We start from the raw sequence: 144,179 nt of genomic DNA, 5'->3' as shown, positions 1-144,179 counted from the left end.
GTACTGGCTTCGGGCTTCTACCCATCCTGAGGTGTTCATACATTCTTGTACCTGTTAATATTGCTGGAGATCACTGTATAAATACAAAAATATTATTTGTTGGTGTCTAAACAGATACAAGTGGGACAATTGTTAGTGGCAAGGGAGCATTTGTAGAAAATATATCAGTACTTCCATAAAGATGAAGCATCATTGTCATATTTATGCTGTGGTGACAGTTTTCAACTTCGTTACACACTTGTTATCATTTTCACGTCCATATCTTAGTTTCAAAAAATTTAGCTGCATTTAGCACTATTACGACACGCACTCGTGAAATACCTGTATTTACATACAGACATGTGGGCTGTGGTCAAACAACTTGGAGGTAGCCGGTGTAAAGATGTTGCTCATACAGAAACATGTAGGTTGTGTTGAAAGAACTTCGCCATGGGAAGTGCAAGAATGTTGCACACATAGAAAGTTAATAAGCTATTATAGACTGCGAATATTTTTGATACATTTTTTGAAATTTTTTTGATATATATTTTTGTCGGACAACTGAGGTCCAGGCAGTAGAATAATGTTATATATATGAAATTACTAAAAGCTATTACAAATTAAAAAATCACATATTGTTTTGAGCTGCTCCGTTTCTAGAGAATATAGATCTAGGAATTACAATCATGTTACACACATGAAATTTTGGAAGCTCTTACAAATTATGAAAATGATAGTTACAACTTGTGTTTACAAAATGACTTTTACAAATTATGATAACGATACTTGAACTGTTGTATTACTGCTACATCGAATTTCCATTGCATATTACTTTGTTATTATATCACAGGAAAATGATTTTTGCTTTTGAATATTTCATGACATATGTGAAGATAAGATCTGTTTGCAAGCTCCACTTGTTCATTGAAATAAGGTCTGGTGAGTTTAAGCTATGGATATAAATTTCTAGCTCTTCGAGCAGGTTCATTTTCTTTCCTTTGTTCACAGTTTTTAGTATTTGTAGGTTGCCTGTAATGGCTGTGGCCGTATGACCTTGGTCTTTTAAGTGCACTGCAAAGGTGGATTTGTTGTTGTTGTTGTGGTCTTCAGTCCAGAGACTGGTTTGATGCAGCTCTCCATGCTACTCTACCCTTTGCAAGCTTCTTCATCTCCCAGTACCTACTGCAACCTACATCCTTCTGAATCTGTATAATGTATTCATCTCTTGGTCTCCCTCTGCGATTTTTACCCTCCACGCAGCCCTCCAATACTAAATTTCTGATCCCTTGATGCCTCAGAATATGCCCTACCAACCGATCCCTTCTTCTAGTCAAGTTGTGCCAGAAATTTCTTTACTCTCCAATTCTCTTCAATACCTCCTCATTGGTTATGTGCTCTACCCATCTAATCATCAGCATTTTTCTGTAGCACCACATTTCGAAAGCTTCTAATCTCTTCTTGCCTAAACTATTTATCGTCCATGTTTCACTTCCATACATGACTACACTCCATACAAATACTTTCAGAAACGACTTTCTGACACTTAAATCTATACGCGATGTCAACAAATTTCTCTTCTTCAGAAATTCTTTCCTTGCCATTGACAATCTACATTTTATATCCTCACTACTTCGACCATCGTCAGTTATTGTGCTCCGAAATAGCAATACTCATTTACTACTTTAAGCGTCTCATTTCCTAATCTAATTCCCACAGCATCACCCGATTTAATTCGACTACATTCCATTATTCTTCTTTTGCTTCTGTTGATTTTCATCTAATATCCTCCTTTCAAGACCACGTCCATTCCGTTCACCTGCTCTTCCAGGTCCTTTGCTGTCTCTGACAGAATGACAATGCCATCGGCGAACCTCAAAGTTTTTATTTCTTCTCCGTGGATTTTAATTCCTACTCCGAATTTTTCTTTTGTTTCCCTTACCGCTTTCTCAATATACAGATTGAATAACATCGGGGAGAGGCTACAAACCTGTCTCACTCCCTTCCCAAAAACTGCTTCCCTTTCATGTCCCTCGACTCTTATAACTGCCATCTGGTTTCTGTACAAATTGTATATAGCCCTTCGTTCCCTGTATTTGACCCCTGCCTCCTTCTGAATTTGAAAGAGAGTATTCCAGTCAACATTGTCAAAAACTTTCTCTAAGTCTATAAATGCTAGAAATGTATGTTTGCCTCTCCTTAATCAGAAGACCAGAAGTCTTGTTCCTCCTGCCACCGAACTTCGCTAAGTCCCACTATATCTAACTTTAATTATCCATTTCCCGTTTTAAATTTTCTAGCCAACCTGCCAGATTAAGGGATCTGACATTCCACGCACCGATATGTAGAATGCTAGTTTTCTTTCTCCTGATAACGACCCCCTCCTGAGTAGTCCCCGCCCAGAGATCCGAATGGGGGACTATTTTACCTCCAGAATATTTTACCCAAGAGGACGCCATCATCATTTAACCATACAGTAAACTTGCATGCCCTCGGGAAAAATTACGGCCGTACTTTCCCTTGCTTTCAGCTGTTCGCAGTACCAGCACAGCAAGGCCGTTTTGGTTAGTATTACAAGGCCAGATCAGTCAATCATCCAGACTGTTGCCCTTTGAACTACTGAAAAGGCTGCTGCCGCTCTTCAGGAACCACACGTTTGTCTGGCCCTCCGTTGTGGTTGCACCTACAGTACGGCTATCTGTATCGCTGAGGCACGCAAGTCTCCCCACCAATGGCCAGATCCACGGTTCATTGGAGGGAAGGTGGATTTATAAAATTATTTAGCAAGACAGCATCTATATGCTCACGGTATCTTATAGTGAAACTCCTTCCCATTTGGCCTATGTAAAACTGTAGGCAACTGTCACATAAAAGTTTGTAAATACCTTATTTGTGGTGGCATTTGGTATTCGTCTAACTGTTGTATATGATGTACTGTTGTAGGTTGTTGTTAGTGCTGAAAGAAATTTAAATAGCAGTTTTCCAAAAGAGGTTGGCAAATTGCTATGTAATTTTACCTATAAAATGTGTGTATTCCTTCTTGTGAATCTGATTTAGGAGGTGTGCAATCCCTTGCCATGCACCGATTAGCACCAAAACTGCGTTTGCAAGCAAAGATTAATAAATAAAATTGTCCTATATGCCTCACAGTCAACTCAAGAAACAGTCCAGCATAAAGAAAGTTAAAGACATTCTTAGTGTGTTTTATACCTATGAAAACAATTTTTCAATTAAGAATAGCTATGAACTTACTGATAATATCAAAGACTCTACAGTGACATAGGATGAAAAATTTGCTTCAGTGGGTATGGTAAAACTTTACATCAACATTCCTGTACATGACACTATTTAGATAATTGAAACCAACGCACTAAAACACAAAAGCTCTCCAAGGCTGAGATATGTAAACTTACTGTCCTGATAGAACTTGTGCTATGAAACAAATATTTTACTTTTAATAACAAAATGTATAAACAAGAAGACAGTCTTGCGATGGGCAGTAGTTTGGCAGGAATATTAGCAGATATTTACAGTAATAACATAGAAAATAAATTTCTCAGATCAGATTGTTCAATTGAAAATAAAATAATATACTGCAAAATGTCTCTGGATGATACTATTATCTTCTATAATGGTACAACTGAGGAGACTGAGAAACTACCTAAATGCCTCAGCAGCATGCACAACACCAGTTTCACTGTAGAACATCAACTAGATAAAGGCATCAATTTTCTTGACCCTACAGTATCTCAGGTAAACAACAAACATGTATTCCAGATCTACAGAAAACCCACTACTAGTTATGTTGTCATTAACAACTCTTCATGACATCCTGTGCAACACAAAGTGGCATTCTTCAGATCCACACATAATCGTATACATAAAATCCCACACAGCTCCCATGATAAACAAAAGGAAATTAACATTAGCAAAGAAATTGCATGTAGAAATTGATACAACACAGATGTAATTGATAAACTTAACAACAAAATCAAAAAGAAACAATGCACACCACCTAAATCGTATTCACAAAAAGGAAAAAGATATGTTTTCTTGCATACCTTTTATAAACCAAATTTCATACCCAATTGCCAACATCTTATGGAAAACTGCTATTCAAATTTCGTTCTGCACTAACGACAGTACATCATCTACAACAGTAAGACAAATAAACAATGCCATCACAAAATAGGTATTTACAACTTTTATGTGACAATTGCCCGCGGTTCTACATAGGCCAAAACTGCAAGGAGTTTCACTATAACCTACCGTGAGCATAAGGATGCCGTCTGGCAAAATAACTTTGATAAATCCACCTTTGCAGGGCATCTAAAATACAATGGTCACTCATCCACATCCATTACATAAAACCTACAAATACTATAAAGAGTCAAAAAAGGAAAGAAAATGAATCTGCTCAAAGAGCTAGAAATTTATATCCACAGCTATAGCTCACCAGGCCTTATTCTCAGCGAACAAGTGGAGCTTGCAAACAAATCTTATCTTCACATATGTCATGAAATATTCAAAAGCAAAAATTATTTTCCTCTGATATAATAACAAAGTGATATGGTATGGAAATTCGATGTAGCAGTAATACAACAGTTCAAGTATCATTATCATATTTGTAAAAGTCATTTTGTAATCGCAAGCTGTAACTCTCATTTTCATAATATGAAATAGCTTTCAAAATTTCATGTGTGTAACATGATTGTAATTCCTAGATCTATGTTCTCTAGCAACAGGGCAGCTCAAAACCATATGTAAATTTTTTATTTGTAATAGCTTTTAGTAATTCCATATATATAACAATATTTTACTGCCTAGATCTCAGTTATCTGACAAAAATATATATCAAAAAAATTTCAAAAAGTGTATCAAAAATATTCACAGTCTATAATAGCTTATTAACTTTCTATGTGTGCAACATTCTTGCACTTCCCATGGCAAAGTTCTTTCACCATAACCTACATGTTTCTGTATGAGCAACATCTTTACACCGGCTACCTCCAAGTTGTTTGACCACAACCCACATGTCTGAATGTAAATACAGGTATTTCACGAGTGCGTGTCGTAATTGTGCTAAGTGCAGCTAAAGTTTATGAAACTAAAATAAGGACGTCAAAATGATAACAAGTGTGTAACGAAGTTGAAAAACTGTCACCACAGCATATAGTAATGATGCTTCATATTTATGTAAGTACAGATATATTTTCGACAAATGCTGTCTTGCGACTTACAATTGTCCCACTTGTATCTTTTTCGTCACCAACAAATATTTTTTTTTATTTATACAGTGATTTATAGCAAAATAAACACGTACATGAATGTATAAACACCTGAGGATTGCAAAAGCCCGAAACCAGTCATGTGACAAATAAATAACCTTTCATTGTGACTGGTAGCGGAAATTTCCTACACCCTAGAATTCTAGTGCCTAAATAACGGTCTTAGGGAAATACAATGTATGTTAAAACATTTCAGTGTCTCCTCATCTGTTCCACACGTTCAACGTCATTCATGACGCTGAAACCAAGGAAAAGCAATGATTTAATAGTTACCTTATCAAAATTTTATTTGAAGCCTTACCCTGACATTCCTTTTTAGCAGTCCGTATTCTTCTTCCATTTTTCCTTCTCTTGAGAGGCCTGAGTTTCTCGCCGCGAATACAGTAAGCAAATAACTTATGAGACTGCACCTGCGTGAAGTCGTTGACAACTGCGGTTATTTCGACAATTTAAAAAATAGAAGTGCTGTTTGACAGGCTTTCCTGGGGCTGCAGAGGAGGTTACGAGGTAAGCATGTCACGTGCTGACTGGCTCACGTCCACGCTAGATTAATATAGCAGCGAGGTAGTAGGGCTGCTTTTTTGTTTACTTAGAGTTTATCCCGGGTGACAACAACTATTGTTCTGGATTAGAAGGACTCCTTTCGAAAGGAGCAATATTTACCGTCAGATTCATTGTATCGCAACATCGGTGCTGCCATCACAAAAAGGTTTGAGAGAAAGATTAATAGCCTCCTGGAGAAAAGTTCCTTGGCACAGGATACTATCAGCACTCTCAGTACTTATTGTGCTCTTCCTCCTAAATAATATGGACTACCGAAGATCCACAAGGTAGAGGTTTCTCTTCGGCCGGTTGTAACGTTGGTGCTGCGATATGTCTTATAGCAAATCACCTAGCTATTCTGTTGAGCCTACTAGTTGTCCAATGTGAGCATCACTTCAAATACTCGGCAAATTTATTCCGTCGATTGAAGGGAATAAGTATCAATGCCTGTGACAGTCTAGTAAGTTTTGATATGGTCTCTTTCTTCACTCAGTTTCCTCTGTCCGGTTCATTACGGTTAACTGACGTTAGATTTAGTACTGAATTAACAAACTTATTTCAGCAAGTGTGGGCTTTCACTTACCTTTTATTCAATGACCAGTACAATTAGTAGTATGAAAGACAGATGTAACTGCGATGTAAAGGCCGTTGTCAGTTATTATTGCAATATTTTTGTGGAAGCTTCCCAGGAAGGTTCATTGGAATCGGCAGTTTTGCTACCAACGTGATTTTTTAGATGTATAGGCGATACTATTGTTGTGTGGACTCGTGACCGTGAGAATTTGAACTTCTTTTTAGAACACATAAATTCAGGCCCCCCGAATATTCGTTTCACAATGGATTTTAAAAAATGAGGCTGCCATGCCTTCCCTGATGTCCTGATCGGTAGAAGGTCGATGGTAAATTGGGACACGTTTTTTATGGGAAGGCTACTCACACATGCTTCTATCTACAGGATGGCTCAGCGTCAACGGGTATTTATTAGCTTGGTTTACAGGAGGCACGTTATTTCAGACACTGCGAGTTTGTCAACGTAGTTTACCTACCTTGAAGTCACCTGTCGTCAGAATAGATACAATGAAAGATTAGACACGCGTTGCGTTGTGAAAGATGGCAATACCGTGTTGGCACCAACGTCTACTGCCTTTCTTCCTTACCCAGGTACCATTTCCCAGACTGGTCGTATTTTTCGGAAATATGCTGTTAAATATGTTTTCCGACATCCATCTTAGTAGGATCCTTTCAGGTTCTTGGTTGGCGTAGGGTGGGTGTGCAACGTACTCCTTTCAGTTGTGACATTTAATATATTAGCCAGACTATCATTACCATGGAGGACCGGTGTGCTGAGAATTAGTCTCACAAACGCTTACAACAGCCGAGGAAAGCGGCTACTGCAGAACACTCACTTGGAACTCAGTCATTCTACTGAATGTAATAACACGGAGATTCTGGCATGCACTTGCGGCTATTGAGATAGTGTTACTAAGGAAGCAGTCAAAATTAATCCAGTAACCTTGTCAATAGTGATGCAGGTTTTTACGTAAATCTTGCGTGAAATGTTATTTCACTTGTTAAAAAGCAAAGGAACACATGCTACCTCATTAATTGCTTAGTACTTTTCACCAACAGTAACTTCTGCCTTCGGTCGTCTTCGGTGTGTGGTTCTGGCAGTGTATACAGTGTGTGTGTGTGTGTGTGTGTGTGTGTGTGTGTGTGTGTGTGTGTGTGTGTGCTGTGTGTGTTTGTGTGTGTGTGTGTCTGTGTGTGTTTGTGTGAGTGGGTAGGCGTGTGGGTGGATGAGTTGCGTATTTCGGGAATTGCTTTGAAAACCGAGGTTACAATTTCGCTTGCACAGCGCTTGCTTGCTGCTGTTTTGCCTTGAAAATGGCGGGGTGGTCATGTGTCGAAATATCGGCGATGGTCGACGACGTCACCTGGCAGCAATCCAGTAAATTATCTGAACAGATAAGTGGACGATTACAGTACAAATGTGAGGAGCTTTACAAATATAGTGTTGCAGAAAATTGGTGGAGATTAGGTTTAACAGCGCAACTTGATCTAAAGAAAAAATGACTGTTTGGATACATCTTCAGTTTAGCAATCGAGGGGAACGTAGATGGTTAGAGCGGCCATAGTATGACAGCTGGTCATTGATTCAAATGGATGTAAACTGCTGTTGCTGTACAGCAATGAAATAACATACACAGGGTAGGTTAGAGAAGAGAGATTCATATATAAGGTCATACGATTGAAGACCACGACGATAACATCTCAGCGTGCATTTTCCTCATTATTTTAAACATCTGTAGAGCTGTTGTAAATATATACTTGAACAAATAAACGATTACTTAGCGTAAAACTTCGGGCACAGTACCAAAACTCCTGACATGCTACATTATTAGCATCACCGAGAAGAACCAGGTATTTGTCATTATTGCATATTTGTGGCCAAAAAAGAAATAGGAAATGGCTCTGAAACGGAGTAGGAAGAACTAAAAGTGAAATTGGATGTTTTTCTCAAACTGCAAGGAAACTGTGTGTGATGTGATGGTCCTAAACTACTTTAGAATTTCAAATGATGCCACTAGTGGGCGATGCACGGTAAAAACCAAGTCTGTAAATCTAAAAACTCTTCATACATAATGTTACAAACATTGTTTGTGATAAATCATACTCTATCACAATGAACAATATATTCATCACGTGGGAAAATGAAGACTATAGATATACGCTCTAAGACATATTAAACTGCGCACCACTATCCGAATTTTGTGGATATTGGTAGTTGTGATTTACATGTACAGACAAACCACTGATTGCAATTTCAGAAAAATTGGGTGATTTATCCAAGGGAGAGAGATCTTCACAAATTGCGTAAGTCAATAACGCGTTGATCCACCTCTGGCCCTTATGCAAGCATTTATTCGGTTCGGAATTGATTGACGGAGTTAGTGGAGGGCCCAGTGAGAGATATCGTGCTACATTCTGTCCAACTGGCTTGTTACATCATCAAAATCCCGATGCTCTCGACGACACTCTTACAGCACAGCAACATTCTGCACCCAGTGCTGTTTCCTTTCATGGAAGGCCAATTTCTAAAGCTCTTTCTCTTAAACAAATCATCCAAATTTGTTTGAAATAGTAATCATTAGTTTATCCTCACATGTTCATCACAACTACCGATTTCCGTGCCATTCGGATGATTCCTTCATGGTGCTTCGTCTTTTTTTTTTTTTTTTTTTTTCGTTGGATTGTATAAGAGAAAATAGCAAAAACTTTAGTGATGGTAATAGTTAGCTAGACGGTTTCGCTACATATGCGGGTATGGTTTTTTAAGGTCTATGACAGAAATTAATATTATTTGATGATATGTATTAGATATGAGATAATTACGCTGGACTGTGACATTGGCAACTGTCTTAAAAGTTAAAGATGTCTGGTGGATCAGCTACATGAATTATACATTGCAGATATTACAATCTTACATGCATGGAATGTTCTGTTTTGGTCTGCAACTGGGTAATTTCAATTACACTTTACAAAACCAAATTATGGAATAGTTAACACTATGTTAACTATAAGAGCACAATAGTGTGCCCGTTGTAGGTAACACAATTCGAAGAGTCGTTTCTTCCAAATCTCAGATTTCGCGGTGGCCAAGTGGTTAACTGCAAGACTACAGACCCACAGGTCTCCGTTTCTACACCAGTTTAGAAGCAAGATTTTCATCTGGCGATTATAGCTTCTTTCACTTTTGGCAGTATTTGTTAATGTGCAGTACGCTGAGTTTCGTCGTGGACTGGAGTCCACGCTACACTTTAGGACGTCAGTAACCGGCTGATTCACTCAGTTCAAAGCTCGGAGACAGTTGAGGACATTACATCTCCAACATGCCAAGTAAATCACTGAGGTGTTCAGACCATCCTCCTGGATGATGACAGCTTACGCTGAGACAAACGGAACATTGGCATGCAAGCTCTAACTGGAGTGCTTAAGTGCGCATCGTTAGCAGGCGATGATCGCTCTGTCAGCGGCATTGACTAACAGCACGCGATAGACAGCAGTAGCGTATGAACAGCTGTGTAATCGTGACCCGCGGTGCGGGCCTCGAAGCTTGAAGTGACACGACCCGTCTAAGAAGCGTAAGCGTATTTCAACGACATACTGAGTTAGACTCGACGTTCGAAATTAAATGAGCTTCGCTGCTTATGGATCACAAATCACTTTGTTTCCAAAATATTTTAGCTGCAGTTTCGCCTATGCGGAATATTAGATCGGAAGTGGGCAAGAGATACCACAGTATAGCCTCACAGCAACTTGCATCAATCTCTGGAGACAGATTAGTTATTCTTAGTTACATAAAATTGTCTTTTGAAGATTTATTCTCACTCTTATCACTTTCTCATTGATTAGGTATAGTACTTTCACTGATGAACAACTTAAACTTCCCTCCCTTCAGGAAATATTAAAATAATCTGTATTTAATTCAGTCAGTCGTAATATTTAAAAACCAGACATCACTGTAAAATTTCAGTTTTTTGTCGTATTGGCATTTTACTTTTAATTCAGTAGTATCAGATCGGTGAAGTACTCATCCAGTACACATTATTTTAAATTAATCTCTTTCAGTTATTTTTAGGCTTATTCGCCGTAAAGAGACATTTCTAGTTTTCAAATAACAATTTCTAAACGGTTTACTATTCATTTTACTTTTACTTTTACATTAAATTAGTAGTATCAGATCGTTGTAGTACTCACCGACTACGCAATTTTTAAATTAATTTCTTTTAGTTATTTTTAGGCTTCGTTACCTTAAAGAGACATTTCTAGTTTTTAAATAACAATTTATAATCGGTTTACTTTTCATAAGAGCGGGCAACATACGCCATGCATGAAAACGTTAAATCAAGTTAGAACATTATTCTTACTAAACAGGATAGACGGAGGACATCGAAAAGATTCTAAGAACGGCAGCTTGTTTTCTATCATTGCGAAATAGGGTAGAGAGTGTCACGGATATGATACACGAGTCGTCGTGGCAATCATAACATAGCAGTTTTTCATTGCGGCGAGATCTTTTCAAGCAATTTCAACCTCTATCGTTCTCCTCCGAATGCGAAAACATGTTGTTGGTACCCATCTAAGTAGGGAGATACAATCGTCGAAATAAAATAAGAAAACTCAGCTCCCAAAGAAAAATTTAAGTCTTCATTTCCTCCGCGCGCTGTTCGAGTGTGGAACGGTAGAAAAATCGAGTAAAAGTGGTTAGATGAACCCTCTTACAAGCACTTAAGTGTGAAATCCAGAGTAATCATGCTGATGCAGATGTATGTGTGAAGCAGACGTGACTGAATCAGAAGTGATACAAAAATTACGTAGGTATTTAGTCGCTTTGAACTTTCACAAACAACTTTGGATTTCTCCAGAAAGTTTGTAGCACCTACTTTTGACCTTTATTGTATCCGTATCGAAACTTCTGTGTCAATTTGTAGTATTGCTCATATATGATGTATCTGTCATGGAAGTTCTTTGACTATGTATACATGTTTCAGTTGTTTGAAACTTTTTTGTGATGTTTAAATTATGCTTGTGGATTTGAATAATAAACGGAACGATTGTTATGTAATGTACTATAAATGACTTGGTCCATAGTCAGGGAACATAGGGTTAAATGAAAAGATGTAGAGAAGCCCTGCAGCTACGAAAGTAGCCTGGCGGAGCGGAAAAGGTGTGATAGGCGCACAAGTGGCAACTCGCCCTTTGTGACGCGTAAGGAGTCTGAGATGAGCAGTGCTGTGGTTAACATCTCGCTAGTAGTAGTGGACGATTGTGGCTCATATTTTTTGGAATTTTGAGGACAGAAGAGGGTAAGGGCAGTATTTATGGGCCCCTGATACTGCGTTTGGTGATGCCATTATCATGGCATGGTTTTTGGCCCTATAAAAACATTATTTGGAGGCCAAGAAGATCAGTAATAGGGCGAGGCCAACAGTACTGCCATGATTCCAATCGCCACCATGTTAACAGCCACTGAAAATTATGCCACCAGTGCCACCAGCCTTCCACTAAGTTGTTTATATTGGGCACTCTGTAACTGGACCAGGTATTTGTGAAATTCGGTCGATTTTATAATAATAAAGTAATAATAAAATTTTATAACAATAAAAACTATCTTACACCTGTGATTATCCCAGATCACAAACCTGGACAGGAATTTTATCCTAGTGAATTTGATTCCGAGTGTCATAATTTATTATGAGGAAGTGGCTGAACTAGAAATTAATGTTGAGTTGTCATCTGCACAGCCAATTATATTTTTGATAATGCCAAAAGACTGCATATGAAAGCACATTTGTTATTGAAAGAGTTACAGTTTGTTGTGCTTTACTTAATCAATAATATTGATAAGAATACTTACCATTTCTCATACATATTGGGGTAGATTTGTTAATGAGCATGGTTCTTCAAACCATGAAAGTACTACGCTAGATATTTAATGAACCAATACAAAGGCTCCTTCAGAGCCAGTGTATTTAGATTTTCAATCTGTTTAGTTGATTCAAACCGACTTGAAGACAGAACTATTTACTCTGTTATCTACTCTAATGCAAATCAGTTAATGCACAGGCATAGAGACCCTGTACTAAGCAATGAAGTAACAGAGTATAATGATTAGCAGAACCCCTGATTTAAATTCAGAATCATTTCGCGTTTTTCGCTGTTCAGTATTGGTACTAGTTTCATGTGTGACGGTAATTATTTGTATAAACTATTGCATTTATTTTATTTAAGGTACGTGTTGTTGAGAGGCATATGTTGCTGTTTAATATCTTATTGACCATATGTTTATCTGGCGTGCTAGTAATTAGCACATTTATCTGCAAGATTAGGTTACTGTGTTGTAGTATGAATAGATACAAGGAAAGAGTTTAATGTGTGTGTGTCGAGGATGATTAGGTTAGCCTTAGCACTGCCTTCTCCTTTATCATTTTGCTTTACACAAGAATGTCTAATTAGGCTGGCGACCGGTTTTAATATCTAATGTTACTGCTTGCTTCAGTGCTGGGAGAACGTCTGTTCCTGACCAGTCAGTTACTGTTGGTTATTCTCTGCTGGAGTGTTCCTTTGCACACAAAGTTAAATAAATTAGAACACGTATAGATATAGTAAAAACTGATAGAAGCCGACTTATGGAACGATCAGCTTGGATTCTGCAAAAATTGAGGAACATGCGTGATAATACCTACCCTACGACTTCTTTTAGAAGGTAGGTTAACGAAAGACAAGCCTACGTTTATAGCATTTGCAGACTTAGAAAACTCTTTTAACAATATCGAATGAAATACTGTGTTCGAAGTTCTGAAGGCAGCGTGGGTGAAAAAAAAGGAAGCGAGTTGGTATTTGCAACTATTACAGGAGACAAATGGCCGTTACAAGAGTCGAGGGGTATGAAAGGGAAGCATTGGTTAGGCACAGAGTGAGACAGGGCTCTAGCATGTCCCCCGCGTTATTCGACCTGTACAGTAAGCAAGCAGTGAAGAAAAGAGACAAAGAAAGAAATTGTAGCTAGTATGAATTGAAGTTCAGCGAATACAAATAAGAACTTTGAGGTTTGTCGATGACATTCAAATTCTATCAGAGACAACAAAGGACTTGGAAGTGCTGTTGAAAAGAATGGACAGGGTCTTGAAATTAATATATAAGGTAACAATCAACTCAAGCACAACAGGCATAATGGAATGTAGTCGAGTTAAATCGGGTGCTGCGGAGGCAATTAAATTAGGAAACGAGACACTAAAAGTAGTGGATTAGTTTTGCTATTTGGGCAGCCTCGTAACTGATGATGGCCGAAATGGACTCGATATAAAACGTATAATGGCAAAGGCTAGAACAGCGTTACATCTTTCCAGTAGGTATTTCTCTGGAGTGTAGGTATGTATGGAAGTGAAACATGGACAATAAACAATTTAGACAAAAAGAGAATAAAAACTTTTGAAATTTGGTGCTATAGACGTATTCTGAAGATTACTTAGCTTGAACGCGTAACGAATGAGGAGGTATTGAACAGAACTGGGGAGACAAGAAATTTGCAGAACAATTTCACTACAAGAAGGGCTCGGTTGATAGAACACATTCTGAAACATCAAAGGATCGCCGGTATAGAATTTCAGGGAAGTGTATGTTTGTCTTGGGGGGGGGGGGGGGGAGGGGGGAGGGTATGAAAATCTTAGAGGGAGGCTAGAAGATGAATAATGTAAACTGACTGAGAAGGATGTAGGCTGCAGTAGTTTTTCACGGATGAAGAGGCTTGCACGTGGTAGAGCAGCACGGAGAGCTGCGTAAAACCAGTCTTCGCACTGAAGACCACAACAACAACATATTAATGATTTTACTTTTGTGTAGAGAGACAGTCATATAAAACTTTTTAAAACATATATCCGCCACTTGACTGTACAACAGGTTTAATTTCACATTCAAATATTACTGTGCTTACGTGAATAACATAAATCTATCTACATCTACATCTGTATCCCGAAAGCCACTTGCGGTGTGTGGTGGAGGGTACTTAGTATAACACTGTCACTTGCCCCTTTTGTTGTTGCATTTACTAAAAGTTCGCAGGAGAAACGACTGCCGGTAAGCCTCAGTGTGGGCTCGAATCTCTATACTTTTATCTTGAAGGTTTTTTCGCGATATATACGTAGGAAGAAGTAAAGTATTTGTTGACTCTTCTAAAAACGTACGCTCTCAGAACTTTAACAGTAGACCAAACTGTGACGCAGAACGCCTCGCCATTGGAGTTAGATGATCATTTGCGGGATGCTTTCGCTCTAGCTAAAACTACTTGTAAACAAATGTGCTGCTCTTCTCTGTATCCTATCTATCTCTATCAGTACCACCTAGTGAGGATCCCACACTGACGAGCAATATTCAGTAATGGTTGAATTAGGCTTTTGTGAACTACCTCTTTTGCTGTTGGACTAGATTTCCTGAGGGCTCTTCCTACGAATACCAGTGTGGCATCAGTGTTTCTTGCGATACGTTTTATGTGGCCAGACCACTTTCAGTGGCTCATTAAGCATTCTCCTAGATATTTTATTGCAATAACTGCTTCCAGTGATTGTTCTGCAATCGTTCAATCATGCAATAGTAAATCTTTCTGTCTATGTCTACATTCGTTTATGCTGAGTAGATTCTCACGCCCAGCTCCAAGGGGTTTATTCTATGCAGTTCGTCCCTGCATTATGCTACAGTTTTCTAGCATTGCGACTCGTCTGCATGCAACAGCATCACCCGTGCAAAGCCTCTAGTGATGACTAATATATCGGTGAAAAGTAATGGACCTATAATACACCCTCTGGTACGTCCGAAGTCACTTTTACGACTGAAGACTTCTTTTCATTGAGAATGACGTGCTGTGTTCTATTTGCTACAAACTCTTCAGTCCAGTCACACGGTTGGTCTGACATTCCGTAAGCTCATATTTTGTTCATTAGGCAGCAGCATTGAACTGTATGGAGTACCTTACGTATGTTAAAGAACATTGCATCTATCTGGTCGCTAGTATCTACAGCCTCCTGGGTCACGTGGATGTACAGAGCGAGTTGGGCCTTACAAGATCGTTGTTTTCGGAACCCAAGTTGATTCCTACAGACGAGATATTCCGTCTTCAGAGATGTCATAATAAGAAACCGTCAATCATGTTCCAAAATTCTACAACAGACCGACGTCAGAGATACAGGCCTGTAGTCCTGCGTGTCCGTTAGACGACCTTTCTAGAAACGGGAATGACCTGAGCTTTTCTCCAATCCTCAGGAACACTTCGCTCTTCCAAAGACATGCTGTGCACTGCTACTAGAAGACGGGCAAGTTCTTTTGCATAATCCATGTAGATTTCAGCTGCTTTACTATCCTTTCGTCATTCATTTCGATATGAGTCATTTTGTTCTTCGTACAACGATTTAAAGGAGCACTATAGCGTGGTCTTCCTCTGTGAAACAGTTGCAGAAAAAGCCATTAAACATCTCGGCTTTTTTGTGTCGTCCTCCATTTCAGTGCCATTGTGGCTACCGAGTGCGTGAACAGGTGACTTCGATCCGTCAACTGATTTAATGCAAAACCAAAACTTCTTACAACACTCTATAAAGCTGATAGGCAGAGCTTTAATTTCTAATTCGCAGACTGTTTCACAGGTAGTTCTCCTTGCGTTAATTTTGGCGTCTTTTAATTGTTGTACTTCTGTGAGGCTTTGGCTGGTTTTATTTCAGCAGTGAAGCTCTCTTTGCTTTCTTAGAAGACGTCGAAGTTGGCTTTCGATCCACGACAAGTGCTATCCATAACTCAAAACTTCGTTTGCTACATGCTGTACCTGTCTAAAGCGTCTACTCTGTCTAAATCATGCTCTTAAACTCTATGTATTGATACATAGCGTTGTTAGTGATGAAGATGAAATTTTAATGTTGACGCTCATCTAAGACCTTCACAAGTTAGTTCTCTGATTAACTGCTCAATGTAATTTTCCGATAAGGCATTCAAAACAATTTTAGGACGAATTTTGTAAAAGATGAGGGAATGTTGCCAAGCAAAACACTATTAGAGAGAAGAATAAAATTTTTGAGCTCTCTGGAAAGACATTCAGGTACAGAGCATCTGCCAAAAACGAAATCATTGCGTAACGAGTGTAAACATTCGGGTGTCCGGAACACAAAGAAGCAAGGAGCACATTTCCAGAGACTGAGAGGGAGAGAGAGAGTTAGGAACGCCTGATTCCGCACAATGGCATTATTGCAAAGGAGGAATAACGATATTATGTTAATGGGGTAGTGTGGAGTAATTACACGCACAGTTCACCTTTAGAACTGGGGCTGAGTTTTACGGAGCATATGGAACTATTACTACACGTTGATGAGGGGTGCTGTGCATTTCTCCGGCTTGAATTTCTGGATGAACATCGTGCTCTCGTATGATCGAGCTTAGTGGAACTTTGTTTCCATGGGAGGAGACAGCTGCTAGCGAAACAGTGTCGAAGGGTGCACCTGTCATAAACGTGCTGCCAGAGAAACTGTGTACGAGTGCAATAGAGATTAATTCGTGTTGTTGTTGTGGCCTTCAGTCCTGGGACTGGTTTGATGCAGCTCTCCATGCTACTCTATCCTGTGCAAGCTTCTTCATCTCCCAGTGCCTACTGCAGCCTACATCCTTCTAAATCTGCTTAGTGTATTCATCTCTTGGTCTCTCTCTATGACTTTTACCCTCCACACTGCCCTCCAATGCTAAATTGGTGATCCCTCGATGTCTCAGAACATGTCCTACCAACCGATCCCTTCTTCTAGTCAAGTTGTGCCACAAGCTCCTCTTCTCCCCAATTCTATTCAATGCCTCCTCATTAGTTACGTGATCTACCCATCTAATCTTCAGCATTCTTCTGTAGCACCATATTTCAAAAGCTTCTATTCTCTTCTTGTCTAAGCTATTTATCGGCCACGTTTCACTTCCATACATGGCTACACTCCATACAAATACTTTCAGAAACGACTTCCAGACATTTAAATCTATACTCGATGTTAACAAATTTTTCTTCTTCAGAAACGCTTTCCTTCCCATTGCCAGTCTACATTTTATATCCTCTCTACTTCGACCATCATCAGTCATATTGCTCCCCAAATAGCAAAACTCCTATTCTACTTTAAGGGTCTCATTTCCTAATCTAATTCCCTCAACATCAACCGACTTAATTCGACTACATTCCATTATCCTCGTTTTGCTTTTGTTGATGTTCACCTTATACCCTCCTTTCAAGACACTGTCCATTCCGTTCAACTGCTCTTCCAAGTCCTTTGCTGTCTCTGACAGAATTATAATGTCATCGGCAAACCTCAAAGTTTTTATTTCTTCTCCGTGGATTTTAATACCTACTCCGAATTTTTCTTTTGTTTTCTTTATTGCTTGCTCAATATAAAGATTGAATAACATCGGGGATAGGCTACAACCCTGTCTCACTCCCTTCCCAACCACTGCCTCCCTTGCATACCCCTCGCCTCTTATAACTGCCATCTGGTTTCTGTACAAATTGTAAATAGCCTTTCGCTCTCTTTATTTTACCCTTCCCTGTAAGATAAGTCGTAGGATCAGTATTGCCTCACATGTTCCAACATTTCTGTGGAATGCAAACTGATCTTCCCAGAGGTCGGCTTCTATCAGTTTTCCATTCGTCTGTAAATAATTTGCGTTAGTATTTTGCAGCTGTGACTTATTAAACTAATAGTTCCGTAATTTTCACATCTGTCAACACCTGCTTTCTTTGGGATTGGGATTATTATATTTGTCTTGAAATCTGTCTCATACATCTTGCTCACCAGATCTTAGAGTTTTGTCAGGACTGGCTCTCCCAGGGCCGTCAGTAGTTCCAATGGAATGTTGTCTACTCCCGGGGCCTTGTTTCGACTCAGGTCTTTCAGTGCTCTGTCAAATTCTTCGCGCTATATCATATCTCCCAATTCCTCTTCATCTACATCCTCTTCCATTTCCATTAAATTGTCATCAAGTACATCGCCCTTGTATAGACCTTCTATATACTCCTTCCACCTTTCTGCTTTCCCTTCTTTGCTTAGAACTGGGCTTCCATCAAAGCTCTTGTTACTCATGCAAGTGGTTCTCCATTCTCCAAACGTCTCTTTCATGTTCCTGTAGGCAGTTTTTATCTTACCCCTAGTGAGATAAGTTTCTGCATCCTTAGATTTGTCCTCTAGCCATCCCTGCTTAGCCATTTTGCACTTCCTGTCGATATCATTTTTGTGACGTTTGTGTTCCTTTTTGCCTGCTACATTTACTGCATTTTTATATTTTCTCCTTTCACCAATTAAATTCAATATTTCTTCTGTTACCCAAGGGTATCTACTAGCCCTCGTCTTTCTACGTATTTGATCCTCTGCTGCCTTCACTATTTCATCCCTCAAAGCTACCCATTCTTCTTCTACTGTATTTCTTTCCCCCATTCCTGTCAATTGTTCCCTTATGCTCTCCCTGATACTCTGTACAATCTCTGGTTCTTTCAGTTTATCCAGGTCTCATCTCCTTAAATTCCCACCTTTTTGCAGTTTCTTCAGTTTTAATCTATAGTTCATAACCAATAGATTGTGGTCAGAGTGCACACCTGCCCCTGGAAATGTCTTACAATTTAAAATATGGTTCCAAAATCTCTGTCTTACCATTATATAATCCATCTGATACCTTTTAATATCTCCAGGGTTCTTTCATGTATACAACCTTCTTTCATGATTCTTGAACCAAGAATTAGCTATGATTAAGTTATGCTCTGCGCAAAATTCTACCAGGCGGCTTCCTCTTTCATTTCTTAGCCCCAATCCATATTCACCTACTATGTTTCCTTCTCTCCCTTCTCCTACTGACGAATTCCAGTCACCCATGACTATTAAATTTACGTCTGCCTTCACTACCAGAATAATTTCTTTTATCTCATCATACATTTCATCAATTTCTTCGTCATCTGCAGAGCTAGTTGGCATATAAACTTATACTACTGTAGTAGAAGTGGGCTTCGTGTCTGTCTTGGCCACAATGATGCGTTCACTATGCTGTTTGTAGTAGCTTACCCGTACACCTATTTTTTATTCATTATTAAACCTACTCCTGCATTACCCCTATTTGATTTTGTATTTACAACCCTGTATTCACCTGACCAGAAGTCTTGTTCCTCCTGCCACCGAACTTCACTAATTCCCACAATATCTAACTTTAACCTATCCATTTCCATTTTTAAATTTTCTAACCTACCCGCCCGATTAAGGGATCTGACGCTCCCCGCTCCGATCCGTAGAACGCCAGTTTTCTTTCTCCTAATAACAACGTCCTCCTGAGTAGTCCCCGCCCGAAGATCCGAATGGGGGACTATTTTTCCTCCGGAATATTTTACCCAAGAGGACGCCATCATCATTTAATCATACAGTAAAGCTGCATGCCCTCGGGAAAAATTACGGCTGTAGTTTCCCCTTGCTTTCAGCCGTTCGCAGTACCAGAACAGCAAGGCTATTTTGGTTAGTGTTACAAGGCCAGATCAGTCAATCATCCAGACTGTTGCCCCTGCAACTACTGAAAAGGCTGCTGCCCCTCTTCAGGAACCACACGTTTGTCTGGCCTCTCAACAGATATCCCTCCGTTGTGGTTGCACCTACGGTACGGCTATCTGTATCATTGAGACACGCAAGCCTCCCCACCAACGGCAAAATCCATGATTCATAGGGGGGATTAATTCGTGGGATAACATAATAAAAGGTACTGGAAAATTGATCTGGGTCAGAGTAGGTATGTTTGTACAAAGCAAACTGTTGTGCAGGGTAGAACCATTGGGCTACGACAAGGAATTAAGTAGGTCAAACTGTATGGTGTGGTGGAGTGTAGTAAGTGTTATGGATAGAGATGGATCATGGTTCCTATGAGTTGTGACATTTTTGTTAAGGACAAGGTTAGTCTACCAAAGAGCCTAATAATACCAAGTTCTAGTGTCCCAGAGGGAGATGATATTGATCATCATAGTCACAAGCATATGGTTAGCAATTCTGCACTACATGAGATTCACAGATTTGTTTAGACTGATGCGGCAGGTGCTAGTGACATAAATGGAAAAATAACACAAGGTGTCGACAGAAAACAACACACCAGTGTATAATACATCATACAGGGTCCGGAGCATGTAGAAACATTGACGCAGGTATTCATTGACCAACAGTCATCTAATGGAACCAATGAACGTAGTGGCAGTCCCTATATGACAAACATGCTCCAATGAAGACCAGAAAAGTAAAAAGGCAACCTGCACCGTGGCTGACTGATGAACTAAAACTGCTCATGAATCTCAGAGATGCTGCACATCGAGCATACAAGATACACCCTACACCTGAAAATCATGCTGTATACAAGCAGAAACGAAACAAATTCAGTCAAGGGGTGAGAAACGCTAAGCTCAGACATGCCCGTACATTAGCTTACAATAGATGTAGACCAGCTATCCTGTGGGAAAATCTCCGTAATCTCGGTTTAGGCAAAATAAAAGTTGCAGAAAATCACATGGTCCCAGCTGAAGAACTTAACCGATTCTTCACATTACCTACAACCAAAATTGAACCGCAAAAAAAACAGAGAATCATTGATTACTTCATGGGGATGAACGACTGTAGCAAAGAAAAATTCTATCTACAGCACGTCACTTGCAGTACTGTCAAGAAAGCCATAATGCGGATTAGATCAGCATCTACTGGACATGATAGTATCACTATCCAGATGGTAAAACTTATTATTGACCAACTACTGCCCACTATAACAGACGTTTTCAACGATTCATAAATCACAAGTGTTTTCCCTGAGGCCTGGAAACTGGGACAAATTAAGCCACTGCCTAAAAAGGACATCGCCACAGCACCCTCTGACTACCGCTCCATCTGCCTTCTTCCTGCACTATCAAAGGCCTTAGAATATATAGTTCATGACCAGCTCACCAACTACCTAACTACTAACAACCTACTAGACGAATAGCAATCAGGTTTCCGTAAACATCGAAACACAACATCCGCTCTGATAAAGGTGACAGATGACCAGAAACTTGCCATGGACAGACAAGAAGCGACTATCATTTGCTTCTTAGATTTCAGCAAAGCGTTTGATACTGTCGACTTCGACATCTTACTGGCCAAACTTAGCGGTCTAGATTTCTCACCAAGTGCAGTGCAATGGTTTCGCTCATGCATGACGTCTCGTCAGCAACGCGTCCTGTCTGGGAATATAAAATCACAATGGCGGCAGGTAGTGTTAGGCGTTCCCCAAGGCTCAGTGTCAGGTCCTATACTCTTCTCTCTGTATGTCAATGATGTGTCATCGCTCTGACCTATTGCAAATATCATATGTATGCTGATGACCTTCAGTTGTATCTAAGTGCGAAACCAAGCAATCTCCAGAAAGCTATTGAAAATTTCAATACTGACCTCGATGCACTGTCAAAATGGGCACAGGACATAGGTCTAAAACTAAACCCATCTAAAAGCCAAGCGGTACTTGTTGGTCACTCTAAGCTCATTAGCCAAAAACATCGGGAATTCGTACCACCTCTTATCCTAAATGGAACAAATATTGACTTCTCTCCCTCAGCAAAGAGTTTGGGAGTAATAATAGATGAAAATCTAAATTGGACAGAGCACGTAACTGCAGTATGCAAAAAAGGATCAGCATCCCTTCATGTCCTACAGTAATTTAAAAACTCTTCCCTTTCGATCTGAAAAAGAAATTAGTACAAACGCTTAAACTCCAAATCATTGACTACAGTGATATTATCCTACAAGGCCTCTCTCAGGAAAATTCCCGACGTCTAGAACTGGTCATGAATGCCTGCGTCCGATATATCTGTGACGTTCGACTTTTTTATCACATTTCGCCAGCATATGCAAAATTGTCCTAGCTGCGTGCAGACAAACGCAGAGATTTCCATACACTCTGTCTCATCTACTGCCTTATAAATGTACACTGTCCCTCGTATCTCACCTCGTCCCTAACGCTCATGTCGGAACAACATGACAGAAACACGCGTTCCCATTATAATAAAATCCTCTCCGTTCCACTGCATCGCTCAGTCACCTTCTCCAAGTCCTTTACAGTAGCGGGAACCCGACTGTGGAATAACCTCCCTCGTTAAGTTAGAGAACTTAAAAACATGTCCGACTTCAAAAAACAGTGAATGAAGTATTTACTTAAGCAACAGTAATGCCTTCCTCTGTACATGAATGCACTTCACCTCATTACTTCCCTCTTTCCCCCTCCTTAAATCTCCCTTCCCCAAAACTCGCTATACTAGTAAATATCTACTTTACACGCCAAGATATTATATACATCTGCACAAACCTTCATTACTATTGCCAATCCTTCTCATGTTTGTCATTATTATTTGATTTTTTGTTACTGTTATTATTATTGCTTTATCATAATCTGTATGTATAGCACCTGTTGTAAAAATACTTCCGCATTTACTTTATTAGGTCTTAGTCACTACTCTTTATTCATATTGTCAGTAGCGTAAGCTAATTTTCTCATTTAAACTATGGTCATGATGTAACTCTGATGTGTGAAATGCTGCATGTGTGGAACACTGGTCCGATGTAAGAGAGGGCCAGATGGCCCTAATCTGATCAGGTTAAATAAAAAAAATAAATAAATAAAAATATAGTGTGATCATTGTCACCGAGCCAAGCAGATCATCATTTGACACCAAGAAGTAAAGGTTCTGTCACGATTATCACTACCTCAATGCAAGAACACCTTCGGATATATACTGCGTTCCTAAAATTACGGAAACACTCAAGATTCGGGTCAATGTGGATACTTCAGAACCATGGCTCGGAAGACTGCCTGTCACTAATTTGGATTAGTTCGAGAAGAGGCTGAAGACAGCCTTTAGTACATCACGAGGCATTAACGGCACTGCAGGATCGGTTTGTGCTGAAGAATGCACTAGCTACATTCCAGAGAATTGGTAAGTAAAGCTGTGAGTACCGGACGTGAGTCGTGCTTCGGTAGCTCAGGTGAATAATAAAGGTTTCTGTTCCTCCTACCTTCCTTCATATAAATAAATAAAAAAAACTCACTAAAAAAAAAGTCGGTAGAGCACTTGCCCGCGAAAGGCAAAGGTCCCGAGTTCGAGTCTCGGTCGGGCACACAGTTTTAATCTGCCAGGAAGTTTCATATCAGCGCACACTCCGCTGCAGAGTGAAAATCTCATTCTGGAAACATCCCCCAGGCTGTGGCTAAGCCATGTCTCCGCAATATCCTTTCTTTCAGGAGTGCTAGTTCTGCAAGGTTCGCAGAAGAGCTTCTGTAAAGTTTGGAAGGTAGGAGACGAGGTACTGGCGGAAGTACGGCTGTGAGTACCGGACGTGAGTCGTGCTTCGGTAGCTCAGTTCAGTCAGCCTTCGGCGGCGCAGCGGTTCGGACGGTGTTTACGTCCCTGCCGCACGTCTGCGCGAGAGGTGTTTACGTTACGTGTGTAGCGGTGTGTGGCGGTATACATAGAACGAATCATGGCTTTGTCGTTCCGCAAATCGACACTGAAATTTAGTTTTGCTAACGAATATGCTCGACCGAAGGCTTACGAGATCGAACGTTATTTACGGGACGAGGTGAAAATCGAACCTGACGTTCTAGTTGGAATACACTTATCTATAGTCAGCAGCGTGGTCTATGTCAAGCTCATAAATGAAGCGGCATGTGACGAACTACTACTTCGACACCGACAAGGACTTCGTTTCTGTCATTCGGACGGGAATGTTGGAGCGGTAACTGTTGAACACGCCGGCATGGGCCTCCGAACGATCCGCGTATTTGAGCTTCCATTCGAAGTGCCTGAAGAATTGGTGACAGACGCCCTGCGTCCTTACGGAACGGTCCTATCCCACGTGGCTGAAAAATGGGCGAGTTTCAAGACGTATCCTGTCCTCAATGGCGTCAGACAAATACGGATCGAACTCCGAAAACACGTCCCGTCATACTTGTACATCGCCGGTTGTCGGGCGATTGTCATTTACGACGGACAACCAAGGACGTGCTCTGGATGTGGGAAGGAGGGACACATACGTTCTGAGTGTGCTCAACGAAGGTTATTACAGCTGCCACGGGATGATCCACCCCTCACGCCGCGTCCGACTGTGCTCCCCATGACTTACGTCGCCGCATTACGCGATGACGTGGGCCGCGAGACAGACGCGTACCAGAACACACAGACAGCGACGGATCGTGGCGAGCCACAGAAAGACGACGTTGCGGTGGACCGCCTGCAGCAGTCACAGGACGCCCTCTCTTCGGTTCCGCTTGCGGCCCCTTCAGATAACGCACTTGGAGACGTCGATCATACGACGGCGCATGATTCCGACGCCCCCCACGAACAACTGGAGACCATGCTGACCTCTGATTCCGAGGCCCGGCAACGTAAACAGCGATCACCAAAACGCCGGAAGAAGCGCCGCCTCACGGTGGAGAACGACCACTCTGATCTAGCGGACAATTCTGAGAAGTTCACGGGTACAGAACAGACGACCATGGATACAGAAGAACTGCCTAGCGTGGATGCAACGGTGGCCAGCGGGACGGCAGCACGACCTACCGCTGACAATGCTCCAGACACAGCGAAGGCGCTCGATCGACGGCAACAGGCTACTGAGGAGGCTCCGGCGCCTGCACCGCACGACAACGATGGGACACTAGGGGACTGGTCAGAAGACCCACCCCCGTGGGGAACTGATGATGCTAGAGGAACTGCTCCCACGAACTCTCCCGGTGTAAGACCGGAAGGGTGCACGGAATAACGGCAGACCATATGAGGGTACGGCGGGGGACGTTAGTACGACAGCAGCCTATGTACGGAAGAATTAGCGACCGTACGGTGCCCTATCTACGTTGACAGCCATGCAACAAGCTTATCGGATAGGGTCTGTCAACATCAATAGCATTGGGACGCCGGTAAAAATCTAGATGCTCAGTGACATGATAAAGGCTGCGGATTTAGACATAGCACTATTACAAGAAGTTCGGGTACTTCCCCCCTCGGACTTTTACGGTTACGACATTTACTGTTCCCCGTGTGACGAGAGGGGCGTTGGCACAGCTATTCTATTAAAGGAAGGGATACGTGCAGACGAAGTGGAATATTTGCCTTCTGCCCGTGGTACGGCCGTGACCATAGGTGGAATACGTTTGATCAACATATACGCACCGTCAGGCTCGGATAAGAGAAGGGACAGAGCAGATTTTTACGCCCATGAGGTTACACCGTTGTTCCAGGGACGATACGATGGTTGTATACTCGGCGGAGATTTTAATTGTGTGCTCGATAGAAAGGACCAACAACCTAACTATACTACTAGCCAAGAACTTAGGGAGCTGGTCAACGGGATGGAATTAGTCGATACATGGGACCTGAAGTATCGAAACCAACCAGGATATACATTTTTTACTAGCCACTCCGCGGGCCGTTTGGACCGGATCTACGTTTCAAGGGCGTTAGCAACGTCGACGGTGGACGCCGAAATATGGCCGACGGCATTTACAGACCACGAGGCATATATTTGTACGGTTAACCTTAATAGACAGCAGGTGTGGAGACGGAGGGGTAATTGGAAGATGAACGTCTCCCACCTGCGAGATGCAGAATGCCGACGCATGGTGGAGGACACGTGGCATGGCTGCCTCCGTCGACGAAATTCTTTCGGTTCTGTCCTGCAGTGGTGGATCGAGTGCGCGAAGCCAGCTTTACGGAGGACGTTAATAGGTTACGGGAAGGAAGTTTCTCAATGGCAGCGCATGACCACTGAGTTTTACTTTACGGCTCTCCGGGAACTGTTAGCACAACCACCTACACCAGAACGCCAGACGGCCGTCCACCGAGTTAAAGCGAAGCTGGTACAACTTGCGAAGCAGAGGATGGCAGGTACGATGATACGCGCGAGGTCGCAGGATTTCCTGCCCAACGAGGTTCCCTCGATGCATTATGTGATAAAGGAAAGACGAAGAAGACGCAGGAATTTAATACATGAGATTGATCTCGGCGATGGCCGTCGTTTTACAACACAGAGGGGCATAGCACAGGCGTTCACGGATCATTTTAGCAGATTCTATGCGAGCAACGGGGAGGGTCAGAGGGAGCTGGGGAACGTCCTGGAAGAGATCCCAGACGCGACGAGTGTGAACGGGGAAGCGGACGGGTTATCTGAAATTACGTGTGAAGAGCTGGAGGAAGCGATTACACGAGGTGCTTGCAACAAGTCCCCAGGTCCAGACGGATTCCCGTTGGAATTTTACCGTGCCTTTGTGACCATAATGACACCGATGTGGCTATGTATGTTTAATGAGCTTCTGCAGCAAGAAGTACCGGTTCACATTCAATTCACGGAAGGGCTCATGATACCAATACCGAAGCCCCGTGGTGGCAAACGGCCTTGTGATTATCGCCCCTTGACCCTCCTTAATAGTGACTACAAAATCTTCATGCGCATCCTGGGAAGTCGTATCAAAAAGTCGCTGGAGAATCGAATACATGCCGATCAGACTTGTCTTGGCGGCATCAGTAATATCCACACAGCCTTGGGAGACTATCGTGACGTCGTCGCCCTCGCGGCTGCATGCCGCCTCCGGGGGGCGATGGTTGCAGTAGATTTCGATCATGCTTTTGATCGCGTGGATCATGTGTACCTCGCGGCGGTGATGCATAGGATGGGTGTCTCGCCATTATTGACCAATGCTGTGATGCGTTTGTTGCACGGCGCCAGATCAGCGATGGTGGTCAACGGAGGGAGAACTGAGTATTTTAAGATCTTAAGATCAGTGAGACAGGGTTGCCCCTCGTCGATCCTCCTTTATGCAATCGCCTTAGAACCGTGCCTCGCAGGACTTCGCCGCCGTCTTAGCGGGATCTCCCTACGGCAATTATCATTCAAATGCAGAGCATACGCGGATGACATTGTGTTCCTCGTACGGAATGAGAGGGAGACTCAAACAGCACTGGATTGGCTACAGACGTATGGGATGGCAGCTGGAAGTGTGGTCAACTACCGAAAATCACAATTCATGCATGTGGGGCGTGGACTAGAACCAGGAACGGAAGGACCCTTACCTGCGGTGGAAACCCTCCGCTGTTTGGGTATCACCTTTCATAAAGAGACAGCGAGAACGGCTGCGGACAACTACCGAAGATTGTTACTCAGAGTCCGCACGGCAGTACGACTCAACGCCCTACGGTCGATGGATATGCTGCAGCGAGTGTTACTCGTTAACCTTTATCTCGCGCCCATGATGTGCCACCTGACGCACCTTCTTCCCTTGACGCGCACGATGGCTATGAGGATTCAGGCGGCTTTTGGGTACTATGTGTGCCTGGGACAACTCTTTAAGGTACAGTACAGCACGCTTACCCTCCCAGCGCGAGAGGGGGGCGTTGGTTTAGTGAACGTGCACGAGAAGGCGCGTGCCATGTATATTAATACTATGCTCAAACGGTGGCGCAACAGGAATCACTCGCTTACGGGGACAATCATCGAAGAACTCGTACCCACATCGCATCTTCCTCCAGTCAGTGTCGGCCATATATCACCCCCTTTAACGTATGTGCGCACGTTCCTCGTGGAACACAGTTACGTTCGAGAGCGTTTACCGACGACCCGACAGTCGACATCGAAGGACGTGTACCATCTGCTTCTTCGACAGATCGCCCGGAATAGGGTGGAACGCAAACATCCAGCTGTTAATTGGCACGTGGTGTGGCGCACGGTCCACCACCCCCACCTACCTACATCTGTCAGGTCAACATGGTACATTGTCGTCAACAGAAAATACCCTACAAATGATAAAAAGTACGCAATACATTTGGCGGATTCGCCCTTGTGTCAGCAATGCGGCGTGCTGGATACGGACGACCATCGGCTGGTCTGCGGCGAGGCATTGGCTGTCTGGACTCTCGCAAGAAAGATAATAGCGTTCATGCGGCGCACTATCTATACAGCAGTCTGTTCTGACATAGTATTTTTTCCAGAGGAAACTTATTTTCCCCGTCATAAGACGAACGCAGTGGCGTGGATCACAGGTATGACGGTCCATTACATCTATAGAGACACACGTACGAACTTACTGAACGTCCTGGATTACTGGCAATACTTGCAAGATGGACACACGAAACTATTACGGCTACAAAAGTACAAGGATTGGTATGCCAATTTCCTGGTAACGGTATTTGCTGACCCGCCATATACTTGGGGTGTGCCGGGTGCGCAAAGATGAGCGGCTGTGCTTTCGTTGTGAAACCGACCAAGTAATGTGATCGACTAAGAACACTATGCGAGTATGCGACCTACGAAAAACTCACGCTTGAACAGTTAGCAATTGGATGTACTTCACATTTTGTTTTCATTTCCATAAATACTTTTCTTTAGGGTGCCGGAAGAGGCCCCATTTTGATTTTGTTGTTATTTCATGCTGCATGGTAGGACGGCAGCGAGGTTCCTTCCAGGACAGTTATTATGTGTCAGGACGTACTATGTTTATTTTGTGAATAATAAAGGTTTCTGTTTCTCCTTTCTCTTACCTTCCTTCATATTAAAAAAAAAAAAAAAAAAAAAAATGTAGAAGCTTCTAAGCTGTTGCAGTCACCAAGGAAGGAACACAGCAAGTCAAGTGTTCGTAAAAAAAAAAAAAAAAAAAAAAAAAAAAAAAAAAAAAAAAAAAGTTGGTAGAGCACTTGCCCGCGAAAGGCAAAGGTCCCGAGTTCGAGTCTCGGTCGGGCACACAGTTTTAATCTGCCAGGAAGTTTCATATCTCGGAAATGTAATTCGTTAGGAATGTGTAAAAAGTACTCACAGCTAATATCAGCGATTCATGACTGTGTCCCACTGCAGACTATAAAACTGGTGCAATTTTTCTTGGACCTCTGTAATTATTATAGATAATTTGTGAGGGATCTTTTTCAAATTACTGAGCCTTTGAACAAATTATCAAACAAAAGAGTGAAATATGAATGAACAGCACAATGTCGTGATGCATTGTTGCATTTGAGAAATTAATACTTTCATCAACATCAAGCATTGTGTTGGTACTCCATAACTTTGAACAAGAGTTCATCCTATAGTGTGATATGAGCATAGAGGACGTAGTTGTGTTTCAAATGAAGTTGTGGCTGCTATTTATGGTATTACCTTCTTTCGATGTTATTCGAAAGAAGAAGCGATTAAGACAGTTACAGATATGATTTCCGTAAGTGGCTGTTGTGATTAAAAGACCTTTCCAGTAGGTTGACATGGTGGGGCGAGTTTAATTTTCATGTGGTACATAGACCTGGAAAGAAGAGCACAAACGAGGACACACAAAGCAGGAAGATTTGAGCTCTCGTAACACTGAGTAAAACTTGTTAGAGAGACAGAAGCCACCCTTAGAAAAGTCCCCTTAGAAAAACTATAAATGACTGTGCTTAAACTGACACACAATATTTTTAACGCAACGCAATCTGACTTTCAATAATCCCTACAAAAGAATGGCCCTGACTAACATTAACCTATTCCTTTCACAGATCACTTACCTCACAAAAATCTTCGTTACTCGAACTACTGCAATACAGCGAGCGCCACTACTGCCAGCTAAATAAAAGATTCAAACTACTGAAGGCACTAACTGCTGATAGACATAGTTAGCAAATGAAAGATTTTGATAGAGAACAAGCAATGTATTTATCTTAAGAGTGTTCAAAAGTCATAATATGTGTATTAGTTCATGACATCCAGTCTTACAAATTTATTGTCTCTGATGGGCACACATCCATATCATCCGCTCTCAAAACTCCGCCATTTCTCTCCCCACATCCACCACTGCTGGCAGCTCACCTCCAACTGCGCAACGCTACGCGCTGTTCACATCCAGCTGCCCAACACTACAATAGCCAACAACAATGCAAACTAGCCACAGACTCCACACAGCACAGCAAGTGATTTTCATACAGAGCGCTACGTGGCGTTACCAATATAAAAATCTAAACAGCCTACTTACATAGACTGCCTGGCATTTATGCCGCAGACAGTGTTTCAGACATACAGTCTATTGCTATGCAGAAGCACGAAACGCAGGCAATGCGTTGAGGTTCCGGCTTCTTTTTGAAACGAAGTATTATGACAGTCACGTGACCGTCTGTTGATAGCTGATGACTGACGTAGAACAATAGAGTGGTTCATAGCTGAGAAGTTTTCGCGGAGAAGCAGAAAACAAGATGAACAGTATGTGACAGATTGTGTGCCAGGTCCACAAATAGTGGATGTTAGTCTCCGGCATGTTCCATTGCAAATATTGAATATACCGTCGAAAGCTTCTGCAACGCTCAGATTGGATGTCCTTGGACCATTTAATACGAAAGCAGCTGATGGTAATAGTCCACTTTTCCCAGATTGTAGCAACGGTAGCAATTCTGGACCAGTGAGCAAGAACAGTGACAAAGGCGATGGTTAACTGGTGGGTGTTAACATTTGGCATTCCTGATACTGTAATTACAGGCCAGGGAACAAATTTTATTTCAGATCTGTTGGAGCAGTGGTGTCGCCTGTTTCGTATACAAAAATTTTGCACTAGTTTTCCGTTCACAAGCAACTGGATGTGGCTAGAGGGTTCAACGCAAACTTTCTAAAACACTGAATCGTGAAACAATTAAGAAAGATTAGACAGAAGGTCAAATGGACAAATATAAAACACTCAAACGTGAGGAACGTATGGTGAAAGGCACTGGAAAATTGTCATTACATCGAATGGGTCTGTGAGTTTTAGTGACAAACCCTTTTACACCGAAGGGCAGTTTCCGAGTATCAGAGGCCTTACCAAGTAATACGCATAACATCACTAGTAAATGTGTAGGTGCAGCTTCCAACAGAGTCATCTATTATTTCACATCAGCCAAGTCAGACCGCTCAGTGGATCAGTAAATGCTTTGCCACAGATTCCATCACCGCAGGTGGCAGAGATTAAAGTGTCTATGAGGGCAAAGAAGCTGGTAGTTAATAATGACAGGGATACACGCAGCACGCTGCAAGCACTTAGACCACGTGATAAATAAACAATATTTAGATCTTCCAGAATGAGATTTTCACTCTGCAGTGGAGCGTGCGCCGATATGAAACTTCCTGGTAGATTAAAACTATGTGCCTGACCGAGACTCCAATTCGCGACCTTTGCTTTTCGCGGGTAAATGCTCTACCATCTGAGCTACCCAAGCACGACCCACGCTCCGTCGTGGCTGTGGCTAAGCCATGTCTCCGCAATATCCTTTTTTTCAGGATTGCTAGTCTTGCAGGGTTCGCAGGAGAGCTTCTGTAAAATTTGGAAGGTAGGAGACAAGGTGCTGGCGGAAGTAAAGCTGTGAGGACGGGGCGTGAGTCGTGCTTGGGTAGCTCAGATGCTAGCCGGCACGGTAGCTCAGCGTGTTCGGTCAGAGAGCTGGTTGGCCTCCGTGATAAAAAAAAAACTGAGTGGAACGATCAAGAAACGAACTTGAATGGCTGTCAGGTGACAACCGCAACGACCAAACACAACGATGAAGTTTTAATCTGCCAGGAAGTTTCAATATTTAGATTGTTTTGTCTCGATATATATTATTGTCCTGTAGTCTCTGAACTACTGAGGTCTGTCCTGTTGCGTTTTGAAAGTTTTTTCCTTGTTTTGTACTGGACAAGTTAAGAGTTCATGTAATGTGTATTGTTTGGTAAAGTTTCTCTCATGCACATCCCATTCTCTCATTTTGCATGCCATACACAGGCAACTGAGTTCCACACTACTGCCGTCGCAGCAGTTCCTAACCAGACTGCGCAGAGCGCAACGCGACATTACAACAGTGTTATGGCATATAATAGAACTATATGAAGGCAGTTTGGCGTTGTTTTATCACATATCTCTAGTTGAAGTCCATACTGATGGTGGAAGGTTGTATGCGTCGGTACTTCTTCCGATAGCCGGCTTGAATGCCCACCTTCAATGATGTATTGAACATCATCACTAACTGATGATACCGAGCGAGGTGGCGCAGTGGTTAGACACTGGACTCGCATTCGGGAGGACGACGGTTCAATCCCGCGTCCGGCCATCCTGATTTAGGTTTTCCGTGATTTCCCTAAATCGCTCCAGACAAATGCCAGGATGGTTCCTCTGAAAGGGCACGGCCGTCTTCCTTCCCCATCCTCCCCTAATTCGATGAGACCGATGACCACGCTGTCTGGTCTCTTTCCCCAACCAACCAACCAACCAACTGATGATATGGGCTGCAGTAGGAAAGCGGATCAGGGTACGAGCCAATGAAGTGCTGAAACAGACAAACATCGTCCGAACAGGCCTTGAAGGTCCAACGGTACTGACCGGCCGCCGTGTTTTTCTCAGCCCGTAGTCGTCACTGGATGCGCATACTGAGAGACATGTGGTCAGCTCATCGCACTCCCAGCCGTTGGCAGTTTTAGTGACCAGTGCCGCTACTTCTCAATGAAGCAGCTCCTCAATTGGCCTCACAAGGTTTAAGTGCACCTCATTTGCCAACAGCACTCGGTATACCCGGATAGTGACCCATCCAAGTGATAACAAAGCCCAACAGTGCTTAACTCCAGTGATCTGACGGAATCAGTGTTACCGCTACGGCAAGGCCGTTGGCCTAGCGAAGAGAAAACAGTCTCAGAAAGCAAGGAAACTTAGCTTTAATGTCCTTGGGAGAGCTATGGGGCTGTCAGCAACAGAGCAGTACTGTCTGTGCAACTAGAGCGGTCCAGAACGACAAACAGCCATCTGAGGAGCAGCTGTTCGTGGGTAAATTTGCAGCAGCAGTGTCGGAGGGAAGTGCTAACCCCTATATGCATTTTCTGAGAATGAGCGCACATTCGATTAATGCAGCATTGATTTCAGATTTTTTTTCTTTATTTGAGTCATCAGCCCGCCACGAATTCCTTTCCTGCGTCAACCTTTTCATCTCAGGGTAGCACTAGCAACCTACTTATTAAGTCATTTGCTGCCTGTTTTCCAATCTCTGTTCTCCTCTGCAGTTTTTATCCAGTAGAGCTACCTCTAGTATAATAGAAGTTATTCTACGATGTGTTAACAGATGTTCTACCATACTGTCCCTTCTTCTTGTCAGTGTTTTACATATATTCCTTTTCTCGTCAATCTCTGTAGAACGTCCTCTTTCATTACCCTATCAGGCCATCCAATTTTCAACATTTATCTGTAGCATCGCCTCTCAAATGCTTCTTGATGCTTTTCTGTTCCTCTTTTCCCACAGTGCATGTCTCACTGCAATATAAAACTTTGCCCCAAACTTACGTTCCCTGAAATTACTTCCTGAAATTAAGAACTATGGCTGATATTAGCAGTCTTCTCTTGGCTAGGAATGCCAGTCCTAATCACCTTTTTGTGTCCTCCTTCCTCCGTCCGACAGGGCTTATTTTGTTGCCTAGATAGCGGAATACCTTAACTTAATCTTCTTGGCGCTCATCAATTCTGGTGTTACGTTTGTCACTGTTCTCATTTCAGCTAATTCTCATTTCTTTCGTCTTTCTTCGATTTACTCACTAGCCTGTTTATTCCATTTAACAAGTACTGTAATTCTTCGTTACTTTCACTGTGGACAGCAAGGTTATCGCAGAATCTTCAGACTGATATCTTTTCTCCTTGAATTTCAGTCCCACTCTTGACCCTTTCTTTTACTTCCGTCATTGCTTCTTCGACGTATAGATTGAAAAGAATGGGAGAAATACTACATCGCTGTCTTACAGCCTTTTTTTATCCGTGCACTTCGTTCTTGGTCTTCCTCTCATTTGTTCCCTCTTGGTTCATGTACATATTGTATATTACTTGTCTTTCCACATAGCTTACCCCTGTTTTTCTGAGGACATCAAACCTATGAATGATTTGATTTTCCGTCAGTCTTGCTTCCTTATCGCCCTTAACGTCAGAACTCCCTCTCTGGTCCCTTTACCTTTCCTAAAGCGAAACTGATCATCGTCTAACAGGTTCTCAATTTTCTTTTCCTTTCTTCTGATGCTGTTCTTGCGAGCGACTTGGACGCATTGGCTGTTAGACTGATTGTGCGATTATTCTATACTTGGAGTTTGCAATGTTCGGAATTGCGTGGACGATGGTTTTCCGATAGTCACATGGTATAACGCCAGACTCATACACTCTAGACACCAACGTGGATATTACTTTTGTTGCCACATACCACAACGATATTAGAAATACCGATGGAATGCTACGTATCCCATCTGCCTTATTTGATCTTAAGTCTTCCTAAACTCTCTTAAATTCTGATTCTAATAATGGATACCCATCTCTTCTAAATCGAATCCTGTTTCTTCTTCTATCGTATCAGACAAATCTTCTTCCCCATAGAGGCCTTCAATGTACTCTTTCCACCTATCCACTCTCTCCTTTGGAATTAACAGCGGAATTTTCGTTGCACTCTTAATGTTACCAGCATTATTTTTAATTTCACCGATGGTTGTTTTGACTTCCCTATATGTTGAGTCAGTCGTTCCAACAATTATTTCCTTTTCGATTTGTTCACATTTTTTGTGGAACCATTTTTGCTTAGTTTCCCTGAATTTCTTATTTGTTTCATTCCTGAGTGATTTGTGTTTATGTATTCCTGAATTTCTATGAACATTTTTGTATTTTCTTCTTTCATCAATCGACTGAAGTATTTCTTCTGTTACCCATCGTTTTTTGCAGTTTCTATCTTCGTGCCTATGTTTTTCTTTCGTTTTTTTGTTACTGGCCTTTTTTAGAGAAGTTCTTTCCTCTCCAACTAAAGTGTGTACTAAGCTGTTCGTTATCGCAGTACCTATAGCCTCCTAGAATTTCAAGTGTATGTTCTCATACCTTAGCACTTCCATATCGCATTTCTTTGGGCACTGTTTTTTCCTGATTAGTCTCTTAAATTTCAGCCTGCTCTTCAACACTGCTGAATTGTGATCGGAATCTGTATCAGATCCTGGGTACGTCTTACAATTCAGTATCCAATTTTGGAGTGTCTGCCAGACAATGGTGTAATCTACCAGAAATATTCCCATATCTCCCGGCGTTTTCCAACTATACCTCCTCCTCTTGAACGTCCTGAACAGAGTATTCACTGTTACTACCTGAAATTTATTCCAGAACTCAAATAGTCTTTCCCCCTCTCTCATTTATAGTGCGATTCCCATATTCTCCAGAAACCTTCCGTCTACTCCTTCCCCTATAACCACATTCCATTACCCACAGACAATCACATTTTCTCCCTATATGTACTGAATTACTCGTTCAGTATCCTCATATAGTTTCTCTCTCTCTCTTCATCTTTAGCTTTCGACGTCGACATGTACACCTGAACAGTTGTTTTTGGTGTTGGTTTGCAGTCAGTTCTTATGGGAACAACCGTATCACTGAACTATTCACAGTAACACACTCTCGGCACTGCTTCCCCATTCATAACATATCTTACTCCTGTTATATCATTCTCTCCTGCTGTTGATATTACCTTGAACTTGTCTGATCAGAAATCCTTGTCTTCTTTTAATGTTGTCTGGATTTTTAATGTGAGTGCAAGTAATATTGAGTTATTAAGTGTAATAGTAAATCGATGCATTAGTAAATGTAGAGTAAAGACTCACATGGGAATAGGTGTAATACGTTTAGGAATCATGTGTAAGGTATTACGCTCTGTGGAATTAGCTTTAACTATATGGAAAAAGCAGCCAACGATGGGCAAACTAACGATGAGGCTGGTGACATGTACATTTGTTAGTAAGAGGGAAGATCTAAATGCGCCGGCCGGAGTGGCCGAGCGGTTCTAGGCGCTACAGTCTGGAACCGCGCGACCGCTGCGTCGCAGGTTCGAATCCTGCCTCGGGCATGGATGTGTGTGATGTCCTTAGGGGACTGATGACCTGAGAAGTTTAGTCCCATAGTGCTCAGAGCCATTTGAACCATTTGCATTTTTGCGTTTTTGAATGCAAAAAATTCCGGGCGAATTTTGTAAAGGATGAGGGAATGTTGCACAGATAAATAGTATTAAAGCTAAGAATAAATATTTTGTGGTCTCTGAAACGACATCCAGTGGTACAAAACCTGCCCAGTATGCAATCTTCATCTACACTACATCATCCTCCGCAAGCCAGCTAACGGTGTGTTTCGGTACCACTACCGGATCCCTCCAACCCCGTTTCACTCGAGAATAGTGCGTGCGAAGCCTGACTGTCGGTAAGCCTCTGTATTGGCTCTAATTTGTCGAATTTCCTCCTCGTGATCAATACGCGAGATATACAGGGTGTTACAAAAAGGTACGGCCAAACTTTCAGGAAACATTCCTCACACACAAATAAGGAAAAGATGTTATGTGGACATGTGTCCGGAAACGCAAAATTCCATGTTAGAGTTCATTTTAGTTTCGTCAGTATGTACTGTACTTCCTCGATTCACCGCCAGTTGGCCCAATTGAAGGAAGGTAATGTTGACTTCAATGCTTTTGCTGACATACGACTCATTGCTCTACAGTACTAGCATCAAGCATATCAGTACGTAGCATCAACAGGTTCGTGTTCATCACGAACGTGGTTTTGCAGTCAGTGCAATGTTTAAAAATGCGCAGTTGCCAGATCCCCATTTGATGTATGGATTAGTACGGGGCAATAGCCGTGGCGCGGTACGTTTGTATCGAGACAGATTTACAGAATGAAGGTGTCCCGACAGGAAGACGTTCGAAGCAATTAATCGGCGTCTTAGGGAGCACGGAACATTCCAGCCTATGAATCGCGACTGGGGAAGACCTAGAACGACGAGGACACCTGCAATGGACGAGGCAATTCTTCGTGCAGTTGACGATAACCCTAATGTCAGCGTCAGAGAAGTTGCTGCTGTACAAGGTAAGGTTGACCACGTCACTGTATGGAGAATGCTACGGGAGAACCAGTTGTTTCCGTACCATGTACAGCGTGTGCAGGCACTATCAGCAGTTGATTGGCCTCCACGGGTACACTTCTGCGAATGGTTCATCCAACAATGTGTCAATCCTCATTTCAGTGCAAATGTTCTCTTTACGGATGAGGCTTCATTCCAACGTTATCAAATTGTAAATTTTCACAATCAACATGTTTGGGCTGACGAGAATCACGTCATCAACAAAGATTTTCTGTGAACGTTTGGGCAGGCATTGTTGGTGATGTCTCGATTGGGCCCCATGTTCTTCCACCTACGCTCAATGGAGCACGTTATCATGATTTCATACGGGATACTCTACCTGTGCTGCTATAACATGTGCCTTTACGACACAACATGTGGTTCATGCACGATGGAGCTCCTGCACATTTCAGTCGAAGTGTTCTTACGCTTCTCAACAACAGATTCGGTGACCTATGGATAGGTAGAGGCGGACCAATTCCATGGCCTCCACGCCCTCCTGACCTCAACCCTCTTGACTTTCATTTGTGGGTGCATTTGAAAGCTTTTGTCTACGCAACCCCGGTACCAAATGTAGAGACTCTTCGTGCTCGTATTGTGGACGGCTGTGATACAATACGCCATTCTCCAGGGCTGCGTCAGCGCATCAAGGATTCCATGTGACGGAGGGTGGATGCATGTATCCTCGCTAACGGAGGACATTTTGAACATTTCCTGTAACAAAGTGTTTGAAGTTACGCTGGTACGTTCTGTTGCTGTGTGTTTCCATTCCATGAATAATGTGATTTGAAGAGAAGTAATAAAATGAGCTCCAACAATGAAAGTATGCGTTTCCGGACACATGTCCACATAACATATTTTCTTTCTTTGTGTGTGAGGAATGCTTCCTGAAAGTTTGGCCGTACATTTTTGTAACACCCTATACGTGGGGGAAGTAATATGCTGTCTGACCCATCCTGAAAAGTGCTGTCCCGAAATTTCAGTTGTAAATCTCTCCTTGATGCGCAACGCCTCTCTTGTACTGTCTGCCAGTGGAGTTTGTTTATCATCTCCGTAACGCTCTCTCGCCAGCTAAACGATTCCGTGACGAAACGCGCCGCTGTTCACTGTCTCCTCTATCAGTCCTACCTGATAGGGATCTCAGATAGATGAACAATACTCAAGAATCTGGCTAACAGGCGCCTTATAAGCCACTTCTTTCGCTGATGAGTCACATTTCCTTAAGATTCTTCCGATGAATATGAGTGTGGCGTCTGCTTTTCCCAATATCTCTTTTTTATATGGTCGTTGCACTTTAGATCGCTCTGGATAGTTACTCCTAGATATTTTACGGCAGACGCTGTCTCCAGCTGTTTGTCATAAGTAGTGTACCTGTAGAGTAGTGGATTTCTTTTCCTATGAATGTGCAATACGTCACATATATTTACGTTAATGGTCAACCGCCAGAGCCTGCACCATTCATCAATTGTCTTCAGGTCGCTCTGATAATTCTTACTATCTAATGGCGTTGCTACTTAGGTGGAGACAGCTGAACAATCTGCGAATAGCGTTTAAGACCACCAGAAGCTTTGTAATAGGTGATTTATATATATTGTAAACAGCAACGGACCTATCACGCTTCCCTGTGGTATTCCGGATATTACTTTTACATGTGTCGATTTAGTTCCGTTAGGAGCGACGTGTTGAGTTCAACCTGCAAGCAAGTCTTGAATCCAATCGCAGGTCTGCTCCGACACTCCATAAGCTCGTATTTTTTTCATTAAGCGGCAGTGCGGGACGATGTCAAATGCCTTACTGAAATCAAGAAACACGGCATCAGCCTGAGCGCCGTTGTCTGTGGATCTGATGGAGGAACAGATGGAGCTGAGTTTCGCAGGATCTGTGTTTGCGGAATCCATGTTGACCTCTATAGAGGGGCTGTTCATTTTCCAACAACGTCATAATTCTTGAGCATAAAACATGTTCTACAATAGATTGACGACAACGACATAGGTCTATAATTGTGTGGATCTGTCTTGCGGCCTTTCTTAAAAACGGTAATGACCTGCGCTTTTTTATAGTCGTTAGGTACCTTTCGTTGCTCAAGCGATCTACGGCAAATTACTGCTAGAACGGGCACAAATTCTTTCACATAATCTTTATAGAATCTTATAGGTATCTCATCTGGTCCTGAAGCTTTTCCACTACTAAGAGATTGTAGCTGCTTTACAATACCGCGATCGGTTATCTGAATATCTGCCATTTCAAAGTTCGCACGACGATTGAAAGGAGGGACAATGTTACTATCTTCCGTGGTGAAACAACTACGGAAGTCCGAATTCAGTATTTCAGCCTTCTCTCTATCTTCCGTTTCGGTGCCGGTGTGATTGCTGAGAGAATGAACCGATCATTTTGATCCACTTACTGATTTTACATACTACCAAAAAAAAAAAAAAAAGGTTCAAATGGCTCTGAGCACTATGGCACTTAACATCTGAGGTCATCAGTCCCCTAGAACCTAACTAACCTAAGGACATCACACACATCCATGCCCGAGGCAGGATTCGAACCAGCGACTGTAGCAGTCACGGGTTTATACGACCAAAATCTCTTAGGGTTTTTACTCAGGTCGGTTGACAACGTCTTACTTTCGAAATCATTGAACGCTTCTCTCATTGCTCTCCTTACGCTCATTTTCGCTTAGTTCAGCTCTCGTTTATCAGGTAGGTTTTTACTTCTCTTGAATCTGAGATAAAGTGCTCTTTGTTTACGTAGCGCTTTTCTAACACGGCTGTTATACCATGGTGGATCTCGTACATCCCTTAAAACCTTACTCGGAACATACTTTTCTAGGCCATATTGAACGATACATTTGAATTTTTTCCATTTGTTCTACACATCTTCGTCCTCATCACTGAATATTTGATGCTGAATGCTGAGATATTCTGAAACTTGTATCCTGTCACCTTTGCTGAGCAAATATATCTTTCTACCTTTCTTAACATTCCTTGTAGGTCACGTCGTCATAGATGCTGTTACACCCTTGTGATCAGTGATACATTCCTCTACATTAAATGCACAGTCCCTAGCCGTTTCGTACTGTGTATAAAATAGACATGAGGTCTCAAAAGGCGCTACTGAGTATGAAAATATACCAAAGGAGAATAAAGTACAACTAAAAGTTGGTTTGCTGATTTCTCATTGAATATATCTACACGGAAAATTTACACTGGGGAGCCGCCCTACACAAGGATATTCACAATACTTGTGCAAAAACAATAAACTACGATTAATTTTCTAACCAGTAGTCTACACAGAAGCACGTGAACAAAAAAAAAGACTAAATTAATATACGGTTTATCACACAATTGCTGCTGCTGCTGCGCGTTCTCTCGCTGACAATTGCTGCATTATCAGTATAAATTTCGGGGACGTCGGAATACAAACAAGTGAAGGGCACATTGCCACGGACTGAGAGAGAGAGGGAGAGATTGTCAGCATCATATGGTTCAGCACTATCACATCATCGCAATGGAGGGCTAACAGCGTTCTGTTAAGGGGGCAGTATGGGGTAACTGCTCGTAAAGACTACTCAAGAACGCCATTCAGGTTGCAATCCTTGCACCATAGGATGACCTGCTGCTCTGAATCCAAAAATTAGTCCAACAGAGAACGCAGACATGCTCTAAAAACTGATGCACATTATGCCATCTGTACAGGTGGGTTGGTCATCGAACGTTATGTAGCCCTCCCTATCCTTCCATTCAGTGATTAGAATCTGGTCATTCCATCTGCATCACTGAAACCGACGGAAGAAGACCTCTGTTAGTTACAGGGTGATCCACTTACATACAAAAAGGTGCTGCCTGTTGCCGTCAGAAAATGGTTCAAATGGCTCTGAGCACTATGGGACTTAACAGCTGTGGTCATCAGTCCTCTAGAACTTAGAACTACTTAAACCGAACTAACCTAAGGACATCACACACATCCATGCCCGAGGCAGGATTCGAACCTGCGACCGTAGCAGTCGCGCGGTTCCGGACTGCGCGCCTACAACCGCGAGACCACCGCGGCCGGCTGTTGCCGTCAGTTTGGAGTCTACTTCTACTAGTCCACAGCCATACAGCTTCATCTTTGCAAACTGCCATTCCTGCTGCCTGCTGAGGTGACTGACGAAAGACGAGTGGCGGGCTCATCTGCCATGGATGAAGAACTAATCTGTCCGAGTGCGAGCTGTCTGACTCGGGAGCAGGACGCCTTGTGCCGCCACATCTTGGCAGTTCATGTACCGCTTTATCGCCCTTCGGACCGTCCTCAGCGTTGTTGTTGGGACGTTCATTTACCCATCATCATGACTACCATAATTAGGTATATGTAGATTTATGGGGCATGCATAAGTGTAGGTGTGTGCAATGACAGTGCTGAGGCTTCGGCAGACATCCACAGTAACTCTAGGCTGTGGGTTCCACTGACCACCACTGTGCTCTGCACGAGGTCGCAGAACTGACTGTTGGCAAGACCACAGGCAGATTTCACGACATTCTTTCTTTGCGACTAATCACGTTCCAGCGATTCGGAGGCAGTATAGGTGTTGCGATGTCCTGCTGAGGAGGAGACTGAATCACTGTAAAATTCGCAGCAATAAATTGATGTTAATTTATTGCCGCCTCATTGACGCCACAAGCATGACATAAGCCCTCACCACACCTCTCTGTATGACCATGCTGAACCCTTGCAATGTCTCACACACAGAGATTCCCTGCACTATGAATCCCTGCTCCGCTACCCCCCCCCCCCCCCCCAATCACTTCTATCTCCCCGTCCATAGCTGGTACACTTAATTATCTGCCTGATATTACAACAAGACCAGGAAATTTACGTGAAATATTCTTCAGATTTTCCATCAAATGTTCAGCCACTGCTGCTCCTGAGGTAGGGGGTTTATAAAAGCATTCGATGGCCATTTTCGATCCACCTTTAAAACTTGTGCTACCCAACTTATATCGCATTCGAAATGTGTGCTACTATCACTAATTATCATTGATCTTTTGTTTTGCTATAAACACACCTCTAACACCAGTATGCAACCTATCTTTGTTGTATACACCCCAAAAGGAATACAGCATTTCATTGCTATTGACGTATGACTTTAGCCAGCTTTCTGTTCCTAGTACTGTATAGTCATTGTTACCGTTTTTAAGTGAGAACATTTAACTAATACCATATTAACTAATACTACGTTAACTAATATTATGTTAACATTTTGCTTCTCCGAACTGCTATGACGACTGTCACCCTGTCTGGAACCAGAAAACATCTTGTAGGACCTGTGAAGAAATTTCCCTTCCCCTAAGGAAACAAACGCACACACCACACGTACTCTAGTACCACAATAGTCAAAAATCCTGTGTGTAGTGCACACCTGATCTTTTAAGAGGAACCCACAATTCTCCACCCAAAATCGAAGGTTGAGATATGTGCATCTGATACCGTCGCAAAATCGTCTGAGCCTCTGGTTTAGACATTCCACTTTGATCCAAACCAGAGATCCCCGACCAGATGGTAAATGATGCTGCAAAACGATAGCTCAACATCCACTCAAGAGGCAAGGCTATCTGTCTTTACCAAATTGGGCAGTCGCTTGTACAAACCAATAAAGGTCTCTGAACTCAGGCAGCCTGTGGAATTCGTCCCTGCATCAGTAACGATTTGCAGCTGAGTTCATTCATTCTCGTAGATCGTCACTGGCAGAGCACCATCCACATCTCAGAAGAAACCCCCCGGTAGGCAAACAAACAAAATGAATACTGGCCGCCTTCCCCGACCTACTCGCTATTTTCATCTACATCTGTATCTAGATGTATACTCTGCTAACCAGTGAGTAGTGCATGGCAGAAGGTACACATCATCGAACCAGTTATTAGGGTTCTTCCTGTTCCAGTCTGGTATGGTTTGGTTAAATGCCTCTATGCATGCTTAGGCTTTTTCCTGTTCCATTAACATGTATCTTGGTTAAATGCCTCCATGCATGCTTTAATTAATCTAATATTGTCATCACAATCCCTACGACAGTGGTATATAGGTGGTTGTAGTATAGTCAGTTGTAGAATAATCATAGAGTCAGCATTTAAACACAGATCCTGAAATTTTGTGAGTAGTCTTTCTCGGTATAGTATAAGTCAAGAGTATGCCAGTTTCTTCAACACCTCTGTGACATTCTACCAAGGATAAAACAAAACCTTTGACCATTCATGCTGTCATTCTCTGTATACGTTCAGCACCCCCAATTAGTCCTATCTGGATACACCGGTCTGAGGGGCTCCAAGTATTAGAGCTCCCTATGACAAGTAGTCCCAACCTCTGATCTTGTCCGGACCTCTCGGGAAGATCGGCCGCAGTTCCAACAGGTGAGGTGTCCCGCGCTGGCTCAGATGTTCTTTCAGCTGCAGGCAGTGATTCAACCTATTTTTAACCCTCGCAGTATCATGTAAGGGCTAGTTTGTGCCCATTTAATGAGAATATTGTGACCTAATACGTTACCTCATCAATCAGGATGACAATATTGTGACCTAATATGTTACTTCATCAATCAAAATTTAGAAACGAATATTTGTTATTTTCAATGTGTTCTACCATGTTCCTTGTATGTTTACATTTTTCATTTAAACTTAATCCAACAATTTAAATCTCATTAGTAAGTGTCACCTTTTCCAATGAGTGTCCCATTAAATATTTTCAGGAGGAGGTGGAGGAGCTTAGTGTTTAACGTCCCGTCGACAACGAGGTCATTAGAGACGGAGCGCAAGCTCGGGTCAGGGAAGAATGGGGAAGGAATTCGGCCGTGCCCTTTCAAAGGAACCATCCCGGCATTTGCCTGAAGCGATTTAGGGAAATTACGGAAAACCTACATCAGGGTGGCCGGAGACGGGATTGAACCGTCGTCCTCCCGAATGCGAGTCCAGTGTGCTAACCACTGCGCCACATCGCTCGGTAAATAAATATTTTCAGGTTCAGAAAAAAGATTCAAATGGCTCTAAGCACTATGGGACCCAACATCTGAGGTCATAAGTCCCCTATACGTAGATCTACTTAAACCAACCTAACCTACGTACATCACACACACCCATGTCCGAGGCCGGATTCGAACCTTCGACCGTAGCGGTCGCGTGGTTCCAGACTGAAGCGCCTAGAACCGCTCGGCACAGCGACCGGCTTTCCTGGTTCAGGGCCTCATTTACACAGCAATATTTCTTTAAAAAATGTGTCATGAGTAAAGTGCATTACAAACAATTTGGTGGTTATAACGTACCCCACGTATCCCCCCTCGCTCCCTCGTTAGCATACAGTACTGAAAGTTCATGGAAATTGTTAAAAGTGTACTGAAAGACAATTTTAGGTTCTAAACCCTAATTACACATCAGTAACTCCTGTAAATGTATGTTGTTAATACACCGGGTGATCAAAAAGTCAGTATAAATTTGAAAAGGCCGGCCGACGTGGCCGTGCGGTTAAAGGCGCTGCAGTCTGGAACCGCAAGACCGCTACGGTCGCAGGTTCGAATCCTGCCTCGAGCATGGATGTTTGTGATGTCCTTAGGTTAGTTAGGTTTAACTAGTTCTAAGTTCTAGGGGACTAATGACCTCAGCAGTTGAGTCCCACAATGCTCAGAGCCATTTGAACCATTTGAACCAAATTTGAAAACTTAACAAACCACGGAATAATGTAGATATAGAGGTAAATATTGACACACATGCTTGGAATGATGTGGGGTTTTATTAGAACAAAAAAAAACAGAGTTCACAAAATGTCAGACAGATGGTGCTGGACAGCAAAACGTCAGTAATTGCGCATGACAATCGTGTATAAAAGCAGCTGTAATGAGAGAGAGAATCAGATGCGCCAGCAGTCGCAGCATGTTGACGTTACCTGAAAAGGCGCTTTTACTGAAGCTTTATTATCAGAAAAGGGAATGTGCTAGTTCAGCGTTACGATCCTACCGCTATAGGAAGGGGATTAGAACGGGTAAAGGCCCGCTGACAAATGCAGCTGTGGCGAGAACGATTTCGAAGTTCGAAGCCACGGGTTGTTTAGACTATAGACTCCGTAGTGGCCGACCGAGCACAAGGCGTAATGCTGCTGAGACAGTTCAGGAAGAAATGGAGATAATAGCGGGTTATTCTATGGACGGGGAAGTTAGCGCTCGTACAGTCGCACGTCGCACCGGCATTCCATACACTACTGTTTGGTTGGCACTAAGGCGTACCGTCCGATGCTATCCGTACAAAATCCATCGGCATCATGAACTGTTACCTGGCGATTTAGTGAAGCGGAGGGCATTTGCGGAGTAGGCGTTTCAAGAGATGGCGGAAGATGACGATTGGTCGAGTAACGTGTTGTGGACCGAAGAAGCTCATTTCATGCTCCGAGGGACTGTCAACGCCCACAACTGCAGAATTTGGGTTACCGAAAATCCTAGAACTGTCGTGGAAACTCGATTGCAAGATGAGAAAGTCACGGTATGCGTTGGATTTACCACATCTACCGTTATCGGGCCTGTTTTCTTCGAGTAAATACGAGATTCTTGTTTTGTAACTGCTACCTTGACGCGTTAGAGGTACGCCGATATGTTACAGAATCACATCATCCCCAGCCTGGCTGATAAACACCTGCTGGAAAGTACGATGATTATGCAGGATGACGCTCCACCCCATATTGCTAGACGCGTGAAAGATCTCTTGCGAGCGTCGTTTGGTGGTGATCTTGTGCTCAGCCGCCAGTTTCGTCATGCTTGGCCTCCCAGGTCCCCAGACCTCAGTCCGTGCGATTATTGGCTTTGGGGTTACCTGAAGTCGCAAGTGTATCGTGATCGACCGACATCCCTAGGGATGCTGAAAGACAACATCCGACGCCAGTGCCTCACCATTAATCCGGACATGCTTTAGAGTGCTCTTCACAACATTATTCCTCGACTGCAGCTGCTGCTGAGGAATGATGGTGGACACATTGAGCATTTCCTGTAAAGAACATCATCTTTGCTTTGTCTTACTTTGTTATGCTAATTATTGCTTTTCTGATCAGATGAAGCGCCATCTGTCGGACATTTTTTGAACATTTGTATTTTTTCGGTTCTAATAAAACCCCATGTCATTTCAAGCATGTGTGTCAATTTCTACCTCTCTATCTACATTATTCCGTGATTTATTCAGTTTTACAATTTATACTGACTTTTTGATCACCCGGTAAGTCCACAGCTGATTTTTGAAAAGTTTTTTCAGTGTGGAAGTAATGTACCCCTATACCCCCCTCACTCCCAAGAGTGAGGGGCAGGAGAAGAGGGTCAGTGAGTAGGATGTGGAGGTGGTGGACAGAGACGGGGTGGTGGAGATAGACAGAGAGAGGGGGGGGGGGGGGGGGGGATGGAGGGAACTCTTATGTATCGGTTGTGAATAAATTGTTGCCACTATTTAAGTTTCAACCTATGTACACTACCGAGGAATGCCAGGTACTCAGCTAGTTGTGAAGGAAGGAATGATCCCAACTGCGTAAATCCTGCATAGTGGATATTTAGCTTTAACAAGTATGTAAGTCGTATTCAATAATGATGGCTTAACTTCTGTTCCATGTACCTTTACAACAACAGATTACGTGGTTTGACTGAGGATATTTCCTTCAAGAAACTCTGTCAGTTTGTCACGAATATGCAGTCATAACACAAAGGGAATATACAGCCACTTTTCCAAATTGCTGGTAGGGAGACTTTCGCTGAAACAGTAAACTGCAAGTAAAACTAACAGCAGAATCACCCACAGCGGCAGGTACAGTACTTATTTCTTTTAGTGGTACTACAGTCATTTCCTAGTGACATGTATGCCGTCAGCCATTGAGTCGTTGCAGCCGAAAGCGGAACTATGTGCCTATCAGTTCTAGTGCTTCATGGCTTTTGGCGTCGAATGGTGTAAATGGCCGGCATGGCGACCTGCTATAAAATGTTACCTATTGTTGCGTGAGTATCTGATCTAAGCTATGCTATTTATTGCGAATATAGTACGATTTCTGAGGTTGTGGTTAGGAAGGTACATAAGAGTGAATGCGGCATGACTTTTTAAGGACTTATTTATTCTTATCAGTGTGACTACTTTAGCTGTACAGCTAAATTAAGGCTGCCAATTCCACGTTTGGTTATTTCTCCTGATTTTTCATCAGGTGTGTTGTGCTACTTGTTTTAGAATTAAATTTTCTTGTATCGTCCTGCCTACTTGAGCTGTATAGGCCAATTGTCCTTATCGGTTACACATTTCTTTATTTTTAGCCCTGTTTGGCCACATATTGAACCTCCTTTTTTCGTTTCTTATATTTTTATCATTGCCAACGGCCATGCCATACTGCTAACACCAGTTCTCGTCAGATCACCGAGGTTAAGCACTGTCGCACTGGGCTAGCACTTTGATGGGTGACCATTTGGTAAGAGGAGCGCACTCAGCCTTTGTGAGGCAAACTGAGGAGCTACTTGATTGACAAGTAGCGGCTCCAGTCTTGTAAACTGACACACAGCCGGAAGAGCGGTGTGCTGACCACAAGCCCCTCCTTATCCTTGACGCCTGTGAGCTAAGGATGACACGGCAGCCAGTGGGTATCACTGGGCCTTCCAAAGGCTGTTCGGACGGAGCTCAGATTTTAGTTTTATGTTTTGCTATTACTGTGATTCTGAGATTACCTGCCCAGATATCCATGTGTGTTAAGGCGCTAGTTCCGGGGTGGGGAGGTGTGGCGGCTCCAGATCGAATTCGCCTAGTGGATTAATGACGAGGGTCAGTGTGCCTGCCTGCCTGAATGTGGCTCTTAGGCGTTTCCCCACATTCGACTAGGTGAATACCGGGTTGGTACTCAAATCCTGCCTCAGTTCCAAGATTCACAAACATGTAGAAACTACGGTCATTTCTGTACCATTAACACCACACACAGAGAAAGTGGTACTAATCTTACGTCCCAGGTGTGTGTGTGTATGGGGGAGGGGGGGATGGTTAGGTGAGAGGAACGGCATCTGGCCACTCCTTAAAGTAACCAGGTCAAATCCGTTAACAACAATGGCGACCCTGTGCCAATGTGCGACAAAGGCAAAAGGAAAAGGTGAAGTCTGTGATTCCGAGAGCCTCACTGCAAATGTTGGCTTCTGTCGTCCCTGAACCCCATTTTCCCGCGATGGTCACGTTAGTTTAGAAATTCATTACAATGAATTTCTGTTATATTTATTCATGATTGCATCCCAGCTCCATGGAAATGTTTACGATTATTAGTCACCATTTTCAAATTTTGTGTGTGAGTTGCATGTTCGATTCCAGTATGACATCACTCGTCAAAGCTGAAAGGAGGATCCGTATGCTAGAATTTACCCCTACATACCACATAAATATGGTAAGTGGCCAAACTGTGTGGGAAGTCACTAGATATTATATTAATTGCGGCGCCCCTCAAGCCTGTGCAGTGCAGTTGACTCCTTATGAAACTTCTTTATTTAATTATGAAACTGAATGTACAGTCACTTCGCTTGTCTTCATCATTATAACACTCACCTACAGAATTTTCCGTGACATATACAGCTCTAAGTTATTCTATTCAATTATGACCCACAATATAAAAGGAAAACGCAATCTGACTATTAATTAACACAAAAGAAAGGCCCAGAATTAGAAGAAATCCAAACAATACCCATACATTTCATAAGTCTCACTTATCTCTCAGAAAATCTTCATGACTCGAACTACAGCAAATACAGCAAGTATACAGCCACATAAATAAAAAGATTCTAACTATTGTAGTCTCTAACTACTATTAGGCATGTGGTTACCAAATGAATGATTTTGTTGCAGAGCAAACAATGTATTTAGCAGATTTTTTTCTTAAACCTGTGACAACCAGTTCCAAAAATTATATAATCGCCAATAATTCCGTCACAGACATTTAAAATCCATGTCCAACCAATATCAAACCTCTATGAGGGGCCTATGTCCAGATCGTTGACTTGCACTAACCAACTCTTCTAACCTCCATCACTGATATTAACTTCTAACTGCGAGTCCTTCCAACCACAGTCCCTAACAGAGGGTGCACAGCACAATCTGTAATATTAATGCAGTCTATAGCCCCTGCTCCTCTCAAAAAATTTTACAAAGTGTTTTGGGCAGTGGCCAATATTAATTTGTTAAAACGTTTTATGTTAACAATATCAAATAGATCAGATGCACGCAATTAGTAACATATAGCTAGTCAATATAGCAAAAATTCTCCTCACAGTCCCTAAAGACAGTCCTAATAATTTATCAGAAGGGTAGACTATGACAGTTTTATGCACGAAGTCTGAGCATTACAAGAAAACGCACATATAAGTGTGGGACCTAAATGCAGCCTTGAAGAAGTATTGTTGTCCTCCCAGTGAAAACACAGTGCTGACTCTTGACATGAAGATTGGTAATGGGCCACAACAGAGCAGGCTCACAACAGAGTCAGTCGAAGTCTTCAAGAAATATTTTAGAATTGCTAGGTAACTCCAGAGCAGACTCACAGTATTCCATGCAGAGATTATGCTAGTGTTGGGCTACCCAAGGTGGAGACATGCTATAGCCCTTGTAGAGATTACGGTAGTAATGCGTCACCAAAGTTGCACACCCACTGTAGTCCTTGTAGAGATGGCAATCAGCCATCCATTGTGACTGTGTGGTTGCACCACCACAATTGAAGAGCCTTGAGGATAATATAGCAAGTCAACGAACCACCACTTGTGCACTCACTAATATTTTTTTTGCAGTACCCTAAGAATCAGAAATGCTGTTACCCAGTCCCTTGCTGAATTATCAACACACGTGCAGCACTAACAAAGTCATATAACTCTGAGATTTTACACATTTAGTATGATCAACAGACAAATGTGTGCAGTAAAATGAAGCCCTCTTATTTACTTATCTTGAAGAGGTGGTGTCTATAAATTACAATATTATAGCATAAAAATAAAATTACAGAGGTAAAGGAAACATCATTACAGTAAAGAACATGATGATACAGACAACATTTGAAGTAATACAGGCCTTAAAAAAGGAATAAAAATAAACTTATTCGTGAGAATAACAGGAATCATGACATAAGGAAATAAATGAAAAATGAGAATATCCTTAGAAACATAAACTTGACACGTGAGCATTAAAAAAAAACAACAACAGAATAAATAATGTCTGAAAATCTTTCCAAAGTAAAGAATATGCTAAATAAACAGATTAGATTTGAGGATAACAATATCCCATGTCATAGTGAATGCAATTTAGTTTTAGGAGGAAAACAATTCTACCAAATTTATCTTATCAGTTAAACACACAGAGACAGGAAAAACACAAACACACAATGGTACACATAAAAATAGCGGAATAACACAAAAGGAAAGACAGGGTCTGTTTTCATTGTAACATTTGGTACTCCAGTACTTGTGGTGAGCATTGTATTACACTTTTTCATTTTTCTCCCTTCAATATTATTCTTCATGCTGATCCCTCTATTACCGTCAGCCAAAACGCCTTCATTTAGTTGTTGGAGATCTCCCTTAGTTCAACATTTGTTCCCCACCCCTCCCCCCCCCAAAAAAAATCCTATCTACCTGAATTTATACTTTCATATAATTCTTACCTGTTGTCACTGTACCCTACTTATCTGTTCATTTCCTTTTTCAATATAACTGTTCCTCATTGTACAATACTCTTTGGCCAAACCTTTTCCTATCTTCCCTACTAATCATAACTCATTTCCTTATATAGCATACCCCTTACACTAACTTAAATCAACTGAGCTCAGATATATAATTTAGAGAACGAGGCAATTCAGCTACAGAAACCGATTAGCACAAGCAACAACAATAACAAATTCAAAGTGTCAAATCAAGCTGCAGCATATCTAAATTAGCAAAGAAAATGCAACATTACAACTAATATAAAACAGTATGCAGTAAACAACAAAGGTAAATCAGTGGTAAAACTGTCTTAACACAGTAATACAACGCTAAATTCAGTAGGACAATGCCTGACCAATAGCAGCAGCAAATACAATAACTTATACCGAAACATGACGAAGCACAAGCAGAAAAACATTACAATAAAGACAGCAATGCCGTTAAGGGAAACGTTTATTCCCATTTTAATGTCTATGTCACGTCTTAACATTAGAGTGGTGCACCACAACAACTTATTCTACCAGGAAAATTAGCACATCCTTGAAAACAAAATTGTGTATGCAATTCCAGTTACCAGACCCTTCTCCTTCTTATAGTTATTTTCTTTCCAAGTGCTTTTTTTATAGGAATGTGGCTCATAAAACTATTATTTAATGCATCTGGCGACAGAAACTGTTTATAGTAGCATATGCGTTGAATTTGTGAGCGTGTGGGGTTGAACTGCTATTCTGTTATTCTGCGCAACGGATTAATCTGAGATGTACTGTTTACCCTGTGGCTCCTGCAAGATGCAATTTCCACCCCCACACTACTACAGAAGTCAGACAGTCGCTCCTAACGTTCTAAGGAGAAATGACTGAAAAACTTTCAGCAATAAATATGTTGTGGAGTCATCTGCTGTAAGGAAATGACTCAAAAATTCACAAAATTTCTTACGTAACTAGTGGGATACTTGGGTACTGGAGTAGTGTAAGAAAAAAATGAAACTAACGAAAATTATTATTTATTTTGCAAAAATTCTGAAAAATCACAATGGCACTTTTAGTTATGAATTGAACAAGTTATATGCTGGTTCTTTTCGGAATGTGAAGTTACCTCTCAAGAACAGGATTCGCTAATGAAATTTCTATACAAAGTTTAAGATTGTTATTGACTTGGCAGAATGGCTGAGAGGGGCTCCTACTCAACTTCAATAATTATCCTTCAGGTACAGTCGAGACAGTTGCGTGTGAAATGCAGTGAAGTGTACTGTTGTGGAGGAAATATGGGGCTCACAATAGCTGTACCACACAATACCGTAAGCTGCGATGACTGCTGTCTGCACTGCTCGCTGCTGACAAATAAGATAACTCTCGTTCTATCTGGATTGACCTTCGCCAATCAAACTTTCCCTACGCCTTGATGAAGTCAAGGATTCCGATTCGCCCATAGTCTAATTATTGGCGTGGTACACCGGTCAGATAACCAGTCCACAGCGATACCACTCAAAAATTCGCTCGCAGGTGTTTAACTATAACTCTGCCCAGTCACACAGCGCAATAAGTGTGTCTGCCAACACAGTGAACAATGCTTAATCGCGAGGACTCAATATAGGGTCTCACTTCGATTCACTCTCGACGGAGGTGCTCTCCCAGTGAATTACTGAGGAGAGACTTGTTCATCGCTCCAAGAGTGACGGCGGAAAGGCACCTCTCCACGCCAGACGTGAAGGGGTATATCTTCCGGTCCCTTCCATTACTCCTTCAGCTCAAGGCATCAGAAATATCGTCTGCCAATCAGCATTCCTCTTCTAAAACGGGAGAATGACGTTTCGTTTAAGGCGACCAATCCGGAAATCTGTAGTATTGGCGTTTGGCGTTTGCTGTCTCCCTGTGAAAATCTCTGGAACTTTGTTCTGTGAGTAAAGAATGCGTAGGTTGGATGCTCCCACACAATGTAGCGAAATTTGGCTTTAAGCCGAACACAGGGTCATTCCCACTTTCACTCGGGCACGCACTGTCTGCTCCATGGGCGGCCGAGGTTGACTCGTCCTCTGAAGGGACCGGCCTCCTGGTGTGTGGTCTGTCTCTCTCGAACTAAAAGCTCCTGTGACCGTCGTGTCTGGAATGTATGTGTGTACGCCAGCCTCGAGTATTTCAACCCCGGTGCGCACTTGTTATTTGCATTTCGTTTGCATGAATTCATACAACATTGACTTTATCTTATCCATTTCGGGTCTGAATGAAGCGTCTTGATGTGAGGAATTTCACTGTGAGTGCGGAATATGTAAGCAATGAAGGTCAGGAGACCACGAAATCTACATACCACCTTCCTTCTGACAAAATTTTTGTCTGCGGTTTGTCAATGCCGAGGAAAACATTGACAAAGTCAGGCAAAAATTGTTCTTTTAGATTTCTTTTCTCAGCCATTCTCTGCAATTTTTTTAGTGATTTCCTTATAGCTATTGTTTCTACTTTTTAATTTTACAATTTATGTTTTGTTGTTTGGCAAATATAGACTTTACAAGGGCTGTTATTCTTTGTCGTTGCCAGTATGTGTCTCTGGTATTTTTTTTCATTTCCAAAAATTGTTTTTACAATATTAAATTTTCTGAACTCGTTAGTGTACAGTGTATCATGTTTTAGCGTGGTCATTTTGTTGAGCCCAACCTACATAGGTAGGAATGATCATCAAAATAAATTAAGAGGAATCAGAGCTCAATCTGAAAGGTCTATGTGTTCATTTTTCCTGCGCACTGTTCAGGAGTGGTAGAGAGATAGTATGATTGTGGTTCGATGAACCCTCTGCCGATAACTTAAATGTGAATTGCAGAGTAGTCATGTAGATGTAGATGTAGATGTATATCTTTTCTTTAGTTAAACTTGTGTAAATGTTCACAAAAGCTCTGTTGTTTTACTTTATTTTATTTATTTTGGCATTTTCTTTTTCTTTATGTGTCACGTTTTTTTGCGTAAGAATGAAGAAGTGTTTCCTCTTAATTCTATCCCTGGTATTAATATTATTACACCAAAAATGTGTTTTTAAATGTTACTTAAAGAAGAAAATTCCTGCATGAATCCTTTTCTAATTTTACATATAAAAAAATAGACTTTACATGAGTTTGTGAGATTATATAACTATACTAAGTTTCTTTACAAAAGGCTTAATGTATCTATAAATTGTAGACTTTACATACATAATAAAAATAATTACTTTTACAAGAATGGAAAAAGGTACTTTTACAAATATATCATTTTCTTAACTCTACATTTGTGTTTTATGAGTTTTTTCCTTTTTTGCTGCATCAGTTTCTGTGCTCGATGATCCCCATTGAAATACTGAAAGGCGTCGACTCATTTGTATGGGTGTTACAAATCATGAGAGATGCACTCTAGCATGCGATGCCGGGTCTTACTTGATGACATTGTCATCATGGAGTGGTACTTTTAACCGATGATGATGACTGTGGTTTACTGCATAAACAGTGATGTCTTGGTACTCCTTTGCTGTCACACCTGGGATGGTATGGCAGTTCGATGATTGTAGCTGACTACCGTCTATCGTCACCCAATATTGTGCTGTGACGTCTTGGTACTTCACACCTGGTAGGTACGGCAATTTGATGATGTGGTAGGGAATATACCGTTCATTTTTCTGAATCTATTTCTAGATAATGCTGGTTGTACTACTTAATATTCCGTTTGCCGTTCGCTTGTATTTGTTTGACGATTCAAGGTTTATACTTGGAGAAGTGGTTGTAGTAGTTGCTATGTCTCAAAGTTCATGGAAAGTCGTTTGTAGCAATTTGCTTTGTAGGATAGGAAAGAAAGGTATCTTGCTGTCTTCTGCCCTTCTTCATCTTGCATCTTCTGTTCTTATCTTCTTTCTTGCATTATTCTGTTCTTCTTGGGCTAGGAATATGTGAATTTTAGTGTAGGAGTGATATAGGATTTGTAGGATCTGACTGCCTTTCCAACCGTTACTTGATGAGTTTGTAGATTTTAGTAATTTTTGTAACTTCATTGTCGTCTCAGCATATTATGATTCTCCCCACACTCTTCTGTTGTGTGGCAGTGTCTTGGCATATGAAATGTCCGTGCTGCGTGTTGTACTCCTGAAGTCCAACCTGGTTGCAACCTGCACTTCCAGTGTGGCGTTGGTCTTCATGTTGTTGTTATTGCCCTAAGTGCTTTCTCAACATGTCCGTACCCTCTCCGTCGCTATCTCGAAGCATCTGGTGTTAAGGGAGCTGGTGATTGGTGTTGGTGGCGATGTCCCTCTGACGCGTAGAAATATTTACAATTTTTGTTTTACATATATTTGTTATTTACAAAAAAACTCTGATTTTATATAATGCAAAAATTGTCTGATAGTGGCAAAAATTATTGTATGTAAGTGATTTCTTTTCTTTATTCTAATTATGTCCTACCACTTCTTCATTCTTTTAATTGTTGTGTACCATTTATTGTTTGTGTGCATGTTGTAGTGTATTTGATACTACAAGAGATTGTTAGTGTGTATTGTGTCTACTTTTCTTTTAATTAATGTGTTATTTTGTTGATTCTTAATTTATTTTTTGATTTAGTGGTTAGTATAAGATAGGGTGGACGTTGGTTTGCCTAACCTCTTCGGCATTTTTCAATTCAATCTTTACGTTTTCCAGTATTCGGTCGCCTAATTTCAACTTCTGGTTTCCCTTTGCTTTGTTGTTCTTGTCTTTGTGGACCATAATTTCCTCGGTAATTATTCGCGCCCTGGTCTCACCAGTTGCTGTTTCTAACATGGTGACCTCTTTCAACGTACCCTTCATCGTTGGCATTTTGGTACCTAAATCCATATCCACCACTGTATGAGTGTCCATTACCGTTCCTATTTCGGTACCAATTATTCTGGTTATCGTTTCTATGCCAATTGTCTCCATTGTTACACTGACCTTGTCTGTTGAATTGCCTTAAATCTTTGGTGTTAAGATCACAATTATTATTATTATTGGAATATTCATTCCTAGTCCTCTCCCTTTGCTGTTCCCTTTCCTTTCTTTTTTCTTTCACCTGGTCTTCTTTAAACATAAATTCAAGTTCCCTTAAAACCTCTTTGAATTCTTCGGTATTTTCATTTTTTCCTACTGTCGCCTGTTGATACTTTACCGGTAATTTCATTCTACACAGACGTATCAGCTCTCCGTTACTGTATGGTTTGTCTAGGCATTGATCCTTTTTGTCCATTTTGTCAAAGAGTTTTTCACGCTTTTCTCTCCTGAGCTTTCATATGGTGTCATCAGAAGTAACTCGTATTTCATTTTGTTTTGCGCCTCCTTGGACCAATATCTTTCGAGAAATGCTGTTCTGACCCGTAGGTAAGACGTACAGGTAGCCGCGATCTTTGGCATCACCTCTGCTACTGTCCCTGTCATATGTGCACAAATGAAGTCAAGTTTGTGAGCTACGCTCCAGTGGTTTGGTAAGCCTACTTGAAACTGGTCGATGAATGTGCGTGCATGCAATCTACCGCATTCTTCCTTGAAATGTTGAAATTTTCTAACTGTAAGGAAGTGATCTGTATCATATCCACTCATAAATCCGGTTTGTGGCTGATTCATGGACTCAAATGATCTGTCACTGCTTGTGTCTTCGTGTTTATTCTCTGCTAATCTACTACGTGTCTGCCTATTCTCAGTTTCCTGACTCATGTCCTCGTCATATCGTATCATTGGTGAACAAAAGTGTTGCTCGTGTGTTTCTACTCTCGTCGTTGGTAGTCTAGTACCTGTGCTGCTATTATGTTGTATCGTTGGATTTACTGTTTCAGTTGCCTGTCTTTCGATTGGTGTCGGCTGAATGTATGTGTTCTGTTTTTCTAGGTACTGAGCCTGGTCCTGTGGCATGTCATGTATTACTTTAATCGGGGTTTTCTGTTTCGATTTCTGCGCGAGTGTTACGTCTAGCCTTGGGTCTACTTGAATTTTCTAAGACGGCGCGTGTTCGTGTACTGAATTAATGCTTGACGCGTCAGTTGTTTCGCTACAGGTGTAATCGGTCTCGATCTTTTCTTCGATAGTTTGTATGAACTCTGTTCGAAGCTTTTGAAACTCATCTTTGTTTGTAAGTTCTATTTTATTGATCATATTTTTTTAAGTGCAACCTTTGCGACCTTGCTTTGAATTGCTGGTTCTTTCGAAATTTGTATTGCTGTTCGAGTGGCTTTTTTCGTAAAACGTTCCACCATTTTGTCAACGTTTACGTTGTCGAATTGGACCTTGTCCACGTCAGTGCATAATTGCTGCTGACGTTGTGTTAGTACCTGAATTCTTTCTCTAGATTCATTCGCGTCTTTATTTATCTGAGTGATCTGACTATCAATTCTAGCGATCTCTTCTTCCATCAGAATTTTGACCTGTTGAATCTGTGTCTTTGTCTCTGGCCTCAAGTTGTGATTATCCTGTTTCAATTCCTGATACTGTTTTGTCATCCGTGTATTAATATCCGGATTCTGTTTCGTCATACTAGCGTTCATTTTTTGTAACATCTCCATGATCGCGTCCTGTCCTGTAACACTACCTTCTACTGAACTATGTATTCTCGATCTATTGTTTTCTACTCGGTCAGTTACGTCGTTTACTGGGCTATGCTGTGGCGTTTCTAAGTTTGATAACTGCAATAACCCGTGCTGTCTGTGTTGAGGACTAGTTGCGTTTGTCATTGAACCATTACGTGGCGCAAATAACTCCGCATTCTGCCCGCTCTGTTGAGTATGTCTTGTGTTTGCAGGTACAGTTGCGTCTGTTACCGAACCTTTTTGTGGCGCTCGTACCTCCGCAAAATTCTGCGTCTGCTGTTGGGGTATATCTAGAATGTGTACGATAGGTTCGACGTATTCTAAATCTTCCCCCTCTTCCTCACTGTCTACTCCTCTTTGAACGTTAGCTAACTGCCGGTTTATTGACTGTATTGACGCGTATTCTGTCCCTGAATATGCAGCAAACAAACGCGTTTCCTGTGCTCGTTTCGGTTCTTATCTTTGCGATTTCATACGTGGGCTGTCTATTTCTGGCTCAGAATATGCCCTACCTGGAATTTCATATTCTGGAAATTCGATGTTATCATCCCTTCGATTCCCATCTGACTGATCTGTCTCAATTTTATCCCAGTCTAACTGAGCCTGCTGATTCTGCAGCTCCTCGACTGTCCTATTCTCTGATTCACCGTCTGTTCTATTCTCAGGTTCACCTTCTGTCCTATTCTCAATAAGCTCGTTTACTTGCTGTCTGTCTGGTTGATTCTCCCACATTTTGTCTACTTGCTGTCTCTCGCGTAACCTTTTGGCTTGTGCTCTCGTTAACATGGAAATTCTTTCAACACACCACAACCCTATCTACAAAACTGTACGACTACTTACCAGTTGGTTGAACCAACAACAACAACAACGTCGTGACTTCTCGGCTAATGATCTGTCTGCTCTGTTACAGTCCCCAATCTCTACCTGGGCGCTTGCAAAGGGAGAAAAATGTTATTTCTTAATTGTAACTTATATGATGCTGTGTCACACTGCGTCTCGCGTCACTCTGCGTCTGTACCTATCACCTGAAAATTCTATGCCCTAACAGCTACACAAAAATAGTAAACAATGCAAAATTTTCCAACACAATAACACACGCCCTTTTCCCTACAATTCTGCTTTCTTCATTACCTGTATCTATTCTGATCCCAATCTTTGCAAGTAGCTATTTAATACATGAAAGAAAGTTCTTGAAAGTCCTACTGATGCGACCTGCCATACCTAACTATCCTGACACTTTCCAATTCTGGTAGGTTATCTATTTTACCTATCCTGGCAGGGTCGCCATTTTCTGTGGTGTAGGGTCGATCTTTTAGAGTTCGGGTTCGAATGAAGCGTCTTTATGTGCGGAATATGATTGTGAGGGCGGAATATGTAAGCAATGAAGGTCAGGAGACCACGACGTCTTACAAATTTTATTTTATAAAGCCAATACTGCAAGAGGGCTAGAAACTAGATATCAAATAAAATAAGAAAATATGTACAAAGCAGAGCATAAGAACCTTATTCAACAGCCATATGGCAGTTCATATGTTGGTAAATATTCTCTCAACTCTAGTAGAAAGACACTTGTCATAGTCAGGTCTGCACCCATAAGAATATTTCCCATCCCTTCATAAGGAACTCAGTCAGTAGGACAAAGAACGAGCTCCAAACTGTAATCATATGTTTCCCAGTAATAATGTGTCATGTTTGTGGTGTGTTCTACAAAGAAATATCAATAGCAAGGTAAACGACCCTTCTTTCCTACAGTAGTGAGAGCGCTTGTGGGAGTGCAGCGTGCTTCGCAGCACTTAAAGGACACCATTTAAAGTTGGCAGGAAACACAACAGAAGGTTTCCCCAGATGCAGCCAGATGCAGCAGAGCATTACCTCAAGGTCACATACACTTTTTTACCAACTTACTTACAATAGCAGTTTCAGCTCCAATGACAGTTTAATACAAATACAAAATTTCACAGGAGAAGTGTGTAGAAACGAAATGTTATAAAGAGTATCCAGAAATTTCCGTCGGCATTCTGATATTCACCTTCACATATATACTCAGTTTTCTTTACTCTTAAAGTACGATTCTTGGTTTTTCAACATTCTTTCCAGCAAACCAGCGTTTTAAAACCCTCCTCATTATTCATACACCTACACGTCGATAGTGCTTCAATACTTCATCATAATGAACATATAGCATAACCACGTTCCTGATACAGCATCGTGTTATTAATCACAAACACATCTCAACTAAATAATACACATCGTCATCATAATAACAACATTATAACAGATCAATCAAATCTCAAAATCGCCATTGCTTCCTTCAGTAATCTCTAAACCTGTAAAAAGTCTCTGCTCGTTTTAGTAGTGTCATCTACATCAAGCGTACTTCAAAAATCATAATTCCATACCAAATACATGTATCACTGAAAACCTTCGCTGTACCATTGTAGCTCAAAAATATTTCTAAAATTGTTCCACGTACAAAAGGTAATCACTCAAATGCGTGTCCTGTAGTGCTAAACTATACTTCAGGCTGTAAGAAAATTTCTGTCATTGCTTAACGTTAAAAATGTGCCAAGTGTCGCAGTTATAGTCGTCCTTAAGCAAAGTTCTCCAGAAGTCAATGTACTTACCTTGTCATGTACAAAAGTAAAGTGCTTAGCGTATAAATGCCGTAGTTATTACGCTCATTGTTGTGACCTTAAAGTACCATACTCCAACGTATTGTTGTGTTAACGAAAAATACCTGTCTCACTGAAGCTATTCCACATTAGTCATTACCAAAACATGTTTTACTTTCCAAAAGAATGTAGAAAAACTGTGCAGACATAAAACAGTTACAGTGCAAAAGCAGTAATGAGGGTATCATCTTTACATCGCCTAGTTAAAATAATATGTCTTAAGTGTTCCGGTAATTTAATAAAGCAAATACGGATTAGTTCCGAGGGGCTGTACGGGTTTGACAAATACTGATTCTTGTGCAACATACCTTCAAAACATTTTACAGGGCTGGAAAATCCAGACTGTTCGAAATGTTTGATCATTATAATGTTGTGGTTTGCTCGATCTTGAGTAACCTGGGACCGGTATGCAGAAAGGAAGGCATGATAAAAATCTCCTTCACTGTGACAGTCGCGAATAACCAATCGCATTTTGCAGCTGGTTCATTCTCTAAATAGCCACACATGAATTATAATCAATGTTCTAATGACCAGTTAGGAGGAAAACATCGAGAAAATTGATGAAGCCAAGCTTGTGGATGTATATCATAACTGTAATTGTAGAATGTTTTAAATTTACCCTTTGTGACGAGGAGCTATTGGTCAAAGTCATCATGTCAGTGAGTCGTAAATCGGTCATTCTTACATCGTGTCGGCGGATCCATCTCAAGGTTCGGTGATTGCCAACTCCTTTCAAAATCTCCAAAATACCCTGTGCTACGGCTACACGATTTTTCCGTATTTCTAAATCCCACTTCCCATGTCGGAACGAGAGTATCCTCTGATATATGTAATTCTTGTATCACACATGCCAACTGACCTCTTACTTCCCGCATTTCTCTTTTGTGTTGCGTGTTAATTTGATTCTGATTTTGTTTGAGTTTCCTAATTTACTCATACTCCTCTGTGTCAGTAAAGGCTACCACTCCTGTATCATCCACATCATCATGTACCTTCGTACATAAATTGGTTAACTGACCCGGAATTTCCGTTACTATTTCCGATAATATGCCAGTTTTCTCCGTGTGTTTTTTTCTCAACTAAGTTTCAAAGTATCCACTGTATCGTTTAAGTTATTCTGATCTTTTACAAGTTACGTGACCGTATCGGGAGATGCAACTGAAATCCTTATGGCTACTTCATGATTCTGTAATGCGTTATCATGTCGCGAAAAATTAGGCTCGAAGTGCTCATAAATTTGTGTTTTTACATCTTTACAAACTTTTTGACATTTCGATGCGATTTTAAGTCATTCAGTGGTTAAACAAAATAGTTCAAATTGGTCTGAGCACTATGGGACTTAGCCGGCCGCAGAGGTCTAGCGGTTCTAGGCGCGCAGTCCGGAACCGCGCGACTGCTACGGTCACAGGTTCGAATCCTGCCTCGGGCATGGATGTGTGTGATGTCCTTAGGTTAGTTAGGTTTAAGTATTTCTACGTTCTAGGGGACTGATGACCACAGTAGTTAAGTCCCATAGTGCTCAGAGCCATTTGAACTATGAGACTAACTTCTGAGGTCATCAGTCCCCTACAACTTAGAACTACTTAAACCTAAATAACCTAAGGACATCACACACATCCATACCCGAGGCAGGATTCGAAACTGCGACCGTAGCGGTCGCGCGGTTCCAGTCTGTAGCTCCTAGCACCGCTCGGCACACTCCGGCCGGCTCACCGGTTAAACCTTCACATGTTCGTTCCAGCGTTTACTCAGTTATGTCTAACTTTCGGAGTTATTGATGTGTTAGTTTCCGATTTTGTTCCATTTGTTGCTGTGTTTGTTTCTGATTTTGTTCCATTAATTGCAGTAACAATGTATTAGTAAATGAAAAATATTGCTTTGCACTTTTCGGCAGTGCCTTTGCAGCGGCAGTATTCGTATTTGAAGAGCAAAGAATGAATCTTAATTGAGAGAAGAGTAATGACGCAAAACCTGAATCTACGGTATTTGTAAGATTTTGTTTTGTAATTTCGCATTCGTGAAGCGACCTGTTACCCACCGATCGATCGACAATAATTCCCTATTCACTGATTGTTTCAGTGTCCATCACGTCATGTACTGCCTGGTCTATGTCCCTATGCATCGTTTTATCAAATTACTATGTTGAACATTAGTTAATTCATTATTTGGTAGTGTTATCACTGTACGCTCGTCGTCACTGTCATTTCCCAATTTACTTTGCAGCCTAGTGTTACGTATTTCACACGATTACACATATAAAGCAATTTGAAAACCAAAATTAAGAAAACACACCAAAGTAGCACTGAAAATAATAAATATCTAATTAGCTGCAGAAGCGACTGCGAAATACTTAGTGCAAATCCACATGCATCCACATCTGCCTTACGCATTGCAGTACAGTACAACAATAAGAAACTGCTACAAAGGAAATTCTATATATACAATTACGCGCCAAGAATAAACAATAACTAATTTCCAATCATGCACTAATTATCAAACTACAAAAACATCCGAAGATTCCACTGAGGTATCCTCGGCTAAGGGTCGACAGGTGAAACGTCTTTATTTAATTCTGAAACTGCTGAGGGAAACTGAACTACGCTTGTCTTCATCATTTCAACACTGACTTACAGAATTATCCGTGACAAATACAGCTCAAAGTTATTCTATTCATTTATGACCCACAATATTCACGGATAACGAAATCTGACTATTAATTAACACAAAATAATAGCCCTGAATTAGAAGAAATCTTAAGAACAACCCATACTTTTCGTAAGTAACTAAAATAATGTAAATGTCGTGTGACGACGGCCTCCCGTGGGGTAGACCGTTCGCCGGAAGCAAGTATTTCGATTTGACGCCACTTCGGCGACTTGTGCGTCAATGGGAATGAAATGATGATGATCAGGACAACACAACACCCAGTCGCTGAGCGAAGATATCTCCTACCCAGCAGGAAATCGAGCCCGGGCCCTTAGGATTGACATTCTTTTGCACTGACCACTCAGCTACCGCGAGTGGACTCGTAAGTTACTTACCTCACAGATAATCCTCAAGACACGAACTACAGCAAATACAGCAAGTATACAGCCAGCTAAATAAAAATATTCTAACTACAGTAGACTAACTACTAACAGGCATGTGGTTACCAAAGGAAAGATTTTGTTGCAGAGCAAACAATATATTTAGCAAATTTTACCTTAATCATGTGACATCTAGTTCCAGAAAATCTATAATCGCCCTGACATCCGGTTACAAAAATTATATAATCGTCAATAATTCCATTACGCACATTTTACAATCTGTGTCCAACCAATATTAAATCTCCATGAGGGACACACGGCCAGACCGTCCGCTCGCATTATCACTGCTTCTAACCTCTATTACTGCTATTAACTTCTAACTGCGAGTCCTTCCAGTCACAGAGTCACTAACAGAGGGCGCACAGCGCTGTCAGTGATGTTGATGCAATCTGAAGCGCTGCCAACATACAAACATATAAACAGGCTACTTACACTTACAGCATTACAAGTAATGGATTCTTGACACCCTGTATACAGATCGGCAGTCGATCACCCCATATGGCTCAGCCTAGTGGATGTACCATACATTCATCAAGCAGTCCAGGTCGTTTTGTGCAGTCGTTTACGGGAGCGGAAATATTGTCTCTGCAATATTTAAGATCCAGCCTACACACTGTTCACTCCGCAAACCAGAATTCCTACGCAACATACCACATTCTAAACTCACATATATTGCACAGATTGTCGTCGCATTTCGTATTAAGTTAACATGAGTCTATGAGTCTCTTTCCTTGGAAAAACTGTTAACGGCCTCCCGTCGCTGAGCAACGAACGGGAACGCCTGTGCGGCAGCCGCCGGCATGTCTGTCTTCGTCCGGAGGTTGTCATCATCCCTCAGAAAATTCAGCGATGGCATCAAGAGACAGGAAATCATCAAGGACGTAAGTTTCTACCTCTACAGTTACGTATGTACACTACATGCCATCTTAAGCGCATGACGGATGGTACCTTAGAACACCACTAATTATTTCCTTTCATGTTCCACTTCCAAACAGAGTGAGGAAAACGACTGTCTATACGCCTCAGTACGAGCAGTAGTTTCCCTTATCTTCGTGATCCTTACACGAAATGCACATTGCTTGCGGTAGAACAGGGCTCCAGTCAGCTTCAAATGCCGATGTCGGGACGTACGTAAGATCGCAATGCCTTCGGTACCTGGCAGCGCTGAAGTAGCGTGAAATTAATTTCAGATCGGTGTTTTGTTGCGTCCCCATTAGTCATAGGACGAAGTCAGTTGATGAAGAACACAACTCGAGACACACCGCATTGCAATAAGCCGAACCGGCCATCTGCAGAACTCATTTTGAGACACTCTCGCATATACACACACCAGGCTTTTGCGTTATAGTCAAACATTTTAGATGCAAAGTTACGAAACAAAAGCAAATCCAATAGATAGTTTACAAAAATAATATTTCATGTACCGGGTGATCAAAATGTCAGTATAAATTTGAAAACTGAATAAATCACGGAATAATGTAGATAGAGAGGTACAAATTGTCACACATGCTTGAAATGACATGGGGTTTTATTAGAACCAAAAAATACAAATGTTCAAAAAATGTCCGACAGATGGCGCTTCATCTGATCAGAATGGCAATAATTAGCATAACAAAGTAAGACAAAGCAAAGATGATGTTCTTTACAGGAAATGCTCAATATGTCCACCATCATTTCTCAACTATAGCTGTAGTTGAAGAATAATGTTGTGAACAGCACTGTAAAGCAGGTCTGGAGTTATGGTGAGGCATTGGCGTCGGATGTTGTCTTCCAGTATCTCTTGATACGTCAGTCGATCACGATACACTTGCGACTTCAGGTAACCCCATAGCCAATAATTGCACGGACTGAGGTCTGGGGACCTGGGAGCCCAAGCAAGACGAAAGTGGCGGCTGAGCGCACGAACATCACCAAACGACGCGCGCAAGAGATCTTTCACGCGTCTAGCAATATGGGGGTGGTTCTAATAAAACCCCATGTCATTCCAAGCATGTGTGTCAGTTTTTACCTATCTATCTACATTATTCAGTGGTTTATTAAGTTTTCAAATTTATACTGACTTTTTGATCACCCGGTACATAGCCATTTTATTGAGAAAATTGCTAACTCTTTATCTGTGTGCATCAGCACTAAAAGAGTCCAGCGGGAAGCATGTGGTAACAATGGCCTTACGTACTACAGAACATTGCAACGTGTAGAAACTCTGTCTTTATCTTACCTAAATAATGTCGATCGAATCCTAGAAAAATAAGTCTCGTCTTATTTTTTATTGCAAATTCGTTCAATGAAAGAAGAGATGGGAATCACCAGTGAATCATTGCTTTTTTCGTGTTTTTTAGTGTCGACCATGTAAAAAACTCTAAGATCACTAAAATAGAGTTCAAACGGAAATAAAAACCGACTGAGATAATTACATCACACGCAGAAGTGCAGATCTCCATGATGAGGACCAAGAAAGCGACTGTAAAACTAGTTGTCACTAGAGAATCTTAAGTGATATTACTTAACAGTTAGCCTCCACAGAAACGTCAGATTTATAAATCAAGTGACATGTTGCCAACTACTAATTGCTATTATTGACAGAATGATGGACATAGTTTATAAATCGAAATTTTCTATCGTCAGTCACTGAATATGGGTAATATGAGCTTGGAAAGGACAGTATGTTAGTTGCTGATAACTTTCCTTTTGAAGCGATTTGCTTCCTTTACTGTTAAGGACAGTGGTGCAATTTGATATCGGCAAGCAAATTGTACCTGTCGGGATGATATGCATCGTAAGTACAACTTTACCTCCTAATATATTCTCAATTTTTTTTAGTTATAAGACAAAAAACATGAAATAAAGACTGGTCCTAGAGGACTACACCATGCCACCCACCCATCGCGTCATCCTGTTGTCATATAACATCAATAGGTTAGATATGGGAGGATGTAGGGTCAACACACGCCACTCCATGTCGTTGGTGGTTTAATGAACATAAAAGCAGATAGTTTTCAACCAAGTGGCTACATAATTTGCCTCACTAGAGTCAGTGCACCCTCCTCCAAATCTTCCATGAACGAAGATACGTCGTAGTAACAAGAATGTAATCTGGGTTCTATACGTCACGGTGATTGCTCACGTGCTGAGGTAGTTTTGGGTTGAGCATGAATATATCCATATTTATCTACGCAAGAGATTTAGGATAAACGTTTCCATTACAACTCTCAGTAGCCTGTCACCACTGAAACATCAACTGGCTAAACTGTAGCAAGAGCTTCATATTTTGCAACAGATGGTACTAGAATGATGCACCTGTTGAAATATCCTACACGTAGACGGGTGTTTTAAGGGGTTGATAAAGTTTTATAGGGCATTAGCTCGCTCTTAAATAACTGAATAAATTCATTTATCTGGTTGACATGAAATATGTTAGGAACGTCGTACTGAAATATGAAGTATCAGGCAATGAAGAGTTTAAATTGTATACTACATGTGTTGAACCTTGAGAAAGAATCTAAACGAGTAAGTCATAAACAGCATGCAAACTTTAACCGGCCTCACAGTGGACCAAATTTTTTCGAGGCCTGTTGCCTACGTTATACTACAAATGCTGTATGGGATTACAAACTCTGGTACACAGTGTGACCGCAATATACCGACCGGAGCTGTAACGGCACTCTCGGCTTCCACTGTCTTGCTAATTCTGCTGCATAAAGCGTTGTACCTGCCGATTGTCGGTGAGTCGTTGCAGTAAGAGGTTCGTGTAAATCTTGTTCCGCGTATTTACAATGTGCAGTGACCGCAGTCGAAAGCCGGACACGAGGCAGACACTTTTATTTATTTACTTATTCTAGTCCACTGCCGGCCGCGGTGGTCTCGCGGTTCTGGGCGCGCAGTCCGGAACCGTGCGACTGCTACGGTCGCAGTTTCGAATCCTGCCTCGGGCATGGATGTGTGTGATGTCCTTAGGTTAGTTCGGTTTAAGTAGTTCTAAGTTCTAGGGGACTGATGACCACAGCTGTTAAGTCCCATAGTGCTCAGAGCCATTTGAACCACTTTCTTTCTAGTCCACTGTTGTCATGATAACGAAGCACTGTTACATACACTGGTGGCCATTAAAATTATTACACCACGAAGATGACGTGCTACAGACGCGAAATTTAACCGACAGGAAGAAGATGCTGTGATATGCAAATGATTAGCTTTCCAGAGCATTCGCACAATGTTGGCGCCGGTGGCGACTCGTACAACGTGCTGACACGAGGAAAGATTCCAACTGATTTATTATACACAAACGGCAGTTGACCGGCGTTGCCTGGAGAAACGTTATTGTGATGCCTCGTGTAAGGAGGAGAAATGCGTACCATCACGTTTCCGATTTTGATAAAGGTCGGATTGTAGCCCATCGCGATTGCGGTTTATCGTATCGTGACATTGCTGCTCGCGTTGGTCGAGATCCAATGACTGTTAGCAGAAAATATGGAATAGGTGGGTTCAGGAGGGTAATACGGAACGCGGTGCTGGATCCCAACGGCCTCGTATCCAAAAATGGTCCAAATGGCTCTGAGCACTACGGGACTTAAGTTCTGAGGTCATCAGTACCCTAGAACTTAGAACGACTTAAACCTAATGACATCACACACATACATGCCCGAGTCAGGATTCGAACCTGCAACCGTAGCGGTCGCGCGGCTCCAGACTGTAGCGTCTGCCTAGTGTCACTGACAATCGAGATGACAGGCAACTTACCCGCATGGCTGTAACGGGTCGTACAGCCATGTCTCGATCCCTGAGTCAACAGATGGGGACGTTTGCAAAACAAGAACCATCTGCACGACAGTTCGACGACGTTTGCAGCACCATGGACTATCAGCTCGGAGACCATTGCTGCGGTTGCCCTTGACGCTCCATCACAGATAGTAGCGCCTATGATGGTGTACTCAACGACGAGCCTGGGCGCACGAATGGCAAAACGTCATTTTTTTCGGATGAATCCAGGTTCTGTGGAAGCGTGTATTCGTCATCGCCATACTGGCGTATCATCCGGCGTGATGGTATGGGGTGCCATTGGTTACACGTCTCGATCACCTCTTTTTCGCATTGATGGCGCTTTGAATAGTGGACGTTACATTTCAGATGTGTTACGACCCGTGGCTCCACCCTTCATTCGGTCCCTGCGAAACCCTACATTTCAGCAGGATAATGCACGACCGCATGTTGCAAGTCCTGTACGGACCTTTCTGGATACAGAAAATGTTGGACTGCTGCCCTGGCCAGCACATTCTCTAGATCTCTCACCAACTGAAAACGTCTGGTCAATGGTGGCTGAACAACTGGCTCGTCAGAATGCGCCAGTCACTACTCTTGATGAAATATGATACCGTGTTGATGCTACATGGTCAGCTGTACCTGTGTATGCCATCCGAGCTCTGTTTGACTCAATGCTCAGGCTTATGAAGGCCGTTATTACGGCCAGAGATCGTTGTTCTGGGTATTGATTTTCAGGATCTATGCACGCAAATTGCGTGAAAATGTAATCACATGTTAGTTCTAGTATAATATATTTGTCCAATGAATACCCATTTATCATCTGCATTTCTTCTTGATGTAACAATTTTAATACCCAGTAGTGTATACAATTACATTTATGTGAATATTTAAAATGATCTGTGCCTGTTTTTTTCCTATTTTAGGTCTGTTCTGAATATTGAACTAAATTTTTAACGTTTTCCTTATGTTTATTTGTTTATCCTACTACCACTCTAACATTTAGGTTACTACCTATACGCTACTCTAAATGAAACCGAGCGAGCTGGCGCAGTGGTCAGCACACTGGACTTGCGTTCGAGATGGTGAAGAGCCAAAATAGCATCCGCCCATCCAGATTTAGGTATTCTCTGAGTTCCTTAAATTACTCCAGGCAAATGCTCGGGTGGCTTCTTTGAAAGGAATTGGCATTTTACTTCCCCATCCTTGAAAGGTTCCGAGATTATACTCTGTTTCTAATGATCTCGACGTCAAGGGGTAGTTAAACTCATCTTCTTTCCTTCCTTGTATCCTTCCTACCTTCTACAGGTAGTTTGCATATGCCACCGTTTCCATTGTCAGTCTCATATTGCTTTACATACATGACACAGAAAGAGCCAAAAGTTTCCGTTAATTCAGTCTGTTTTGGCCAATGTTACAATTTTCTATCAAAAGATATGTGGTAATGGATGGGAATGAAGTATGGTAAAATAAAGTAAACCAAAAGGCAGCTACTGTGAAGGGAGGAAAAGCGTAGAGATTGGTATTCCTAGCCATAGGAGGTGGAATTAGCAGCACACCCACTGCTGTGATGGAGAACATGCTGGACATCACGCATTAAATTTCTGGATCACGATTGAGGCTGCAGGAAGTGCGTACAGGTAAAAAACGGGAAGAAACTGAAAGCCTTAATGGTACCAAGAATCCCACACTACTATATTCAGTGTAAATATAGGAATGATTGGAGAAATTCCAGCTGACTATACACCCAGCTGCTTCAACAAACATTTCAGTGCAAGAATCCCAAACGGCGAGCAGTGGAAGAATGAACCACGATACCGTTTAGGAGACACGGTCTGTTTTATTGACAGGTCAAAAACAGGTGCAGCGTTTGGTGCAGGGGGTACTGGATACAGCCTGGCCTGGAGAGAGCAGTCTTTCTAGGAAAACTGGCTACGGTATTCCAAGTGGAGAAGGATATGCACAGGTGTTCCAAGAATCGTAGAAACTATATTTATTCAGACATCCTAGAAGTTCTGAAATGTCTGGCAGTCTCTAAAATGCGACCAAAGATCGTTGCGGAATGCCTCAAATCCCATATCAGACTAGGAGAAAGCAACAGGGTAAAACCTACTGTGGGTCCCTGGTCACTCAGGAATTTCTGGTAGTGAACAAGGTGATTAGCTGCCGAGGGCAGGGCCACGATCCATTCTTTGGACCGGAACTAGTCCAAACTACCACTAAGGCAATGGGTAAATCTAAACTACGCAGTTGGATCACGAGGCAACATTTTTCACTAGAACTGAAAAACAACAACATGGCAAGCTAATCATGCCGAAATCTTGTTTTAAGATAAATTCTGTAGTCTTGGGTTTTTAGCAGAAGGCAGATTCGCTAAGGACATTATATAGTACTCGATTTTGCCACAGGCACTGCTCGTCGTTGCAATCTTAATAATTCTGTTCTCACATGTAGGATATGGCCCGTGCCCCGAAAGCTATTGTTACAGTCCCCAATTTGACTCAAAAGTGTTACCTTATGCGTTTCGTTTACATAAGGAAGAAACTGAAACGTTCTGCTTCCTGTATCTCAGTATTCGATCGCTACTGCAATTCTTTAAATACAAGGGCGTGCTAAAAGAAATGTTTCCAAATTTTTTTATGTTGAGACTCTAAAATATTTTTAAATAAAACAAACGGTGTTAACATTCTATATCTGTATTCTTCATTTCTACGTATCTGGAACCCTCTGCTGCTAGAGAGATGCGAATTGTTGGGTGTAAAATGGCGTTGTGTAGCGAAACTAATTCGGTGCGTAACAGCGTGCTGTAAGAAAGTTTCGAATTCGAGGAGTTCGCCCACACATGGAACAACCTCTCCTTCAGCATCACAATGCCAGACCACGTGAGTGCTGTGACATCTGCAAAAATCCGACAACGGGTTTACTGTCGTCGATCACCGTCCATCAGTACCGGCATGCTCCATCTGACATTCATTTGTTTCCGTGTTAAGTTGATAGTCAATGAGATATTCTACAGTGACGCTATCAAAGTAATGGTCTCCCATTGGAAGAAATGTGTTAGTAATCGGGGTGACAATCTTGAGTAATAAAAATGTAGACAAGTAGAATGTAGGTAGAATGTTAATAACATTTGTTGTATCTAAAAGGATGTGTTTTCACATAAAAATTCAGAGGAATTACTTTTCAGCACGCTTTCATATCAAATCCTTTGTAGCTGACGAATTTGTTGCTCGTTCTCCAAGAATTTTGTTTATATTTACGTATTATTTTATCTTGAGCCATTACGGAGAGCCCTTTTTCTTATTCGTACATCCAAGGAACATATGCCCACAAACAAAGTTGGGACGTCTGTAGATGTGTTGCTTAAGTGTCCAAAACTGCGTGGCAGATATCCTTGCTGCACATTTCTCACTGAGACAGAAAATTTGACCAGCCGTAGCCTGTGCTCCCAAATCCTTTCACTGAATACCAATCACTACAGAGATGTATAAGGTACGAGATATCACTATTTGTACATGACTTTTGTAGGAGTTAGACGGTCTAAAGTGATTTTCTGTGGTTACCAAGACATCAGCGCTACGTTGGCTGCCTGCAGACAGAATTACCAGTTCTTGTCGTGAATTAGAAATTATACATTATACGTCAACTAATTTAAATCAAACAACAGATGTGGTGAACATCAGGTGAAAGTGATGGAACAACCACAACGACGTCAGCAGCAGGGTGTGGACAAAGATGTAGTGGCAGACTCTGGCGAGGTTGTCATCTCAAACCAGGAGTTGCTATTGAGTGCCATGATCCTTCCATAACTCGAAACTTCCTGGCAGATTAAAACGGTGTGGCAGACCGAGACTCGAAATCGGGACCTTTGCCTTTTGCGGACAAGTGCTCTACCATCTGAGGTACCCAAGAACGACTCAGGCCCCGTCCTCACAGCTTTATTTCCGCCAGTACCTCCTCTCCTACTTTCCAACCTTCACAGAAGCTCTCCTGCGAACCTTGCAGAACTAGCACTCCTGGAAGAAAGGATACTGCGGAGACATTGCTTAGCCACAGCCTGGTGGATGTTTCCAGAATGAGATTTTCACTCTGCAGTGGAACAGTTTTAATCTGCCAGGAAGTTTCATATCAGCGCACACTCTGCTGCAGAGGAAAATCTCATTCTGGCTTCCATAACTTGTTCAGAATTAGTTTGTGTGTGTGTGTGTGTGTGTGTGTGTGTGTGTGTGTCTACCCTTGCTCTTGTTTGTCCAATGGCTTACTATCATTTTTTCATCTGTGGTATGTCCTCCAGTAACTTGAGTTTGACTTTACGAATTCAAGAGTTGCACTAGGCTCCAAATTTTTTCACCTGCCAAACGAATTCCCCATAACACGTCGCAATTAGAAATTGCCAGCCTCATCTATTATGTGCTCCTAGTCTTGGGACAGTTTCTTCTAGGTCTGCAAAACTTCCTTTCAAGTCACGATTTTCTAGCGGCAGCAGTGGAACATGCAGACGTATTTCATGTGGTAACATGTATACTCGGTGCAATGGAGTGATGACAGATACTGTATACATATCGTTTCCGATTAATAGAACGTGGTACATGACGTTTAGTTCACAACCAAGTTAAGAAACAAATTGATCGTGTTTTCTGCCCTAATTTCGACGTAATTGTGATAAAATGATTGAAAGCTAGTCATTACTGGCTGTAAATACTCTGTACTTCAATCTTGTGTCTATACAAATTTTATTATTTTTTCCCTGTACCAACTAACACGGAATTTAGTACTGGCACCTGCACGGATTAAACGCTTTCTAGTTAAAGAAATACTGCATTTTATTTTTGATGAGAGGATATCGTCCTAAGCCAAACTGACGTCCAGTGTACCTCTACAAAATGTGAAAAGGTCGTTTTCATCACGAGTTTGTAAATAACCCGGTACCAGAACTGTAGGGATAGTGCTACCGCTGTTTGACAGTCTTATCCAGAGGACGTGTTAGTACACAGAAGGAGGTATTTCAACCAAAAAATTAACAGAGAAATTTTATGAGTTGTCAATAGTTTTACTGTAACTGTTGAATGGAGTCATTACACAAATGGCTGCTGATAATATTTATTACGATTGCAATTTCTACATATTGTCATTTCCAGATATTTTCTAACATCTACTTACAAAGTTATGTTGTGACATGCTGAAACATGTTTCATTCAGTCACAATGTAAGTTGCAAGAGTGAGCTTTAATATCCCACAAAGCTTAACAACGGCAATATCGAAACTGCATTCGCAATAAATATTGTCAACAGTCATTTGTGCTCTTTAGAAATTCTGAAACCACAGACCTTGACGAAAATTCTATTTAGGACTGTTGTCGTTACTGTAGCGAGAAATAATACAATGACATTTATGTCAGAAGTGACACAGTCTTTCACATCTTAGACCATTAAATAAATACTTCAATAAAATAAGCATCTCTATGCACATTGGACTTGTATAACATATTCTTATTCTTGTCGTTACTAAGATAACAGTTGCTAAGGTTATAACAAATCTCCTGGCAGCTCTAAATGGTACTGGTCCGTGAGCTGAATCTGTATAACATCTATTCCAGAAAAAAAATATAGAAAACTTCTTACCTCTCTCCGCTTCCCAATTTGTAGCCCCGTAATGTGGAACTGTCATCCCAAAATGCTGACAGCCTTTTATTTTTGTCACCATTACAAACTCTGTTGGTGGCGTTTAACGATTTTAATTTACCTCTCGTTACCTCAGTATTTAATAAGGTTGGAAATGTTTGTCTGAATATAAGCACGTGCTGAAGCTTTCCCGCAATTCTATCTCTGTATTCATATTATTCGTTCTCAATAACCGCAGATTGAATAGATAAATTCGTTGTATGGAAAAGGTTTATGTTATTTATTAAATAAATATAATATTCGCAATTCAACTGTGATTTATCCTATACCGCAGGTGTTTGGCTAAAGCGAAATGAATACTATCAAATAATGTTGAAATAGCAACGCAGAGATGAATCGGACTCGCTGTATTGCTTCTCCAGTAATACACTGGTGTATCCTTATTCCCGATTCAGCAGGATGTTGCCTAAGCCGTGTCATATATTCTGCTTTGATACAAAATCTTATACAAAAATGCGACTGACTATTCGTAAGGCCCAAAACAAATTTAAACTCGAGAAATACGCATGCAGTGTTTTTTAAAAACTCCTATCTAAAAAACTTGCGTCGTATCGCAGTAACAAGTCCGTCAGGTGACAAACTGTAGCACAAGCTTGATGCGCTGCCAAGGTTGTAGTATTGTTCTCAAGAGATATAAAAGCCGAATAATGGAATTGACTGCTTCTCTGTGGAAAATGGAAATATCCAATTAGGGAGGTGCTTCTTCCTTTTCTTTGTTTTACTTTTTGTTCTGAAGCTAATTACCTATAGTGGTGAAAGAGAAAGGTAGAAATTGCGTAAGGACTAACATCAAGTCAAGTTAGAAAATGGAACTCTTCATATCCTGTTGTCTTTTGCAGTATTCGTGCCACTGACAGAGGAGAAAGATGTTGGCCTTGTGTGGAAATGGATATGACCAGTCTCATGATTCGGCGGTAGATTTTTGTGATGTTTGACTATAAGTTATTGGCAAAGTTTCAACAGACTTATATGTATGTTATGTCACAAGCAGTAAGATACTTAACCACTGTAATGTCTATGAATCCGTATGTAAATTTGATTGCAAGTAGTGGTGTAGATGTTTCAAATTTTGTAAACATAAGCCTTTTAAAGCTATTACGTATTGTTTTTATGCATAAAAAAATTTTGAACACAAATCAAAAATGGTTTTGTTTCAGATCGGCGTCCCGAATTACGCTAAACAGTGGATGCTGCATTTCTAAAGAGTGCCAAGAAATTTTTTTCGCATGTATTGCTAGTCTTAAATTTATTGCTTGATTTTTAGCGCGTGTTGTTTGATTCTCATGATCACCTGCAGGCAATGTACAGGACTGTGATACTCGTCCGAACTCATTGCATGTGAAGTTATTATGTAATACCACAACACTGAAGTATAAAGATACATATGTCACTGTCATCCACTATTTACGATAAGAAGTGTATTATTGTGACGAACAAAAGCGATGTTTGAGAATCAGCTATAGGAGTAATACCAGTTTTTAAGATATCCATGAACGCAAATCAGTACTGGTTGATATGACATTCCTAGCTCCATATTACACCTGTCATAATGCAAATGTCATTTTATTTCATTTGAGTAGTTACAAAGAAAAGTTATTTGTTAACGAACAAGATCTCTTAAGCTCTCCAGTTCTTGAGTAAATGACGCATAGAATGAAAAAAGGTGGACATCTGACAGCAGTTGAAGGCACCAAATTCTGAGGAAAATAGTTTGCTTTAAGGAAACGAATGACGGAACAATGCAGATTTTATGTCTAATAAAAGATAACGGTGTTTTTCCAGTGTTAACCAGGGGGAAGAAGTAAAGTTTGCTGATTAAACAGAGGATCGGTTCAACAGGTGCTAAACTGAAACCGTACGGAATTCTGAATTACTTCGTGGCAGAAGGAAGATTGGAAAAGAAAAAGTTTATTAATTTCTTTTTCAGAATTTCAGTGTGGTTGTAAAAGTCGTCTTATTGTGTTTAGCGGAAACCTCAGTAGTAGGTGAACCATGTTACATAACCAAATGACATATTAATACTAATCGAAACATGTTCTGATCAAAATATTACATTTTTTTCGGCCTATATCTCCACCTGTAGTCTGTACATCACTATACATCATGTAATTAGTCATAATACGAGTAATTACCCCCTCTCTTTCTCCTTCCGCTTTGGTATTAGGTTCGCAAAAAGGACACGAAAAAACCTTTCTTCCATCTCTCTACTTTAGAGTCATTGTCAATATTCGACAAGTATCTGAAAGGCAATAACTGAATTTACTTCCTACTGCGAAGTTAAGATCCTAAATTCTTATTGCTTAGAAGTTTGACAGATCAGTTCATGTAAAATGTTCTGCAGGTGGGTGCAGTTTATTTCTGGGACGCTCTTCCGCATCTAAACTTACATGGCGTTTGCTATATCTACTTCATGTAAAATGTTTAGAAAATTTCCCAGACAGGTGAACAATAACACGCATTCGAAACAGCAAACGTTTCACGAACTCTACAAGAATCGCCTTGTGGGAGCCTCCAGTAAATTATGTTTATTTTATCACTCCACCAAAAACCTTACCACATGGACTAGCTCAGATAAAGAAACGTTATTACTTCGTTCCATTATTATTTAAATGAAATAATATCCCATATGTTAGTCTTTTCATGTACAGTACAAAAAATTGACTATGTTAAGGGTCAACTGCTGGCTTTTACATTACTTCGCGCAATGTCTGCACCTCGAAACGATGTTCAAAGAATGATTCATGTGCTGATAGCCTCAGGGAGCTGCCTACTTTGCCTGTGACGTTAGGTCCCTTAACGCTTGCCGGTGAGGAACAGTAGCAATCATATAATTAGCCCACTCTTCATCCAAACTGAATGTGCACAGCACGATGGTGTCTCCAACGTTGGCCAGGAAGAATGCCTGTTAAGAAACGTACATCGCCCCATCTTGTTACCGACGTAGCCTTTCGTTTCTATATGCATGGGCCAACATGTACCCAGCGCGGCTACCACGTTCAACCCTCTTCTTACCAGAAAAACTCTATAACGTTACGCGTGAGTCGGGCGTCTAAATGCCGTGTTGCTTTAACTGACTTAAAACGACGCTGTTTGACTACTTATGACATGAACCACCTTTGAGGTATAAGTACTTTTAAAATAACTTCGTTATTCCACGTAGTAAATTTTAAAAAACGCAGTTTTTGTACTTTTACTGGTGGTTTTTAAGGTTCAATAGTCCATTCTCATTCTGCACTATGTATTTTCATGTTACAATTCTTAGCGCAAATTTGCGCAAGGGCCTCTGGCAATAGTAGAACGTTCCGAGCATACATGCTTGGTGCCCTTATGGCATGCTTTTTCTGTCTTCCTTCTCCACACAATGACTTCTCCTGGTGATTTCAAAGCCCTTCCTGGATCCGGTGATACTAATGAATTCATTGTCTTCTTTATCCTGATAGTTGCTGTCCCAAACTGATGATGTAAGTCCTACGCCTCATTTTCCATCGGTAGCCATCGTCATCCAAATTGTGTATGCATTCATTATAGTTACATCTAACACGTTGAAGAAGATCACCAATGACCAGCGCCTTGGTTTTCTCTTCATACTGTAGCGTCGCGTCTTCTGGTCCACGGTGTCAACTCCGGCGTTTGTGGCATTCTTTGTCATTATAACTTTTTGTTTCGTTATGAACAGAGCTATGGACGGTAACAGCTTTGTTTTTATTAGGAACATAGGAGTCTATCACTACATCTTGTTGAAAAGCAAGTAATGTAGTGTATTGTATTGTATTGCGTTGAGCTGGGGATCTAGAAACGACGGAGAAGCTTCGTCCGTGCCATAGCCCTCAGTGGTTCACAACCACACAACAGGCTACAGCAGTCCACTTACCCCATCGCCGTCCCACGCAGAACTCAGGGTTATTGCGCGGTTTGGCACCCAGTGGATCGCCCCGGGAACGTCTCACACCAGGCGAGTGTAACCCCACTGTTTGCGTGGTAGAGAAATTATGGTGTACTTGGTACGTGGAGACAGTATTTGCGCCGACATAGTGTAACTGAGGCAGAATAAGGGGAACCAGCCCGCATTCACCGCCGGGCGGATTCGTGCCGTGGACCGGCACGCCTTTCTGCCCAGGAAGCAGTGCGTTAGACCGCACGGGCAACGTGGCGGACATTGTGGAGTATACTTCGCGTACTTCAGGTGTAATAAAATCGGCAAGCAATTCACATTTGTTTTTTCGGATACTTTCGACTACTGACAGATCTTTTGACAGCAAATAATGAGATAAATCGAGAGATCTAAGAAATTTTCACAGGTGATATTACATACAGATTTTACAGGTCCAGTCACCAGGGCTTTCACAAAATCCTCTGCAAGTCGCACGAATCTCGTTTCTTCCTCCTTCCGCAAAAAGACTTTCATCTACCAGCAGTAGCTTTTGCACTGTCACAAACTGCCCAGAACTTTATCATTCCGTATTCACCAGGTTTTGATGGAATGTACTGCCGAAATGGACAGTGACTTTGAGATGTGACCAACTGATCATCCACGATCATGCACCATCCTGGAAAGTAGACATCACTTTGGGTAATTTCCCACATCTCAAAAACTTCTCTGATTGCTTCCAGATTGTCACTTGACCTATGTTCACATCGGACTGCTGCGTTGTCAAAGTGCAACACCCTCAGAACAGCACTGAAGCGGTTGCGAGGCATAATTTCATTGAGCAGTGGTCGACCGGTTTTTTTTTTTCAATTCTAAATCCACTCGGTACTTGTAAAGATTTTGCTCTGCCTGCCAGAAATCCAAACCTGAGTAGCTATACCTTATATTTCATTTGCATTACGGAAAACAAGTCACATTCAACAGAATTCGCAATAAATCGTTTTCTCCCTCTTTGTGAAGGGATTCCGCATGATCTTCATCATCTGTGAGCTGTTCTGAGTTTTCAGCGACCTCTATCTCACTGTCATATTTATTGGCGAATTAAAATTCGGTAGGTGGTATTTCGGAATCAGAAGTCTGCTCCAAAATTTCCTTAATCCTCATATCTGATATTCTTTCCCTTCGTAACATTTTATTTCTGTAGAACATCACAAAGAGGCCTGTTGAACACTGGAATAATAGCAGTTCGAGTCAGCATTAGCATATGACATAACAGACATTGCGCAGAAAGACATCTGATTGTTTCAAAATTTCTTATAAACATGCAATCAAGCTAACCCCTTACCGGAGGAAGCGTGAACCAACACTTTAACAAACAGCCACGGTAAATTTGTGTAATCATTCCCCAAAATTGTGACAAACTAGTGGACGCATCAGTAAAAGACCTAAAATTTCATTAAAATAATATGTACAGTTAGTAATAGATAACAAAACTTACAGACAGGCCTCTGAGGATCGGTGGTACTTAAAGGGGTTTATACGTGAATTGTTTTGCGCATCTCCATGAGATCCGCCTGACGTATTTCTTCGTAGATCCCTAACATTCTTTCGGCCTCAGTAACGTAATGGATTGACCCAGTAGCAAGTCCCCGAACAGCAAACCATGAACACTCGGCAAGCTAGACGAAACCAAGCTCTATTTCGATGTAATATTGCTTGATACCAACTAGTAGATAGGAATGACCAGAGAAGTAGACGGAAGATCCATGAATTTAACTGTGGGTTTATTATCCGACTAAAACGAGTCGTAATTGGCCTAAATCTGTTGCAAATTAGCTCAATATCCATTTTTACCAAATCTGTAGACCTTGAACTCGCAAGTAAGTACACTGAGCGACAGTCAAGATCCACAACCTACTATACACGTACTTTAGTATCCATGACTATTTACAGACATCGTCTTCTTGGCCTCCTCTTCACAAAGGGAGTGATCATGGGATGCTACACTGTGTGATCGAAAGTACGCGAACACCTGGCTGGATATGACTTACAAGTTCGTGGCTACCTCCATCGGTAGTGCTGGAATTCAGTATGGTGTTGCCCCACCCTTAGCCTTGATCATAGCTTCCACTCTAGCAGGCATACGTTCAATCGTGTGCTGGAAGATTTATTGGAGAGTGCGGCACTGAGGATAGGTATCGATGCCGGTCGGTGAGGCCTGGCACGGAGTCGGCATTCCAAAACATCCTTAAGGTGTTGTATAGGATCCAGGAAAGACTCTGTGCACGCCAGTCCGTTACAGGGATGTTATTGTTTTGTAACCACTCCACCACAGGCGGTACAGTATTAACAGGTACTCGAACGTGTTGAATGATGCACTCGCCATCCGAAATTGCTCTTCAAGAGTGGGAAGCTAGAAGATGCTTAAAACATCAATGTAGGCCTGTTCTGTGATAATGCCACGCAAAACAACAAGGGGTGCAAGCCCCTCCATGAAAAACAACTACCACACCATAAAACCACCGTCTCCGAATTTTGCTATTGGCACTGCAAACCGTGACGTTCACCGGGCATTTGCCGTTTGGCATTTACGAGGGTGATAATTGGCTTATGAGCAGCCGCTCGACCGTGAAATCTAAGTTTTAGCACTTCCCGTTGACTGTCACAATACTTGCAGTGGATCCTGATGCGGTATGGTACTCCTGTGTAATGGTCTGGATAGATGTCTTCCTATTACTCAATACAACCCTCTTCAACTGTTGGCGGTTTCTGTCAGTCAACAGACGACATCGGATTGTAGGCCTTTGTGCTGTAGGTGTCCCTTCACCTTTCTATTTCACTACGACATTGGAAACAGTGGACCGAGAGTTGTTAAGGAGTGTGGAAATCTCGCGTACAGACGTATGACAAGTGACTCCCAATCACCTGACCACGTTCGAAGTCCGTGAGTTCCGCGGAGCTCCCCATTATGCTCTCTCACGATGTCTAATGACCACTGAGGTCGCTGATTTGGAGTACCTGGCAGTAGATGCCAGCACAATGCACGTAATATGTAAAAGGTATGTTTTTAGAGGTGTCCGGATACTTTTGACCACATAGTGTATGTACGTTTCGTTGGGTCTGTGCAAGTTATCGCTGATCTGGCCAATTTAAAGGATAGCTTTATGGCGATCGAACAGACTTCGATATTAGTGGACGCTCATTTGCACGGATGAAGCTTGCTTAGAGCGTTCGAGGACGGAGCTGGGTTGAGATAAGGTTAGACTGCTATGTCCCTCATCTCGGTGCTGACCGAAAGAGTTCCTCTGGGCACGAGACCTGTCGAGACCATTTCCAACCAGCTCATGTCTTTTGAAAATGTTGCACTTAATGCACTGTCCAGCCACATTAATGTAACCACCTGTTAAAAGCCTACGCAAACACTTTTCGTATCACGGACTGGCGCGAGACGTGCAGGAAGAGAGTCAATGGATGGTAACAACAGGATGTGGAGCGATGCCGACGGCAGCGCTGTGGCCACCTTTGCTAGGTTTCTCGGCTGAGAATCCATTGTGCGAACAACCAGGTCAAAGTAGTCCGACAGTTTCTCGTCAAGGTTTAAACAAGGAAGTTACTGGCTAGGGGAGAACGATAAACCCATCCTGGTGCTCTTCGAATCACGCACGTACACTACAAGCTGTGTGAAACGTTGCATTGTCCTATTGGTAGATGTCGTCGAGCCGAAGAAATGCAAACTGCATGTAGGGGTGGACATTGTCGCAATAATAGAAGCGTACTGGTGTTGAACCGTTGTGCCTTGCATAATGGCGGCCGTGGTGGCCGAACGGTTCTGGTCGCTACAGTCTGGAACCGCGCGACCGCTGCGGTCGCAGGTTCGAATCCTGCCTCGGGCATGGATGTGTGTGATGTCCTTAGGTTACTTAGGTTTAAGTAGTTCTACGTTATAGGGGACTGATGACCTCAGCAATTAAGTCCCATAGTGCTCAGAGCCATTTGAACCAAGCCTTGCATAATGACAAGATCACCCAGGGAATGCCAAGAAATCATTAACCAGACCATAAACCTCCCATCTCCTCGGGCCTGAACCCTTTGCTTTTAGACGTCTCACGCCGTGCACGACAACATCCGTCTGTCCGATGCAGCATTAACTGTGATAGATCTGGAAATGCCACCTGTGGCCAGTCAGTGGATGTGCATCTGCGGTATTGCCGTGCAAATTCCAGTCTTCGTCGCCAATTAACAGAAGTCAGCATGGGTGCATGAACCAAGAAATGTTCGATGAACGGTCGTTGAAGAGACACTGCTAACAGGGTGGTAATTTGTTCAGCAGTTGCACGTCTGTTCGTTCGTACACATCTCTGCAGGGGTCGTTCATCCCTGCCATCTATACCCCCACGATGCACCACAGTTCATCGAAGCCGGCTTTGGATAGCACGATTTTGCCAGGCAGGGTATATTTTAACCACGCCGGCCCGTCGACAGTTTACAGACTTAGTCGTTTCGGAAGTACTTCCCCACTTGCCCTTTTGGACGTCATCTAAAGCTCTTCCTTTCCGCATTGCGACAGCGATTTCACTGTTGTCCGCTTTCCCCCGACACGCTTTGTATACCCTCCAATGCCAGTGCTGCCATCTGCTGTCTATGAGTGATTATTGCACGTTGAAAGTTTGGTGGACTGATAGGGTAAGGAATGAGGAGGTTCTACGCAGAATCGGAGAGGAAAGGAATATGTGGAAAACACTGATAAGGAGAAGGGACAGGACGATAGGACATCTGCTAAGACATCAGGGAATGACTTCCATGGTACTAGAGGGAGCTGTAGAGGGCAAAAACTGTAGAGGAAGACAGAGATTGGAATACGTCAAGCAAATAATTGAGGACGTAGGTTGCAAGTGCTACTCTGAGATGAAGAGGTTAGCGCAGGAAAGGAATTCGCGGTGGGCCACATCAAACCAGTCAGTAGACTGATGACCAAAAAAAAAAAAAAAAAAAAAAAACCTCTTGCCTCTAGCAGACGACGACACATTCATCGACTCATATTCACCGCACTACCTAATCGTCTGTTCCCTCCATACACTAATTAAATCAGCAGTTTGAGCTAATAGCCGTTAATCATCCGTGCAAGCAACTAGTTTCCATAATTCTAGCTTGAATTGGCGATGATCGTCACACACACGTTCCGCGCTCTGTGGTGTGCTTAGAGGACTGTACACGTGTGATACTGTGGTTCCTGTACCGCACAGCGAAAAGCTAGTTGTAAATGCTGTGGCTGTTGCCCAGTGGTTATTGTCCAGCACTGAACTGACGAACGTCATACTATCGCATGATCCGACTACAGTCTGTCACGAACAACAACGGTTCACTGCTAGCGCAGTCATCAAAACGTTTTTGTCCACGCTGTTGACTGGGGCGATGGCATTTTTCTTTCAAAGTGGCGTCCATGATCCGGCAACAACTTAATATACATATAAAGTTTATCTTACTCCTTCTTCTTACGAGTGTCACATCGACGACCAACACAAGGCATGAGATTCCATCACTCACTTAACACACTGCAGCAATTAGTTTGTAAAAACGACTGCAGCGCCATTCATCCAACATTACACCTATGTATAATTGTGGGCATCTCTACACGCATCCTTAGTAACAGCTCTTCCGTCACTTCACACTTCCTTAAGTTAAGCTTATCGCTCATTCAATATTGACGAACTTTGTCCTCTTCGCGTGACACAATGGTCGAGTGAACGTCTTTCAGTTCGACGGCCCGTTGGCATCCCTATCCCAGTCATCCATCCGGGTAAAGGGAATCTACAATTTAACGAGGAATCCGATCTTTCCTGGATGCGCCTCACAACTTTGAGATGGCTGGATTAAAGGCAGACAGAAAATTTCCATCCGACTGGGAACCGATCCCGCTACCACAATATTTTCAGGGTCGCACTAACCGCTAGTCTAACAGACCAGACTATTCGTCCACAAAGAACTAAATATAAAATTCACAACTTGACTACATCATGTCGTTGATTTACGGAACTCAGATACGTTGCTTACTATGAGGCAGTACAGAACTACTCCTAGGACTCCCATGACATCATGATAACACACCGAATCTTGGCCTCTGCAGTGCACAGTCGTCTGCGTTTCAAACAATGGCTCTGAGCACTATGGGAGTTAACATCTGAGGTCATCAGTCCCCTAGAACTCAGAACTACTTAAACCTAACTAACCTAAAGACATCACACACATCGATGCCCGAGGTAGGATTCGATTCTGCGACCGCGGCGGTCGCACGGTTTCAGACTGAAGGCCCTAGAACCACGCGGCCACAGCGGCCGGCCTGTCTGCGTTTCTTGAATGATTTGCATGAGCTGCGATTTCGTACGATCCTTGTTTTCAGGGTCATGATTCGTAACTCTACAACAAAATAACTCCAATAAAGTACAATTGCAGTGTGTATAAATCGAATAGCCCTGTTTGATATCACATGTACCTGTTTCTCCAGATATCCAAGATAAACTATCATTTCGAAAACTGCACATTGTACAGACGACAGACACGTAATACTGCAGGTAACGTTGGTATATTCAGTAGCACTTACTTTACCGAGTAATTTCAGTTTCTAACAGAAGGAAGTATGAGGTACATCTCTCTGTGTCCATCTTTTCACAGATGCTTGCGGGACCTCGGCTGTTCAGTACGGAACGTCAAATCAAACGGCTTTCAGCAGTCTAAATTTCGAAATTGTTATTATATTGGGCTACCAATTTCGGTGATATATTACACCATCTTTAGGATACGTCAAAAGAAGATTTCCATCTTTGATTTCATGAAAATAGGGGCCAGCATTCAAGGGCTGGTAAGAGTAGATCTTTGGGAGAGTGACTACTTCAAACAACAACTGCCGACAGGTCACGTTTGATTTGATCACTGTCTCTAAAGTCTACAGAGATAGTTTTTGAATGCTGGCCCCCATTTTGACAGAACCAAAGGTAGGAATCTTCCTACACGTTATACAGAAGGCCTGAAGGTGGCGTAATACATTCACATCGCCGAAACTGGTAGCCCAATAAATCAATAAATTGAAAATTTAGATGGCTGAGAGGTGTTTGTTTGGACATTCTCTATGGAACATTTTTTTAAAACTTCCTGTTGAGGGCGAAGTCATAGGAAACAAAGACGATTGTCGAACTGCCGAAGAACAAGAATCAAAGTCGCCTGTTTCCTATTCAAAGGTACTACCTTTTCAGCACCCCCCTTATTCGACTTTAGAGAAGAGCGAAAATTTTTGATATTTCATTTGAATGTTATTATGCGTCTCCGTCGTTCCGAAAGTTAGTCCAGTCCCTTACCGCTGAGCCACCTTATACAATTTATTTTTGGGACTCAAAAAACGTACCTTTACAGCGTGATCAGATCACAAACGAAATCGCTTACTGTGATGTGTCGGATGATAAAGTTGCCATTTCATTCTTGTTCGGAAACGCATAACTTCTTCTCTGTTGTATTTAGAAAATTAAGAGCGGTGTAGCCATCATTTATCTGGATTGAGTTTGACATTGTAATTCGTTACCAGACTGGTTATTGGCATAAGTATTACAGCCGAGACGGATAAAATGACAAAAATGCTAACTTTGAACACGTTTGTCCCATTAACCCTGTTGGGGGAACCCAGGTAAGCTCTGACTAATAGGGGCGTAAACAGTGTGGCATGTAGAGATTTGGAGCGGTTATGTAAGCGTAGACGGATATTTAGGTACCCTCTGTAGTAAAAAACCGAGCGAACGGATCAACGAACAACCTGAACGGTTGGCCGGTGTGGCCGAGCGGTTCTAGGCGCTACAGTCTGGAAGCGCGCGAGCGCTACGGTCGCAGGTTCGAATCCTGCCTCGGGCATGGATGTGTGTGATGTCCTTAGGTTAGTTAGGTTTAAGTAGTTCTAAGTTCTAGGGCACTGATTAACTCAGAAGTTGAGTCCCGTAGTCCTCAGAGTCATTTGAACCATTCCTGAACTACGTGAACGGGTGTCATCGGATGTCCACCCCGAACAAATTCAACGCAAAATATAGACCAAAATGAGATCGCAAAAAAAATAAAAATGCCGAAGTGGCCAAGGCAACCGTTCGCGATGACGCAGATATCCGGGTTCGAGTCGCAGTCAGGTACAAATTTTCATGTGACACCAATACGTATGATTTTCAAGCCCAATACAGACGATATTAAAAATATTCACAACTGTGACAGCATTTAGTATAACAGTAAGACTGATTAGCTGTCAGTATAAGATGGATGAACAGGCTGCCTGAGAGCCTTCCTGCAGATGTGCTATGTCTTATACATTCCTTCATTCATGTCATAATTGGGTATCTGTATTATGTAGCAGTTCACTATCATTATAGACAACTTCCTAAGCGTTGCCGGAGTTTTTTCTGTACAAGTCTAAATACACTCCTGGAAATGGAAAAAAGAACACATTGACACCGGTGTGTCAGACCCACCATACTTGCTCCGGACACTGCGAGAGGGCTGTACAAGCAATGATCACACGCACGGCACAGCGGACACACCAGGAACCGCGGTGTTGGCCGTCGAATGGCGCTAGCTGCGCAGCATTTGTGCACCGTTGCCGTCAGTGTCAGCCAGTTTGCCGTGGCATACGGAGCTCCATCGCAGTCTTTAACACTGGTAGCATGCCGCGACAGCGTGGACGTGAACCGTATGTGCAGTTGACGGACTTTGAGCGAGGGCGTATAGTGGGCATGCGGGAGGCCGGTTGGACGTACCGCCGAATTGCTCAACACGTGGGGCGTGAGGTCTCCACAGTACATCGATGTTGTCGCCAGTGGTCGGCGGAAGGTGCACGTGCCCGTCGACCTGGGACCGGACCTCAGCGACGCACGGATGCACGCCAAGACCGTAGGATCCTACGCAGTGCCGTAGGGGACCGCACCGCCACTTCCCAGCAAATTAGGGACACTGTTGCTCCTGGGGTATCGGCGAGGACCATTCGCAACCGTCTCCATGAAGCTGGGCTACGGTCCCGCACACCGTTAGGCCGTCTTCCGCTCACGCCCCAACATCGTGCAGCCCGCCTCCAGTGGTGTCGCGACAGGCGTGAATGGAGGGACGAATGGAGACGTGTCGTCTTCAGTGATGAGAGTCGCTTCTGCCTTGGTGCCAATGATGGTCGTATGCGTGTTTGGCGCCGTGCATGTGAGCGCCACAATCAGGACTGCATACGACCGAGGCACACAGGGCCAGCACCCGGCATCATGGTGTGGGGAGCGATCTCCTAAACTGGCCGAACACCACTGGTGATCGTCGAGGGGACACTGAATAGCGCACGGTACATCCAAACCGTCATCGAAGCCATCGTTCTACCATTCCTAGACCGGCAAGGGAACTTGCTGTTCCAACAGGACAATGCACGTCCGCATGTATCCCGTGCCACCCAACGTGCTCTAGAAGGTGTAAGTCAACTACCCTGGCCAGCAAGATCTCCGGATCTGTCCCCCATTGAGCATGTTTGGGACTGGATGAAGCATCGTCTCACGCGGTCTGCACGTCCAGCACGAACGCTGGTCCAACTGAGGCGCCAGGTGGAAATGGCATGGCAAGCCGTTCCACAGGACTACATCCAGCATCTCTACGATCATCTCCATGGGAGAATAGCAGCCTGCATTGCTGCGAAAGGTGGATATACACTGTACTAGTGCCGACATTGTGCATGCTCTGTTGCCTGTGTCTATGTGCGTGTGGTTCTGTCAGTGTGATCATGTGATGTATCTGACCCCAGGAATGTGTCGATAAAGTTTCCCCTTCCTGGGACAATGAATTCACGGTGTTCTTATTTCAATCTCCAGGAGTGTACTATCATAACTACGTCCGTTTACAGGAGGTGGGGGCTCTGCCACGCGACCCTATTGAGTAAAATGATTTCACAGGAGATGATTTCGAAGTAGTACAGCATTCACTGTATTCAGTTTACGTATCGGTTTAAGTATAATCCACAAGTGAATGATTAGTTTTACTCGTATAGAGAATGATTTTTTTCCCTGTGTACAAACTCTAGAGAAGGATCGATGAGAGGAAACGTCACAAATAAGGTCTAATGAGCTTATGTCCTGAAATACATGGTTTGCATGCTAACACCATTGATTCAGTCATACATTGTTACAGAGGCTGCGGCCTCATACGCGCTGTACCATGCAGCCACAGTTACTGTTTGTATTGAAAATGGTTTCCATGTGCCTCAACGCATGCGTGTACGCGCTGTAGCGTGTTCTGCCTCACACGTTCGCGTCGGCCAGGCTGCATCCGAACAGTTCAGAGGCCACATGAACAAGATGCTCCGGTGTCACCACATCCGGAATTACTTTTGAGCTAGCCTTATAACCGGAAATCGCTCTGGCTGAGACCCAGTAAACGAGCAGGTCGTGCAACTGGACCCCCTTGTCCTATCCATCGACCAGGGAAGACACTATTTCTCAATCGGCCGTTAACGATGAAGTGGGCTGGAGCACTATCATGTAGCAGCCACATAACCCTCCAAATCATCAATGGCACTTCAAAAATGTTCAAATTAACTGCTAATGTCATCAGTCCATAAGGTTACACACTACTTAAACTATATTATCCTAAGGACAAACACACACACTCATGCCCGAGGGAGGACTCGAATCTCCGCCGGGACCAGCCGCACAGTCCAGGACTGCAGCGCCTTAGAGCGCGCGGCTAATCCCGCGCGGCTTCTATGGCACTTCTTGCAGTAGGGGACGCAAAGTCACCCTCAAGAAACGCCGATAGTTTTGGCCTGTTAGGCGACGTGGAAGGAAGACTGGCCCCAAAATGCCGCAGCCATTTATCCCGTTCCACACATTGCGGCTCCACCGATGCAGATGAGTCGCTGTCACCATATCAAGGAGGTTCTGAGTACTGTCCCTCGGATGACTGTTATGAAAGTTGAAGATACCACTCATCATTAAGGTGGCCTCATCCTTGAATACGATGGATGACACAAATGAGAAGTATTGTTGTCTGGTGCAGAAACCGGTAACAAAACTGCTCCCTAAGTGGAAACCCTGTCACTAGCAATCCCTGCACACGCTGTATGTGCTAAGGATAGTAACGTTTGTCATGAAGAATGTTCCACATGGCTGTCTGGCTGACCTTGTACTGCCGGCCAACACCCTGGTACCAACACGGCGGTGGCCTTCCACAGTGTTATTCACATTTTACTCCAAGTCTGATGTCCGAACATTTCGGGTACGTCCTTCATGATTTCCAGCTTCTTGAAACGACCCTGCTCAGACACACGGTGAAACACTGTTGCAAAGATTGAATGCTGTGATTTTTGTCGGCGGGAATAGCCTACATCTCCTGATACCATTTCGCTGCTAGGCGCCGGTTGCCACTTGCCTTTCCGTAAGTAAACACCATGTCGGATAGCTCTCGATTCGAATAAGGAACCATTGTGTGCAGCAGTGTATCACATACAGTACAACGTGTGTCAGCAAGAGAAGTGAATCGGACACAACGTTACCAACTGCTGTGGCAGGAGAGGGCGTTAGGGCATGATGTATGAGGAACAGTACCACCCTATAGGAGGAGACAATTCATAATGTAACTGTGACTGCATGGTACAGCGTGTATGAGACTGTACTCTCTGTAATAAAGTATGATTGAATAAATGGTCTCTAGCAAGGAAACCATTCATATCCGGATAAAAGTTCATTAGGCTCTTTTTTGTTCTGTATCCTCTCATCGATGAATCCCTAGAGTTTGTACACGGTGAAAAAAAATCACGCTGTATATTTTTAGTAAACAAGAGCAGTAAGGCTACTGCATTCTTTTTTGAATTGTAGAACTTGCTTGTTCACCTGGAAGTTTCACAGCATCTTCCATTTCCCTTTGTCGCTCAATTAGCCACAAGGCATATAGAAGTTTTTTCGTATACGCTACGTACTTTGCTAAGCAGCCAAAATATCTACCTATATTCATGGACAGCGTTGGCGAGTCTCCTGGCCTTTTCATTATGCTGATCTGCAAAGCTTTACTGTCTATTACGCATCATAATACGTAAGGAGACACAGTGCTAGCAACAAATCGTCGACTTACATATGTCCCAAGTTTACTGACAGAAATCAGATAGCGTTATGCCAACTCGACCAACATCAGGAGTAAATTAGAGCGAATTTTAAGTAAAGAAAGTTCAGCAAAAAGGTCAGTTTTCATCTGTCATAACATGGGGAAGGAAAATAGTCACCTATAGATATTAGAGCTAGGAACAACAAATTTCACGATTCACATCTATTTTAACGAAATGGTGTGGATCTCGTGCACAGAGATTCAGTTGCTTTGCAGTTTAGTTTTCCAACAGTGTTTTAAGCTTTTTACGACTGAGGTATTATTTTCTACGTCCCTACGTGTAAATTCATCGGAAGGACACAGTAACAAGACTTGAGATTTTGCAGTTCGGACACATGAGTGAAACATTTCTGATACCCTGGAATGGAACAGTAACGGAACAGACTTAATTTGCAGACCGAAACTTAGACGTAACTTGGCTCGCATATGTTAGGGGTTCTCAACCTTTCTGTAGCTATTAGCACTGACTGCAGTCTTTATATTAACATGATAATATGTCTGTATGCGAACAGACTCACGTATGACAGTCGTTCTCATAGATGTACTAAGATTGAGACAAGACATCCCTGTTGTTCCTGATCGTATAACGTTTAGCTAAAACGAAGCCGTTACCAGCTCAGAGTTAGCCTAGATGAAGATGAGGACATATATAAATCCCACAATCAGGCTGGCTGGGGTAATCGAGTTGTGCTAAAGCACTTATATAGTATTTTTCATTTTAGATTCAACTTCTTAACCGATCTCAGGATTAGCAACGAGAAATGTTTTAGCTAATGTAAGTTCTCCGTTTCCAACCGGGAGAGATCTTCGAACTGCTGTGATGTTTCAATTACTGTCACTTCTTAAGTGAGTAGGTTTTGGGAACGACACTCATCCTAAGGTCGCGCCAGTTGAAAGAACCTACCGGCTGGAAATTCTTGTACTTAATATAAGTTCAAATTACCAGGAAAGAGAACGAGATCATAGATACAGATCTGGAGCATCTTGAAAGAACTGCACGATTAAATGACCGCTAGACGAGTCGTTAGAGAAGAAGCTCCTAAAAATTCCTATGATGAATTTAAAACGAAATCAGCTATTTGCAACTTTCATTCATGAATTTAATACCTTATGCGGTTGTTGCTAAATTATAATCCTCATAATGATGTGTAAGTGAATATAAGTTCCAATACTTTGATTTTCTAACACTTCGAGGCCTAAACCAGTGCGTGTGGCTGGCTGCAGCTACCCTTAACTCTTTAAAAAGCGATAACTTGACTATTAAAATTAATGGCGTTTTGCTACTTGGAGGAATGAATGAGTGTCGTATGCCGAGCTCCTTCAGGAGAAAGAAGTAATTAAAAACAGCTTACCTTTGAAGTACCAAACTTTTATTAACCTCTTAAACATACACTACTGGCCATTAAAATTGCTACACCATGCAGATGACGTGCTACACACGCGAAATTTAACCGACAGGAAGAAGATGCTGTGATATGCAAATGATTAGCTTTTCAGAGCATTCACACAAGGCTGGCGCCGGTGGCGTAATCTACAACGTGCTGACATGAGGAAAGTATCCAATCGATTTCTCATACACAGACAGTAGTTGACCGGCGTTCCTGGTGAAACGTTGTTGTGATGCATCGTGTAAGGAGGAGAAATGCGTACGATCACGTTTCCGACTTTGACAAACGTCAGATTGTAGAATTTCGCGATTGCGGTTTATCGTATCGTAATATTGCTGCTCGCGTTGGTCGAGATCCAATGATTGTTAGCAGAATATGGAATCGGTCGGTTCAGGAGGGTAATATGGAACCACGTGCTGGATCCCATTGGCCTCGTATCACTAGCAGTCGAGATGACAGGCATCTTATCCGCATGGCTGTAGCGGATCGTGCAGCCACCTCTCGATCCCTGAGACAACAGATGGGGACGTTTGCAAGACAACAACCATCTGCAAGAACAGTTCGACGACGTTTGCAGCAGCATGGAATATCAGCCCACAGATCACAGCTGCGGCTACGCTTGACGCTGCACCACAGACAGGAGCGCCTGCGATGGTGTACTCAACGACGAACCTAGGTGCACGAATGGCAAAACTTCATTTCTTCGGAAGAACCCAGGTTCTGCTTAAAGCATCATGATGGTCGCATCCTTGATTGGCGACATCGCGGTGAACGCACACTGGAAGCTTGTATTCGTCATCGACATACTGGCGTATCACTCGGCGTGATGGTATGGGGTGCCATTGGTTAGACGTCTCGGTCACCTCTTGTTCGCATTGACGGCACTATGAACAGTGGACGATACATTTCAGATGTATTACGCCCCTTGGCCCTACCCTTCATTCGATCCCTGCGAAACCCTATATTTCAGCAGGATAATGCACGACAGCATGTTTCAGGTCCTGTACGGGCCTTTCTGGATACAGAAAATGTTCGACTGCTGCCCTGGCCAGCACATTCTCCAGATCTCTCACCAACTGAAAACGTCTGGTCAATGGTGGCCGTGCAACTGGCTCGTCACAATACGCCAGTCACTAGTGTTGATGAACTGTGGTATCGTGTTGAAGCTGCATGGGCAGCTGTACCTGTACACGCCATCCTAGCTCTGTTTGACTCAATGCCCAGGCGTATCTCGGCCGTTATTATGGCCAGAGGTGGTTGGTCTGGGCAGTGATTTCTCAGGATCGATGCATCCAAATTGCGTGAAAATGTAATCACATGTCAGTTCTAGTATAATATATTTGTCCAGTGAATACCCGTTTATCATCTGCATTTCTTCTTGGTGTAGCAATTTTAATGGCCAGTAGTGCAGTAATTTTAAACTGCTGGAACAGCTGTGGCCTCACGAAACTGTCTCCAGCTTCTACTTACGTCAACAGTAATTTTGGAAGTGAGTGTGGGTAAGCTCCCTCGATAGTCTTGATCCAGTAAAAAGGGTGCCAGCTTTGGCCGTTAGGTGAAGGAAAATCGCTTTACCCGGACGCGATGGCGCTACAGCATACAAAGCACCTCCTGTACTTTAGAAACTGCGTGACCGCCTCTTGAGCTGTACGGTGTGCTTGCCCTTGTATCAGGCAGGGGAACAGTGGGTCTGGGTTTGCTTCGGGTCAACCCCACTTGAGGTGGCCACCAGAGAGCGACGTGAATGGAGAGCCGCTCAACAGATAAACTGAACTGGCGAATCTCTAGAGCCACCACTGTCCCGTTGGAAGATCAGCTGCCCAGTCGCTCTCCAACCATCTCAATTGGCAGCGCTGCCAAAGTTCGTGAAGGGCCGCACCAACACCGGCATGTGAGCACCTCATTCACATGAGGTGAGTCCGTATCGTCATTGCTTCTCTTGATGCATATTCCTTTCTCAGTTCAGCATAGGCGGTTTTTAAATTAGTCACTGAAGTGACTAGTTGTAAGACAGCAACGTGGTCTCTCCGTGCTCCCTATAACATGCGTGCTTCTGTGTGTGTGTGTGTGTGTGTGTGTGTGTGTGTGTGTGTGTGTGAGTGTGAGTGTCTCCTCGATTGTAATGTTTCATTGAATTCTAAGGCGCTCTTCGCACACAGTAAGATGTTAGCATTAATATAAAGAGCACAGCTGTGGTAGGCCTTTTTCAAATGTGTCCTCACTGCTAAAGACCACAATAAACCTCTTCTGTCTGTTTTTCTCTTATAAATATTAAATATCTGTGTGAAGTAACTGTAGATCTAAGGAGATATCGCATCCCTTCTAAGTCACGGCAAATAGAGGATCCACTGCCGTAAAAAGTACACGATACTTACCCCTCTGGCAAGAATGCAAAAATCTCCGAATTACTTATTCGAAGGATTTGTTGCGTTGTGTGTGGAATAATTTCACAGTCCAGCAACTAGTCCTAGCAGCCTATTCCTCCACAAACACAGCTCCACTCCACCATGTTACCTGAACATGAGGCATTCCCTTGAGGGCCACCTAATTTAGACACTGTGGAAAGAACATTAAACCATATCACTCCAGTTGTTGAGAAATAACTAACTTTTGTAGAAAAAAATGGCTCTGAGCACTTTGGGACTTAACATCTGTGGTCATCAGTCACTTAGAACTTAGAACTACTTAAACCTAATTAACCTAAGGACATCACACACATCCATGCCCGAGTCAGGATTCCAAACTGCGACCGTAGCGGTCGCGCGGTTACAGACTGAGGCGCCCATAACCGATCGGCCACAGCGGCCGCCTACTGGCTTCACTAAATACATATCTCCAAATGAAAAACGATTATGCCTGGCTTGTTATTTGCTCAAAATGGAATGTGTTTTAAGCGATACATTGGTCACTAGCACACTGGACTAGCATTCGGGAGGCCATCCTTATTTACACTGTTTGACCAAAATTATCCAGACACCCCCAAAAACATACGTTTTTCATATTAAGTCCATTTTAGTGCCGCCTACTGCCAGGTACTCCATATTAGCGACCTCAGTAAACATTAGACATCTTGAGAGAGCAGAATGGGTCGCCCCGCAGAGCTCACGGACTTCGAACGTGCTCAGGTGATTGGGTGTCACTTCTGTCATACGTCTGTGCGTGAGATTTCCACTCTCCTAAACATCCCTGGGTCCATTGTTTCTGATGTGATAGTGAAGTGGAAACGCGAAGGGACACGTACATCACAAAGGCATACTGGCCGACCTCGTCTGTTGACTGCCAGAGACCGCCGACAGTTGATGAGGGTCACAATGTGTAATAGGCAGTCACGTATCCGCACCATCACACAGGAATTCCAAACTGCATCAGGATATACTGCAAGTACTACGACAGTTAGGCGGGAAGTCATAAAACTTGGATTTCATGGTCGAGCGGTTGCTCATAATCCACACATCACCCCGGTAAATGCCAAACGACGTCTCGCTTGGTGCAAGGAGCGTAAACACTGGACGACTGAACAGCGGAAAAACGTTGTGTGGAAAGTCGAATCAGCGTACTCAATATGGCGATCCGATGGCAGGGTGTGGGTATAGCGAACACCCGGTGAACGTCATCTTCCAGCGTGTGTGGTGCCAACAGTAAAATTTGGAGGCGGTGATGTTATGGTGTGGTCTTGTATTTGAAAAAAATGGTTCAAATGGCTCTGAGCACTATGGGACTCAACATCAGAGGTCATCAGTCCCCTATAATTTAGAACTACGTAAACCTAACTAACCTAAGAACATCACACACATCCAAGTCCGAGGCAGGATTCGACCGTTCGACCGTAGCAGTCACGTGGTTCCGGACTGGATGTGCCTAGAACCACAAGGCCACCGCGGCCGGCCGTGTTTTTCATTGAGGGGTCTTGCACCCGTTGTTGTTTTGCATGGCATCATCACAGCACAGGCCTACATTGATGTTTTAAGCATTTCTTGCTTCCCACTGTTGAAGAGCAATTTGGGAATGCCGATTGCATGTTTCAACACGATCGAGCACCTGTTCATAATGCACGGCCTATGGCGGAATGTTTTCACGACAATAACATCCATCTAATGGATTGACCTGTATAGAGTCCTGACCTGAATCCTATACTTTTGGGATGTTTTGGAAAGCCGACTTCGTGACAGGCCTCAACGACCGACTTCGAAACCTCTCCTCAATGCAGCACTCCGTGAAGAATGGGCAGCCATTCCCCAGGAAACCTTCCAGTGCCTGACAACGTTTGCCTGCGAGAGTGGAAGCTGTCATCAAGGTTAAGGTAGGGAAACATCATATTGAATTCCAGCGTCACCGATGGAGGGCGCCACGAACTTGTAAGTCATTTTCAGCCAGGTGTCGGGATATTATTGATCACATAATGTAGTATTTCCGTGATTTCCCAAAATCACTTCAGGCAGATATCGGCATGGTTCCTTTGAAAGGGCACGGCCGACTTCCTTCCCCATCCTTCCCTAATCCGATTGGACGTATGACCCCTCTGTTTGGTCTCCCGCCACGAACCAACCAACCAACCACGTTCAGCATGAGTTTTTGTACTCCTCATTCCCTTAGAGGGGACTTATTTTGGCAATGTCTCGAGGTTGTTCGTCTTCGTCTGCTCGGTTTCCTCATTGTTCTCCTATGTTAAATCGTTCAAAAGTTATTCATTTTTTAAAGTGATGAAATGGTTTAGAGAGTACGAACACTGTGAATAAGGTGGATTGATAAGGTCGAAACTTGCTTATAGGAGTGGAGCTGGTGATTTATTTATTTTGAATAAGGCGAAGCGTTGTCAGCAACTGGAAAGCATTCACGAGAGGTGTGGTCCATTTCGTTGGGTTCGCGGTAGAAAATTAGCCCTTTTTGACAGATTCCCTTATTTTCTGTGCCGTCTGGATCTCACATTTCTAGTGAGCCGTCCTTCTTGTTCCGGGAAACGCAATGAACAAAACTTTTACTCTAGTTCTTTCACTGCAGAGTATTTGAAGTCGTTGGAATGTTTCGTCGACTCATTCGGAACCTTGCTGTTTTGCGTAACGTTCGTTGTGTCTTGTTGCAGCTAAGAAATCAGCTTTGCTACCCACTGTTTCTCCTTCTCAGCCATATCTAGATACTGTGTCTTCCACACACAAATGCAGAAAACACAAAAAAAACACACACCTACACCGAAATACACGCACACAGAGTAGCCGGTAAATGTCATACCTACATTAACTTCATTAATCGCGCTAGGTTGAAGCCCTTCAGTTTAACTATTTGAAAGTGCTATAATTAGACTGTTCAACAGTTGTCTGGTACAAGATGCTAATAGAAATGTTAAAAAAATGAGTAACCTAGGGATCACAAACTTATACAGGGTGCGAGCGATAGCTTTTCACAACGTACCACAGTGATGTAGAGAAAGTCTAGGAAAAAAAATCGTGGTCTGTCAAGTCGGGAAACTACCTCAAATTAGTCTGTAATAGCCATCTAAGGTGTAACACATGTAAGTGGCGCGATATTTTCGGTATTTTCTCGCTCTCTTCGCAGAAACTGTTAGTCCTAGAGAAAAATATGGATACGATCGTATGAAGGAAATTTAATTTAACTTAGTACAGCGTTACGTTTTCGCCAATGGGTGCAGTTTTCTAGTTATTCGAGGATAGGTTACATAAGTGGCCTTCAGACGCACCCCCACCCTCACACTCACCTGACCGGTCAGTACTATCAGTATGTTGTGCGTAGCACTCCCTCCAACTACGTACAAAAATTTGCGACCACAAGGAATTGTTTTCCATATACGAACTTTTTCCGTTGTCATTGAGAAGGCTATTACGCCACCGGGTTAGTTTTATTCCTAAAAATTGTAAAAATTGGCATTTTTTGGTGACTGTACGTCAAAGTTTTGTTAATTTTAAGACCATAACAATAACAAATATCCTTTTTGAAACTTCCTGGCAGACTGAAACTGTGTGTCGGACCGAGACTCGAACTCGGGACCTTTGCCTTTCGCGGGCAAGTGCTCTACCCCTTTTGTTTGGAATTTTTACTACAAAACTGCTGTGCAAGTAGAGGTTAACTGGAGATCGCATTGCAAACGTAATTCACTTTTGCCTAACGTTTCCAAAATCCTTTTTCTTTACTATTATCATGGAATATTTTATATAATAATGGTAACGAAATAGTAGACAAGCCGGCGGGTAGTAGTCCACCCACAGAATTGGTGTGGTCGCGAATGTTTGTACAGTGGTAAGTGGGAGTGGCATGAACAACAAGCTAAAACTCCTGATAGGTGATGTTTGTGTGTGTGTGTGTGTGTGTGTGTGTGTGTGTGTGTGTCAGGGGATGCATTTGAAGGCCACTTCCGTACATTTTCTTCAATCACATTTAATCTGCGGCCTGTTCCGAAAACTTGTCCCAGTACAAAATTAAACTGCTTCAACCATAGCAATACTATGTTGGGAAGGAGGTACTTCATACCAACCTTTGCAAAATATTACAATCTAGTCAGCTGCTTTATGTTTCAAAGTTTTGAATAAAATATTTATTCTCTTTAATGAATTCTTCTACCAGATTCAACAAAAGTTTAGGATTTTTCAGTTGAAATTAACCGAAAAAAATTGGTGTCAGTAGCAGAGGTCACTGTCCACTTTTTATGTCGTATTCAATAGTTTTAGATTCACGACCGTTCTTACTCGTCAACATTTCTTCGAAAAGTATGTTGTGAGTAAAAGTCAACAATAATTAACGAAATTTGCCTTTTTTAAATTTTTACGTTGGGCGTAAAGTGCACCGGCCATTCGTAGTCCAAGTTACTGAAAGTGCGATGATATCGCTAAGAGTGACGGTCATAAATTACCGCCCTTCCTCACGCCTTGATAATATCGGTTATGGGAAATACGTTGATATTGCTAGAATTAAATTTTCTACAAAAATGTGATAGTCAGGTTTTCACCGAAACTACTAGAAAGCAAGAGAATGCTGAAAGTTGAGAGCGACGCTTATGTGCTATAACCTAAATGGCTTTTTCTGCTCAATCTGACGTAGTTTCTCGACTTGTTAGCCCACGAAACTGTTCGTCATAGCTTTCTCTACACCACTGCGGTTACGTTGTGCATATCATCCTGATAATGATCATGGTCAGGGCCTGGGTTAGTGTGGGTAGAGCTAGTCGGAGGTGTAGGGTTGGGCCGCTTAAAAGATTCGTGGCCACACTCAATGTCTCTCCCTGAACGGATGCGAGATGGCACTTCAGCTGACCGACAGAGTCGATTGCGGTCGTGCGGCGCAGAACGAGAGCTCTGCGGTCAGGTCGTTGTCGCCAGCGCTAGTGGCGCCAGCCCAGCCCACGCCGCGCCATGCCAGGCCGCTAATGAGGCAGCGACGGGGGGCGCGGAGCCGAGCGGCAGGGCGAGTCGCCAAGGGCTGCCGCCAGGGCGGCGCCACCTCCACGCCCGCCTCCGCTGGCTCCGCCGCCGCCGCCGCCGCCGCCGCCGCCGCCGCTGCCGCCACCACCGCCGCCTCCGCCCTGGCAGGCGTCCCACTGCGGACTATAGAAGCGCGCCTGAATATTTATAAGTGGCCGACCCGATTGAATTCTATTGATTCCGATATGTCTGCGGGCCACGGCGCTAACGTATGCTGCCCGCGTCCTACATATGTCGAGATGGCTTGCGAGGAAGAGTCGTGGCCTTATACTCGGCTTAGAGATCGTATTTATCATTCCTCGAACCGCCTAATAACTGTACCAATACAGACAACAGATATACCTATACATCACTTGCAAGCTTTGAGGGACTAGTGACTCAAGAGGTGGAGCAAAGGGTGAAAACTCCGTTGTCCACTCCCTTCTCCTGACTTGGAAATCCAATGGTTCACTTCCTCCTTATCCACGTTAACGTTCGTGAAGGTATGCACATTATCAATTTTCATTCAGGCATCTATCGAATCAACAGTTCTCAGTGGGGCGGAATGTGACAGGTGTCCTGTATTGTTCACCCGAATCTTTGTCTAGTCCTAAGTGATGTGATATGGGGTTGAAATGTGGGAATATCATTGTAATCGGTTCTGTAGGCGATAGTGCGTAAAAAATATTGTTGCAAAATATGCAAGTGTAAACCAAGTGCCAGAGGTAACTATATTTATACAACCACAGTTAATGAAAAATATTGGTATCGTCGTTGTCATATTCAGTCTGAAGAATGGCTTGACGCAGCGCTACCTGCCAGTTTATTTTGTGAAAGCATCTTGAACTCTGAAACTGAATTTGTACCGAGGGTGTGCTGAAAATTAATGCCTCTAATTTTTGTGGAAACTCTTAAAGCTTTTTAAATAATACAAACGACGTTAACATTCTATAACTTTATTCTTCGCGTCTACATACTGGGTGGCTATAATTAAACTTACCATGTTTAACACGTAATAACACGGAAACTAATTACCGTACGAGTGCCAAACTTGGTAGAATTGATGTCAAGGAATCGGGAAGAGAAGTAATGTAGAATCAGTTCAATTGAAACTTCATTTCATTACATGCCGGTACACTGCTACAAAAGTTACTCAATATGGCACCCATCAGGGTGCAGAAGTGTCTGAAACAGCAGGATAGCTTTCTGCACAGTAGAACGAAGCATGTCCGTAGGTACCCTGGCTACCTCTCTTGATATGCTGCGCTTCAGATCAGCACATTTGCGAATGTTCCCCTGATAAACCCTGTCCTTCAGGTAGCACCACAACCAGATATCATAGGGAGTGAGATCAGGTGATCGTGCCGGCCAAGAATTTATAAACGGTCGACTGATAATTTGATCTTTTGCAAACGTGTTTCGGAGAAGCAGGCGAACTTCACGACTGATGTGCGGTGGTGCGGTATCTGTTGAGTTCAATGCGTCTCTCACCTGTAGGCCGTGTATGACATGCTGGCGAAGCATATCGCAGGAACGCTGGCCGGTCACACTGCACGTCTTTGGTTCTCGAGCGCCAACCTGTTCAGAAAAGAATGTGCCAATGATGAACGTAGCCGTTAAACCACACCATACGGTGACACGTTCACCATGTACGGGGACTTCATGCACAGTGGCTGGAGGTGATGATCCCCGCAGTCGGCAATTCTGTATGTTCACTTCACCCGTCAGAGATAAATCTACACTCCTGGAAATTGAAATAAGAACACCGTGAATTCATTGTCCCAGGAAGGGGAAACTTTATTGACACATTCCTGGGGTCAGATACATCACATGATCACACTGACAGAACCACAGGCACATAGACACAGGCAACAGAGCATGCACAATGTCGGCACTAGTACAGTGTATATCCACCTTTCGGCTGGCCGAAGTGGCCGTGCGGTTAAAGGCGCTGCAGTCTGGAACCGCAAGACCGCTACGGTCGCAGGTTGGAATCCTGCCTCGGGCATGGATGTTTCTGATGTCCTTAGGTTAGTTAGGTTTAACTAGTTCTAAGTTCTAGGGGACTAATGACCTCAGCAGTTGAGTCCCATAGTGCTCAGAGCCATTTGAACCATTTTATCCACCTTTCGCAGCAATGCAGGCTGCTATTCTCCCATGGAGACGATCGTACAGATGCTGGATGTAGTCCTGTGGAACGGCTTGCCGTGCCATTTCCACCTGGCGCCTCAGTTGGACCAGCGTTCGTGCTGGACGTGCAGACCGCGTGAGACGACGCTTCATCCAGTACCAAACATGCTCAATGGGGGACAGATCCGGAGATCTTGCTGGCAAGGGTAGTTGACGTACACCTTCTAGAGCACGTTGGGTGGCACGGGATACATGCGGACGTGCATTGTCCTGTTGGAACAGCAAGTTAACTTGCCGGTCTAGGAATGGTAGAACGATGGGTTCGATGACGGTTTGGATGTACCGTGCACTATTCAGTGTCCCCTCGACGATCACCAGTGGTGTACGGCCAGTGTAGGAGATCGCTCCCCACACCATGATGCCGGGTGTTGGCCCTGTGTGCCTCGGTTGTATGCAGTCCTGATTGTGGCGCTCACCTGCACGGTGCCAAACACGCATACGACCATCATTGGCACCAAGGCAGAAGCGACTCTCATCGCTGAAGACGACACGTCTCCATTCGTCCCTCCATTCACGCCTGTCGCGACACCACTGGAGGCGGGCTGCACGATGTTGGGGCGTGAGCGGAAGACGGCCTAACGGTGTGCGGGACCGTAGCCCAGCTTCATGGAGACGGTTGCGAATGGTCCTCGCCGATACCCCAGGAGCAACAGTGTCCCTAATTTGCTGGGAAGTGGCGGTGCGGTCCCCTACGGCACTGCGTAGGATCCTACGGTCTTGGCGTGCATCCGTGCGTCGCTGCGGTCCGGTCCCAGGTCGACGGGCACGTGCACCTTCCGCCGACCACTGGCGACAACATCGATGTACTGTGGAGACCTCACGCCCCACGTGTTGAGCAATTCGGCGGTACGTCCACCCGGCCTTCCGCATGCCCACTATACGCCCTCGCTCAAAGTCCGTCAACTGCACATACGGTTCACGTCCACGCTGTCGCGGCATGCTACCAGTGTTAAAGACTGCGATGGAGCTCCGTATGCCACGGCAAACTGGCTGACACTGACGGCGGCGGTGCACAAATGCTGCGCAGCTAGCGCCATTCGACGGCCAACACCGCGGTTCCTGGTGTGTCCGCTGTGCCGTGCGTGTGATCATTGCTTGTACAGCCCTCTCGCAGTGTCCGGAGCAAGTATGGTGGGTCTGACACACCGGTGTCAGTGTGTTCTTTTTTCCATTTCCAGGAGTGTACATAGGATGGTACCGCCCATCTTTCGTCAACACCAATGCTTGCGAGAAAGGGGAGAGCGAAGACAACACGTCCTTGTGCGTCCTGCGGTGCAAGCAACTGTACTATATGGATCTTCTACAGATACCATTTGAGAATGGTTCGAAGCATCTTCTGTTCTGTGGTTCACTGAATGTTCAACTGTCGTGGCACAATACGAGCACTGCCTGACGACGGGGAAATTGCGCTCAGCGTTGCCTGCCATAGCAACAGCTATTTCATCAACCACCTGTGGTGCAACAGGTCGTCGGCCTCTTCCAGGAGCGAAGCCCAGTTCTTCAGGTTATTCTAACTACTTCATCACGCTCCGCACAGCAGGTGGAGAAAGAGGACCCTTCCGTAATCCTTTCAGCCGGAGATATTTTTGAAGTGAAACTGCAGTATTACTGTTGTTTTGATAATAGAGTTTCAGCAATAATGCCCTGCTCCTTTTGCCCAAGCTCATGTTGACACGTCAACAAGTCCACTGCGACTGGTGAGGTGTGTGAGACTTTGAATCACGACGACTGAACACGGCAGCTGGTGGCCATAGTTTGAGCTGGACGGCTGCACTGTGACACGTGTATTTCATGCACCCCCCATACTCTGGTCATTAATGCTTTCAAGTATGGTACTCGTACGGTAATTAGTTTCCCTGTTATAATATGTTCTTCTCTTCTGTAGTGGTCAATCCGAGGATTGGTTTGCAACAGCTACAATGGCAGCTTGTCTCCATTCTGTGCGTCTGTCAGCTTTTCTCTTCATTTCTTTATAGGTGTTAGATCCCACATCTTTCACGATTTGATCCATGTACTTCAGTCGTGGTCTTCCTCTTGGTCTTTTTCCCTCGACATATCCCTCTATGATTGTGTTCAGCAGTCCTTTATGTCTTAATAGATGGCCTGTAAGTTACCCTCTTCTTTTAACAATGAAACTCCAGAAGCTTCTCTTCTCACCTGCTCTTTCCAGAACCATCTCGTTTGTGACCTTGTCGATACATTTTATTATGAGCATGCGTCTATAGCACCACATTTCAAAAGAATTTAGCTTCTGGTCTTCCTCTGTCCCGGGAGTCCATGTTTCACACCCATAGTGTGCCACACTCACACATATGATTTCAAAAATCTTTTCCTGATTTCAAGGCTGATGCTCTTAGATATTAAGATGTTTTTCTTCTTGTTAAAAGCAGCCTTTTCTTGAGAAATTCTACTTCTCACTTCTGCCTTGCTCCTTCCATCCCTGGTAATATTACTGCCCAGGTAAGTAAATTTATCAACTTGTTCAAGCAGTTTATTGCTTACATGAACTTGGACTTTCACTTGATCTTTTTTGTCGCATGCCATTACTTTTGTTTTTGCTTTATAACTTTATCCATTCTGTTCAGTAGGACTACAAGATCTTCTTCACTTTCATCCAGGACAGCTATATCATCGCATATCTTATCATATCTATTCGTTGGCCATGAATTACTACAACTGTATGTGAATCTTCCCTTACTTTATTCAGCGCCTCTTCAATGTATTGGTTAAAGATAACAGGGGATAGTGCGTAACCTTGTCGGACACCTTTCCGTATCTGCACCTCTTCTTGTTTTGTCCGTCCACGGATAACTGCTGTCTCGTTTCTGTACAGGTTCCATATCATTTTTCTGTCTTTATAGTCTATTCCTACTTTTTTGAGTACCTCAGACATCATATCCCATTTAACATTATCAAAGGCTCTCTCTACATCTACGAAAGCTATGTATGTTGTCAGGTTCTTAGCTAGTCGTTTCTCTATTATTAGTTTTAGACCAAATACTGCTTCTCTGGTTCCTCTATCTTTCCGGAATCCAAATTGGTCTTCGGAGAGTGTAGCTTCGACTTTTTGTTCTATGCGTTTTAGGATAATTGAGGTTACTATTTTAGAGGCGTGTGTAACTAGACTGAGCGTCCTATAATTTTCACATCTAGTAGCATTTGCCTTCTTTGCAATGGGGATCATAATGTTTTTCTCAAAGTCTGTAGGAATTTTACCCTGCTCGTACATGTTGAAAACAAGATTATACAACTCCTGATTCGGTTTTGCTCCTCACGATTTCAGAAGTTCGGCTGGGATATTGTCTATACCAGGCGATTTGTTGTTTTTCAATTTTTTCAGAGCTAGTTCAGACTCTTCATTTAATATAGGTTCACCTATGTTGTGTGCATCTACTTCTGTTTCTTCTTCCATGATGTTTTCAGACACTTCTGGTCCGCTGTACAGTTTTCCTATATATTGTTTCCATCTTCTTGCAACTTCATCATCGTCATCCAACATATTGCCATTTTCATCCATCACAGCCCTACACTTGTTTCTTCTGCCTCGAAAGCAATGTCTCACACATTTATAGGCCTTGTCAATATTTCCCTTTCTCATGTTGTCCTCAACTGAAATACAGAGATCATCAAGGTATTTTTCTCTTGCTTGTTTTGCCTCTCTGTTGATTCTGTTTTTCACACTCTTGTATTTCTCTTGGTCTTCCTTCTTCACAGAATTTTTTAAATTTCCTTCTTTCTTCCATCATATTTAGTAGGTCATTAGGGATTCATTCCTTCCTTTTCTCTGTCCTTTCTTTTCCTCTTACTTCTTTTGCTGCTTCTAAAACACCATTTTTTATTTTTTCCCAGCCCTCTGTATTTGTTTTCTTGTCTGTTTCTAGTTGATAGTGCTTCAGCGTATTTTCATTTTTCAGGTTTGTCAAATCCCATTTACATGTACTTCTTTTTTTAATGTTCTTGAATTTTAGTTCAGTCATCATCATAACGAGTATGTGGTCACTTTCCACATCACAGCCTGGATATGATCTGCTGTCCTTAACTTGGTGTTTAAATCTTCGCTTCACTTATATGAAGTCAATTTGATATCTGTTAATGTCATCAGGCATTTTCCAAGTGTATATGTTAGACAGTATAATATGTTAGATAGGGAAAATTTAATTACAACCACCCGGTATTAATTTTTCAACGTAATCACCCTGGCGACGAAAATATTTTTCCCAGTGAGAGACCAATGTATTGATACTGTCACCTATAATTTTTAACTTTGTCGACGAAGCCATAACCTCACCTCTACTTGCACACTACGTCACTACCGATGTGAATAGCAAAAGGACAGGCTGCAAACATATCTCGCTCTCTTCACAATAACTGTTTCCGTTTTACGTATTTCGTGTACCATAACTGCAGTCCACTTCCTGTTCAGGTTGTATATAACATTTCGCTCACTATATTTAATTCCTGCCAGCTTCAAAATTTGGAAAAGTATGGTCCATTCAATATTCTGAAAACCTTTCTCTAAAGCTACAAACGCAATTAGGTTAATATTTCCTTAACCAGTATTCTATGATAAGTCGTAAAGTGAGTATTGTCTTACCCGTTCTTTCATTTGTTCGCTACCTTAACTGATCTTTACCCGACACCAACATCAACCAAATTATGTTATTACGTGACGTAGAATCACGTCCTCCGAAGAAGCCCGGAGAGTTGATGGTTACTTTACCAGCGCCGGCGGGCTAAACATTGCACTTGATATTTCGCGCTATATCAACTTCGGTTGGCTGTACAGCAATAGTGATGTTGCAACAGCAGCCTCTATACACACAAGCGTCTCATCTCGTAAATGAGCTTATCATACGATAATATTATATATAAGACATTGTTTTTGAGTTGCTACTATAATGATAACAAGTAAACAACCGCATAATAATAACAAAAATCACATGCTTTCCTTAAAGGAGCAAAGAAGTAAAGGAAGTTTTTATAATCACTATGATGCAATAAATAACCGGTATTTATAGCTTTTAACCCACTAATTTACGGAGACAGTGGCGCAATTCCATCTAGCCACCCTTCGTCACTGTAAGAATCTGCGCCGAGACCGTCTTCATCGTCGACATCATAAAGAACATTCATTAGCTCTTCATGGTCACTGATGGTAGCTTCCATTGCCTGTGCTACCCCAGTAAGTTATCGACGAGCTCGACCTTTTTTGTCTACAAGGCTACACCCACAGTCGCAAGAGCTTCACTCAACAGCCACTTCAACTCTCTTATTCTAAAGGACTGGTTATTGTTTCTTATGTAAGTCTTCAAATCACTCCACACCAATTCAGTGGTTTTGAAATGGCATTGGTATGGTGGAAGCCTTATTACAGAATGATATTTTCCTTGTCGGTTTCGTATACTATATATTTAGGAGTCGTAGGCTTATTTTCCTTAACAAGTGAATATAACACAAAATCTGTCATATTGATATATTCTCCAATATTTCGATCCTGTAATAGTTGCACTATAACTTCTTTTCGGTCGTTTGCGGTTGGGGCTTTGCTCAATATCACTGAATGACAGCATTGTCCATTATAATTGTTGGGGACAGGAAACTGTTTTGAAAGGTTCGTAAATCACTGAATAAATCGTTCGTGTCTTAATGGTAATCACAAGTCTTTTTGGAAAACCGTAAGTCAATCAAAGAAAAAAACCAATTGGAAAAGCCTCCAAGGGTGACAGTTAGTCCAGGTCCTCTTCCCATCGCCTGATGAGCGCTATTGCTCTAAATATCACCTGTCCAGCATTTACTAACCGTTTCAGGTGCATTAACCTGCGTTTCTGCTACCAATTTTATGGAATGAATGTGCTTGCCCACACTTCTATACAGGAAAATACTTCGATACGTAACAATAGGCACCTTTCAGAGGATTCTGCGTCCATGTAGCGCTTTGTAAAGTAAACCCATACTTTTCAGCACCCTTGAGAAATTCTCTTACTTTTAACAACACTAGTAACTTTGCTGCGGTGAGATATCATTTCTTGCAGCAGTAAGCGACAACATCGCTAAGAACTGCATCAGTTTTGTGTCCGCAGCTCGTGGTCTAGTAGTTTACGTTATTGCCTGTCTATCAGGGATTCCCAGGATCTATCCCCCACCTGGTTGAGTGACAGGAGTTGATGGCTGTTTATGAATACTTCCGTATTTTTTCCTTCTGCTTTTGAAAACGAGTTCTACGTAGCAACTCCAGTCACTGGCTGTATAGCGGCACTCATCGACGCAAAGGACTGTCACGAGGCGAACGAAGTCTTTTCGATGCTAATTTAGAGTCATGAGAACTTCCCAAATTACAGCTAAACGAAGCACAGTACAATACAAGCATACAGTAGATACCATAAACAACGCACGTTGGTTAAGTTCGCAAAAAACAATGCCGGCAACGGAACGTCACGAACGTCAGTAATTAGTGCACTCTGATTAGTTTGTGCCCCACACATAGCGTCTCTTGTTCTTCACTTGTTAAACTGTTGAACATAAAACGCACACGTCAAGTGCAAAGTTTCAGCGGGATGGGTATATGTAACGTCTTAAAGTCATCTGATAGCCGCATGGCCGGCCGAGGTGGCCGAGCAATTCTAGGCGCTAGAGTCTGGAACAGCGCGACCGCTACGGTCGCAGGTTCGAATCCTGCCTCGGGTATGGATGTGTGTGATGTCCTTAGGTTAGTTAGGTTTAAGTAGTTCTAAGTTCTAGCGGACTGAGGACCTCAGAAGTTAAGTCCCATAGTGCTCAGAGATATTAGAACAATTTTTTATAGACGCATGGTATTAAGTCGAAATCGGTAATGATGTCAATAATGTGAACTTATGCCGAAATAAATAATTTAAAAAAATAAAAATGCCTAGTGTCTGTGATGTTAAATCAAGAAAATCCTACATCTGGATGGTGGGTCGGGAATCTGAAGCTCCTTCTCCTCCCCCCCCCCCCCCCCCCCCACCTCTCCCCAACGCAAGTCCTGTAAATATTACTTCAGTATACAATAAAGAAGGAGAACACTTGTTGCAGAACTATTTCTCACCTCAGAGAGCATCTACACTGAATCCGCATGAGTCAATTCTGCGAGTAATTGCTCTATTTCTCAAACTTCTATCGATGAACTGGAGCTCAACAAACAATATGCCCTGCAAAATCAACGCTGAAGGAACTAATCCATTATGTTTATGCACGAAAAGTCGTGAAAGAGTACACGTACGTATGACTGATAAATTCTAGTACAATCACACTTGCACACTATACAGAACTTCACCCCCAGCAAATGATGAAGATGAGTAAGTTCATAGATGGGACATTTCAGCCGTGTGAAACAATGGATACAATTGTTAGATCTGAAGTGCACAACGGGCTCAAATGGGATTTGCCACACGTCAGAAATCAGATCGTTGCTCTATGTGTTTTGTAACATTGCTGTAAATCCCATTTATCATTCAGATTTTGATCGGATACTCCCCCCATGGACCATGAACATTTCATAAGTTCTAATTGGAAACTCCCCCCATATAAACCATGGACCTTGCCGTTGGTGGGGAGGCTTGCGTGCCTCAACGATACAGACAGCCGTACCGTAGGTGCAACCACAACGGAGGGGTATCTGTTGAGAGGCCAGACAAACATGTGGTTCCTGAAGAGGGGCTGCAGCCTTTTCAGTAGATGCAGGGGCAACAGTCTGGACGACTGACTGATCTGGCCTTGTAACACTAACCAAAATGGCCTTGGTGTTCTGGTACTGCGAACGGCTGAAAGCAAGGGGAAACTACGGCCGTAATTTTTCCCGAGGGCATGCAGCTTTACTGTATGGTTAAATGATGATGGCATCCTCTTGGGTAAAATACTCCGGACGGGGACTACTCAAGAGAACGTCGTTATCTGGAGAAAGAAAATTGGCGTTCTACGGATCGGAGCGTAGAATGTCAGATCCCTTAATCGGGCAGGTAGGTTAGAAAATTTAAAAAGGGAAATGGGTAGGTTAAAGTTAGATATAGTGGGAATTAGTGAAGTTCGGTGGCAGGAGGAACAAGCCTTTTGGTCAGGTGAATACAGGGTTATAAATACAAAAGCAAATAACGGTAATGCAGGTGTAGGTCTAATAATGAATAAAAAAATAGGAGTACGTGTAAGCTACTACAAACAGCATAGTGAACGCATTATTGTGGCCAAGATAGATACGAAGCCCACGCCTACTACAGTAGTACAAGTTTATATGCCAACTAGCTCTGCAGATGACGAAGAAATTGAAGAAATGTATGATGAAATTAAAGAAATTATTCAGACTGTGAAGCGAGACGAATATTTAATAGTCATGGGTGACTGGAATTCGAGTGTAGGAAAAGGGAGAGAAGGAAACATAGTAGGTGAATATGGATTGGGGCTAAGAAATGAAAGAGGAAGCCGCCTGGTAGAATTTTGCACAGAGCACAACATAATCATAACTAACACTTGGTTTAAGAATCATGAAAGAAGGTTGTATACATGGAAGAACCCTCGAGATACTAAAAGGTATCAGATAGATTATATAATGGTAAAACAGAGATTTAGGAACCAAGTTTTAAATTGTAAGACATTTCCAGGTGCAAATATGGACTCTGACCACAATCTATTGGTTATAAACTGTAGATTAAAATTGAAGAAACTGCAAAAAGGTGGGAATTTAAGGAGATGGGACCTGGATAAACTGAAAGTACCAGAGGTTGTACAGAGTTTCAGGGAGAGCGTAAGGGAACAATTGACAGGAATGGGGGAAAGAAATACAGTAGAAGAAGAATGGGTAGCTTTGAGGGATGAAATAGTGAAGGCAGCAGAGGATCAAATAGGTAAAAAGCAAGGACTAGTAGAAACCCTTGGGTAACAGAAGAAATATTGATTTTAATTGATGAAAGGAGAAAATATAAAAATGCAGTAAATGTAGCAGGCAAAAAGGAATACAAACGTCTCAAAAATGAGATCGACAGGAAGTGCAAAATGGCTAAGCAGGGATGGCTAGAGGACAAATGTAAGGATTTAGAGGCTTATCTCACTAGGGGTTAAATAGATACTGCTTACAGGAAAATTAAAGAGACCTTTGGAGAAAGGAGAACCACTTGCATGAATATCAAGAGCTCAGATGGAAACCCAGTTCTAAGCAAAGAAGGGAAAACAGAAAGGTGGAAGGAATATATAGAGGGTCTATACAAGAGCGACGTACTTGAGGACAATATTATGGAAATGGAAGAGGACGTAGATGAAGATGAAATGGGAGATATGATACAGCGTGAAGAGTTTGACAGAGCACTGAAAGACCTGAGTCGAAACAAGGCCCCCGGTGTGGACAACATTCAATTAGAACTACTGACAGCCTTGGGAGAGCCAGTCCTGACAAAACTCTACCATCTGGTGAGCAAGGTGTATGAGAGGGGCGAAATACCGTCGGACTTCAAAAAGAATATAATAATTCCAATCCCAAAGAAATCAGGTGTAGACAGATGTGAAAATTACCGAACTATCAGTTTAATAAGTCACAGCTGCAAAATACTAACGCGAATTCTTTACAGACTAATGGAAAAACTGATAGAAGCCGACGTCAGGGAAGGTCGGTTTGGTTTCCGTAGAAATGTTGGTACACGTGAGGCAATACTGACCCTACGACTTATCTTAGAAGAAAGATTAGGGAAAGGCAAACCCACGTATCTAGCATTTGTAGACTTAGAGTAAGCTTTTGACAATGTTGATTGGAATACTCTCTTTCATATTTTGAGGTGGCAGGGGTAAAATACATGGAGCGAAAGGCTACTTACACTTCGTACAGATACCAGATGGCAGTAATAAGAGTCGAGGGGTTTGAAAGGGAAGCAGTGGTTGGGAAGGGAGTGAGACAGGGTTGTAGCCTATCCCCGATGTTGTTCAATCTGTATATTGAGCAAGCAATAATGGAAACAAAAGAAAAGTTCGGAGTAGGTATTAAAATCCATGGAGAAGAAATAAAAACCTTAAGGTTCGCCGATGACATTGTAATTCTGTCAGAGACTGCAAAGGACTTGGAAGAGCAGTTGAACGGAATGGACAGTGTCTTAAAAGGAGGATGTAAGATGAACATAAACAAAAGCAAAACGAGGATAATGGAATGTAGTCGAATTAAGTTGGGTGATGCTGAGGGAATTAGATTAGGAAATGAGAGACTTAAAGTAGTAAAGGAGTTTTGCTATTTGGGGAGCAAAATAACTGACCATGGTCGAAGTAGAGAGGATATAAAATGTAGACTGGCAATGGCAAGGAAAGCGTTTCTGAAGAAGAAAAATTTGTTAACATTGAGTATAGATTTAAATGCAAGAAGTCGTTTCTGAAAGTATTTGTATGGAGTGTAGCCATGTATGGAAGTGAAACATGGACGATAAGTAGTTTAGACAAGAAGAGAATAGAAGCTTTCGAAATGTGGCGGTACAGAAGAATGCTGAAGATTAGATGGGTAGATCACATAACTAATGATAAGGTATTGAATAGAATTGGGGAGAAGAGGAGCTTGCGGCACAACTTGACTGGAAGAAGGGATCGGTTGGTAAGACATGTTCTGAGACATCGAGGGATCACCCATTTAGTATTGGAGGGCAGCGTGAAGGGTAAAAATCGTAGAGGAAGACCAAGAGATGAATACGCTAAGCAGGTTCAGAAGGATGTAGGCTGCAGTAGGTACTGGGAGATGAAGATGCTTGCACAGGATAGAGTAGCATGCAGAGCTGCATCAAACCAGTCTCAGGACTGAAGATCACTACAACAACAACTGCAAATTACCCTAAATAACTCATATATTAAACCTACACGAAAGAGAAAAATATTCCTTAATAAATTCATTACTATGTATAAATAAATCTATAAGTGTTAATGTTGCTACGTTTAACTCCTGATATTGCCAAAGAAGAGCACGGAAGAGGCTTTAATATAACTTTCTCGAATACTTTGGCAAAAAAATTTGCATCCAAATTTTAAACACATCCATTTAAATTTATTTCTTTCATCTTGGAATAATGCAGGAAAGAAAGTATTAAATTTCAACTAAATTTTTTTTTTAAAAGTAACTATGGGTTCTAAAATCTCTTTTCAAGGAAAGAATGTGTTTTTCTAGACTGTATTAGGTTAGAGCGGAAAATGATTGCACATAGGGTGCTAAGTGCAGCCGTTTTTTCTGAACACAGCAAGGACTGCGGAAATCGCTTGTGTCTGTCGCAAAATCATGAATTAGCTGTTGCTGATATCACTAAGACGGAGATAACACTTCACTCTAGCCCACATGTACTTAAATCTAGCCGGCCGGTGCGGCCGAGCGGTTCTAGGCGCTACATTCTGGAACCGCGCGATCGCTACGGTCGCAGGTTCGAATCCTGCCTCAGGCATGGATGCGTGTGATGCCCTTAGGTTGGTTAGGTTTAAGTAGTTCTAAGTTCTAGGTGACTGATGACCTCAGAAGTTAAGTCCCATAGTGCACAGAGCCATTTTTGAACTTAAATGTAGGTCACCAGGGAATCAACTGGTATTTTCATTGTTTAATGAAGTGGTAGCTCTGAACGAAGAAACCAGTTAAGACTAGAACAAAGGTAACTTTTTTATTCGTCTAATAATTTCACCATTGTATTTCAAGCTGTCTATAACACACGTCTACTAGAATCAGTTGAATTAATCATAGTTGAGATGCAGTGTCCAGTAGTGACATTAGCTACTACTGATTCGTGATGTAGTGCATTGTGCCAGCGACCGTGTGCGTGCTTGTGTGTGTGTATGTGTGTGTGTGTGTGTGTGTGTGTGTGTGTGTGTTTGTGTGTGTTTGTGTGTGTGTGCGAGTGACGGTAGGTGGTAGCACTAGCAATGGAGGGTATGGAACACTAGTTGAAGGGGAAACATAAAGCAGTGCAGTCGTTCTCATAATGTGGAAATGGACCAACTTATCTGACATCCAAAAAGTATTTTTATTGGCGTTCGGGAGAACGGTGGAAGCACTTTCAAAACGACTAAGTTGTTAAACTGTTTACATGCCTCTGTGGCTAGCGTATAGCATGCATGGCAAACTGGCGCAATTTAAAATCGGCGCCGAGCAACTGATGCACCACGGGCCATAGGTGAAAGGGGTGAACGCCGGCTGCGGAGATGTATGCCGGCAACGAGGTGTGCATCTGTTGAATCACTGACGACCCAGATGAACCAAGGGGCTGCCAACAATGTCTCCTCAACGACAGTTCAGCGAACGCTGCCAGGTGTGGGCCCCTGCAACAATCGCCTAGTTCATACATCCATGCCGACTGCTGTTCATCGGCGACCGAGGCTCGAAATTGGACGCCACTGCCGCAACTGGACATCGAATGAGTGACGACATCTGTTCTTTCAGGTGAACGACGTTTTATGCTTCATCGGTTAGACCCCTGTGTGGTATCATAATTCTGGAGGGCACACTTGATCAGTGCAAGTCTGGATCTATAGTTGAGGGCCTTGTCCACCCCAAAATGCAGTTTGTTTTTCCTCGGGACGAGGACACCTACCAGCAAGACAATGCCACAAGTCACACAACTCGCAGCGTACGTGTGTAGTTCAAAGAGCGCCATAATGAGTTTACCATACTCTTTCCACAACCAAATTTCCTCGATTTAAACCCAATTGAGAATCGATGGGATTACCACAGTCGGACTCTTCGGGCCACGGATCCTCAACCGAGAAACCTAGCGCCACTGGCTACAGCACGGGCATGGATCCACAGCCCTGTCGGTACCTTCCAGAAACCCATTCACTCTCTAGTTTCACCTGTCTCAGTGGTTCGTGCTGCAAAAGGTGGGGTTTCAGACTTCTGACAGATCGTCTCATTAATTTGAATGGACTGTGTATGTCCTATTTTCCCTTACGAATCCTCCTAGCCCTGAAAACACCGCTCGCTAACAAAATTGTCTCTACAAGAAAGTAAATCACGATCTTTTAATAATGGTGTATGCCCAGTGTAGTGTGAAGCAAACATGATATATGGTTCAAATGGCTCTGAGCACTATGGGACTTAACTTCTAAGGTCATCAGTCCCCTAGAACTTAGAACTACTTAAACCTAACCAACCTAAGGACATCACACACATCCACGCCCGAGGCAGGATTCGAACCTGCGACCGCAGCGAAACATGATATAATTTGTAGGTGATTCTAGTAATGCACGGTATGACATTCTATGGCGGGGGACCCCGTCTAGGGTTATTGATCCACCTGGTATCAGTCTCTTAGCTTGACGCCACTTTGGCGACTTGCACGTCTATACTTACGCAGGGTGCGAAATGTACACTGAGCTGACAGCTTTTGCAGCCACCATGGCACTAATCTGGCTGGGTATCGCCTCCAACTTAGCTTGCATGATAAACAGGGTTATGTCGTCGTATGCCGGATTATTTCTATGGCGTACTTCATCTCTTTTACTGGCTGGCGAGTGGTGGGAGTCCAGTCTTTCAGCAACTCATAACCAGGAATTTCTCAAAGAGTGAGAGATGTGGAATAAGTAAAAGCTGTCATATTAGTTAACATCATTTGTATGTGAATACACGTAAACTGGTCCGTAGTAGACTGTAATGTAATGTTTATTTAATCGTGCGATTAACTGATTTCGAATAAGCATCATTGTGAAGCACTTTTGTAACATCTGTATTTCATGTCATTTTCAAATCACTATTAATTACAAGTAAATAGTAGCCACATACCGTCATTATACGAAAAATGGATACTTTTTACTTGTAATTAGGAGTAATTTGAAGATGACATGAAATACAGATGTTACGAATCTGCTTGACAATGACTCTAAGTCGAAATTAGCTAATCTCACGATTAAATAAACATCACATTACAGCTTACTGCACACCATGTTTATGTTTATTGCGCATCTGGAGGCTGTGGATAACCACAAATGGAAAATATCATCTGTATTGGTGAATTTCAGGACAGCATGAACAAATATTGTCCTATTTTATATTGTTGATTGATAACGCTATAAACAGATTGTAATATTACTCTCACATATCGCTCTGTGATATTAATATATTTTCAGCTTCAATTTAGTTGTTATTTTAGTAACAATACTTGAACAGTGTGCTTGGAAAGGTAGTCTTGCGCCCTCCACACTGGAGTGACAAGTCACCACAAACGTCTGTATGGCCTCTTTTGTTGGCAGAAGGCAGTCAGTGATTCTCATTAGATAAAGAAAGCCTCCTTTTAGGATACGGGCAGTCTGTGCTTTTCACGGATGTCTGGTTGTGACCCGCTCCACGCCTTTTGAAGTGAGGCTGCTGCCTGCACCCTCTGTGGTCAGTGAATGAGGCAGACAACCTACAGTCCCCAGAGAATAACTCAACATGCCATTTTCCTTTTGTATAAAAACACCAAGCAACAAGACACCGCAGCACTATCCAAACCGTGTGTGATGGTCAGTTGTGTTCTCTCTAAAAATTTGATTCAGCCAGCAAAAGTGAGTCACTTTAGACAGTGCTCTTGGCATGTACGGCTGACCAATTGTGAATATATGGCCTTGGCGCAGTACCGACTTAATATTTTAAAATGTACGCCTTGTACACAAAATGAGGGAAGTTACATATGCTATCTCCTGTTTTTTTCCATGAATTTAGAACAATTCTGGCCCGTCACATTGGCAACGGTATGGAGTCATTCCTCGATTCGGAGTTTTGTAAATCGCGAGTTGAGTAGGAGCAGATAAGTTGGGCAATCGGCGGCCGACTACCGTCTGGATGCCGGCCCGGTTGGCCGTGTGATCTCACGCACGGATTGCCGGGCGGGAAGGAGCGCCGGCCCCGGCACGAATCCGACCGGCGGATTTGTGTCGAGGTCCGGTGATCCGGCCAGTATGTGGATGGTTTTCAGGCGGTTTTCCATCTGCCTCGGCGAATGCGGGCTGGTTCGCCTTGTTCCGCATCAGTTACACTATGTCGTCGATTGCTGCGCAAACAAGTTCTCCACGTACGCGTACACCACCATTACTCCACCACGCAAACATAGGGGTTACACTCGTCTGGTATGAGACGTTCCCTGGGGGGGTGCACCGGGGGCCGAACCGCACAGTAACCCTGTATTCGGTGTGAGGCGGTGGAGGAGTGAAGTGCACTGCAGTAGTCGTTGTGGGATTGTGGATCACTGCGGCTGCGGTGGGGACGGAGCATCTCCGTCGTTTCTAGGTCCCCAGTTAACATAACATAACATAACATAACCGTCTGGGTAGGTGTGTTTGAGGGATTGCGTCCTAGAAGCTTTGGGTGCTGTTCGATACACTTGTCTGTCATTAAGGAAATGTAAGTCTGAAATTTGCAATAGTGTGAACTATATTCTGAGCAGCTCACTTACTTGTGACTTTGTAATATTTAACTTACGTTTGTAAATTCGATTTCTTGTAAACTGTAATTCTGGATTAACATTGAATTCAAGTGCTGCACAAATTGGTGGTTCACTTTCCTTGCAGGCTTTCAGGTAAATTTAGTACCTCCGACCGTGTTAGTGTCATTATTGGTCAATTAGAATAAATATTCAAAATAACTTTGCTCTAAGTCAATTTATTGTTAATTTCAAGAGACATAAAGAGCTAATAAAATCCTGTTACATGCAGACATGACTTGCATTTCATTGTCCATGTTTTGTCCTACATCTTTTCCTGGTTCGACGATATACCAGAAACAAATATAACTTCTCCGGATTATTTTGGCGTTGTCCTTGTTCGCAGTAGGCATGTACAAGGATAATGTACTTATCATTCTGTGACAGCAAAGTCCATTGCACTCGCTCGTCTTGTATTACTACTGTTTACGTCTATTAACTATGTAGAGTTGAGTCCACTTCTCAGTATACGTTGGTCGTGGTTTGGCATTAACTTACTTTTTTAACCACTTGAGTAAGAACTTTCAACGTCGAAGATACAGCTCTCATCGGCCTTAATACGTCAGGAATGTAACGGATGCTCTCCAATTCACCTAACTTGAGAATAACAGGTTACCGTTTTGCGTAACCCTTAGCATGCCATATCCTCACGTCAAGTGCTATGCCCATATAACGGTAGTGAATACGATCTGACAGCGTTAGTCCACCTCGGTACTTCCGTACGTGGATAAATCTATCGTTATGGTACTTATACAAGCAAAGACTGTGTGGTACCATACTCATGTCTAGTCTTGTCGACGGGGGTACCGCTGCAGGTATGCCTCACTTTGTTCTCTCCTCAATGGAAGCCACAGCAGTGGTCGCCGTACTAGCAGTCCGGGTGTTCCAGACGTCGTCACTTGTTCCACGTCGATACTCTTTAAAAACATGTCCATTTTGTAGCGCGCGTTACGCTACTTGGCTCTCTAACATGCACTGCCGAGCAAACAATATGCCTGTCCTCTCGGGTGATATTTTCGTGGGCCTCTGAGATGTTATGGTTCTCCGGTACACATCGAATGAAAGTCGGGAGATTCCTACCAATACGAGCAGCAGTGTCGGGGAATGATATACTGCAGCCTGGATAGGTCTTCGTCTTTCCGCTTTCGAATTACGACACTCGTTGGCAGACGTTTGTTCTTCTTACATAAGGCATAACACGGTATTCTTAAAAAAAATCAATATTCAATTCCGTCTTCTCAATGTGAGAGCCGTTGCGTAATATTTTCTTCATACACTACTAGCCATTAAAATTGCTACACCAAGAAGAAATGCAAATGATAAACGGGTATTCATTGGACAAATATATTTAACTATAACTGACATGTTATAACATTTTCACGCAGTTTGGTAGCATAGATCCTGAGAAATCAGCACCCAGAATAACCGCCTCTGGCCGTAATAACGGCCTTGATATGCCTGCGCATTGAGTCAAACAGAGCTTGAATGGCGTATACAGGTACAGCTGCCCATGCAGCTTCAACACGATACCACAGTTCATCAAGAGTAGTGACTGGCGTATTGTGACGAGCCAGTTGCACGGCCACCATTGACCAAACGTTTTCAGTTGGTGAGAGATCTGGAGAATGTGCTGGCCAGGGCAGCAGTCGAACATTTTCTACCTGCAACATGCGGTCGTGCATTATCCTGCTGAAATGTAGGGTTTCGCAGGGATCGAATGAAGGTTAGAGCCATGGGTCGTAACACATCTGAAATGTAACGGCCACTGTTAAAAGTGCCGTCAATGCGAACAAGAGGTGACCGAGACGTGTAACCAATGGCACCCCATACCATCAACGCCGGGTGATACGCCAGTAAGGCGATGACGAATACCCGCTTCCAATGTGCGTTCACCGCGATGTCACCAAACATGGATGCGACCATCATCATACTGTAAACAGAACCTGGATTCAGCCGAAAATATTACGTTTTGCCATTCGTGCACCCAGGTTCGTCGTTGGGTACACCATCGGAGGCGCTCCTGTCTGTGATGCTGCGTCAAGGGTAACCGCAGCCATGGTCTCCGAGCTGTTACTCCATGCTGCTGCAAACATCGTCGAACTGTTCGTGCAGATGGTAGTTGTCTTGCAAACGTCCCCATCTGTTGACTCAGGGATCGAGACGTGGCTGCACGATCCGCTACAGCCATGCGGGTAAGTTGCCTGTCATCTCGACTGCCAGTGATACGAGGATGCAGCGCGGCGTTCCGTATTACCCTCCTGAACCCACCGATTCCATATCCTGCTAACAGTCATTGGATCTCGACCAACGCGAGCAGCAATGTCGCGATACGATAAACCGCAATCGCGCTAGGCTACAGTCCGACCTTTATCGAAGTCGGAAACGTGATGGTACACATTTATCCGCCCTACACGAGGCATCGCAACAACGTTTAACCAGGCAACACCGGTCCATTGCTCTTTGTGTATGAGAAATCGGTTGGAAACTTTCCTCAGTCAGCACGTTGTAGGTATTGCCACCGGCGCCAACCTTGTGTGAATGCTCTGAAAAGCTAATCATTTGTGTATCACAACATATTCTTGCTGTCGGTTAAATGTCGCGTCTGTAGCACGTCATCTTTGTGGTGTAGCAATTTTAATGGCCAGTAGTGTATTCAGATTGTACATGACATTACGTCTACCACGTTTACAGAGTTCACTAAAATTTTATTGTTTGCATATCCAGCCATGGAGAGAACTTGATGCCGTTTGCCTTTTATATTTTCTTCGTGATGCCACAATTTTAAAAGGAAGTAATACGCATTCAGATGATAATAATAAACTACATATTATGAAGTAAAATGTACGAACTGACCACTATTGCTGTAAACCTATTTTCTTTCGTACTGATACAGACTATTATGTTCACAAGTAATTAAAAATAAATGTGCAAACCTGTGTGTAGTGCCAACGTATAGATTATGATCAATACAGTTTCCTTATTTAACACATTTTAAAACCATACTACATTTACTTGAAGCCGAAGTACTATGTACATGTCAAGCTCCTGCCTGTATTTTACAATGTCTTGGTCTCAAAACGAAACATAAATGATTAGAAAAAACGTTAGATTGACTGCATACACGTTAGTCACCATTGTGTTAATATGCACTGCTTCCGAAAGAAATTAACGTATTACGGTTGTGTATCTCTTAATGCAGTTTCTATTGTGGGGTAGGTTTGACAGTTCAAGATGACTATCAATACATTAATTCGTTATAAATGACAGTAAAAAGTCTAAGATGACATAAATAGCTTGTTAGTGCTTAATTAAAAGTCAAAGATTGTTAGGATACGTCGTATTGAGTGTCGGTATGTAAAAATTTTATGTAATGTTAGGAAAAAATAAGTATAAATTTTTAGACAACATAGTTGTGTGGAGGTAACAACAATTAATTTACTTATAATCAATTATTCAAAATGACAGTCACAATCGCATTATTTATTTTGCCGCCAACCGGTTTCAACCCGCGATGGGGTCGTCTTCAGGGCAATTTACACTGTAAAGTTATAATATTAGTAAGTTATGAAATATTAGTAAGTTATGCAATATTAGTGAGTTGTGTAATGTTAGAATTTTACATTGTAAATTGCCCTGAAGATGACCCCATAACGGGATGAAACCGGTTGGCGGCAAAATAAATAATGCGATTGTAACTGTCATTTTGAATAATTGATTAAAAATACGTATATCTAACCTGAGGGTACTTAGAATAATCAGGCAGAAAACTGCCCTCAGTGTTCGACGCAATCCAACCTCCTTCTCTTTCAGTCTGATGCACAAAGGTTTAGTCCTGGGATTTTGCAGATCTGAGACCGGGAATGAAATTTTCACTTTTTTTTGCTATATTTTCAGTGTTGTTAAGGATTATTGCGCTAGAGACATGTTAAACAAGTCTTTCACTTCATGTTTGCGAATCACATTATTGATATATCACAAATTCGAGGACCAGAGATGATTATCTTAACGCATTGCTGAATTCATCGTTCACAAATTTCACAAGTATGGCAGAAGTAAGATTAGTCCGCACCTGACGTTCATCCTTTCACCTGTTAACATATTTTTCGGCATTATTGTGTGGTTTTTGGTATATGCAGTCAATGATGATGAGCCATTCTAGCACCATCTCGTCCCATGCCATCACATTCCCTATGACATCTCACATCTCATGTCTCGTGACATCACCGCTGACATCCCCACCACTGATTGTACGTTTGTTGCCTTAATTTTGAGCCACGCGTGCATGATTGAAAATTAAGCACGAACGACATCTTGCGAGGTAAACGAATTCTGATTGGATTTGTTGGACGTTCTCAAAAATTGACGTTTCACTAGTTATCTACTTTGCGAACAACAGCGTACAGAGAGCTATTTCACTATGGATCAGTAAGAACAGTTAATTAGTTTTTTTTAGTTTGTTTATCTGAGTAGACAGATGTAAAAACACAGAGCTGCGGAAATTTCCTGGAGTTTCTTGTAATAAATTAAACATCATTTTCCAATAGAACCATCCAAAGTGTCTTGCAAATAAAAGTATGCAATACGATTGGGTTACCGCTTTTGATATACAGGTGGGCAACATGCTCTTTGACTATGAGTACCCATTCAATATCTAAGGACTCCACACTAGCCAGTTACGGTACTCATGTTGCTATTTAATAGCAGAGAAAGGAAAGAAATCAAATGGGTTAGGCTTCAGCCTGGAGTGAGAGACGTATTTGTGACTGCAGTGAGAATTAAATTTATCTGTACGAAATGGGCAACTCGAAGAATCGATGGTAGATAGACCAACGGAATTCTAAACGTATTCCAGGAAGTAGGAAAATATCGAAACGAGAACTTAATAGAAGGTGGATAGATGAGATTATTGTCATTGAGAGTCGCTACTAACTGTTATAATTTAGCCTAAATGCATAGAAAGTTGACTCTGGTAGTACCTCCCCGGGACTGTTCCCTTCATACGAAATTTGAAAAATGAATGAATAATAATGTGATCTGACTACCGTTGATAAAACGTGAGGTAATGAGCAACCTTTCATAGACGAATGGAAGATATAAAACGGCCTTTAACGTAAATTAAAGGAAGACAAATTGCAAAGATGATCATGCACTGTCCGTTGTACTCCCTAATAGAATCTTTCAGTACAAATGAATATTTCATTTTAGGAAAGACGTGCCATGCAGGTAATGGAATGATGAGTCACTGAAATTCAGTCTCGATGTATTCATTGCTGCAGCTGGTGTCTTGATGTTCACTGCTACATGCACTTACCTTGTTTGGATCAAAACAGCTTAAAATTTTTTTTAAAAATACTGGTTCTGTCGAAGGCAGTGCTCGCACCAGCTACTAAGCAAAGCATAAGCATAAGCGTAAGCCATGCATTATTGAGCACATGTGCCAATGGACATGAAAATTCTTAGAACTGAAAAATAATTCCAGGAGGGAAATAATTCGTGAAAGTTTTCATAATAACTTCAGTTATTATTCAGACTAACGAACATAGAAGTTCATGAACAACAGGTATAAATCTCCTCTTGTCGGTTAAGATGGTGTAAAATGCTACAAATTCACAAAAATCAGAAAAATAACTACATATGCACTACAGTTCCAATAATACCATTTAACAGAGTTGGAAAATATCATGGAAGGCGACCCATGTCCTCGGATGACTCAATGAAAAAACATACATTGATCCTCTCATATTTTACCAAAGACATGATCCGAATAAGAACCTCATCTTGTTCTCACGAACAGATAACTGCAAAACTACGTCCCGCAGTAACACCTGAAATATTAAGCAATATGGAATTATGCTAATGTAACGCAAGCGAGCAACGAACTCAGCAAGAATCTTTGGCGCTGCAATTTTGTAATCCAATCTCAAGTATTTGACAAGATAAATGCATGAACTTTACAAATCGTCACAGGCGATAGGATGTCAACAGATCAGATGAAAGATGAGGAGCTGAACGACATGTCCGGCAGGCCACGATATCCAGCTGAACTTGAAATTCTGCGCCAAGCAACGTGTCTGGCGATAAAGCTGTGCACTCAAGGTACTACTTGAAAGCAGGCTTCTCTCTATCCAACTAAAGATAAGACTTCTGTAACAGACGGAAACAAGGACTGTAAAGCCCTTGAGACATGTGACTGATTATCAGCTCTCAAACTGACGTATTACAGGATAGATGTCAATGACGGACGGTTTCCAACATAGATGAAATTTGTAAATTTGTGGTAAATTCTAAGGGACCTAACTGGTGAGGTCATCGGACACTAGGTTTACACATTACTTAATCTAACTTAAACTAACTTACGCTAATGACAGCACACACACCCATGCCCGAGGGAGGACTTGAACATACGGCTGCACCTCGCGGCAAACATAGATGAGTATAACTTAAGATCGCAACGCACCGAAGATCCTACAGCAGATCTTTATCCAGCAACAGATATCAGATGGATAATGATGACTACAATGGTGAAAACTGACCTAAAGAAAACATAAGTGGCATGGAAATATTCTATCAAAAGACACCCTTTAGAGATCATTAACGAGTACATTGACGAAGCGTATATCGTCGTAGATAATGGATGATGGTTATAAAGCATTAATGATTTACAATAGCCTGGGTATCATACGTACTCTGTGTGATTCTCCAGAATATGTTCGGGCATACTGAACTCACAGTATCTGTTCGTGTAGCCACAGACATGCATTCGAAGTAGTAAACGCCCAGGCAAAGACGGTTCCGACTACATAACCCCTAACTTCATGGAAATTTGAGTAATCGGCAGCCTGTAGAAGCAATCAAAATTGAAACGCTATAGCTTATACTGAGAGAAGTAAAACAAATACATTACTGTTTGGAAATAGTGAAACACCTAGAGCAAGAATATGATGACAATGAAATTTATTCCAACGATTAGGAACATGACACTACACAGATGATAAACATTACAGACCTGTACATGAACCGTGACTGTGGGAATTCAGTACAGAGTAGCGCCACCAAGTGCTGCAATTAGAGCCGCTAGACGTTGTAGTATGGAATGAAAGTGCGACTGAATATGCTGCTGGGGAGTAATCTGCCACACGGTTTGTAGGCGCTTCCATTCCACGAACCATCAACTGTTACTGCAGGAGGGCCTGAAGGAACGAGTTGGCGACCGACCATATGCCAGACATGTTCGATGGGCGACACGCCAAGCGAAAGAGCAGGGCAAGTAAGCAGTGGTACTCGTCATTCTTAGAAGAAGGCTTTCACATTCCTCGACACATGTGGCCGCGCGTTGTCCTGCTGAAATATGGCATGTGGAAGGACCTGAAGGAGGGGCAGTACCTCGGACTGTGAAACCTTCCTGATTTAGCGGTAGCTGTTCCGATTGCCATCAAGATGTAGAAGGCGAGATGGCGCGTCACAGTCAACGGCGTCACAAACCATCACACTTGGCGTTTGTCTATTATGCCGCTAAACAGCATAGTCTGTCCGACGACGTTCACCACGGCCGCTTGGAATGCGTAGACGGCCACCACTGTAGGACAAGCTGAAGCGGGACTCGTCCGAAAATAATACATTTTGCAACTGAGCACTCCAGTTCGGCGTTCACGTTCCGATTGCAGTCTGTGCTTTCGTAGTTTATGGTCAAAGGAAGCCGACGCTATGGCTTGCGTGCCACCAGTCCAACCCGCAGAAGAAGGGATCGACGTAGACATGTCCTCACCCGTTCCATTGCTCCAACGTCTCGCCAACACTGTAGACGAAGCTGCTCTGTTCGGTACGACCAAGCGGAGAAGATGGCGGTAATCTCGTACTGAAGTCACATTGTGTTGTTCAGTACCGTGTCGGCCTGTGTACGACCCTCTTCTCCCCAATATTTCCAAATACTCCTCATTGGTGAAGCGGCGTGGCCTTTACCAGCCGCAGTGTTACGAAACGACAGACGTGCCTCCCGAAGACCAACCATTATGCCCCGCTCGAAAGCACTTTACGATTACTCGAATCTGCGTGCCTTGCAGAAGTAAGAGAGCATGAGAAGCATTCCGAACGGTGGAAAAAGCACGCAGATCGCCAGGGACAGCAGAGTTGACCATCACCCCTAGAGCCAGTTCGCACACGGCCAACCGAGGAGCGACGAGGGTTAGTATCCCGTCGGCCATCGACCATGCTTTTGTGGTGCCACGTCGAGATGTCCAGTTTTGTTCTAATCTAACACAGACAGGATTTCCTATTACGAAAACTCGTGGCGACATCGTTTTAGAACCTGGGAGTGCAGTGAAGTTTTACGCTTTTCAGCAGAAGGCACTATTCTCGTCATATGTAGGAAGCAGACTGCTTCTCCAGAAATTACCGGACTCCATAGATAAAAATGGAGTCCCGTAGCTTCGGTCCTTTGAATACGTGAGACACCACTGAGCATAAAAAAAGTTGTGTACGAAGTGTAAGAAGCGACTGTATAAAGTAAATAAGCCACAGCTTAGAGAGAGATATGGGACCGTCATGACGGGGAACCGTCTCACTGACCACAGAGAGAGGTAGAGATAGAGTGAAGCGACTTTCTCTTTGTTGTGGTTGGCAATAGAGCCAACACCGTGTTACTAGAGGAGGCCGAAAGGCACGCGTTTTAGCTCACGCAGGCTGGCGTGAGGTCTGGAACAGGACAAGGAAATTAGAATTTAGAATAACTGACGTAGCTGGTGGAATACTTACCTTTAATCCATTAATGATAAACGTCGCTCTTGACGGTACATGATTCACAATATCAATAATAACTGAATATGGTGCCTTGCTAGGTCGTAGCAAATGACGTAGCTGAAGGCTATGCTAAACTATCGTCTCGGCAAATGAGAGCGTATTTTGTCTGTGAACCATCGCTAGCAAAGTCGGTTGTACAACTGGGGCGAGTGCTAGGAAGTCTCTCTAGACCTTCCGTGTGGCGGCGCTCGGTCTGCAATCACTAATAGTGGCGACACGCGGGTCCGACGTATACTACCGGACCGCGGCCGATTTAAAGGCTACCACCTAGCATGTGTGGTGTCTGGCGGTGACACCACACTCTTCGTTGACCAGCCAAGGGAAGGGGATTACTGTTTCTAAGAAGCATCGCTTTGTCTAAGGAGCATCGCTTTCTGTCACCACTCGGAAGATCCAGGTTCCAACCAATATAAACTTAGTACGAGACAAAAACCCGGTAATGCGTGGTTTTCTTCGAGTTAACACTCAATCAGCAATCACTCGATCATTGGGAGCCTCCACCGCCACACTCCTACGTTGAGAGCCGACGTCGATTCCACCGCCTGTTACTCCGGCTGAGCTGGTGTTTTGGTTACTTACAAAAAACTGCTCATAGCAGCTAGCGAGATTCGTTATTTCCGCCATTGATTGACTCTGCAACCACGTCAGCCTCTACCCGTAATATTATGGTGGGACTGAACTGCAACAGCGAGACAATGTGTAGGAACATTAAGGTCATTTTACATTAATTCGACTACCTCAAGCTTTGCTCTCAAGACCTGTATTTTAATGGCCATAAACAGTTTGCTTTAAACTTGGAAAGCAGCTGTGACGTATTCCCTTCTGTAGTACTATTAGTTTTCTATTAACATCACAAGAGACATTAGGCACTTCGCTATTACACTACCGGTCATTAAAATTGCTACACCACGAAGATGACATGCTACAGACGCGAAATTTAACCGACGGGAAGAAGATGCTGTAATATGCAAATGAATAATTTTTTAGAGCATTTACACAAGGTTGGCGCCTGTAGCGACACCTACAACGTGGTGACATGAGGAAAGTTTTCAACCGATTTCCCATACACAAACAACAGTTGACCGGCTTTGCGTGGTGAAACGTTGTCTTGATGCCTCGTGTAAGGGGGAGAAATGCGTACCAACACGTTTCCGACTTTGATAAAGGTCGGATTGTAGCCTATCGCGATTGCGGTTTATCGTATCGCGACACTGGTGCTCGCTTTGGTCGAGATACAATGACTGTTAGCAGAATATGAAATCGATGGGTTCAGGAGGATAATACGGAACGCCGTGCTGGATCCCAACGGCCTCGTATCACTAGCAGTCGAGATGACAGGCATCTTATCAGCATGGCTGTAACGGATCGTGCAGCCACGTCTCGATCCCTGAGTCAACAGATGGGGACGTTTCCAGGACAAGAACCATCTACTTGAACAGTTGGACGACGCTCGCAGCAGCATGGACTATCAGCTCGGAGACCATTGCTGCGTTTACCCTTGACGCTGCATCACAGACAGGAGCGCCTGCGATGGTGTACTCAACGACGAACCTGGGTGCACGAATGGGGAAACATCATTTTTTTCGGATGAATAAAGGTTCTGTTTACAGCATCATTATGGTCGCATCCGTGTTTGGCGACATCGCGGTGAACGCACATTGGAAGCGTGTATTCGTCATCACCTTACTGGCGTATCACCCGACATGATGGTATGGGGTGCCATTCGTTACACGTCTTGGTCACCTCTTGTTCGCATTGACAGCACTTTGAACAGTGGACGTTACATTTCAGATGTGTTACGACCCGTGGCTCTAACATTCATTCGATCCCTGCGAAACCCTACATTTCAGGAGGATAATGCACGACCGCATGTTGCAGGTCCTGTACGGGCCTTTCTGGATACAGAAAATGTTCGACTGCTGCCCTGTCCAGCACATTCTCCAGATCTGGCACCAATTGTAAACGTCTGGTCAGTGGCGGCCGAGCAACTGGCTCGTCACAATACGCCATTCCCTGCTCTTGATGAATTGTGGTATCGTGTTGAGGCTGCATGGGCAGCTGTATCTGTACACGCCATCCAAGCCCTGTTTGACTCAATGCCCAGGCATATCAAGGCCGTTATTACGGCCAAAGGTGGTTGTTCTGCGCACTGATTTCTCAGGATCTATGCACCCAAACTGCGTGAAAATGTTATAACATGTCAGTTCTAGTTAAATATATTTGTCCAATGAATAACCGTTTATCATCTGCATTTCTTCTTGGTGTAGTAATTTTAAAGGCCAGTAGTGCGCAATTGATTCACTTGCTCAGTTATAAGCATCCTTACCCCGACTCCTATGTCAGATATGTCAAGGTTTTATTTTATTAATGTGGCCACCGTTCGTCATTTACTCTGTCAATAATTTTATCGTAACAAATCAAAGGAATCGTAACTCTTGTTATATTTAGTAGTCATAATTTTCCCCAGTCACTATTTTGGGGGACACTCTAACATCGGGTTGGTGCGTAGGTTTGAAGCGGTTTTCAATTAATTTAATGAACAAGATTGAAACACTTGACAGCGACATCGTTCAGCAATAATATATTCTCCTTCGATAATTACAATAGTGTATTAACGCTGGAGTAATTTTCCTGTTCTGTGATCACTTACTGCTGAGGCGAAGAACTCGTCGAGCCATATTCGGAGAGTATTTTCATCCGGAAAGGTGAAAATCTGAGGGCCCAAGATCAGGAGGATAAGTTGGGTGACTTTCCAACCCAACTCCTTTATACTGTTATTTGTCAGCCAAGCAGAATGCGGACAGACGTTATGTTGGAGTAGCATCACTTCACGCATTCGGTTCTTGCACTTGGTCTGCTCTCAGCGGTTAACAATAAATGTCAGCACTGACGGTTACACATTGTGAAAGCAATTCGTGGAGCACCACATCGTCGCTGTTCCACCACAAGCATATTATTGTCTTTTGTGGATGCGGGAAGTTCTTTGTAAGGGGAGTTGCTGCTTTGTTTGGGCTCAGTCGTACCTTCTGCTTCCTTAGTTTAGCATAATGACACCATTTGTCGTCAATAGTAATGATACGGGGTATAAATGGTCAGTGTTGTTCATGGACCACTTGATGACGAGGAAGAAGAGATGCACATATGGCCACCCGCTCTTTTTTGTGATTTTGGCTTACAGCACACGGTATCCATTCATACACCCGAATTTAGGACCGTCCCCATAGTATGCAAATGTCACACGATATGTGAAGTGACCACAGTTCATTACATGTCCAAGTTATCGAGTACACTGACGAGATTCATTGATCCTGAAGGTCCTCCTCAATGTGCAGAGTCACTAATGTCAAAACTATCCTCGTTAAAAAGAGAAAACCATGTTATTGCCGTGCTTTGTTCAATGGCATTATCTGCATACACCGCGCAATTGTTTTCGGCTGCCTGCGCTGCTGTCACCCCTCTATTTAATTCGAGTAAAAGATTACGTCCCAAACGTTTCGATTTCACCATTCGGCACTTCATTTTCAAGCGTCCACAGCTCCATTCACTACCTCCAAATGACAAAATGATACGATGTAAACTCAAATACCCGCAGTGAACTACAAATAAAATATTACAGTCAGTAAATAAACTTGTATCAACAGGAATCCGAACATGCAAAACGAAAACACTAGCATTCCTGAGGATATTTTTGTTCCGTCGTTGCAAGTACAAAAATGCGATTTTTGCAGCAGGCGCGTTTGGCTTCACTGAGGTAAGTATCATCAGTAGACTGTAATTAAGTTATTCACGTTTTGATTTGCTTTTAGATCGAAAAAGATCAACTTAAGAATAAGTTGATTTGTACTTACGGTGATTTTCGGTTGACTTCTCACTTACATCGGGAAATACCGTCTGCTAGCGCATCTTTGTTTTTATGCGTTAGAGGAAAAACCTTTTTCTATCCTTCACCCCCTCTCACTCGCGAAACCCCTCCCCCCAAATAAATCACAATTTCATTTCACTTCTCGCTTCGCTATAACGCTTTTATACACTTATGTCCACTCATCATGGTTTCACCCTCCCTTACACACACACACACACACACACACACACACACACGAGCGCGCACCCACGCAAAAGCCTGCATCGCTATTCCTTCCCTACTCTTACACAGTACATAAATACACAGAAACATAATGAAATAGAATTACACACCTACAACAATCTAATAAGAAATATTGTAGGTCAAAGACAAAGTAGTCGGAAGGTTGTGTTGGCAACTCTACATAACACAACAGATACTTAGAAGCACAAAAACAAAGAGAATACAGTAATGTGTATGAAAGTGTGCTATGGAAAACAAAAGAAATGCAAAATTCTGCAGATCAACTAAAAACTAGATCAAAATTATCAGTGACTTATCGCAGAAAGAGAACTATGTGCTAGCAGACGGCATTTCCCGGCGTAGGCGAGTGGCTCTGAGCACTATGGGACTTAACATCTGAAGTTATTAGTCCCCTAGAACTTAGAATTACTTAAACCTAACTAACCTAACGACATCACACATACCCATGCCCGAGGCGGGATTCGAACCTGCGACCTTAGCGGTCACGCGGTTCCACATTGAAGCGCCTAGAACCGCTCGGCCACACTGGCCGGCTGACGTAAGCGAGAAACCAACAGAAAATCACAGTCAGCACAAATCTACTTATTTTTAATGAACTGTTTTTCGATCTAAAAGCAAATCAAAATGTGAATAACTTAATTACAGACTACTGATGATGCTTTACCTGAATGAAGCCAAACGCGTCTGGTGAAAAAATCGCATTTCTGTACTTGCAACGACAGAACAAAAATACCCTCAAGAATTATTAAGCTACTACGGACACTGTGGCCACACAAATGAAGGAAAAAAAAAACAGTAGGACATTGTGCATCAGCCTAATACTATTGCAACACCTACTACGTTTACCTTGCAGCTTAAAGACGTGCCACCTTACAAGAAGACTTTTCGAATTGTACACTGGTGAGGAGCATCCCCCATCTTTGTCAAAATTGTGCATTTTCATCAGCTGAACAAACCTGCTGCAGCAGAGCCATAAAAAAAAGGAAACAAGAAGGTCGTGACGAGGACTGACAAACATTCCGCCGCAGTGGGTTTTACAGCAACGTGCAGGGATGATAAGAGAGACCAGGCGCTGCTCATTCCGCAAAACAATAACAAACAGCGTCCGCTCACGCGTGACAGTAAGTTCCATTTTGGAAATAACGTATGTGCACAATTAAGTGCGGCCGGGCAGTGGCCGTCGGCGCATCATTCCGCGCGCCGGTGCCGGGGCACCACAATTATGCGCTCGTTATTTAACGGCGGCCGACGTGAAATGTTTCCGAGCCGCTCATTACTCCCGTTTACCGCTGCAGGGGGGCTGAAGGGCTGCGGGAGATTTCACTACCTAATGGGTCCTAATAGGAGGCGACGCTTAAACGCAAAGCGCGATAACCCCCTACTCCGGCGTGAACGGGCGAGGCGAAGCGAAGCGGCGCCGGGAATAAAAAGGAAAAAAGAGGGAGATAAATACGGCTTTCGGCCGGTCGAGCAGCGGCCGGTGTAGGAGAGTTCTGTCCGCTGCGACGGAAATACAGGAAGCTGGCGAACGCTAGTCGCATACCGCTGAGTACATCTCTAGGACGCAAACCGCGGTCTACGTTATGCCCAGTTTCTTTATTGCGCCCCCTGATGTAACACAGAGTGGTGCGCCCATTTATAGTACGCAGCTCCTAAAGAGCGGAATATTTTTCACTTACGTTCCTACAGGTCTCTACAGGTATCTTGAGCCACGGTACCTGTAAAGCTTCTCTCAGCTGTTGAATTGAAAGCTATTGTTTTCCTCTCTGTTCAAACAGATAAAAAATACTGATACGAAATTGATAATATTAACATGAGAGTAGAGTCACTTTGTTGCCAGATAAAATATACAGGGGCTGGGAAAAAATAAAGAGATGCCAAGAACACGACCCCTTGTAATGCCTAATATGGTACAGGAAAATCACTGGCATTCAAAACAGCTACCATTTACCACGGAATGTATGAATACAAAAAGGGTTCAAATGGCTCTGAGCACAGTGGGACATAACAGCGGAGGTCATCAGTCCCCTATAACTTAGAACTACTTAAACCTAACTAACCTGAGGACATCACACACATCCATGCCCGAGGCAGGATTCGAACCTGCGACCGTAGCGGTCGAGCGGTTCCAGACTGAAGCGCCTAGAACCGCTCGGCCACTGCGGCCGGCAATGAATACAAGTCTTGTATGGTTTTGAAGGGGGTGTTATACCAATTTTCCAGCAAAGGGTGTCAAGTTTACGTAACGGTGATGGAGGTGGATAGCAATGAAGCATCCATCTCTCCAAAGCAGTCTCAATAATACTGAGATCAAGTTACTGTGGTGAGCGGGGAGTATAATTCATCTTCGTGCTCCCAAGACGAGTCTTGGACGACGAGAGCTGCGTGAACAGGCGACCTGTCGTCTTAGATCACAGAACCACCATTGGGGAACCAACATTGTACCAGGATATGGACCTGATCAGCGAGCATCGTCACGTAATCCTTGGCAGTAATGCAACCTTGGAGAGAAACCATGGGGTCCCGGAAATACTACTATGTGCCTGCCAAAATGATCTCCGAACCTCCACCATGTTTCACTCTTGAGGTGTAAACTTGGCCAGAAGTTGGAAATAGCGTTAAACAAGGTTCATTCGACCGGATGACTTTCTTCCATTGCTCCCCAACGAGGTATTATGGCTTCAGCAACACATTTTCCCCTTACACGCATTTCATTATTGATTGAGTAAAGCTTCCTGGCAGATTAAAACTGTGTGCCGGACCGAGACTCGAACTCGGGACCTTTGCCTTTCGCGGGCAAGTGCTCTACCAACTGCACTACCCAAGCACAACTCACGCCCCGTCCTCACAGCTTTACTTCTGCCAGTATCTCGTCTCCTACCTTCCAAACTTTACAGGAGCTTTCTGCGAAACTTGCAGAACTAGCACTCCTGAAAGAAAGGATATTGCGGAGACATGGCTTAGCCATTGCGTGGAGGATGTTGCCAGAATGAAAGGACGGGGCGTGCTTGGGTAGCTCAGTTGGTAGAGCACTTGCCCGCGAAAGGCAAAGATCCCGAGTTCGAGTCTCGGTCCGGCACACAGTTTTAATCTGCCAAGAAGTTTCATATCAGCGCACACTCCACTGCAGAGTGAATATCTCATTCGAGATTTATTGAGTGGTTGTGAAATTCCAACTCGCCGTAGAATTTCCAGCTTCCGCAGCTCCCTACATGTTGTTTTGGCGCTGACTGGGTTCGCGTGTGCGACATTCATTTCTGCAGTGACTTTTGCTGCTGTAGTCCTCTTATTTTTCATCAGGATTCTCTTTAATGACCGCCCGTCACGATAACACACACTTTCGTCCACGTTGTGACTTAGCGGATCATCTTTTCCGCTTTCCCCACATGCGGTTCAACATTCGATATGTTGTCTCTCGAAGCTCCAAAAATTTCGGCTCCCTTGGTTACGGAAGCTCCCATCATACGAGCACCAACAATTTGCCGCCGTTTTAATTGACTTAGTTCCGACATGACCCTCTCATAACTACAGAACACGCTGTTCTCATCACGATTGATACTTGCAAGATACTGAGGACATTGCACAGCTTCGTTGTCAAATACAACAGCGCAACCTGCAGGCTTGGCTTGCGTCTGCATTTACGTTCAAGCATGCATTTCCCGCTGTGTGTCCATATTAACATCCTACCCGCGTACGATGTGCTTCAAGTGAGATCTTTTCCTCTGTATGTAAAAAACAGTAAGTGAAAGGATATTTGTCTAAATAGGTAAGCATGATAAAAGTTGTATTGTCACTGCGGAGCTATGATCATACTTAACTAATCCACTCTCCAGACAGTTGCAGCAACGGATTATTTTTCTAAATGCAACTAATTTTTTATGTCATGTAAATGACCTAATCTAATCAAATTTATGGTATTCAATTTAAATCAATTTTCTTTTGAGTTTATCTATATTACATTAACACAAAGTATGCATTTGACATTTCTGTATAATCCGGTGCCTTGAATATACAGGCGCTGTCAAATACAGACACTGCACTAATTTACTTCAAGCCAAAGCCAAAACAACCTGACGAGAAAATTGAGTAAGTGTCTCCCAGGAATCACGTAATGGTGTGAGTACTATGGAAAGCAGACTCTGGGACGTATGGAGATATGTCCCATATAGCAGTGCCTACGTTATTCAGAAATACAATGCAGTGTTCCTTCGGAGATGCACAGATGTCCGAAGGAACTTTGCATCGTATTTCTGAATAACGCAGGCACTGCAATATCGTTGGAGGATGGTTTGGAAAGTTCTCGGAATCACCACGAGAAGTCAGCGCTTGTGTAAGGAGTTGTTCACTCGATATTAGTGGACTGTTTAATGTAAACGCGTGCCACGCCAGTGCTCTTGGAAGAGAGCTGTGGCGGTGACGTGGCTCTGTTATTGTTATCGCGTAATGATTTGCGAAGACGGAAAAAATCGAGATTCGACCAGTGATTAAGTACTCCGTAAAGAAAGGTATGAAAGTACATGACATTCATGCCGATATCTAGAGTAGACTGGGGGACTCTCCTACTTCATATTCAACTGTTGTCAACTGGACAAATGAATGTAAATTTGGCCAGACGAACTTAGATGGTGATACAGGCAGTGGACGGCCAAGATGTGTCACTACTCCAGAAATCATTGCAAAAGTGCTCAAAATTTTCATGGCGGATCTCCGATTGAAAGTGCATGAAATTGCTCACGCTTGCCATATGTCAACTGAACGGGTATATCACATTTTAACTCAAGAATTAGAAATGAAAAAATTATCTGCATGAAATGTGCCGCGACTCTTGACAGTGGATCAAAAACGTATGAGAATGGACATATCAGAACAATGTTCGGCCGATTTTAGGACAAACGAACAAGATCTATTGCGCCAGTTTGTGGCCACAGATGAAACTAGGGTGCACTTCTATACCCCAGAGACAAAACAATAGTAACAGCAGTGGAAACATGCTGATTCTCCGCCACCAAAGAAAGCAAAGACAATTCCTTCGGCGCTAAAGGCCATGGCATCAGTGTTCTGGGATGCGAAGCGGATTCTGTTTGTAGTTTATCTCCCCACTGGGCAAACAATTTCTGAAGAATACTATGCTAACCTCCTGGACAGACTGCAACAAAAGATACGCGAAAAAAGGCCAGGTTTAGCAAGGAGAAAGTCATCTTCCATTAAGACAATGCGCGCCCGTCTCCATGGCAAAATTACACGAACTAAGGTAGGAATTGTTGCCACACCCGACTTATCCACCTGATATGGCTCCGTCAGTCTTCTGTCTCTATCCAAAACTGAAAATTTTTCTTGGTGGACGAAGATTCACTTCAAACGAAGAATTGATAGCCAGAGTTTACAATTATTTTGCAGGCCTGGAAGAAACTAATTTTCGAGATGCGATCAAGGCACTAGAACATCGTTGGGTCTAGTGCATTAATTTACTAGGAGACTACGCTGAAAAATAAAAAAAAAATCAGTGATGTAAGTACTTTCTTTCTATTCCGTTCCGAGAATATTTCAAACCAACCTCCTATTTATCCGCCGACACCTGACAATCGAAATTCAAGTAAAATGTCTTCCCCGTATGGGAATACATATAATCGATATACGAGTACAGGATGTAGACACATGTTATACGACATATGGAAGTTGGGGTCTGGCCTTTAGTCTCGTGCGAGTATGCATCATCTCCACGCCCTGTAAAGTGATCACTCAATATCTGACGCAGTTCACGTCACTTAAATAAACTACCCTTCCGCTAGCAACACTAAATACGAAGAAAACTAATGTATTCTGGTGGAAATAATTTGCATCCTTAATGTGTTATGTAACCATCGATGGTGTGCACTTGTACGAAGTTAAACTAACATGCGATCATATCTTCTGGAAGCGTACTTTTATCGTCAGGCAGTGTAACTATAAACGCGAACATTTTAGGTTAGACTTGACCGTGGCTGTTATTGACATTAAATGAAGCAACAAGTTTACAGTTACCAGTCACTGTTTATTTATCTCCAAGACACGTTTCAAAGATTTAAACTTTCATTATCAGGTGTATTTACATTTGTTAGTATGACATTTGTGTGTGTGTTCTGTTACTGTTCTTTGGAGGAACTTCTGGCACTGTCTAGTGGAGAAACAAAACAGTTTCAGAACATGGTTTCGGATTTCTTTTGACAAAAAACTAAATGTATGTCTAACGGTTAACATAAAAAAAGTAAAAGAGAGTTTAACAGTGAAAGGAACCTATGACCACTGGAAGTACTCTATTTTACTAATTTAATTTTTAACATTAGAGCTACAGAAGAATGCCGAAGATTAGATGGATAGATCACATAACTAATGAGGAGGTATTGAATAGAATTGGGGAGAAGAGGAGCTTGTGGCACAACTTGACTTGAAGGAGGGATCGGTTGGTAGGACATGTTCTGAGACATCGAGGGATCACCTAATTAGTACTGGAGGGCAGCGTGGAGGGTAAAAATCGTAGAGGGAGACCAAGAGATGAATACACTAAGCAGATTCAGCAGGATGTAGGTTGCAGTAGGTACTGGGAGATGAAGCTTGCACCGGAAAGAGTAGCATGGAGAGCTGCATCAAACCAGTCTCAGGACTGAAGACCACAACAACAATAACAACAACAACACATTAAATTTTTTGTTAAAAGAGATCCAAAACCATGTTCTGAAACAGTGTTTAGTTTCTCCACTAGACAGTGCCACAAGTTACTCAAAAAAATCGTAACACAACACACACCAAAATGTCATACTAACAAATGTAAATCCACCTGACGATGGAGGTTTAAGGCTTTGAAATGCGTCGTGGAGATAAATAAACAGTTTCTGGTAACAGTAAACTTGTTGTTTCATTCAGTGTAACTATATTAACTGGCTCATAACCCCCCCCCCCCCCCCAAAAAAATAAAAAATAGAATAAAATAAAATAAATAAATGAAATAAATAAATAAAAAATAAAGTTAGTTAAGCGTTCCTATGTAAATAAATATTCTTTCCGCTTATTATTTGGTACTTTATCTGGAACATCATGTGTGTAATAATTTCAAAACCATGTACTGTCCAAGTCCGAAGACACATTGATAAGATCATACATTCTGTTGGTAATTAAAATTACAACATCACGAAGGCGGCCTGCGTCAAACTTGAATGAAGGCGGCCTGCGTCAAACTTGAATGTAGCATTGAACGTATTACAAGCTTGTACGTGCAAATAATAATCTACATCAACATCATACACAACAAGCTACCTGATAGTGTGTTGGGGAGAGTACTTCTGGCTATCACTAACTGAACCCCTCTACCCTATTCCACTCGCGAATGGCGCGTGGAAAGAATGATTATCGGTAAGCCTCTATATTGGCTCTGCTCACTCGTATTCTCTTATCGTGGACCTTACGCACGGTTTATGAAGGAGAATGTAATATGCTGTCCGACTCTTCCTGGAAAGTGCTCTCTAAAAAAAATTTCAATGGTAAACCTTCCGTGATGCACAACTCCTCTCTCGTAACGTCTGTCAGTGGAGTTTGTTCAGCATCTCCGAAACGCTTTCGCGTCAACTAAACGTTCCTTGTGATGAAACGCGCCACTCTTCCTTGGAACATTCCTATCTCTTCTGTCAATTTTACCAGGTAAGGATCCCATACTGATGAACAATACACAAGAACCGATCGAACAAGCCCCTTATAAACCACTTCCTTCATCGATGGGTTCCATTTCCTCAAGATTCTTCCTATGAATCTCAGCCGTGTACCTACATTTCCTATTACTTTATATGGTTATTCCACTTAGGGTCACTCTGGATACTTACTCCTAGATATTTTACGGCATACACTGTGTCCAGCTGTTTGTCAGCAACAGTGTAGTTATACAATAGTGGATTTGTTTTCCTACGTATGCGCTGTATGTTACATTTATTCGTGTTCATGGTCGACTTCAATATCCTGCACCATTCATCAATCTCCTCCATTGCTACTACATTATAGACAACCATATCATGTCGAACAGGCTTAAAGAGCATTCGACGCTTCCTACAGTAGCATTTATATACGTTGGCAATCACATCTCTATGGTGTACTCTGTAAATTGCCTTTACATCTGTAGATTTTTTTCCGTTAAAAGCGACATGTTGAGTTCTGTCTGCAAATAAGACTTGAATCCAGTCGCAAATCTAGTTCGATACTCAATAAGCTCGTATTTTTTTCACTCAAGGCAGTGCAGGACGTTGGGGAATGCCTTTCTGAAGTCAAGGAACACAGCATTAACCTGTACGCCGTTCTCTACTGACCTGTGGATTTCATGGAGAAACAGAGCGAGCTGAGTTTCAGAAGACATTGTAACATCGTTATTCTATGATTGAGAACAACTGTGTAAGTTGAAGTGACATGTTTAATGTTGCAATTTTTAGCACAAAAATACACACATTTACACAGTTTTCAATTTGACAACATAAAAACAGCTGTCAGGATAACGCATCTCGCCAACATCAAAACGTGTAATAATCCTAAACACAACAATATTAAATATTATCTCTCAGAAAGAATATTAATCCTAGACACCACAATATTAAAGTTTCATTAGAAGTTTCTTTACAAAATTGTTCCTACACATACGTTATGATGATGGTCAGTACTACGAAAACCGTCCGATTCCGGTTCAGAGTTCGGTACTATGTAGGATGATAATAAGTCTACGGTGGTTGGTTAGTTTTGTGACAAATTGAGCGAAAGATTACCCTAGGCCACTCGATTTCACCGTGGACGTAAGCTGGTGAACCAACTAAGTTTATGCCCCTGCATGCGGTATTTACCTTAAGCTGCGACGAGCTGCCGTTTGCTAGACCTCTCTCTTCCACTAAAATTGCTGTTAAACTAATTAAACCTTTGGTGAATTTTCCAGCAGAGACTTTCCCTATGTTTCTCGTTATGCGAGAAAACATGTGCTCATCCCTAGTCTTTGTAGTTGGCTATATACGCACGCATGGTTGGAGCAGCATGCACATTATAATGCCCTCTCAGTTCTCCCAAGAACAATTAACTAATTGGCTGGTTCGTTTCTACACACTTGGAGCTAAACGTTGCTACAGTTAATTTCTAGCTGGATTTCAGCCGCTGTGAACGCAGTGTTCACACAAATTTCTTCTCTGCGTCGTACAGAGGGTTAAGCGCTTCATTCCGCACTTGACGCCAGTTCAGAGAAGAGTCCACGAAAATTTATCATTTTTCTTTAAACGGCTCTGAGCACTATGTGACTTAACGTCTGAGGTCATTAGTCCCCTAGAACTTGGAACTACTTATACCTAACTAACCTAAGGACATCACACGCATCCATGCCCGAGGCAGGATTCGAACCCGCGACCGTAGAAGCAGCGCGGTTCCGGACTGAAGCGCCTAGAACCGCTCGGCCACTCTGGCAAGCAAATTTTCTTTGTCTTACTCATGGCCGAACTGCTCCCCCACCTGGTTTCATTCATTCATCACGTCACGGCCTTTTTCGACCAATAGGAACGTTCCTCTTATTTTGTGGAAACTCTCCCTACTAATGGCAATGTCTCTTCTATTAAACTGCGTTGAGACTTCAGTATTTTTCTCCTTCCTACTGCGTTTCGGCCAATCGGACGTTTTGTGCCCATACTAAAAGTCTAAAGTACATTGACCTTCATGTGTGTCACACTCGCTGGACATGTGATCGAAATGTGTCACTAGTTTTTGTTCGTATCCCTTTGAAATTCCGGAACACAAATTTCTAAAGTTTTTTCTCTGTCCCTCTTCAGATGTGCCGCTACATGTGTTTCTCCCACCCGTGTCACCTGGTCAGGTCATTGACTTTCCGCCTGCTACCCCTTTAAATGGTCTCCGTGGTAACCGCTGCAGTGCACCTTCGCTTCTCCCCTTTTCCCTCTGGCTTTCAAACTAAAATGACTCACACTGTTTGCTCCACCTTACGCTCAAAGACAGGCATTATATAGGAACGGTGTGTTAATTATTGTCAACTGACTGTCATCGCTTTTTGCGTTATATACTGGTAGGCAAATTTGCTCATAACCGCCGAATTACGTTAGGTGACATATTCACCGTCTCGTTGCAATGTATAAAGCTCTCATGTAATGTGAGGTTCTTACCTTCATTTATTCTGCCACCTTGCAATGTCTGTTTGCAGAATTGGTGTTGATTTTTGTAGAGACCTTTTTCCTTCTCCAAAAACATAACACTTGAGGATAACATGTGTTTCATAATTCTACAACAGACTGACGTCAATGATATATTCTATTATTGTGTGCTTCTGTCCTATGGCCCTGTTTGGAAAGGGCAATGAACTGCCCTTTTTCCTGTCAGTGGGTACTCTTCATTGCTCCAGCGATGTGTCGGTGTAGATTAAACAGCTGGTTAATCATTCTGTAGCTTTTTGCAGAATTGTTGTTTCCAAGAAAATCGTGTTATGCAACTTGTTAACTGGAGAAGCATTTACCAGAAAGTGTCAGAATTCAGCATCATGTGGCCTGTTGTGACTGTGGATTATCATTCCTCGATACTGCTGCTCGTTTGGATGTGGATCTCACGATTGTTACAGACACTCAAGTGCACTTTTCAATAGCAACAACCAGACCACGTACTTAAATGTGACCAGATATCAAGAGAAAGAGGGAAACCTTTGGGAAAGAGGCGAAGAAACTACGGCGTTGAGCCAGTTCAATCACGACATTCCTGACCTTACTTTGCTATCTAAAGTGCTGTGCATACTACACGTCACTGACTTTGCCCAGGGATTTGTGTTCAGTTGAACGCTACTGTATCGTGCATCACTGCACTCAGAGCACGAGAAGTGACTTTATGCCCACTCTATTTGTACTGCAACATTTTATTTCATTTTTGATTCCCTCTTTCTGTTGTCTAGTGATCCATCTGTTCCTCTTATTTTTTGTACTTGTTAGATCACTTTTTGTGTATGGTTCTGATATTACATTTAACAATGAGGGCGTGCTGAAAAGTCACGCGTCCAAATGTTTTATTCTGTCCTCAATATCAGCTGAGGTATTTCATGTCATGCTTATTACCCAGACGAATTTTCTGCTTTTGTGGACAAAGGTTGCAACTCTGTCACTAGAGGGCTAGAAACTGTAGTGTGATGTGTAACGTATCTATTTCGGAATACTGTGACACTCTCAGGATACCGACACATCGAGCACACTCTGCTCCAGCATGAGAATGCGAGACAACACACGACTGCTGCGACATCTGCACCAATCCGTCGCCCTGAGTTTGCTATCATTGATCACCATTAATATATTCCCGATTTGGTCCAATCAGATTTTCATCTGTTACCAAATCTTAAAAAAACATTTTCGAGGACTTCACATTGATAAAGATGACCCGGTGCAAGCAGGACTGATGTTGTGGCCCCATAAACAAGGTCAGACATTCAACAGTGCTGGTATCAACAAACTGGTCTCTCATTGGGAGAAATGCGTTCATTGTGAGAGTGATTGAGTTGACCTGAAGAATAAAGATGTTGAATCTCAATAAAGGTTGTTTTATTTAAAAGGCCTTTAGAGTATTCACTCAGAAAATTCGGAGGCCCAACTTTTCAGCAAGCCCTCGAAACAAACAAAAAATCCTTGCTTCCCTATGATATTCATCGCCCCAAGACAGTAGTGAGATTGAAATTACACTGCCTGGTAAAAAATTGAACCATGTAGATGGGGAGGAGGAAACGAAGTTAAAGTTTAATGGATGAGAGTGAAAGTAATTTTGTTTCACTGACAGGAAAATAGCCAAATTAGCAGTATGCTTCCATTTACCAGTATGACAGTGCCCCCCCCCCCTCCCCGCCGCTGTGGGTGGGTGCATGTACTAATACAGTTGAGAAAGTTGGCATGAAGTCATTCTAACCTCTTCTGGGACAAGATGACCCACAACTGTTGTTCCATGATATCCACGTTTCTTACAATGGGACAGAGCTAATGTCTATTGGCATGAAAGGTATTGGGAAATTATTGGCCGTAGGAGTAACCCAACACCACACAGACACATTCCATTTGTGAACCAGTATTGTCCTGTTGAAAAATGCGCTGTGATGCTGTTGCATGAGATGTAACACAAAAGGATGCAGGTTATACGTAATGTACTGTTTTGCTGTTTTGCTGTCACAGATTCCTCAATCACTACCAGACGTGACCTGAAGTCATAACAGATGACTCCCCACGTCATGCGTGTAGGAAGACACAGAATGTTGCAGTGAGGTAATTTTTTTTTTTTTTTTTTTTTTTTTTTTTTTTTTTTTTTTTTTTTAGAATGGCAGGCACAGATGTGAAAGCATTATAATGTGCTTGGTGTACAATATAGCGATTCTGCATTGTGTTGGTCAGAGGTGGTCGACTGGAGACTGGAACCTACTCTCACGTTCCCATGCAGTGCAAAATCGGTTCAGTGTCACATAGGAATGCCCCACTTACCTGGATATTGCACTCTACGAGTAGCAGGCCGTATGGGGACCCAAAGAGCAGCTCCTTCCAGAGCCTGTCGGATGCTGATAACCCTGTCCCACATGAGAAAGCAGCATCTCGGTGTGCTTCACAGTGATCAGTCAACATCTGTCGCTGTTCACGCCCTTTATGTACCTTACCATGTCTGGTAACAACACTGAATAGGAATAACACTAATGCACTCTGTGATGGCAGTTTCATCTGTCACAGTGAATTGCCACTCTATCAACATACCCATCGATAGTGTGTATGTGTACGAAATGATATCGACATCTAAGAATGCCTTTTGGGGGCTTCACTGTTTCGTCATGCAGTATAGATACAGCGGCCAACGGACTTGCCGCAGTGGCAACACCGGCTCCCGTGAGATCAGTGATGTTAAGCTCAGTCTGGCTTGGCTAGCACTTGGATGGGTCAACATCTGGATCGGCCAGAGCTGTTGGCAAGTGGGATGCACTCAGCCCTTGTGAGGCCAATTGAGGAGTTACTTGGTTGTCAAGTAGCGGCACTGGTCACGAAAACTGACAACGGCCGGAAGAGCTGTGCGCTGACGAATGCCCCTCCGCATCCGCATCCGGTGACGCCCCAGGGCTGAGGAAAACACAGCCGTCAGTCAAGGGCTGAGGATAACACAGTGGCCAGTCGGTACCGCTGGGCCTTCAAGACCTGTTCACACGGTGTTTGTTTGTTATTCTGTAGATGTTTCATTATCCCCTCCATACAGAAGTAAATCTGAGTTGGAATAGTTCTAATGCAACGCTTTCCAAACCGTAATTATTGGTGGTCACCAAGATGGCGGCAGAGGCTAGAGAGACTCCTTGATTTAAAGGCATATCCCAGCAAATTCTGTCTAGGTGATAGTTATTGATTAGGACCAACGATGTGATGGCAGTTTAACGCGTCAGGCGACTTCTTTTAGTACTCTCTTGTTAGACGGAAATAGATTTTTGTGGGAAAAGCCGTTTCGGGTGGCAATAGTAACAGCGCTTACGCTAGCAGTGTGCTATTTTCTTGCTGGAACCAAGTTCTCAAATACGAACTAGCAGGGTCACCGAGCCTAAAATTTGTGGGTGTCCAGTGAAACTTATATACTAGGATTTTAATGTTGTAACTCAATGAACGTGTTGCAATTATTACGTTTTACTTGCAAACAGTGTGACTTTGAAATTGTGATTACAGTGACCCCTATTCATTCTTACCTAGAATCGCTTTGGTACTCTACTTTTATACACGAACATAACTTCTAAATTACTTTTGATGTGTGTGATACCATTTAATTTAACTGTAGACGACTATCATTAACCGAGATTGAATATCAAGAATGATTATCAGTGATACTAAAGATGACTTTCTCATGAAATAAATTTATATAAAATTCTTAAAGGAATATTGTTATTAACTTTTTTTGAAAAGGATCACTTAGGCCCTACAACAAATTCTTACCTTGCCACGGATACCTCGGCTCTACTCTGAACACTGAAAGAAAATGAAGTGTTGAACTGCATGTACCTGAAGTTAATCACTACAAGGGGAACTGTCTTATTTCATTTATTAAGCTGCATCAGCAAATTAAACTTGTTTCTTTTCTAAAAATACGATTCACTATCCATGCCATTTTTGCAAGATCTAAGCCAAATAGAGCATCCTCTTACGATATACTTCATGAAATATTAATCAATGGGAAAGTATTTTGAAATTGTTTGAATCCTTTTAATGACACAGAGAAGATTGATACTAACATGAAATATGACCCTTTTTTAGCATTGTCATGCATAACAGACATTTACTTTTACATAATATTAAAATTAAGTAAACTTTACTCTCTGCTTTTTTAAATGAAATACTTTAAGTAATAGTTTAGAGAGTAGCTAATTAGGTTACTGAACACATAATTCATGGTTCATCCTGCATACCAACACGTAAATATTTTTAGGTGCAATCAGATCTTTACACTAAGAACTATATACTTTTTAACGTTGTCATAAACCATAAAATTTACTTTTGTACACTATCTTTAAATTATTTTAATCTTACTCTTTGTCTTTCTTAAAGGAACACTTTAATTATCAATGAAGGGATGAGTCTCATTATAACACATGACTAATAATGTACCCTGAATACCGACACGTAGATATTGTTAGACACAACGAAATCTTTACACTACAATAATTTGTCGGCGAACGCTTGCAGCAAATAAACTCAGTGCACATTCCCATTTTTCCACATAAGCCGTTTCTGTACAAAATCCTTTTAAATCATCAAATATCAGCAATTACACATCACGGAGCATCTTAGTTCGCTGTGCGATACCCACGCCATTAAAACTCCTCACTTCACCGTGATATATTACTCTCTCTTCCTATCTAGCCAACTGCTTGCGATTCGTTCGCTCGCTTGAGCTTCATAAAAAAAAAATAAAAAAAAAATAAAAAAAAAACCTCTGGTAGCCAAAGCATACACATCACTCACGTGTTCAAACATGCAGAGATGCGTACACTCAGAAAAATACCAAACGTAGTGTTATTTCTCGTTATATATTCGCTATTTCTCACGATATGTACGTTTTTCACCACGACCAATCAACGCGTTCGTCCGTGTAGTAAGGACTTCGTCGCAGGCGTCAAGCTGGCGTAGGTCTGCCACAGAGGCTTCGTGTTTTAT

This window comes from Schistocerca americana, chromosome 7 (assembly GCF_021461395.2).
Source record: "Schistocerca americana isolate TAMUIC-IGC-003095 chromosome 7, iqSchAmer2.1, whole genome shotgun sequence".
Lineage (NCBI taxonomy): Eukaryota > Metazoa > Arthropoda > Insecta > Orthoptera > Acrididae > Schistocerca > Schistocerca americana.
This window is presented reverse-complemented; position numbering follows the sequence as displayed.